The sequence below is a fragment of the Betta splendens genome, chromosome 21 (assembly GCF_900634795.4).
Source record: "Betta splendens chromosome 21, fBetSpl5.4, whole genome shotgun sequence".
Classification (NCBI taxonomy): domain Eukaryota; kingdom Metazoa; phylum Chordata; class Actinopteri; order Anabantiformes; family Osphronemidae; genus Betta; species Betta splendens.
In genome coordinates this window covers 8,027,423-8,163,803 of record NC_040899.1, presented here as the reverse complement: position 1 = coordinate 8,163,803, position 136,381 = coordinate 8,027,423, and the positions used below count along the sequence as shown (strand labels likewise).

Here is a 136,381-nt window from a genome sequence, read left to right as displayed (position 1 = left end):
ACAACGTTTAATAGCCAAACTCAATAGATCAAGGTCCTTGAAGGAACCTGCAGCAAAGCTAAAGTCTGTTTCATAAATTACATTCATCATAAAACAGAGGACAAGACATAAAGACATTCTACACGCTTACTCTCTAAAATGTGCAGGTATTGTATATTATGTATATTCACTCCAATCATTGTAAAACAGCTTACAAAGGAAAATATGTGAACAAATGCAACATCTCATGGTGGATTGTCAGCGTTAGCCACACATGTACACACACACATTTTAAAAAACAATCAATCACTTTAAAACACATTAGAAAGCAAATGAAATGTTTATATTTATATCCGCTTAGATATTTGAGTTAATATTGCCTAATTACTTAACACTAACACTAAACTGAAAGAAAATTAAATGAAGCTGAATATTAACTTATTACACTTAGCACATACATACACATTTGAGCATAAGGGAAAAGTGTTTCTAACACTAAACCTTAACAGGCATATTCAAAATCTTAATGCAGTGACAAATCCATTTCTTCCTAAGTGTTATTAGATTACATTGAATCATTTTTTCCACATAAAGCCTTTTTATTGCATGCACAACTCTTTAGGCACTTATAACATTCGAAATTACAGTACTGACAAGTGACTGTAACATTAAGACTAATGGTTCACACACTCATGCGTCAGAATCACAAGAACAGTTGGAATATTAGCAGTAGTATTCCCCCCACAGCCTTTATTGGCTTCCAATGGCTGTGGAGTCACAAAGATGACTTCAACTGGTTTGTAGTTATAGGACAAGTGCCCAGCCCTCTTGAACCTACTGCATGATGGACATACATCTGCCAATCACAAACTAAACCTTACATTTTACTCTGACATCGTATCATGTTCTAGGCACACAAAAGGCTCCGTGCCTACGAACAGAGTCTAAATCCAAAATATTAAAAGAAAGTATACTTATCTGACCAGATAGTGCAGCCCTTAAATCATCAAATAATGAGCAATGAAACAATAATCATAGGATCATAGGTTTGTGACATTAGTGTAAACCTAGATATCGCTGACTGATCTCTGGTTTGAAACAAAACTAACAAGCAGATGTTAACTCTTTGTTCCAGGTGTTTCCATGCAAGTCACGAGTTAGGATTTGTCCAGTGATTCAATGAGTCAAAACACATCAGCGTGAAACTCACCGTGACTTTCAGTGACTTGATGAGAAGAGCATGTATAATATTATAGGTTTCATTTGTGTATCTATGGTACATGCAATGCAAAGGCACGCCAGGAGGTGGAGCACTGGTCCTGATCTCTGAGGATAACCTATACAGATGACTACTCTCACTGCACTCCTCCCGTCAAAATACAGTTTAAAAAGTGAAGTGTAAAAGTAAAATAAGTGCTTTTTACTAGCTGGTTTAAAATAATTAAACCTGGCACTAAATTAACAATTATTCATGTGAAAAACTGTCTATTGGTTTATTTAAAACATTTAAGAAGAAAAGAGCAATTTGTTGCCAAATATTATAATAAAATATTATAAATCTCAAACAGATCACTTTACAATGAATAATAACATTTCCTCTCTACATGCTGTTTGCTTTCAGTGAGTACTGAGACTATGTGCATGTGTTTCCTGCTGAAAATGAGCACTGTATACCTGAAAAGTTTAAATGCTGGATTTCAGCTCACGGAGAAGATGCAGCTCTGGCCAGGTGAGGAGAGGAAAACAAACAAGGATATCATGCACATTACTTCTCATGACACCCTGCACATGTTAGTTTAGGTGCAAACGCGTGTATATACAATAATCTTCCGCAACACCTACAGTATCTAACCCAGTATAAGTTGACAAATAAGTGTTATGCAGGTTTTCTTACAGTTCAAAGTCATGTCTACAACCTTTCCATCAGTGATATTATCAGCATGCAGCTTGTTGGGTACTTTGTGTGGTGCCAACAGAGTATTTACAGAGTGGATTGATGTCTCTCGCAGCAGCAACAGGGCACTGACTTCCGATCCTGGTGGCTACTTGAGGATAATCTGTTTTAGAGGCAAAAGACAGTATGATAGAAAATATACAAAGCATAAACACACACCTCAACATTACTACTTCTACAAGTTCTCTTTGTATTGTAATTGTAAAATTGATTGATGACCAAAAAAGCTACTGTTGTAGCTTCAGAAACCATCAGACCTGTCATGAGGAAAACACTCAAACGAGACAAAAACATGCAATAAAAATATATATAATAATGCCACACTAAGGAAAAGGGGTGAGATGAAGCCTAGTAGTTCTACTGAAGGTTTCAGGTAGATAAAGCTTTATGATAGGCAGAGCAAGCAAGGCAACGCTATGCTGACAAAGCAGCTCCCCCAATTTACAGATGAAGCACTTATTTACAGCTAAAGGATTTATGACAGAAAGCTGTAAAAGGAGCAAACCTGATTGGCTGGTGCTGTTGCTGTGTAGGGGACACTTGTGGCGGGAGTAGTTGCTGCAGAGACAGTAGCAGGCGTAGCACTGTACATCATGGGAACTTTCAGGAAGGGAACCATGAAAGCAATGAGAAGGGAGGTGAAGCATTATGGTAACCGTCGCAACGTTTGTCTCTCTTGTGCCAGGCAAATACAAAATGACATTAGCAGCAAGCCATCATTGGGTTAGACCAGCAGATGGCATGTGATCACACAGCAAAGCGAGACAGCAGGGGAGAACATAAAAGGAGGACTCATAAGAGATAAAATTAGGAAATCTATCGACGATGTTACATCCCAAGACATGGCGTGCACAAGAGCGCCAACAAAAACCATCAGAGACTTTATAGAGCATAATGTAAACAAATTGCATTAAAACTCAGGGATGCTGATCCCAATTGGTAGCAGATGACATTTCTACAAAAAACAATTGCTACAGATGCAGTAAACCTTTGTAACAAAAATAGTTATGAGACATATTCAAAGCATCATCTGTGTACTACAGACATATTTTCTCAAAGCTATGAAAATACCTACCAATGTTGTTAGCTGGAGCCATGCACAAGATAGAACCTGTCAAATGGGAGACAGTGTATTTTAGTTATAATTTTATTTTATGTTTGGCACTAAATAGTCTGTAAGTCAACAGGTGTAAACAATGTTTGCTTGAGTGATCACTAGCAGGTAAGGTGTATGGTTGTGTGCGTGTGTCAAAATGTCTGCTGTGAAAAAGGTCTGTAGTTAAACTCAGGATTATGAGTAATTACATTCTGCAAATCTTAGAGAGACACCTAATGTACTTATGTCACAACATTTAGCATGCATGGCATCTGCGACCAGCATCTAAACCCAGAACAAATGTAGAAAAATGAAAAGAATTTGAAAATGGCATCTTGTCCCAACACCATGCGTAGCTTGAACTCCATGTCTTACCTGTGGGATAAAACGCAGCAGCGGGGTGCTGCAGCTGTGTGTTGGCCAGAGCCTGTTGGTAGTGCAAAAAGCTGGGACTGAGCAGAGAGCTGGTCCAGCTGCTCTTCTCAAGGGCTGGTCTCTTTGGTAGAGGTTGCAGGACGCTGTGAGGAAATGCCTGAAACGGGAAAAAGCCAGATATAAACTATTAAAACTCTCCAAGGCCTTTTTTCTTTTTTCAGCTAGGCTTCACACACATTGAATATTTAGTATGTACTACAAAACTACAAAATTAAAGTCTATGTTATCACATGGTGAAAAAGACACAGTTGAAGGATATAAATATGAATGGATTAATGTACTTACAAAAACTTCTACAATAACTTAAGCACTACCAATACTATGAGACTTAAAGAAGCCACAATGACAATGACAGAAATTAAAAAAGTTTTTACAGTAAAATTAAGAGCTACATGCAAAGCAAAATGTGAAAATACCAGATCTACAGTTGCCTCGAGGGGTCGCTTCACTGCTTTGGCAGTCGACTGAGCCGTTTAATAGCAGGCAGCGAGCACATGATGGCAGTGGGCCAATGGGATTCAAGCGTATTAACATACAGGCAACAGCAAGCAGAGGTGCATCATGGGGGACAGCGTTGTGGATAGGTGAGAAGGGGGAAAACAAAACAAAATAATCAGAATGTAGTATACCACTCAGAGGACAATATCCATGCACAGTAATCAAAATAACTGATTAAAGAACACCATAAATACAGATTCATCCATATCTGACTGACATCCACAATGAGGAGGCACAGTCGTGAACACTGCACATTGATACGTGGCTACTGTTACTTGATCAGAGCCTGTTATTTATTTGTTTGGAATCAGGCACTAATACATACAGTATAACGAAAAAACATATTTTATTTATTTTTTTATTTTAAAGCTTTAGACAAAAAGCCTAAAGAGCAAACGCTGAAAATCCTATTGGTAAGTTAAAGAGGTCCTGGTTTTACACGAATCAACAGCTGGAATGTATCCAGTGTCATAAAGCACTGCAGACAGGCTTACAATGCTGGAAACTAGAAACTCATGTATATGTAAGTAACAATACAAAGATAATGAAGATGAAAAACGTTCTATGAAGACTTCACATTAGAGCCCTGTTATTGTAGCTCATAGCTTTGTGTGTTTTCAGGTAAGGTTTTCATCCAATATAACACTTTTAACACTATTTCTTACCGCAGCAGCCGCTGTGGCTTGAGCTGTGACGGCTGTCTGGCCGACTTGCTGTTGACCAGATTTCATTTTGGCCTGCAAGTGTGCCGGAGGGTGAAAGTACTTGCACTTCTCTCTGGAGCAGCGGCTCTTGATGTAGTCCATGCAAACAGTGACGGTGTTATCGGTGGTGTCAATCATGGGACTGTCGCTGGGGTGAGCGAAGCGGCAATCTGTCTCCCCTCGTGCGCAGTTCCCCCGCTGAAACTCACGACAGACCTGAGCAGAGCAATATAAGGATAAGTGAGAGAAATGTACCTCACTTCAGATGACCATCGCACGACTTGGCCTTAAAATACCTCTAGTTTATCTGTACGCTGAGGCTTTTGTGAGGGAGAAGAAGAAGAGGAGGAACTCTGAACTGTGACAGGAGAGCTCCCAGGAACAAGAACGGGGTTGCTGGAGAGGATGTCTGAGGGAAGGAGGCTCAGTCCGTGGCTCAAAGGTGCCATGTATGACCCATAACCAAGACCAGTACTGGTGCCAAGTCCCTGCATAACAAAAATGTATTTCCTTGCATTAGCTTGTCCAACTGAGGCTAATAAATGGGCCAGTGAGTAAATATTTGGAGGGTCCTACCACAGGCTGCAGACTAGGGCCAGGGATCATGAGCTGCATCTGTTGGGCGAGCACGGCTGCTGTCTTCTGCTGAATGAGATTGTTGCGCCCGTTTATCTCCAGCTGAGTCTTTAAGTGCGAAGGTGGATGAAGGTATTTGCAGTTTTCTCTTGAGCATCTACCCTGTAATCAGAGGAAATGAGTAGACACAAGGAACACAATGTCTCAGGATACGTCACAATCAGCCTGTAAAATGGTCTAGACCAACAGTATCTAACAGTTATTAGGTGAATATCCATTAGCCTCTATATCTGTGCTTCCTCAAACTGACACTGAATGAAGCTTTGGACATACATTATATAGTGCAGTTGATTCACCCTGTACAAACATCACAGACTGGGCTGCAGAGTGTGACATAGATGAAGAGCAGATAATAACTTGCAGTGCTCTCTTCTAACAATATTATAATAAGAGAAATTATGATAAGCTCAAGGGCCATATGAAATATCACTGAGCCTCTCAGCTGTGGGACTGCAGAGATGAGTTTCTTTACATTTCAGCAGTTTGGCTATTAAGTAAGATGATTAGTGTCTCATTTTAGATTCAAATCATTCACTAAAGTTGTCTCGTTTTAGCTGATCTGACTTTCTCACATTAAATTAATTAATATTAGTTACTTTTAGTGATTATTCTTGTAGGTTTTACTGTAATCACGTTTTTATTACTTGACAAAATACTATATACGACCAGTAGAAAGGATTCACACAATGTTCTCAGATAAGCAGGTATTCACTGTTTGACCTAGGTTCATTCTTTCTACTTTACAATAAACAATATTTATAATGGAGAATAATTGTAGCTTTACTATTATTGCTTCTATCATTCAAATTTCTGACCACTATATATACGAGCTACCATTGAAAAATAGCTACTTTAGATAATAACAGTATAAATTTTGAAAAACTTTGGTATTAGCTATATTTTAACAGCAAATAGGGCGACAATAAACTTCATATAATGGAGAATAATATGGTGATTTCATTTTTCTTCGGCGGTTTGATTGCCTTATGAACATAGATGACAATGTGAAAGTGCATTTTCCATTTTACGGGTTATCTTTAAACTGTCACAGATAATACAGTGCATGCAATATTTCTTACCTTCAGTGAGTCAAAGCAGGCAATAACTCTCCCGTTTTCCACTTGGCAGCTCTTGGGTGGATGAGCAAATTTGCATTCCTCATCACTACGAGAACAGTTGCCCCGCTGAAACTGCCGACAGACTTCCAGAGTGAGCCATTTTGTGTCTCTTACTGAAGAAATGCTCAACGCCATGCCCGGCTCTTTATGTCACACATTCAATGTTAAAACCCAATCGTATTGCTGTGTGCCTCATACACTAAAATCTGTAGGCTGGTTGTATGTAGGTGATACTTCCATCAGCTGGAGCAGTAAGAAGATGTATGTAATTGCAAGTCAAGTTAAACTATATATTCCACCACTGATGGTGCCTCTGAAATTTAATACAATCTTAATACTTTAGCCTTTTGTAGTTGATCTTTCATTATGGCTGTACTTCATTATATTTTGGATGCTGGAATTGCACAAAATGGTGGTATAGCAGTTACATCTGAGATATTTATTGTCTGTACTTCACAGTTTTGTCTGAACTTTAGAGAATGCACAGATTGGCCGTGTACACAGACCAGCTTCAAGTCAGGGACAGCTTCTCAAAGGCACTTTCTGTTGGAGATCTGGAAGAGAGGAATATATATACATATGTATACATATGTTACTGTTGTTGTCGTCACTGCTCTCTATAGAAATCTGTTTTTAGTAGTTTGCAGCAGACAAATGTGCCTTTGTGTAATTAGTCACTTGCCAGGTAAGTACACAAGAACTGCAAATAATGGATCTTTTGTCTTACAAAATATTCTCAATATGACACCTTAAACAACCACAAATCCATTATTCAAAAAAATAATTTGAATATTAATCATCAAAGTCATAATTATTACCACTTTGTTGTAATAACAGTGACAAACTGAAACTGAATACATTTAGAGAAGACTGAGATTTTTACCAAGACATAATTAGTGTACAGCTTGATGAAGAACCTGCCAAACTAACATTTGGCCCAGTGATGACTAAGATCGTGTTCAGACTGAAAATAACTTATGTCAATATCTCCTCATTCATTTCTTCTCTAGACAAGTGGAAGATGATTATGAACTCACGCACCCCTCAACCACAACTAAATCGATTTTATATGTTTCTCTGAAAGCTACATCTTTCATTTAATGTAAAAGGTGCATTTTCCTGTATTTATGTCCATTTGTGTACTAAAAACCCTGTCTACTAGAAACAAAATCAAATTTGCATCATAACAGATGCTTGGGTTAGGAGTAGGGTTCCCCATCATTTTATGGGCAACCACTGGCACTGGCACTATTTTTCCAGCCTAATGTCTGTTGGTAGCAAACATAAAACTGCAGCTGCTCACAACATCTGAACTTATTAAACTGACCTTAGTAGTTACTGCTGTCACATAACAACGTATGCAGCAAAAACGCTGGCCGTGTTACAGCCACAGAGCCATAGTCATTAGCTAGTCTGGGATGAGTAGCTTGGTGTCATGAATAAATCACAGAGAGGGTAGGAACATTTCCATAGTCTCAAATCTATAACACATATATTACATCCACAAAAGCAGACTATGCGTCTAAACTACATTAATCATCATATTTTACTGTGTCCATTTATGTACATTCTTCCATCCAACCTATTTTCCATTCCTATGTTGCTCTCTATTGGCTAAACGGGTGACACAAACACTGCAGTCAGATTTGCTGACTCAATGCACACTGAAGCACATATATAAGACAAAGATTAAACACAGAGTGTTGGGAGTTAAACACAGGGCAGGATATTCAGACCTGTACACTAAGTGGTAAAACACACAGGAAGTCGCTGAGCAGGCAGATATGTGTTCAGCTCATAAGCTGAATAAATCTGTACAAGAGCTGCAAAGTTGCTCCGCTGAGTGCAATTAGCCCATGAATGCACAAAGACCCAAAAGGAGCAAATTCAGAATAAACTCTGCTGTTGTTAACAGAAAGCGAGCCTCGGCGTTACTGCTTGCTCTCCCCTGGCACTCTGCAGGAAATTCCCTTAGGAACAAGTCAGGAAACGGAGCAGGAAAACCTACCTCTGCCCTTTCACACAGCTCTGGAAACCTCTGTCGGATTATAAAGAACGTAAACTACACAGACTAATCCTCAATACCAATAAAACTATGAAGAAAATTACCCCAACACCAGCTTTAATCCTTCTCTCTGCCGAGTGGATTGAGAGCCCAAAGACTTGCTCGTCACAACAGTAAAAACTCTGGCTGAAATATTTCCAGCCAGCCCCTTCCTGCCTGGTTTCCAGACACCAGGAAGACCCTCCCAGTCAGGAATCGACCAATGGAAAACCAGAAGCTGGTGTGCTGTGTGAAAACGACTGCAGCTGCAGAAAATGATGCTTTATTTATGAATAACGTTCGACAAACACTGGGAAACTCTAAACTTCTTCCTTATCTTGGAGCATGAATTGCAAAAATGCATTGTGCACATTTTCCGTTGATTATTACAGTTATGTACATGTAGATCTATGTCCTTCAGTGTGATTCATATTTGCAGGCCAGTTTAGGCTCCAACAGATGTTGCTATATATATATATATATATATATATATATATATATATATATATATATATATATATATATATATATATATATATATATATATATATATATATATATATATATGTTAATCATATAAACAGAACCTAACCTGTTTATAACCTGTTTATATTATGAGTAACCCAAAGTCTATTACACAACTGCATTTTAATGTTGCTTATGCCTTTTGTATAGACTAATTACTACACAATTTCTTAAAATACACTTTTCACAGTCTTGTGATTGGTATGAATAGTAATGCTGTTACAAACATTAAATAATACAATTATAAGCTCACTATTAATTAGCATGAGGCTATTCTCACAGGTATGATATTAGCACGTTTATCTAAGTAAAGTGCTTGAATACTTTAAATATTCCACCCGTGCTAGTGCTAGTTATATTTCCTGACAATCGAGTAACCTACGAATATTTAACACCGTATTATTATCGCGTTTTCAGCTTTGGTATCTGATTTACAGGCTCGTCCCACACTGGGTCATCGCAGACGGCGCTTAGCAAGCTACAAGCAGCGCTGTCATGCGCTAACGTCAGGAGAGAGCGGTGACAGTAACATGTGTTAGCTCGCACTTAGCCGCCGCGTTAGCGCCCGCTTACCTCATCCGCCGCTTCCCAGAGGACTCAGCGATACGCAGCAGCTAGCGCGGACGACTCGACGGCGCCGCCGAACCGACGGAAACGGGGTGTCAAGTCGTCACACCGCGTCTTTCAAACAGACGGCGTGTTTTTGACTCGGTGCCCGCAGTGAAAGCGGGTCGTTTCGCCTGCGCGCGCGACCTCATACGTTCATTACTTTGTAGTCCAGCACAGATTTGAGCAACAAGCTTCTGACAGCTTACTGTACGCTCGTCGCTTTAACAATGAGGGGTGCGGTTCGGGAAACTAGTCTGTAAACAATGTAATTTTCAAGGAATAAACGAATTAATAATAAATGTAATGAGCTTTTTAAATATAATATAATAATCATTTTGTATACGATTCGAATTGTGGTAACAAATATGGAATTGCACATTTAAACCTTCCTCAGGTACCCCTGCAGTTGATAGTGGTACGGTCCACACGGCTAAAAGGGCAAGGGTTCGCTTGTTACCAAGGGAACAGCAATAAAACCATGTGAGATTTCTGAGACGCGCAAATAAAAACATTAAATTACCAAACACATAATTATGAATTCGAGAAAGACTGTGTGAAGTCAAGATTTTGTTAAATTAAAAACATCCCGCAATAACCTGTTTATTCATCTTCGTGTGACAAATCAGAGAAGGGATCACCAACAGTGGCAGCTCAAGGCCAGAGCAGGACTCAGATAAAATCAGACAAGGCGGAAGATGAGACGGGGGAGATTCTGCCGTTATGTTTTATGACATGACCGTTGTCACTTACATGGAGGCAATATATGTGTTCAGGTTTGTGTTAGTAGCCTATTCAGTAGAGCAAACCATAAACCAAATTTATGAATCCAATCTGACTAAATCTGAACAAATCAGAAGAGACAAGGATTGACAACCTGTCCTACGGAGCAGATAATAGGCTCTGTGGTCGAAAGGATGGTGTTACTGAGTGAAACGTAAAAATATCACATTAAAATGGTTGTTTTCAGTGACATGTGCTGTGAAAGGTTGCTGCCTTAACTTACTATTTGGCCACAGATCAGCTATGGCTCACGGATTAACCCCTCAGTGTTTTCATCCAGACTTCTTAGGGTCCAGGAAGGGATTTATCTGATGTGTCACCCTGACATAGTGGAGCTGTGGCATCAAGTGCCACATGGAAAGGTCACCATATCGCTCCCTCTGAGGGAAATGTCACTGTCAAACAGACAGTGAGAATCACTTTTATTCTTTTAACCTCACCCCTGTTTGTATTTTTCTGCATTTGTACACTCCGTTGAATATTATTTGGCCTTACTTACTTACCGGCCTTTATTTGTGGTGTATTTTCCTAAATTAGCACCTATCAACATTTAATTGTATTAACTGGGTGGCTAGCATAAGGGAAATGTATTTATTTCATACTCATTTAAAATCCTGCAGCATCACTTTTTGCCAACAGCAACACTTCCATCTGAAACAAAAAAGAAAATAGAAAAAGAAGCAAAGCATTTTTGGTATTTTAATGTATCTGGAAATAGGCCTGTTGAGACAGAAATAATAAAGCCAACATCATTTATTTTCATTGCTGAGAAATATTTTGTGCTGAAACTACAGTAGACAAACAGAGGTGAGAAAATGGGCAATTCACTACTATGACCAGTAGGTGTCAGTGTTTTCCTATAAGTGGTTGAACAAAGCTCTCAGTGGTTCTAGGTGAGGTTGATTCAGCACAGAACTGCAGCAGTGCAGCGCATAGCGATAGTAACGGTGTTATACCCCAATGCCACCGACAGGGGGCAGTGTGGCTAAATGGAGTGAGGCTCCAGGAGTCCTGCTGTTCTCTTACCTGGCAGAGGGCAGGTCACACCTCATCAGCTCAACCTGCTGCAGAGAGACTGAATAAAGGTCAACATTAAACAGTTCACTTTGAGTAAATCACAACTTACTCTCAAGGATTTGATAATTAGTCAAGTGTGATAATAGCATTACTTACTATTCGTAAGAACACAGTTTTACTTTGAATATGAAGAAATACGAGTGTTTTAATAGGAAACCTTTAACAGTTCAGTTATTACCAGATCTTTTACAGATGGACTCACTGAGTATTTATAACCTAGTGTAAAACTGACCAGATTTAACGATATACTGGCATCTTCCACTGTCTTTTGTAATGTATACTGGGATGGAGTCCAACCTCCTGCACCCACATTAAGTGGATATAGCAGATGGAAGTATGCAATGGATGGATAACACTTATCACAGTTAAAAAAAACTAGTGTAGTACTGAGTGTGCAATGATTTTTAAAATGACCCATCTGTTCAGTAAATATCTGGACTGAGATCATAAAAGCAGCACACATCATGATGTCATGGCCATTCAATGCGTTTATTTCTTGATCTGAAGCAGAATTTAGTCTTTTTTAAGGTCTGACAAGAGAAATGGCAGATTAAATACTACACTCCAAAAGGCTTTTAGACCGTTCATTTCATCACAAGACTTTTAACATGTACATAGTAATTCTTACACTAACAAAGCTTTCGTCCATCATCACTGAGGTGTTGGTAATGCCGGTAATTTTCACCAGGTGAAGCCAGTCTAGCAACGGGTACGAGTCATGAGAATGGAAATACAGAGAAACGAGCTTCTCAGATGAAGTGGCAGTACGAGTCCATTACAGCGCTCCTCCGACAAGATGACGTCACACAGCTGTAGCGACAGCAGCACGAGTTTGCCCGAGGAGCCACGTTGGTCCTCACATTTATACATTTACTTCATAATTGGTGGAACAGATTTTCATGACGCCGTCATGTGGAACTCACAGAAAGAGGAGGCCTTATTCAAGTCTGGTTTTATTTCTTATTCTTCAGCAGTTGAACCTTTAATGGCAAACGCAGCTCAGAACAGACGTATCGATGTGTTGATCGCATCTCTATCTACACACTGTGGTTCACGCCAACGATGAGTTAACTGATCTATTGATAACAGACGCACACAGACATACAGTGTAAATCTTGGCTTTATTTCACATTTCTAACGCTGGAAGAAGTGTTTCGTGAGTGTGTCGTTAATATCTATACGGCGCCTCGGCTGCTCGTGCAGGACTGATGCCATCTGTCACCAGGGAACTCTGTAAATCCTACAGCTTGTCACACAGCAGTGCAGCGTGTCCATGTATTAGAGGAGCTGTTCAATATAAGTGGCGCTCTGACAACTGCCAATTTAGAAAGAAGTCCTCGTGTGGTCCTACAGCAGTAAAACGGAAAATAACTGCTTAGTTAAAGAAATAAAACGCTTTAGCTTACACAGGCTGGGCTTTATATAATAGAGCTGTAAAATATAAAACAGTACCATTAAACTGGTGTTGCATTCATTTCATTATTAGCTTGTGATATGTTAAATGTACTTAAGTAATGTTCATGAAATAAATGCATAAGCTTTACACATAATACTTTATACATAATACTGTCCAGGATCTGAACAATTTGTGGACCGCTGATCTGATCATGTGAGCTCATGAGCAATTAACTCCAGACAAAAATAAAACGACGCTAGACGCATTCAGTGAAATGTCATAGAAAGTGAGAGTTTATAATAAATATATTCACTAGATTATAACCGACACTGTACATGAATGTTAATCGCACATTGTACTAATTGAAGTTCGAACTACAGTGTTTCCCTTGAAGTACGTTAAGCTACACTTTCACTTGCTTATTTCAACATATTTCTGCAATGTCACATCACAAATGGCGTAAACGTGAATTCAGCTGTGATGTGGACACGGAGTGATCGGGCATTCAGAGCCGTGGCTGGTTGCTGCACTTGAAACACTTGATCCAGGGTTTATTAATGTTCCTTACGCCTCGTCTTTGTGCCGCCACATTCATCCACACACTCGCTGCACTCGCACAGACACACTGTAAGTGCCTCTGTACAGCTCAAACAGCCGAGCCTCTATTCATTCACCGCCTCGATGAACCACTCAGACAAGAAAGAGGAGGAACATAACGGTGACATCTGAGGTATTTTATACAAAACATCAGAAAATCTGTAATATTAGCAGCAATTATCTGATTTCCACCATGACATTTAATGAACATTAAATTTGAAAAGCACGGATTTTTGAGAGAATCTGAGACAAGATGCCCTCGGAGACCCCCCGCTGTGCTGACTGGGCTGCAGAGGGGATGACGGGCAGCTTTTATTTCCGGACTATCTGCTCCGAGGCTGGTCTTCGTGGGCCGGCGTCTCGCTGCCCCGCAAACGTGTAAAAGCAGCCGGCGTGACAGGGAGGGGCGTGAGAACGGAATGCTGATCATCTCATTCGCAGTCAGGGCGCGCGCGCCAGCGACGCGGACACGTTCTATCTCACCTGCGCTACAGTACTTACCCGCTTTTTATCTCCGCTGCTAAAGCGAAATTTGCCTCATCGCGGATGATTTGTTCCCATTTCTCGTGTGGAAAAACGCAACGTTCTGTACGAGTGCAGGAAAAACAGCGTACTTTTGTTCAGCGGGGTGACTTTTTGTGTTTACAATATGCTGTTTGGGGGAGGTGTTAAATATGCTAGGCATTGCACTTATAAAATAATACTGTGCATATTGCACAGCAAACGTAACAGCAGGTGTTAGAATTTGGTTTATTAATGGCATGCATGTCCTCAGGGAGAGGTTTTTTGGCATTAAATAAATCAAATGGATGCACTATGCTTTTATTGGTGTGGCTTTAAAGTACTGCACACCTTTTACAAACCAGGTGTGACATGCAACCATCCGCTCGTCTACAACTACTGTACATCCACGTGTTGAACTCTTGAGGTGAATGTCAAAATTAAAAGCTATGTGCAGTTGTTCCTTTCACTTCGGTTGACCGTCTTACTGAACGAACAAGAAACGACCAAAGCGAAAAACAAAGAAACAAACAAGCCCCAAAACAACCGAGTGACGAAAAATATAGAATATAAACAGCATTTGAAGATTTAAGACACCGAAGGGCTCCGCAAGGCAGCGCTGCTGTGAGACCCGCAGATTTGGCAGTTTTCTTAAGGAAACAGCAGAGCACTCGGATCACACTGAAGCTGAGGATCTGATAGATGCGGGAGACGGAGTAATGGTGAGACAAAAGAGAGAGAGAGAGAGAAAGAGAGAGAGAGAGAGAGAGAGAGAGAGAGCGGTGGGATGAGAGAAAGAGAGAGAGAGAGAGAGAGAGAGAGGTCAAAGGAAATGTTAAGACTTCACTCCGTGGGGAATCTCCATCAGCTGCTCTCTCTCTCTCTCTCCCCCCCCCCCCCCCCCCCTCTCTCTCCCTCCCTCTCTCCACCACACCGAAGCGTCACCAGCGCGCCACCTGGCTCGTGTAGTCCTCCGTGGTGGCGGGGAAGTCTCCATCGGTCCCTTTCTCCGTCCACCCTCCGCCCCTCCCCCCCCTGTGTCTGGGCGGCCACGGCCTCCCCTGCTCCCGCAGCCAGCGCCGCTCCTCGCGCCTCCGCAGGCGCACCTCCTGGCGCTCCTTCTGGCGGGTGAACTGGAACCGCTGCAGGAACAGGTCCTTGGCGTACTCGTACAGCTGCACGTCCAGGAAGTTGAGCTCCTCGATGCGTCGGCGCATGGGCTCGCTCAGGTCCACGTTGGCGGCGCGCGTGCTGTTGATCTGCGTGAACGCGGCGATGAAGCGCAGGACGAACGTCCGCTCGAACAGGTACTGCGTCTTGCGCTGGAACTCCGTGAGGCCGTAGAAGGCCATGTTCTTCAGGTTGCTCATGGCGCTGCTCAGGAGGATGTGGTTGCGCTGGCTCTCGTTCATGGACGACAGGTTGTAGCAGCCCACCAGGCTCAGGTCGGCGAGCATGCGCACCTGGCGGTTGTTGGCCAGGTTGGACGCGCAGTTCATGAACTCCGTCAAGGTGACGCCGGACCAGTCGTCGCCGCTGTAGCAGGTGGGCAGCTCGTCCTGCGTGGGCGAGCGCCCGTCGCACATGTGCAGGGCGGTCTTCCAGGTGGCGCCGCGCTGCACGTGCTTCCACTCGCTCAGGTAGCGGGAGACGGGGTCGCGCAGCATGGTGATGTAGTAGAAGTTCCTGCAGCCAGAACAAACACGGTTAGAGGGTCGTGCGCGCGTGCCCGCCACGGAGCGTGAAGCGCCAGGGTCGCGTGCTAATTGGCGCATTGTGAGTCACGCTAACGAGATTATCGGGAAGTTGACTTTTTGTTCCGCTCAGACTCCCGATTTCACCAAAAACGTGTTAGTTTCCCGTCCACGCATTCGCTGCAGCTGCCACAACAGAAAATAATTGGGAATTAAGGCATAAGAATAATAATTGGACACGGAGAAAATGACCTCACTGCTCGTGCTTCAAATCGGATGAATCGGAAGTAATGTCGCAACGCACACCCGAAGCCGTGCGTTCTGTTGGAAAAGAAAGGTTGGACAGGTGTTGGCCAGGTAGACTTCACTTCACATGGAGACCTTTGAGTGCCATGTGAATTATTAATGCCGTGACCCCAGAGGGCATCTTTCATTGTGGCAGGGAGATTTCACGCTCCCCCCAAAGTGCTGCAGGTTTCAACACAGCAAACGTGCACGGGCTGATGCAGGATTTAAGCGCTGAGCTTAAATGTGCCGTCCTTGAGGCTTGGATCCAGAGTAAATGTCGAGCAAATGTCTGAAAGCGCTACTTTATTCGAAAATTCATTTTGTAAAAAGAAACTGTATTGAGGTGTTTACCAAAAGAAATAGAATCACAATAATCAAGTTTTTCAGTCAAGCCCAAAAGTCGAATGTCTCTCAAAAACTGTCAGCAAATGACAAATGTTTTTGTTCTTCTGACGTGTAAATCTGATAAGCACACAAGAATAATATGGAAGTTTTTTTTAAATCACAATGGAGTGGAAATATTTAAGTTTTCCAAAAATATGTCCCGGGTTTATGTGGTGAATGGAATGACGCTGCTGACACTGCTACGCCGTGAGTCAGGCAGGAAGCCGTGATTATAGCCCCGGTGGCAGCAGCTGGATCCTGGCACTGTGGACACATCCTCATTAGCCTTTCTCTGGGACATAAACACATGCAGCAAGTGTTGTTGGAGTGCACTCGGCAGCCCAAAGGTCAGTCGTGTGCACCATCAGCGTCAGAATGCATCAGGATCAACGCGTCTGCAGAGCTGTCTGGAGGAGGCTTTCCCTGAGTGATACAGATGGCTGTCGGAGAGAGAGAGAGCGCGGGCGAGCGAGCGAGCTAACGGGCTTCTCTTACCTCTGGCCTGTGTTATCATGTAAACCACTCATACAGTCATTTCACACTCACTATCAAATGCGCTGTGAACAGTTTCTACTCGTGTGCCGCTTCCCAGAAGTTATTATTTCCAGACTGCAGCCAATACAGTAGACGGAAGCTTAAAGAAGCCATTTGAATATCGGAGACGCTGCGACGGAGGCACGTCTCTTCCCACACTTCCCAGCCTGTTCCTGTGCGTTGGAAGACGAGAACTCAGATGAACTGTAGTTAATCACGGATCAATAATGGATAGGAGGCATATTGCAGCTCATTTCACTCCAGAATACTCGCCTCTGAAGCAGCAGCAGCAGCAGCAGCAGCAGCACCAGCAGCCGGCCTTCACTGGATCACATACTAAATAGGGGCCATTAAATAGAGATGGAAGATGAATTCAGAAGTGTGGGTAAAAATGGAAACTAAAGCAAAGCGTGATGAGCGGAGCAGACAAAGGAGCGGCTGCAGACACATACTGAGGCATGGCGTAATATAAAGGACAGCGGTTAATGGAGACGTCTGAATGATTCTACCACTAAGATGCTGCTTTGCGTGTTAGGCACGGTATAAAAGACGTAGAAACCAGCACCAGACGTTACAATTCCAATAGAGCCTGACTCTAAATAATTATCGCTTAAACGCCCCCTAAACGCAGCGGCACAGAGGAGCAGCCAATGCACACGTTACATCCCCAGTGCAGGAGACAACTGGCTTTTAATTGCTGGTAATTAGCCCCAATGACACACTCTGAGCTCCCCCCTGATTGCAGGCTGCTGACGAAGGGGGGGGGGGGGGGGGGGTGTATAGGGGCATGGTGTTTGGAGGCAACTTTAGAACTGGACGCTGGTGCAGGTGCTGCAGGGAGAAGCAGAACAATATGTGGTTCTGAAGCCGGGCAGAAAGCAAAGGCTGAGGCAGCGAGCGGTGAATAAGTAAAGACAGACCACGTCCCAGTGCAACAGTGGGACTGACTGATGTTGGGGTGGAGCACGGTGGACGGAGTGGAAGGTCCCACCAGCTGCCTTTGTGTAGTGAGAAACCTCCACTTGATCACTGGTCTCTTCATTCACTTTAACTCAGTTTTCGTATTCACTTTAAAACCCATTTCCCCGCTCACAGATTAGCAGAGAAAATAGCGAGCGAGCGAGCGAGCGAGCGAGAGAGCGAGAGAGAGAGAGAGAGAGAGAGAAAGAGAAGAAGGTCTCCAGACAGATTCAGATTTGTCATGTGTGCTCTGCGCTATAATAAAACTGAATTTCAATAGCGGCCTCCTTCCGTGTGGCGTCGTTAAAGGCACCGTTAATTAACTCCATTCTTCTGCATGAGCACCGACCCGCCGGACTTCAGCGTGGCTGGAAAAGGATCCGGCGGCATACATCACAGCACCTGTCAGTTGGTGAGCTCAAATGCCATCCAGAGATTAATGCGTCAAGCGCGTTTTCCTCTCTCATCGTTAGTTAAACGAGTTTCCCCGTCACGCGCTGTTATTATTAAATGCAGCCAAATTACTGGGTGTTTGTTTTTGATGTTTCCCACAGCAGAACTCCACCTCAGCTCATATTAGCTTTACAGTACGTTGCTTTATGGACGATTATCACTCAGTTATTCAAAGTAACAGCGAGATATTAAAACCACTCTGTTGTAAAATTCCCTCTCGTTTCTAAGGACATTAAATATCAACCACGGAGACAGACAAGTGCTTCTAGGAGCTTCCTTAAGTACAGTACAAGCCCAGAATGGGGCATTCCTGTCATTTTGAATCTGCCCCAACCTCCGCCTTTCCCTGCTCTCCTCCGTGTCCTACACACAACGGCGTTCCCCACGGATCCATAACCTTTTCTTAAAGGTTGTCACATCAATCACGCTGCCGAGTTCACTCGTCAATCTCCCTCCGCATCTCTTGTGTTTATCGCTCACCACGCTGCCCGTCATCTCTCCTCCCCCTCCCTCCGTTTGAGGCGCTGCACTTCAAGAGCCGCGGATCTCCTCCTGCACTTTGTTTTGCAGGAATCCTCAGCCGAAACTAGCAGCGAGGAAGGTGAAGGTGCTTCGCTTTTATTTAATAATGTCTGACGCGTATGAAATGCATTTTTACAAAACATCACCCGTGGCTTATTGGCGTCATTAAGCGATTTTCCTACATTTACTTATTCTCACCCCTTTTCCTCTATATTGTACCAGTCAGGCAAGATGTAAATTGGCTGAGAAGCCTACACAGTCATTATTATACCAAATAGCATGATGTACTGTAAATGAAAGTGAACTAAATTATGTGCAAAGTAAGAGCGACAGCCGTTGACCTTCATTCTGCCTCCGTCGATCATTAAGCCACATTTACTGTGGAGGAGGAAGTGCTGGAGCTGCTGGAGCTGCTGGTGCCTCTCGGATCTACAGACACTGTTTGTGTGGGGGGGGGGGGTTAACAGAAGGTTTGCTTGTACAGTAACAGACGGACTGGTTTCCAGTGTGAAGCCTCGCTCGGCCTCGCGGATCCTGGTGCCGCAGCCCGTGGCCCAAAATGTACAAGGAACATTTAGTCGTCTGCTTAACATTCATAGTCGGCGAGGCTTTCATTTGCACAAAAATCACTGCGGATGAAGGCAATTTAGCCCTCTCATTAAAAAGACATAACGCCTTGGAACTTAATGGCATCCCACAGTAGAGGAGTGAGCCTTTAGAGTTTGGAGATTACATCTGAAGATCGTCACGCGAATCGGAAGAAGGCGAAGGGGCTTTGGCTTCTGGAGGCAGCTACAGAGGTGCACGTGTGTGACGTACATTAGTGTCTTAAAATCACCATTAATAGATGAATGATTATCTGATATTAGGTCATGGAACTGTACAACACTTCAGCTTTCACACAGATCTGATTCAAGTGCAATGCAGTTAGTTCTATAATCCTCAGGATTTGTGTTTTTTTTATTATACAAGTTTTTACTGTTTGAAGTATGAAATCTATTTAAAAGACTAAGTGGTGCATTATGCACCACGAGCAAGGATGCTTCAAGAGAAATGACTTATCTACGTAATGACTTCCTCCATCCCGGTGGTCCTTAATTCCAGCAGTCATGAGAAGCGGCGCTGGCGTTACCCGCAGTAAGTGATGGAGACTAATGGGACTTTATCACCAGGCCGGTTCATGAACCGCAGCGTTAGGAATCACGTCTTCCTACAGCCGGACAATAAACGCGGCCGCGGTCGGCTGTGATCCACGTGCCCAGCGGTTCTGCCTGAGTTCTTGGGCTCGGGTCTCCGCGCTGAGCAGATGTCCCCGCTCTGCGACAGCATCCGCACACTCCTCGCTGTCCCGTTTCCCTCCCAGAGCCGAGGACGAGACCGGAGACATGCATTATTTGTAACCGATACCGTTCCTTAATGGTGTCTGCGCTCCCCCCGGCGGCCCGTAATGGACCGTTTTTGAGGTTCTCGGCGTCTTGTTCGGCTTTCTGATACTGACGGAATGGGGACAGAGGGTGTCACCTGGGAAGAAACAAGAAGAACGATGGGACCTTTCATTTACTTGTCAGGAAGCCGGCGTCGCAGGCACTTGACACGGCGCGCACGCAGAGAGTGCTCGTACACGGAGCGGCAGATCACAACAAGAGAAGAGGGGGAACCTACACACACGCCACACAAATAGGACTCAACTCACGGATAATTAATGGAATGAATGTTGACACTGACTGATACCAATAATCATTAAACAGGCTCAATACTAACACTGTCCAGAGTTTGCCTTCTTTTTAAGGATCTCTGTGTGGTTTGGATTCAAATAAGCCACACACGCACACACACACACACACACACACGCGCGGGGGAACGATGCACAGCGTAATCCAGCTCTATTGTTTCGACTTTTATCTCATCTCATAAACACTCCATGTCTTTTATAGCGCAGCACACTCACAGGAGACGCTGTGCTTTTGTCACAGATCAACTGTGGCATCCGCGTATCAAGGCCAGACACTCTTTCTCTTTTATTTTTGACAAAATAGTATTTTGTTGCGGCATTCTCCCGAATCTGCGGGCTGAAGTCATCAGGATGAAGCTTTAAGCCGCGTCTTTCCTCCACCTCTGGGTCTCACCGACGCCGTCGTAGCAACGCAGAACCGCGGCCCCTGAGCCGGGACACGAGAAACCACTCGGGGGCCGGCGGCGGCGGTAAACGGAGCCGTGTGAACACCCGGACGCGGTGAGTGTGAAGTGAAGGCTCCGCGCTCTAACCGCATAAAATGTCATCGCAGGTGGAATCAGCCCACGCTGTGCAGGTATGAAATATACAGGAAGCCCGGTCGTCCCAGACCTCCCTGTCTGACACAGAGCAGCATGATTCACACACAAGACGGAGCCTTGGTGCAGCGAGAAGCAGCATGGGCAGGAAGGAAAAATCCGTACTGGGGGGCACGACCTAAATTACAAGCAGTACACTTTGGGAGGGATAAATACTCCTCTGGAGGAATCAGCAGCATCTTCACTCCAATCTAAATTGCTTTGTATCTGCAGCGAGATCTGTCATTTCTTTTATCTGCTCCCAGGGCAGCACCTGTTCGACAAGGAAGTGTCAGTAAATATGGTTCACACGCACGCACGCACGCGCGCACACACGCGCGCACACATATCCAGATCCAAAGCATAAATGCAAAAATTATAGAGTGTGTGAGACAAAACTTTACGTGTGCGACAAAAGGTGAGATGAAACTATAGGTTCTCGTCTGTGCAGGAACCCCCCGCTGTTCTAATTGCATCTCTGTAATCTGAGACCAATTAGACATTGTAATATGACAGCAAGGCTTCAATTACTACGATAGTGGAAATCCTCCTGTCTAATTATGCTCTCCTTTTAATCTTTCTCTTTCAAGATGCCTCCAAGAGACAGAGGAGGAGGAGACAAGGCGTGCACCTGCGTCGTCTGTGAATTAATAACAGCCAGTGGGAACCGTGGAACATGTCACATCCCATAACACAGAGCTTTAAGTGCCGCCACGAGAACCTAATGTCTCTCCTATACTTCCGCACATTGCAGCAGCGTCTTATCCTCATCGACGCACCACAAGATAGACCTGAAGTCAGCAGTAATAGTTTCCAATTTCATTACGGTCCCGACTGTTAGCGCGGCCATGATGACGGTCATTATCATAATAAATCAAATGCACCCATCGCATTTAATGCTGAGGCAGCGAGTTCCTTCCTTCCTGGGGTTGCAAGTGACCCCAAATGTGATGTCAGCAGCCATCAACAGGCGCTGGTATAGACGCGTGAACACGCGTAACATATTAATTAAGCATCTGCGCGGTTACCGTGGTTACAGTAGATCATATGTAAGGAAGTTTATGAGCCGTGCACAGAAACAAGGAAACGTTTGTGACCATGTCCAGGGGTAACAAACTACCACCAGCACTTAATTAACATGTTACATCTCGGAGCCTTACCGTGTCCGATGGTTGCCTAGCAACCTTATTTTGACGACAACACTCCGTGGAGTCCGCGCTCGGCCAAGACGCACCGATGGACCCCGCGTTTGACACCTTTACTGATAATTTATAATAAAACATAACTGTTATTAGGACTCGCTGCTTTCACAGTCAATAACGAACATGTTCCTATGAATCAACTACATGTTTACACACTCACAGTTAATAATTTGAACAGCCTCCAGATAATTCATACGACCTCCACTATGTGAAGTGTTGTTACTGCAGCTGCCCGCTGGGACTCATAATAAATACATTTAATGTGAGACCTCACATTGTGTGTCCCGACTGCAGCAGCCTGCAACACAACAGACTGATGCATATTTTTATTTATTTTGACAATTATTATTTATTATATATTATATTATATTATTATTATTATTATTGGTATTTCATTTTTGGTGATAAATAAAGGTTTTCAAGGAATCTCCAAGCCGTAATGCTGAATTGGTTCCACTGTTCCACTGCAGCTAATATTTGCATATCCCGCAAGTTGCTATTCTGGACACTGGTCAAATAGAAATGCTGAATCTGAGCGTTGGGATTATTGTTTTAAAGCAGGCTGTCCTCAAGCATCCGACGATGGGGGTTAAGGTTTCACAGTGTAATGAAGTGACCACCTCTTACATATTAGCGTGAGGCTGAGAGAGAAGCCATGCTCTGCAGATGCTGATTATCTAAGTTGGTGAAGCTCATTCTGGTCTCTGCTTGGAACAGAGGATCAACCAGCAGCATTGGAAAGGTTTTAACCAAGGCTTTAATCCCTGCCCTGCTGAGACGCTGCAAAAATGATAGGAAGCGCATTATGAGTGTGTGTGTGTGTGTGTGTGTGTGTGTGTGTGTGTGTGTGTGTGTGTGTGTGTGTGTGTGTGTGTGTGTGTGTGTGTGTGTGTTAATGCAAAACAACACAGGAAAAACTGATGCTGGACCATATTAGCTCTTAAATCTCACATTCAGTATCTCGACAATTCTAAACTTCACTCTCCACGGACCGGTCTGTTTTAGATGTGATGTCGGTGATAAACACAATCAGTAGTCGCGGCCGCGTATAGATGATCGATGTTGAGGTTGTCTGCTGTCAGAGCTCAGAGGAGCCATGTAGCAGCTCTGCCCGCTTCCTTCAGCACCTATTGATACAGCTACTTATTAGTATAATGAGCACCATGTTCCGTGATATAATGGCTCTGTTACAAACTTCTCGGCTGCGCATCCACCGCAGACTCTCTCTGTATCTAATCTAACACAGACTTGGGATTTTCGCCCCACGGTTCATTTATTGCTTTGTTTCCATGGGTAATATGATAACTGAAGAGTAAATTATTCACAAGTGAGTGCTGCACTCATTTTTAAGGATCTGTGATCAAAGCGTGGTCGTTTCTGTCAGCCCTCTTAATAAAAACTTGTCTGTGAGAAATGATCAAAGGCCACTGATGTGCACACATTTGTTCCACGCGCTGAGCTGAAGTCTCAAAGCCTGGTCTCCTTGTGACATGAAACTTGAAGTGGTACTTGGATGGTTTTAATGATGAACTGTAGAGCGGCAGAGATGAGTGTGCGTGAGTTCAGGGCAAACGTTCCATCAATTGATGACATGAAAATCTGTACTTATGCAGTTCCAGTTTAATTTACTTGAATCTTGATCTTGTAAAAAGAAGAAGTTGGGGCTTTTGTTGTAATATAGATGTCATACACTTCTTGCTCCATCCATCCATCCATTAGAACTCAAATGGTTCAGGCCCAAAGACACTCAAAGAATGATTTACCTTTTCTCCAGCACTACATATAGTGCATTATATACAGACAGATAAAAGATGGAATGAAGCATCATCCTGTTGTGGTTCTGGTAGTTTACTTACAAATAGCGTCATATGCTTCACAGTGTTTTTAAAAATCTGCTGAGGAATCTGACCTTTAAGCCAAAGCAATCTTGTGAAGAATCCCCTAAATCAATGCCCATTTCTTAGTGAACTCATGTTCTCCATCGCAGCTGCACAAACTCTTTCAATTCAACACATTTCACCAGGCTCTGCACATTCAAAGCACTTTCAGGAAGCGCTTCATTAGTGATAGAATTTAAAAAATAAAATGGAAAAGCTCAGCGGGAGAAACACAAAAGCTGCAACGGCCCGGTTATGGCGCCTGGCACCGCGTGAACAGGACGCGGAAGCGGAGACGCTCCCGCTGTGCCGAGCACTGACCTACGACCTGTATTTACAGACGCCAGACAGAGCCTTCGCTCCGTCAGATCAGCAGGTTAATCAAACGGCAGACAGCTATTTGGATCTGAGACGGAGGAGAATAAATTATTCACAACGGTTAGAGGCTCTTTTAAGGGGGCGGTGGGTCGAGGTGTGTGTATCGGACGGATGAAGAGGAGCTGAGGGCGCGGTTTGGTCGAGGGAGGCAGGTTCGCGTGGCGGGTGTGAGTTCAGCTATTTAATAATTATAATCAATTTACTCGAGAATCCTCTTGTTACCAGCACAATGGGCTCTCGCGGCTCCAAGTGTGACGGGTTCAAGTAGATGAGAGAAGAATTTGTTCAAGGACAAGGGCTTTTGTAAATTGCAGATCTGATAGAGAAGCAGTAATTCATGTTCCGGGGCGGCATTAACCCCAAGAGTTCGAACACAGACAAGTCAGAGCAACTCTCTGCTTGAATGTGTTCATTTTTCTAATCAAATCCAGAATGCTGCAATTACAAGCTCAAGATTTCTAAACACCAAGGACTCGTACAGCAGCCAGAAAGCCATAAAACAGAGGAAGGACCAACGAATTACAAGAGTCATTCAAATATTTTGAAATGCAAAGTACATAATGAAATAAAAGTGTGAGAGAATTCCAAGTGGACTAAAACCTCTGTTATCCAAGGTTTATTTCCCTGAGGTGCAAGTAGAATAAGAGTTTGGACATTCCTCTGGTCGGCAGTTTTCTCATCATTAGGTGATGCTGGGAAAGGCAGGAAGCACTGATCTCGTCCGGCCGATCTTTGGGCCATTGTTCATAAATCCTTCCCCTCGTGATGTCGGACTGACGGACAGGCGGCCCAAAAAGCTCTGCTGGACTCCCACAGCGATGAACCACTGAGCTTCACTGGACCTAACACAGCGGTAAGCTCTCAGCCCGCCTCCCTGTCAGTCAGTCCGCAGCCCAAACACACAACGCAGCTCCCTCATAAGACACTTGACGCATGCTAATACCTTAAAAACCGAGACAGTCTGACTCACGAGTGGCTGCTAAGAACGCATGCAGACGCCCACGCGTGTGATCTGTATGCTACTAGCAGCGGCATTACAGTGTGCATCATTTATACTCGTGACCTGGGGACGTTTCTGCGTCTTTAATAAGTCTCATGCAGCTTGAGAATATTTTGAAATCAATGAGACACTTTTTTGCAGATTCTGACTAAGATTCTGGGTGTTGCATGTATTTTATCACTAAATAGAGCAGAAGTGCATCATCATTATATTAATGCTGAATGTTGTGATCATCACACAAACGTGCTTCACAACAGGGCCACAAAAACAGTAAGGAAAATTGATGTCATTTACTTTTGAGTGGTTTTGTTGTGGTTCAGAGTTAATGAGCAGTGAGGAGGCTAATGAGCTGCTGCTTGTTAGAGCTTGAACTCTGCGTTGGGGCTTCTCGCCAGGTCCGGCTGCTGTCACGGCCACAGGACGAGGCTGCGGTTCTACAGTGCCGGCCCGGTCCTGTCGATAGCTTGTGTTTTTCAGGCTGTCAGCTCAGGACAGGGTGCAACGGGACACGGCCACAGCGCGGTCAAATGCCACAGGGGGCGAAAAACATGTCAAACTGCTGCGTCTTGGGGAGTTTCAGCAGCGTGTGAGGCACCAGTTCTGGACTTAGCTCACTGTATGTCAGTATGAAACTCTAAAGTTGAGAAGTGGAAAGATTGGATAGGTATAGGACTAGGTATACCTGGCCTATATCTATAGGTACCTATACCTATACCTGACCTATACCTATAGGTGCCTACACCTATACCTATAGGTACCTATAGGTATAGGTACCTATAGGTATAGGTACCTATACCCATATCCACATCTATAGGTACCTATACCTATACCTGACCTATAGGTAGATACTGTAGGTATAGGTACCTATACCTACAGGTACCTATACCTACAGTATCTACCTATAGGTCAGGTATAGGTATAGGTACCTATACATGTAAAAACAGACAGAAATGCAGCACTACTTTCAATCATGAAAATAATATTCAAACTCTCCAAGGTGCGTTGACTCGTGTCACCCAAATACTGAGAAATAACACGGGAAGCTAAGAACGAGAACGCAACCTTGGCACAAGAATTTCCATTACAAGCTAATCTCCGACCTGACGCGTCCAATACGGCTTCAGAGATCTGTTTCCAGTTGCATTATTGATGTTACAAATAGAACTCAGCGCTGCTGTCGGTTCAAAAGAAGAAAAGAAGGGAGAGTGACACGAATAACTACTGTTTCAATTATTTAGGCTCATCACAGTGAAATGAAGATTGTCCTGTCTGGGCTGCGTTGCTGTGAGACTGATGAGGCCCTTATGAAGGACAGGATGCATTTTAATATAACGGCCTCAGTTCCCGGCTTTGTATTAAGTCCTGGTTAAGGAGACTTTTCCTCGGCTATAGAATATGTAAAAACGCAATGAACTACCTCATTATAGGCTGATTTGACAACAAGCCCTCATCTTCTCACTTCTGATCTACAACCACGTTGAGGTTTGTAACTGTGAGTCATCAGCGTGTGGACGTATTAGGGCTGACGACTGAAACTGCAGCTGGCTTAATCCCAACACTCAACAGCGGGCACTAATCCAGCTGTGAGCTTGTTCACAGCTGGGGACCAAACCGGGGTGTGAAGCAATTCAAGGCATCGCGCTGCGTCAGGAGGGCAGCAGCTGACCCCCGTGTGCTGTGATATTATACACAAGCTCAGGCAGAAAACAACACTGCATAGATGTGGAGGACCATGTTAGATAAAGGTGACACCATCCTTTAGATGACGACCTCCCAGGATTTGAGGAAAGGGATTAATAAGGTTGGAGTAAGAGCTCTGATTTATCACCTCGTCCATCCCTCGCCACGCACCTGAGCCAATTATTACCGCGCTCGTCGCCCATTTGGCCTCTGGGACCTCGACAAGGATTTCTAGTATATCTGCACATGGACCTGATCCATCTTCTCCTCACCTCACACAGAGTTTAAAGAGCTGGACCCGGTCCCATTAGAGCCGTCCTCCGAGGGTCTGATGCGAAATGAGACAAATTCAGATGGATTCCCATCGACGCGCTGGATCTGTCCACATCTTTCAGGGACAGAGCGCCTGTCACTGCATTCATGAGAAACCACTGATTCTTTCACATTTATTCCCTTCATTTGCTGTGAATGTTTTTCAGTTTTCAGACGCGAAAGCAATTTCACGAGCGTCTCGACTACGTGTATACATCAAACTCGAATCCAAGCCGAAGGATAAGACGACCTACTGTAACGGGTCGCTCATTTCCTCACGTGGGGCCTGAGACAACGAGGGCTGAAGCGGGATTCAGTTTAAAGGCCAAAGAATGAGGCTCCGTTTCACAGCAGCGTCCCTCCAGCGTTATCGAGAGCGAGGCGCGGAGGTGTTGGCGAAGGTGGAGGGGAGCGCTGAGCTCTGAGAGCAGCGTCCTTGAGGTGGACGGGGTAGCAGCCTTCTATTGCTAATTACCACAGGGAGAGCAGGCTGCTCCCATTTAACCGCTCGAAATGCTGGGATGGCAACACGGCCACTGACACGGCCAGGAGGTAAAAACTGCATTTTCATCAGAGTAAAACATAGAAGAAGAACAATAATGGTGATGATATCCTATATTTTCATTCCTGAGAGGAAATATATTGAATGAATGAAGCTTTTTAGATGTAATGTTGATGTAGATACTACATTTTCTTTATGGAAATGCCCAATTCTGTCCAAAGGTAAAAGCCTATGATTTAGTTAGATTGTTTGTTCTATTCCTCCTGTAACCAGCTCCTGGCTATGGACTCTCTTCCAGACAGATATCAGAGTTTCGTCTGCGTCTCACATACTTTAGCCCCCAGCAAAAAAAAAAAAAAGAAAAATCACATTAGCGTTTTCCCCCAATTTCAATACTCGACTGTACGCGCTAAGAGGCACAATGGCCGACCGTCGCTGCGCACGAATCATTTCTGTCCGCCGCTCGTAACACTGCCTGCACAAAGAGGCAGGAAGGCAGTTGAAGTGTAAATCCACTTTTGCCCCGGCGTGGAGCTTCAAAGCTCGGCTCACAATGGGACGAGCGGCGCAGCAGGCTGCAGATCTCCGATTCCGTCTCTCCGTATCAGCTGAAGCCCACAGCTTTCCTAAAGCTCCACTTTGCCACGAATTAAGCCCTAATGCGACCCTTCTGTCTATTGATTTGTTAGCCGTGCATTTCCTGTCTTGCTTTGATGTCATTGTGGTGTCAGTGTATGGAAGATCCTAGATAAAATTATGGAGGGTTTTAGCTTTTAAGCCTGTTATTTCAGGGGATTATTCGGCCGCAGTTGAATTAACATTTTTATTCTTTTTTGGCCACAAACTGGATTATGTGACTCTATTTTGCAGAGGCCCCATTAAATGCCCATCTCTGATATGCTTCTGCCATGAACCCCCACCACTGCACAGGAGAGCGCCGCTGATTGGGTCTGGGGAGAGCTCTGTGTAGAGGATTTCACCAGCTTGGCCTACAAGCGCCGCAACGCTGTACAGCAAAAACGGGGCTCAGCGCCAGCGGGCTGGGCAGAATACAACCAAGTCACCAGATGTATCATTATGTATTACAGAGGACTATTCACTGAGGCTGCGGCTCCGGAGACTCAACTCCGGCTTTATTACTCCACTCACCCAAGATGATCTGAAGGTGGTTCGGTTTCTCTTGGCCCAGTGGGGCCCGACGGCAGCAAACGGGTTGGGAGCTGTGCTAGTCCAGTAAAATGAGCCTGGACGTGATCCACAGGCGCCTCCGCAATAGGAACAACAACACAGAACCCCACAAACAGAACCAACAAAAGGCAGATTAATGGTCAGGACAGCTACAACCCAGAGACCTCACCTCATTTTAGTTTGACTCCCCAACTCCTATTGACCTCTCATCCTCATGTTCTCATGATGCTGCTGTTAATTTAATTTGACGTCCAATAATGACATCACAATATCAAATACAATATATGTAAAAGGAAAGAAATAATTTTTTTTTCTGTTACAATAAAATACTAATGGAAGAAACTAATGGTCTCACTTTCAAATTAAAATACACCTTAAACAGAATGAACTTTTTTTAAAACATTCATTTGGTTATTATTTAGTGCTTTAGGCCTTCTTTATATTAAATCATATCATTCATTATAATGTATCAAAAGGAGCTACAGATTATCCACAGCCATCTGTTTTCACAATCACTTAATCAGTTCCAAGGATTCTCAAATAAAAAAGAATTATTTCTGCCATTCTGTCATTCAGTCGAACCTTTATAACATCTATAACACGTTTTTCTCCTCCAGCAAACCGACATATTTCATGATGTTATGTATCATTCAGTCTTTGTATAAACTTTGATAGAATGTAAGTGTACGTGGGAGGTGAGCGAGGAGCTGGTAACAGGAGCTGCATTTTCTGATGCCAGTTATAAAACACGAGATGTTGTGTCTGGGTCCTGCTGAGCCATTATTCCCACTCAGTTAATTAGAAACGTTCCTCCAACAAGGCTGCGGCTCCTCTTCGCTCCGTGCAGCCACACTTCTAATCTGAGCGTCTGCTCTCTAAAGAATTGCAAAGGTGGGACGGACGCGGCGTCGGGATAAACAAGCGGTGAAACGGCGGCGCGATGCCTTCGCCCGCCGGACGCCATCAATCAGCCGCCGCGCGCTACGTTAAGGCAGGCGCACTTCAACTTCATTAAAGCACCAGAAAGCAGCATTACTGATGGGAAGCCTCGCGACCTTTGATGCCTAATGGGAAGAGTGATGGACAGCTGAGCTACTTCCCCGCGTCAAGTAAATATTATGTTTTATTAGCGCCTTGATGAGCGATCGTGTAACAGCCAATAGCAAATGTGACATGCCGCATCACAAGTGTTGGAAAAAGAACTAATTGGGTTCCCAATCAATCACATGCTACCCTTCAAAGAAAGTTTGAAACATTATTGAACATATGCAGTCTGAGTTAGCTGCACGTGGGCATTTTAATGCCCGGTAAGGCTTAGGAATTACACCTACAGCTACAACTGCCAGGCAACAGCTGGAAACTCCTGAGCAGGTTTGGATGTCTTTTATTCACATCGATGCAAATTAGAGGTATTAGAACCATAATATAAAAGAAAACACACAAAAGGGGGGGAAGGGAAATGTAAAAGAGTAAGACCAGTGGAGAACAATGATGAATAGAGTCATAGTTTGCCCAGGTCACTGTTCTGCCATCACCTGGAAACAGCTGACTCCTATTTGCTGCAGTTGTGGGACCGGGCCTCGTTTTCTATTGAGCAGGTGAACTGGACGTGAGGACGACAAACCAGCTCTCCCATCGCTTTTGAAATAACATTCTTTCACACAAGAATGTTGCTAAGGTGATAAAGCAGCTGCTCCGTCCCAGTCAAACCACCAACGGCTCATTGGATCTCATTTAAAGCCCCAAACACCAGAACCGGAACACAACCATCAGCTCACGGCGCCGGTCCGAGCCTCGGCCCTCGCTGCGTGAGGGGAAAATATGACACTGTCAAAATGACCTTTCGCAGGGACGCCGCTAGTTGGCGTGTTTTATTGCTATCAACCCGAGCAAACTAAAATCTTGGCCGGCGCGCTGACATGTTGCTATTTCATATAAAGACGGTGCCGTGAAATGTCTGGTTGAGAAAGAAATATAATACAGCCAGCTGCTCTGTATCGATCCATGTAATGTCTCATAGATAAAACCCCTCATACTGGTTTATTTCACTACTCTGCCTCAGAACAATACCCAGATCAATACCAAAGCAGGAAAATAAGCGCTTCATGGATATAATGTGTAGCTATAATCGATCTCATCATGCAATATTATAAGAAAGGTCAAAGCTCACAAAGATTCAGGCTTTTTCCCAATTGTTTATTCAATACTTTTTATCATGATCATCCTCAGATGTTGGGGGTCTTCACAGCACGGTTGTTAGTTTGACTGACGCACACACAAACACGGTGCGACCTTCACGCACCATCCTGCCTCCTGAACCGCGGCCGGATGACGTCTGTCACGTCTCCAGCGCGGCTCCGCCGCCTCTCGTTCGGTGGCGGCTCATGTCGGGTCATGACGTGTGCATGATATTGATTCTGGGCTCTGTGTCCTGAATTAGACGTGCGCCCTCAGCGCCGCTACATCACCAGATGGACCCGCAGATGGACACAGCCACGTTCTATTAGTCCGTCGGCCCGGTCGGCAGCCAGCGCGCCGCGCTCCGGTCCACCGCACCTCTCGGCCCCCGAATTAGATTTTTATTTGCCTGTAAATCACGGAGTTGTTGTCATCTCGCGTTTGGGAGACAATAAAGCCGAAACACCCAGCAGGTCTCTGATTCGCACACGCCGGACCCAGATGGATCGTGTGTTGTTTCGAGGGCTTCGCTCGGGATGCTCGTTAGTGTAACTGAGCCGTGGAGTGCGTTGGGGGCTTTGAGGGGGTCGGGAGACCCCCCCCCCCCCCCCCACCCGCTGCCGGCTCTCACCCTCCACTGGGAACGACCGATGCAGCCCGGACTCAGGCTTGCAACTCAGGCTTTCAACATTTGATGCCTCAACTTCCCCGATCACCCCGATTGAGAAGCGGCCGCAGCGGCGGTTCGAGCCCGGACCTCAACCCGATAACATCTGTGATTTATCTGCTTTGTGCCACGCGGCCATAACGCAGAGCAGAGACAGCGGCCGACAGCCCCACAGCTGCTCGCGCTTTCGCCGCGGCCCGATCGGCTCAGATTACAGTAAGAGCCCCAGAGAAGATCGCAGATATGTGACCTCAACCACTCCACCAGCAAAGAGGGGCCATTATAGAGGCCATGAGCTGGAGGAGTGACAAGCACACGCATTTATATGTCCACGTGCAAAATATAACAAAAGAAAGGTAAGAACTGTATCAAATATAATAGTTTATAATGTTTAGACAGCTCTAGGTACTACAAGTCCCATGAGCCTTAGCTCTGGTGCATTAAACTATGTGCTGCAGGAAACCAAACAGGCAACAGCTAAATTACAATTTACAGTATTGTGGATTTTATGGTTTAATTAGGTTCAAGCCAAATTTAAAAGCAAATATTTGTCCTACTCAAACTAATACAATTCAAATATTTCAAGTTAAATACTCCTCATTTGTTTTGAAGGCGGCTCCAGGAGATCGCTGCTGTGTCTGTGTGTTCCCGGCTCACACACACAGGTTTCACTGACTGCCTGAGGGGAACGAACAAAGGCGTCGGCAGCGATGACAAGCTGATCAGGCTGCGAGGGGATGAAAAACACAGGAAGAGACATCAGAACACAGAAAAGACGGAGACGGAGCGTCTGATGTCTGTGTCGCACCTTTATTGTTCTCTCAGGCTCCTCTTTGCTGCGCTGCAGATCATCAGACTCCGTCAGTATCACGTATCTGCAGGACAAATTTAGAGCATCGGGGGAAACACCGCCTCTCTGATTACATCCTTTCAGACAGAGGAAAATCCTCCTCTCCGCCCGAGCGTTTCAGCGATAGCGCTGCAAAGCTCTTCTCCAGTTCTTGTGCAGCAAACACTGCTCAGAATCTGATGCGCTCGGAGTCACGGTAGTTCAAGGGTGCTGAACAAACAGCCAGGCCGCGAGATAAGATATCGTGAGGGGGCATGAAATCATCGTTGCTGATGCTCCCGTGACACTGAAGATCCCAGGAATGGCTTAGTGAAATCCCTGGAGACAGCACCGAGTCAGAATCCTGGATCTACAGCCGTAAACCCCCTTGTTTATCTGCACTATGAAGGTTTTCTTTTGTATCTCAGCTTCAAACTCAAATAAAGCACGAGAATGTACTCACACTTCATTTACTCTGCTGTGGCTGCAGCTAACGACTCCCACGGGTTAGTGCAAAGTTATGTTTTGCAGCTCAGCAGAACCACCTCATCATTTCACTGCTCTGTACTGAGCCTTTAACCTTAAGCAACCAGGGTTGAGTCAGCAACATATGAATATAGTCCAAAAATACTCACAGCTGTAATTAAATACTTAAGATGTGACAGGAAAGACTAGTTCATTTAACTTTCTTCATTCATAAAGAGCTGTTCGTGGGGGAAAGTGATCCATCTGAAAACAACTGCAGGACTTCAACGCATTAAACTGCACAGTGACTCTTCAAGCATCTGAAGCACAAGGCTGTAATGATAATAATGACGGGGCTCACGCTCGTCAGCGTGCAGCTGGCGCCAGCAGCTGCATCACAGACCCCCCCCAGCGCCGCATCCCCGTCTTCGTTGGGGAAGTGCGTTGTTCTCCCGTCCACGCGTTGTGGCTCCGGAAGCATCTTCCGCCGCCGCCGCAGGCACAACGTGCCACGACGGGGATGTTTTCACGGAGGAAAGTGCAGGTTAACAGTAAAAAGGCTGCTATAGTTTGACCTCTACTCAACAAAGGGCGGAGGTTTTGCCAATTAAATGCTCTTGGCATGTGAGGATTTGAGGACAATATCTTTACGCTTCCTCCCCTCTGGCATTTCACACCAAAACACCCCTCCAAACCCATTGATCTGAGCTCGCAGGGGAGACTTTCCGGAACCTGCTTTCCAATTACTCGCATAGGCTTATTCCTCGGACGCAGTCTGAGGGGAAGACTGCTAGTCTTGACAGAGGAGCTCGGTGGAGCTAAATTTGTGGGCAGGCTGGGAGAGCTGCCAGCTCGCGAACATCATGACGGCGCTGCACTCAGAGAGGCAGATTTACCGTCCACGGGCCTCCTGTCTGCGCTGACTGACTGAAGACCCTGCTCACCCAACAAAAACACTGTCACAGATAGCTCAGCCAGCCATGAAATTGATTTTGTATTAACAAACAAGGGGATGTGTTTCCCCCGTGCTGTTAATCAAAGCATTTCAAGGAATGAGCGAAAGATGAGAGTAAAATCATTAACTTCCAGCGGTAAATCAGGTCCAGTGCCAACCTGTTGTCCCATTAACCCTGAAACCTGTTCAATAGCTAATTAAGGCAATTACTCCAGGCATGACATGCCAGTTAATCACGAATGACTAGCCCATTTATAGTGGTGGCTTCATTATCATTGGCAGCACACGCGCACACACACACACATAGAGAAATTCCTGGAAATAACCGTTGGCCTGTCTCACCAACACCAATCTGTTTATTGGGCTATTACCAGAATTGGTGGCAGGTTATGGGCTCAGACGTGTGCTGACTGTGATCTGCGTCAGGGTGCGATATTGACTTGGTGTTTTTCATATTTCTAATTATTTCACGCTCAATTGTTGACAGGTGAAGGATGAAAGGAAGCGACTAGAGACGATAATTTACAGGCAGCCAAGACATGTGGGCGGGGGCGTTCATGGTCAGTAGCTCAACCCCTGCACCGCCAGGGATTGTTTCAATGTCAATGAATGCATCGCGCCGCAGAGCGAGGCCCTGCAGTAAACCGGCGGTCCGTCCATGACGTCCTCCACCTCCTGCTGTGTGTCAGATGAGATTGGCTCCAGTGCCCCTGTGCATCTCTAACTGTAACCTGCACCTATGATGTCTGCGCTGACTTCCTAATGCTCACAATAACAGCGTTCATCATACAAAGGCCTAAGATTTGTCTTAAATAGACTTTTATTTTGACGGATGACCTCCCGCACGCTCGCTAACTTCATGCGCGTGTGGAGGAAAGGTCCGATTAGCGACTGCTGCATGTACGCGGCGTCTGTCTGGAGCTGTCCGAGGTGCTGAACAAGACTTCACTCACTCTCTAACTGTGTGATCAGTGTGCCCTGACACCTCCCCTGTCAGCAGTTCCCGTCCCACTTGAGGGACTGACAGCAGCAGCGCTCGGGGAGGCCTTTGTAGTGAACTGTCCTGAGAGGGAGTATTGATTTTCCTGTTTGTCTCCCCTGACTGTGGCAAGGTGAAGGCCCGCTGCAATAACTCCCCCAGCTCCGCGGCCCCGCTCCTCTCAGCTCTCCTCTCCAGCCTCCGAGGACCACTAATGCCATAACGCTGTTTCTATATGTGCCGGACGTCTGCTGCATCGGCGCTGGTCCGACGCCCGCTCGTCCTTATGCTGTTAAATGTCACTCTCTCCCCTCCACTGCACATCAATAAGTGGTGCTGGCACTGCAGGACGCTCTTCTTGGTGCTACTATTTCCATTTGCACACATGAATACAAATTGACCAACCAATCTTGTAAAGATGAGGGGAATTTGGTTTTATACTGTTGCACTGAACGCTGGACGAGGGTGAAAAGCTGCGCTGCATATTTCCCCGTAGCTCCTGTATTAAAAAAAAAACCCCAAAGCTGCAGGAAGGCCTTTGACTTTGATCTACCTTCACCAGACAACACAGCAGATAAGTTTATTGCTGTGATTGCAAGTGTGGCGTGTTAATTAAAAACAGCGGTGGTTGCTGGCGCTCAGACGCTGTTTGTCTTCTTGATGTGACAAAACACAGCCGCTCGTCAAAGCCACAGATAAACAGGCATCTGTTTGCTCTAAGTTATCAAACGCCAGAGCAAAGGTCCTGCGGGAGCGCGGCTCTGTGCCTCTACTTTAAAACAATTACAGCAGGAGACAGACGCCGCACCTCGCTCGGCCGCACTTCACGCGGACGTAAATGTCAGACTGATGCATCCTGCGCCGGGGAACACTTGCAGCGCTCAATGTACTGTATATCAGCATCCGCAAGCAACGAGTGATTAGATGCAAAGGGAACAATGGGCTGGAAGTCACTGCAATTAACGGACTGAGGGGAAAATCAATTAACTTTAGAGATGGAGGAGGAGCAGCCTCCTCATCAAATCACAGTCATGGAACCAAAGGTGAAGGCGTGAGCATCAAACACAACAGTCTCCAGTTCCTAAAATTAGACCTTGCATCCTAATTGAAGGCTTAATATTTCTTCGACAATTGGAGCTTTTAGGAGATAATGAGCTTTTACTTTGGCTTTTAAAAGCAAAATAACAGCCCCGCTATGAGAGGCCTGGTATTTCACAGCCTTTAAACACGACCCCCCGCTGGGAGAACCATTATCCTAGTTAGAGAGTGTGTGAGTGCAGCATGTGCACGAGCGTCCTGGGGGTCAATAATCAGAAAGTCTGAAGGGGCGACGGTGGGGGAGAGTTTAGAAAGTCGCTGTACTGCACCGCCCGCAAGAGTGACTCTACGATGCATAATTGGACTAAAGAGGAAAGAGCTTTTCTCACAAAACACTGCAGCGTCATGTGGTGAGACGAGGACGCGAGGCCACATTCTGGGTTTGTACTGTTCACAGTTTCAAACTGTGATTATCAAAGATATCATGTGATGGATTTCGCCGCCTCAGGAGCTGAAAAACGACCTCAACCGGCATTTCGCTGAGCTGAATGCTCAGACTTGTGCTTGCGCGGCGCACCTGCTGTGAGACACACGAATGTGACACCGGATCACGTAAAAATAAAGTTCAAAAGAAAAAAACGCCTAAAAGGATTTCCAGGGATTTCAAACCCCGCTTTTTCTCTCACTTCCTTGCCCCTTAGTTTTGCTTCGGAACGTCCCTCTGTTATAGAAAATGGATGTGGTAGTCCTCAACAGTGCTGCTTTCCCTGGACCTGGATGGATTGCATGTAAGCGTTGAGATTGGTTTCAGTGTTCCCCTGTGGACCCAAGCCTTTGGTGTTTGGTGATAAATGCCTCCTGTGTGGTAATACAGTGTGATTAACGGACACGGCCCGGAGCCCGATACCTCCTCTCCTTCCTCACCGCGCCTGAATCAATCATCTGCATGGAAATGCCACAGACTTGGGCTGGAACAGCTGCTCGGAGCTCAGTCCCCGCTTTGCTCGCGTTAGGAGAGCGGAGACGGCTGCAGGAGACAGTAAATACAAACTGTTTGCTCACGCCTGCGTTCAGAATGTTCAATCTACGTCATCTAGAGTTTGAAAAGGCCATTATGCTCATGTAATTCATAGCTTAAATTAAAGTGTTAAAATTGGTGAAGTCAATTATGGAAACACAATTACCCTGCACCAATTTCCTGCCAACTGTATTCATTTTCTTTTGATTTCATGAGTCCATAAAAAACAGAACAGTGATATTTAACAAAATAAATATTTCGCTTTTGGTTGGTTTGTCCTTTCGTCATGATACTTCGCCGCTCATCAGATAGTCACAATGCTTCCTCTCGTGAACCATCCACACAATGAATACATCCCGCCCCTTCTCCACGCCGCGGTGACCCTACGGGCTGAATTTAAAGGCGTAACTTGACACGCGGCTCCTCGCCGAGCGCCGTATGTGATCGGATTTGAGATTAACGCCGACATAAAAAAAAAAAAAAACGGCTGCGGCAGCAGTTTTACCAATGGGCTGAGAAAACATATCATCGGAGGAGAGATTATGGCAGTAGCATAAGCAGTCAAATCAATCCCTGAGTATTTCTGTGCAAGTCGATAAAGGAGCCAGGTTGGGCCCATTAGTCATGTTGGCATCTTGCATTGCTTTCCCAGCCCTGAAACAATCCTGCAACATCTCTGCATGTGGCTGCGAACGCTCTCCACGTACAGGCCTTTTATATAGTGGCTTTAAAGGGATGCAAGAGCTCCAATCAGTTCTAATTTATGTCTCATTACATTAATAGGTTTAACAAACATATGTGCACGAAGCATTTCAGATCGTTTCCCTTTCTGTCATGTATTACGCTTCACAGACAGGTTTAAAGGAAATAAAAGTCCCAAACATGAGACGAGAGCCTCGCACCGAATGATGAATGAAGCAAAGTCCGCTCCGCCTTCACTGAATGGAGACCGATGAGAAGTTAACTGATCCCGGGATTTGCGGGTGGGATTTAAGGCTCTGTTGTGCAGTGGTCGGTCCCGCGTGGGGCGTCGGCTTCCTATGATGAGCTCGATGTGCTGTATCACAACACGTGCTGGGACGTGGTGCTATTTGTTCCACACCAGCACCCTGCAACGCCGCAAGATGTTACAGCTGCACTGTTGTTAGGACAGGTTTCCAATACACGAGCATTACACTGTGGCCTGGGAGCCCATTTATACTGTAATACTGTTGGTGGGTGTGGGCAGGGATTGATCTGAAGGGGGAAATCGTTTTGCTGCGTGAAATGAACTACTGTTCAGTCGGAATAACGCAAAAAGCACAACATCTGATGCTTTCTGCTGATAAATACACGCAGGTTTGTTTCAGCTTGGAACCATTAGGGGCTATTAGCTCACATGTTATTAATATCTAATAATTGTGAGACATTCATGAACAAGTATGAGGCCGTAATCATGTACACGGCAGATCAAATACCTATAATCATATTGCTAAATAAAACAGGAACAGGCACCTATTTATAAATGCAGGAACTGAAGAGGCAATCTGGACGGCAATCTGTTCTGTGAGATTATTCAAATCTCCCTCACAGCAAGTCTGACTGATGCCACAGCGCAGGGAGGACACCGGCAGCAGAGATCCCATTGATTGAACGTATTTTATACTGTAGGTTGAAATATGTATCTTAAATACCTAAACTGGATTTAGGGTATTCGGAAACGCGCCGCTTAGATCTGGGCTCGTTCCCACAAATCATCCGCCAGCTCCAACCATTAGTGCGTCGCCGGAGCAGAAGACGCTGGATCAGATGAGTCCACGTGAAGGTGACTCCACCTGTGCTTACATTAAAAAGTGTGCCACGTGCTCCGTCAGCCGCTGAATCCAAATTGGGGAACAGCCTCCCCACAGTATAACTCACCTGTCACCAGCCCGCCCCAGAAAAGGACAGATGACCTTTCTGCAGGCTGTTATAATAAATCATCTCCAGATGTGGTTATTTCTGGCACGGCCTCCGCGTCAGACCTTACAGGTATCAATTGAGAAATAACACGGTGAGATACTGCAGCTACGCTGGTATTTTCCACGGCGGCGTTGGATATGTCAGTCTGTCGAGTAAAGAAGCGTGGATGTCTCACACACACACACACACACACACACACACACACACACACACACACACACACACACACACACACACACACACTATACAGCTCACATTAGTGTGGAATCTCACCAGTTTCTCTTTTTCCACACAACATAAGCTCACAGCTACTTCACAGCAAAAAATGACCAATTTAAAGTAAAAAAAAATCTTCAGTAAAATGACCTTTTTCATGTGCGTTGTTCACTGAGCAGAACTAGAACATTTCTTTCCCAGATAAACTGTGAAACTGAGCCAAAGTTAATTGCTCCACAGATAGCGTTTGTGCAGCTCAGCCAAAAACAGGCCGCATGGGCGCATTAACCATAGAATCCCTGAATGGCTGCACCAGCTGACTCATTCGCATTACGCTGATGACTACATTTAAAGCAGATCAGCGCGAGGTGCTCTGCTCCTCGGTTCGTTTTACTTGCATCCAGGGTGTGATCTCACGCTGAACAGAAGCGGAGCTGAGAAGCAGGGGGTTCAGAAATACAGGCGTTCTTTAATATGTGATGGCTGATGAGAATGAGACGTTTCCTCATATTAATCACAACTTTTAAAAATATGAAATAAGCTTGCAGCGTATATTTATGATTCCATCCTCTGGCGGGTGGAGTTCTTTTTCTGGACACCAACCCTTCCAAGCTGCCACTTGACCTGATGTCGGCCCTTAATCACGCTATAAAGGCTCAATCAGACGATTGGAGATTCATATTTGCCGGAGCAGCAAGTATTTGACAGCAGCATCAGAGCAACGCTGGCGAGCCGCGCGGCTTTCATTACCTAGAGTGGTTTTTAGTGGGAGACAGCGAGCTCCATCCACGCTACATCTCCACGAGCACCAAGCCAAATGGGCAATGACGAATAGCAACTCATACACATGCAAAGCTTTTTCCATATGCTGATGCTGCAGTGGCAGGAGCTCCCTGTCTGAAGCATCATGTCTCCAACAGCAGATTTCTGCGTAGAACTGGGTCACTAGTCCCCAAGCAAATATAAAAGACACATGACATGAAATATATAGAAATATGCTGCATGTTAGGTCATCAATACTGTAAGAATGACCTAAAACCGCATCTAAATGCTTGACTATTAGATAAACAACTGCATAAAAATAGGTCTATTAAAAAAATTCATTTGACTAAAGAGGAATTTCTCCCTGACAGCATGTTTTATTCACGGTCCAGTTTTCCCATGCGTTTTAAAGGCTCTATGCAAGAATAAGTCCAGACATGCTTGAAAGGCGTAACTTCCTGTTTGATGCCCAGTTTGTTTACAACCACTTAAACAGGTGGTGTGAACCATTCTGAATTCTAATTATCCCAGTATCAATGGAGGCAGTGTGGCCGAGGGCAGTGCCCTCAAAGGTTGCAATGGGCCCTTAAAGCAGAAGTGGTAATCAAGTATTATTGTTTAAGGCTTAACAAGTCCAAGAAAGTGAAATAACATCACTAATAAATGACAATGAGAAAGTTTGAGACTAATTAAAATACTACATTTTCAGTCGGCTCATTATTTTGAAAATAAATCCTGGACTTTACTTGAAAAGTCTTGCACTGAGTAAAATGTACTTTATTAGCGCTGGCTGTTTAATCTGTCACAGTCTACTTTCATTCTCACCTAAACACTTGTTTCATTTTCCTCGTCATGATGGTTCTTGACATATGCTGCCTCACTTTCTGTTGCACTAACACTTAATTATCAAACCAACTGGATTAGCGCTCAGACCTGCCAGCGATGACGCCTTGAATTAATGACATGTGAAAAGCAATCTCCGTGCCCTGGAAGTCCACGGCCTGCAAGGGCACGCTCTGCTCCACCTATAATAAACATCCCATCATTGGGATGAGCACTTTGTCTCCTACAGCTAAAGATATGACCGGAACCGTAAATCTGTTCAACTTTCCTCCATCAGGTTCATCTCTGTCCACAGGGCAGCCATTATCCTGGTGCTTCGCTGCCTCTCATTAAAGTTGGGCAATTTCACTTCTGACTAAGCAAAAGGCTCCTGAGCACAGAGAAAAAGTCCAAGTGTGTGAGAGAGCAACAAATGGATGGGAGCTGCTGTTGTCTCTGTTACAACAATATGTCTATGGTTTAAAGCACAGATGGAATATTTTAATAAAACAGTGTGCAACAAAACAAACCACTTAACCTCTGCAAACTGCATCCTCAGCCGTTACTGCACAGGGTTCCTAATATGAGATGCGCGGAGTCAAAGCGACAGGATGCTGAGCTACATCAGTGTTGGCAAAATGTAAAAGGCAACCGCCGTCTCCATTCAAGTACATTCAGGGTCAAGTGGGTAACGACGCTCTCCCACATCCTGGATGAGGAAGATGCCAAGCACTTTTACAGTACAGTAGATCTTCTGAACAGGTACCAGGGCGAGAGGCGAACAGGGCAATGAGCAGAGAGCTGTGAGCGCTAATGACCAGGCAGTAATTGCAGTTCTCTCTGCATCACTTACTATTAATGAAATGTGACGCGCGCTGTGATTCAGCTAAGCGTTAGGGTATGCCATCAGTGTACCATGTAAGTAATAACAGTCTATTACTGCTGAGGGAGGATTGTGCAGGAATGAAGGTGAATACATTATTCAGACGACAGAATGAATCTGCAGCACCACCGAATAAATAGCTTCATATTCTTGAACGATAATAAGAATGATCTTAGCTCACGTCACAAATACTGTATATAAAAAAGTCAAGACAAACACCCAAATCCCTGGTTATTGTTATAAAGGGTTATATCATTGTAAGTAAGAACAAAAGTTGACTTTTACAGTTCTTGTATGAAGGATACAAAACCTGGAAGACACAATTTTATGTTCCCAAAACATAAAAAGGACACTGTGATCTCTACATCCAGAATGAGATAATACATACAGTAATATGCACATTCCTCCTCTGTGTTTCATCAAAGGAGAGCTCTGAGAAGCTCGACTTAGCTTGTATTAAAACTCTGAACTGACCATTTATTATGCATAAGCAACGCGAAAGTCCCTAACGATGGTTTTATAATAATGCATGAAATTAATGATCAAAAGTAGGACAGCATTCCGCTTAAATTGTTTATTCAGGCGTTGCGTAAGGCCGCGCGTGCGTCACTTCTCAGGGCGCAGACCAGCAGCAGCAGCAGCGTGCGGCCGCGATCAGGTGAGGTGTACAATGTGATCCAACCCATTAATATTATACATCATACCACAGAGAAGGGGGTGCAAAGACTGAACCAGGTTAATTCACACATTCGACCGTTCAAGCTTCTTCTGCCGCAGCTTTGCACAAAGGAAGAGCGACTGTCCAGAACACAAGTGAATGAAAACCCAATTCAAGTAGAGGCTCACTGTCCTACTTCTGATCATTGATTTTTGCCTGTGAGGATTCAACCGTCAACAAACAGCTGACAAAACTGGCTTTTACAGTGTCTGCTTGTGTTTTGTCAGATATTTTATCATTTCAGTGAGAAATACTGAACATTGTGGCCCTCTTCTGAAGATGGTTTACATGCCCATGTGGATGCTTAATTCCATTACATCGATCATAAAATTGTGCACCCATAGAGCAAGTCCATTGTTAAAAAAATAAATAAAGAACAAGCTGCCTGTCTGAAATTCAAACTGGTCTCTCCTCCCATTAACCTCCATAGTATGACCTGGACCGGTCAAGAACAGGTGACATGCACTGCTCTTAAAGACGCATTACAGGTGGGAAAGGCAGCAGAGAGTCATCACCTACAACACACAGATGGCAGCAGAGGCCTCCAGGGGCTCTGGATAAAAAGAACAGGGCTGTGACCACTAGCTAAGGCTGAGGCCTCAGCTGGGTCACCAGCGTGAGAGTATATGGTGTCAGCCCTGAAAAGGAAAAGGACCAGTTCTACTGTAGCTGGTCATAAAAACTATACAATATTAATAAATAAATAATTAATTAATGCATGTGTTTTATTCATCATGCTGTAATCATCGTTTACTGGCATTGGCTTATATACAGACATTAATGGATGAAAAGCCAACTTGAATCTAATATAGAGACTTATTTAATGTGTCAGATTATATGTCTAATAATAATCAAATTTCCACGCGTACCGATAAAACTGCTGTGTTGGAATCTTAGGAGCAGATGTTCTAAGTGTGATAGAAAATAATTCACTAAATAAGCTCATTTTCATGTACAACCCATTACTACATGTGCGAGTACCTCTCTTATGCATTAGCACAGGTACCTTTTGAGAACTGGCTCCTTGTTCTGTGACCCAGTGTCATATTGCATCTATCTGTCAGAGTTATTCCAGGCCAAGCACTCGTACAATGAAGTATTACATTTAGAAATAATTTTAACAGCCGTCCTCAGCACTGGACTCTGAAATCACCTGAGAAGAAAACAACTCACTCAACAGGTCGTGTTCGCCCGGCGATGGTGAAACCTCGGCACTCTCCACAAAAGAACTCAGGAGCACAGCACTCTGAGGTATGTTTCTCCAGAAAGCCGCGGCACGGCGCCGGCTCGCCTGCTCCACTTCCCCCCTGACTGACAGCACACTCCAGAGGAGCCGCGCTGCAGGACACGCACGCTGATCCGGCCCGACACGCCTGACCTTTCCTGGGAAGCAGGACCGGTTCACCGTGTGGAGGCTGAAAAGGCCATATGACGCCGGGCAGCACCATCAACACCCCCCTCGCTGCCATCTCAGGAGCTGGCAAGGTGAACGCCAGCCACTCAATCTGAGAGGCTCTCAGCCGCAGAACAAGGGCACGGCATCTGAAGCTGGCACTGACAGAAGACTGGAATTCTTAAACGCACCCTTGGGGAGGCGAAGATGTTTGGAACAAGTAGATTACTGCGTCTTAATTATGTACTTTACCATGCAAGTTTGTGCTCTGCTTTGACCCCATTCCATTATAGATATGTTAATTAAGACAATGTTTATATACATACTGATTATGAAGGTAGAATCTACATAAAGCCATTAGTCGCTTCACATAGTGGCTGCACTGTGAGCGGAGGATGCTTGGTGGGGGGTGGGGGGTGGGGGGGGGTCTAACAACAGCCTCAGAATAGATGCTACGAGGGGCCACTGAAGAACAAGGGGTGAGTGGAGTGTGAGTGCAGAATAGATGCTGCCGCCGTGAAATGAAGCGCTGTCGCAGCTTCGAGCACTTTCCTGGATAACGGAAACACTTGGCCCCGTGGAAATAAATCATGCGCGCAAATACTGTGATGCTGTTGCAACGCAGAAAAGCAAGCTGGTGGAATGGTGAAACCGTTTGGCCCAGTCCTGTGCTCGGTGTGTTTGTGTCTCATCTTTAAGGACACGTTGCAACTATTCAGTGCTCAGTATGTGATTTAAATGAACAGCTTACTATAATAAAAGCAACTCTATTGCTCTCACACTGCACTAACAACACACGCTTCGACTTTGCTAAGTGAAAAAGACCCCAACACATATTGCTCATGCTGTGACAACTTCATTACCACGCGCACATTTTATTATTGCACAGCATCTCAGTGCATGAACCAATTATGCTGCAAATGTATTTCTTAAATGCTTTTACTGAATGGAAACAACTGGAGAAATAATGTTTTTAAAATGAACCGCCTGTGCTTCATCTAAGACTCCATCAAGCAAACAAACGTCTCGGGACGATTTCAACATTTCGACTGAAGGGGGAGAATTGGTTCTGCAAGACAAAAGAGCCCCGTTAGTGCAGAGGAACTTTACAACAACCCCAGGACAAGGATGCAGGAGGAGAAGCATGCTGAATTACAGTTATGTGACTCTGAGCTTTACTACTGTATATAGAGCCCTGTGCATGCAGGGGGAGACAGCCAGGACTCATCCCACACGGCCAGTCTATCCCTGCTGCTCAAAACCGCAGACAAATTGAGAAGATCCTAATGAATTTTGCAGCTGACTCGCGCGCGCGCGCACGCCGAGACGCAGACGCGCGCGGACTCGAGCGTGTACCTTTTATTCCGCTGCGCCTCCTTCTTGTCCATGAGGACGGGAACACAGTTCGTTAGCTCGGTCCAGTCGGCGTGCAGTCCGCAGCTCCAGCCCGTCGAGAACCGGGAGAAGAGCCAGGACTCCTCCTTCCCCGGCCGGTGGCACGTGCATTTCTTCTGGCCCGGCTTGCAGTCGCACGGCTGCTCCAAGCGAATATTCCTCACCAGGTGCCGGCCGAAAGTGGTGCCGCCGGTTTTCTGGATGTGCAGAAACACTATCACGTCGTCCGCTTTGATGTTGAACTCCACGTGTCGGTCGAGGTCTCTTTCCGTGAAGTTGAATTTGGAGGGCAGCTTCGGGGGGGTGTCGTCGTCCAGGTCTTGATCCCTGTAGAAGTCATCGCTTTCCTGGTACTGGGTGGAAAGGAGGCTCACCCCCCTCAGTTTCTCCCCAGTCTTAAAGTGGCACGAATTGCTGCCAGCGGGACAAATGTACTGGTAACCTATCATAACAAAAAGCACAGCTAAAACAGGGACCAAGATGAGCTTGCTGGATCTATCATCCATCATAGCGCGACCGTGTCTTCATTCCATTACCGTGAATAAAAAGTGGCACCCATGGGTTCTTCGGAGATCAATGTTCTTCCATGTCCCTGACGCACTAAAGGTGATTATTTAGGTGCCACATGTTGATCAGATAACACCCCCCCAGAGACGCATAATGTGCAAGAAAGGACAAGTCCACCCTTTGGTTTCTAAAGTACTGCACGCCGTCTGCACTGCGCTGGAAATGCTGTCCAAAGACACAAGTCATGGTATTAAAATGTGCGTCTGTCCAACTTCTGCAGCCGGCGTCCAGCTGCATCCGCGCGGACGACTCCCATGCTCCGGTGTTAAGTTGAAACTGAGGCGATCGAGGAGGAGAGTTGTTGGCTTTGTTCTTGAAGCGTTTACTTCATGCCGATCCGAGTCTCGGTCGCAGTCCGGCTCATTTCGGCGACAGACCTCCCGCTGAACGGCTCGGGCTGAGCGTCTGGATCCGCCGGCAGCATCCTCTACAGCATCCTCCACGGGCTGAGGCGGGCGGACTGACTGGCTGCGCTGAAACACTGCCGTTGAGTGGATGCAGCTGCATCCGAGCCCACAAATATGCGAACGTTATGCTCTCGTCGTGGTTGGGCTGGGAAAGCGCTCCATCCCATCCCGTCCATCCCATAATATAGTTTTGACACCATGAAAAGACAGAACCCCGCCAGAAAACGGAATTGAGAGAACGTGGAGATTTGTCCGCATATAGACAAAAATAATTAAATTAACTTTCTGAAGCGCGTTTATTCGAGTGTTTCCATTATTGTTGAAGTGATATTACTATTTTTGGGCTCAATGTTTCAAGATAGACTGTAACATAAATTCATCATTTACTCAAAAGCAGGTGAAGTAAGGAAAAGTATAATATGCGATCAGTCACTCATTCAGGAACTATTTAGCAATAATTCAAATGAATAGTTTGCATTTAATAATAAGTAACACTTTGGAACACATCGCTGAATTCTAAACATCTGCAAAAGCAAGTTTAGTAATCCAATTTAGTAAGTAATAATAACTATAAACAAATGTCTGAAGACTCTTAATCACCAGCCTGCACTTGGTTGTTGATGCAAAATTCATGAACTATTTGTCATATGCACTATTTGTACTACAAGACAGCTATTTTATATAAGCAAATTAGTTTTCAATAAACCGGGCAGATGTTATTGGATTAAACTTTTAATTGATTACTTTCAAAAACTGGTTGAAAACACGATCTTCTAATCATACCAGAAAACTAGGGTTACAATTTCATAATTTAAGTTCGAAGAGCATTATAAAAACACGAACATTTAATGAGAAAAATACGCTTCACGTGTCAAATCCCGTCCTAGAGACGGGTTTTGATGTATTCTTGCTTCATGTGGCATAAATGCATTTCTATGACATCAATAGTAGATCATTTGATTATTTTATTCTAAAATCACAAGTGTTAAAAGTCTAACTTGTTTTTTATAACAGCTGATTATAGAGCATCTTTGAGCTGTGTTTGCGCTACTGTCTCCGCTAAATGAATGAAACACGCTGCGGTGTTTGAGCTCCAGCGTCTGCCTCTTTAGGTGTCCACCGCTGTGCCAGAACAAAATTCTACTTTACAGCCAGGTTTTATTCAATTTCCACTCATTTTCTGTCTTCGTGTCCGTGGAAACAACATGACTAAATGCGGCTGCAATTATTATATATAATATTGTATTATTCGTTTGGCGGTTTTTTCGGCCACGGTTAACGGCTCGCGTAGGGCAGCCCGGTGGTGCAGCGTCGCCGGTAACTTGCTAGCAGAAGCGACCGTTAGCTTCCCAAAATACTTCACCTGAAACCCTTTGCTTTGTATGGAAGCGGTCAGCATCAGTAACGGGGTGAGAGGCAGCGCTATATTAATGGAAACTGAAGAACTTAGCAGTAGCGAGTGTTGTACCAAGCTGCGTTTGTTGGTTAAACAAGCTATGGCTCTGTTTAAAATAACACTTTAATTAACGCTGCAGCTAAGTTAAACTCACTCATGTTAAACATTATGGTTAGTTGGAGAAAGGTGTAAGCTAGGAAATAACAAACCTAGCGTCACCGGCCACTTTAGACTGAATGTGAGAATTTGGTAGCGGTGTTTTGGTTAAGAAGAAGTAACTTATAGTAACTAACTACGTGGCACCTCTCCATAGGTAACAGTGTCCCTGCTGCACACACTAACCAACTTTCGCCTCCTTCACCTTGGAACTTAGGTTCATGCTACTCATCGCCGGATAACTTATAATGAGGAACATCATTGTGTTGTCGTCGTTGCTGCTGTTGCAGCACGTACTTCATGTTAAATCGACGCCCAAAGGCGTTACTACAAGTCTGAAAGCCAAGTGGAGCATGACGCCGTTTCTTCTGGAAACAAGGTACAGTACGCTACAAGCGTGTTATGCGGTTCTTAGGTCACCTAAAAACTGTATCCCCACACCAGTTCAACCACACGTACACACAAAGGCATTGTTGGGTATCTTAACTTGATATATGCTTTTATTTTAAAGTTCATGTGTTGAAAAAGTAGGCATGTTAGGGGATTTTAGCAAAGTCGACGAGGGCTGATTGTTAAATGACAGGGTCAGATGAGTTCCCAGTTTGAATCAGGCAGCACCTGCCGTGAGGGGTCAGACCATGAGGGACAGCCAGTGAACCAAAGAGGGCCCAAAAGCCAATGATGAGCATAGGAAGCAAAAGGTAGATCGTCTTATAGAGTTCCAGTTTATAGAGGGCGTCTGTCCTAACTGTTGAAATGTTTACTGCCTTCAATAAGTACTAGTTTGTGTACTGTATTACAGTTTATGTAGCTGCATTAAGTCTGCATAGCCAAGCTTGTTATGGTATCCTTGTAGAGCTGTAGTCTATATTTTGAATTCATCTTCATTCATAATAAGCACACTGAAGCAAAACACTGATGTTCTTTTTGTCATGTTGTTTTTATTTATAAAAGAACCCTGATGTTTATCCTCTTTGTCCTTATGGCTTCATTACTATAAATAATCTTGGGAGTAAGCACCATAATTGTTCATGTCTTAAAGTTTCCCAAGTGTCATTACATAGAAAGTGTTTTGTTTTTATTGTCCAGAAATGTTTCTGAAATTGGGGGGGAAACAGTCTTAACTGCAGTTGAAGCCTTCAGTATCAGCTGAGTGTCTGTGTTTGTGTTGTTCTGTGAGATACTTGAAGTATCACACACAAATTGAAACATCAGAGCGTGTGGATTCAAGAATGGAGACATATTGGGTGCAGTTATTACCAGAAAACCTGAAATGATTATGTGTTCGGACTGTAAGAAAATGGATACCAAGGTACGTACTGTGGGTAGTGACTAAGACTTTCATTTTCTTTTCTGCAGTGAGTTTATTGGAGAAGATGGGAATGAGAAATTCTGGCAGTTTATTGACACCGTGAAAGAGCTGACTGTGTACAAGCAAGGAGGTATGTTGTTTGAAACCAAGCGATTACTTCAGTTTTTGAGTTGTATAATAGCAGGCATTAAAGTCTCATTATAACAAGTGTTGAAATGGTGCCATGTCTTACAGAGTCTGTGCGCTCATACTACAATTTGATCATTAAGAAGGCTGGACAGTTCCTCACAGATCTTCAAGTTAATCTTCTTAAGTTTTCTCTTGCCTTACGGTCCTACTCACCATCTGTTCATGCGTCTCAGCAGGTATGTTGTGGTTAATATCCTAGTAGTGAGGATTAAAGCCTATAGATTATGTTATATGGTCTTTTCAGAACTATAGAAAAATGAGTAATGTTCATTTCTTGTTAGAGGTAGTTACATTGTCAATTTGCCCGACAATGTCAGAGTGCTCTGCAGGCGTATTTCATGTGCTTCTCAATTGTTCTCACAAAATCTGTATGTCACATTCATTATTCTTAAACCACTGTGTTAAAAATCCTACATCAATATCTCATTTTCTGTGGTTTCTCACACAATTCAGATGTATAAGAATAATTATCTCTAATTGATCCAGAGACAAATAGAGCTGGCATTGATGAAAATCAATGAGGCTGGGTTTTGTGTTACTCACTGAAGGATTTATTAACATGCTATATTTATGTATTCTCAGTTCCAGAATGTGCCATATTCTAAATATCAAATCTAGCTTTGTCGTAGAAACTGTTATAGAGCAGTGTAAGTCGATCTATTTCATGCTTAACTTATAGGATTTCCAAAGAAAGGTTAAGTTGCCTCATATTCTAAAAATGAAACAAACAAGAAAACATGGCCAAAGGTGAGGATTGTAAGACAACATAAAAACTAAATTATTTGATTTTTGCCTTCTGATTGTCCAACAATAGTAATTGTATGTTAACAAAATCACAGTGGTTTTGATGTGGTATGTCTTACTGGGTACTGCTTGCTACTGTAGGTACCTTACAGTATGAGTCTGAGTAGCTGAGAGAGGTGCAGCTTTATTGCAGTACAAAATAGAAAACAGAAATGGACATGCACCAGAGGAACGTGTGAAAGCATGTTTTTACTAGGACCTATTTGGTTTTAAATATCCAAAAATGATCAAAGTACATATTGCAAAGTGTGTTGAGTCCCATTTGTTGCATCTGGTGGCAGCATTAGTAATTTAGGCGCCTCAGCAGAAAGTGTTAAAATGTCAAGAGTCAAAAATAGTGGTTGAGATTGGAGACTGGATAGAGAATAAACTCCTGAAAAGACTGTAAACTGTAAAAGCAAGCAGAGCAACAAGTTGATTTTTGCATTGATATTAAATCTTTTTTTGTACTTGTGAAGTCTGCGAATTATTTATTTGTACACATTTTTCTTTAATATTCTATTTAGTCGTGAAAGTAGAAAGTAATTAAGTAATACTTTCTGAGTAAAAAAGTAAGTAATTTATACCAAGGCACAAATATAAATTACATATATCCTAACAAATACTGTGATCCATATTTCTGGTCATGTCACCTTCACCACTAGCAATGTTTTTTTTTTATTTTCTGCCATTTTCTTTCAGGTGATTTAATGTCACAATGATCACATCCAGTTACTCATCCTGAGGACATATCTGTGATTTGTAGTAGTAGCCAGAACATGTCTCCTTTCTGCGTTTAACAGATCGCCAGTGATGAGCCTCCACCTGAGGCTTGCCCTGCCTTTGTGTCCATACATGGCCAACATAGCTGCAGTACCAAGGACATGAAGAAGCTCCTGAAGACAGCTGCAGGCAGGTAACATGGACTAGCACTATCTCACCTCTGTGGATAAACTACTGTCCTAGAGCAAGATGAAAACCTCATATTCATGTTCTTGTTCCTTTAACTGACTGCATTGTGTGTTCAAAATAAAAACTATATTATTTTATTTGAGAAATAGCATACAATCGATTTTAGCAGTTTTCATAATCTGCTGCTTCTAATTGTTTGCAGGCCAAAACCATATTTATACAAGAATGACCACACATACCCCAGAGTCATTAAAACCGATGTGCCAGTTGTGATTCTCTATGCTGAGATTGGAACAAAGAAGTTCACCTCATTTCATAAGGTGCTCTCAGAACAAGCTGAAGGAGGAAAAATCGTGTATGTGCTGCGGCATTATGTAGCGGTGAGTAGCAATTTTCCTATCGCATATTACAGTGATTCCAGTCTGAGTGGGTTTGTTCTGTAAATCTAACTTAAATACAAAACAACTGCCCCCGTGCCAAACCTCCTCTGGATCCACCGGAACTACCGCTGTGCATCTTTGTTTCCCCAGAGCTCTGTTAGGTTTTAAATAATGTGCACTCAACGTACTATTACATTACTGACCAATGTTGAAAATTAATTAGAATAGGTTGCTCAGAGTCCAACGGAAGACCTAAAGTCTAAGATGGACTCCTTTTGAAGGAGTAAAAGGTGCTTTTCTTTAAGACTTGTGTATGAGGAAAAAAAAGCAGAGTGTGGGTGTGCAAGTCCTCTGGTGTATCAGAGGAACACAGAGACAGCGCTTTGAATGTGGGTGACATTAGTGTCAAGGCTGAATGTCAGTGAATCAGCTATCATCCGTGGACGTCCCTGTGCATCTGGAACGTTCACTGGCTTTAGTATTGAACAATTCTTTTTGGTTAACGCACTACCGACACATCCATCACAGTTGAGATTTATATTACATTCAGGCAACATGTTCAAAACCTACAGACATCATATGATGCACTACTAGATGAGGATGTTGGAAAATAAGACATGACTTAGGAAAAAGTCACGAGAATCCTAGTACTCCAGATGCCCCTTAGTGCTGTGTGTGATCTTAATCATGTGTTCTTATATCCTGACACTGATACTAAAGCCAAATTGATGTGTATAGGCAGAACACATGGGATATTGGATGCAGCTGTATCGTAGATAATAATTATTACAGTGCCTTTATTCTTTGTATATGTAAAAATAAAGCTATACTGTTTTACATGTAATCTTACTTTGATGTTCACTGCTGCAGGATCCAAAGCCTCAAAAAATGCTTTTATCTGGTTATGCCGTTGAGTTGGCAATCAAAAGCACAGAATACAAAGCTGTGGATGACACCAAAGTAAAAGGTCAGTTGGTGGCTTATCAAACATTTTGCATTGGACCTCGCTGGGTCTCAGGAAATTAAACCCAAATCTCTCTGCTTTGTAGATTCAAAGACCGTTATAAATGATGAAGATGATGATAACGATGAAGTCCAAGGTTTCTTTTTTGGAGCACTAAAGTAAGCGGCTTAACCATAACATATTTACTCCTATAAACAAATTTGAATTCTATTTTTCTTTAATGCTTTAGGGCAAATTGTGCTTCGTGTAACTTCAGTAAATTATAATGAGAATAAATTGGATTATATGTATATCTGAATCATATGCTCTATCCCTCTTAAGGAAATCTCACCCTGAACTTCAGGAACAACTGTCTGAGCTTCGCAAACATCTTCTGGAGAGTACAAATGACATGGCTCCTCTGAAAGTATGGGAGATGCAAGGTAGGTGTTTAGTTGTCCTCTAACTGGGACAGAACAGTTAGAATGTATTATCATATTATACATGTGTTTAAACAGGACAGGAAAGGACTGTACACTCTTTTTACTGCTGTGTCTAGATCAGATAGATTTGCTTTAGATCTTTAATCCAACATTGGTGTCCACAGATTTAAGTTTCCAGGCAGCTGCCAAAATCATGTCTGTGCCAAAGTTTGATGCTTTGAAGGTAATGCGAGACCTCAGTCAGAACTTTCCAAGCAAAGCCAGGTAAGAAATCCATCTCATTCTGTCTGGTTGAGGGGCTAACACATATTTTATATGAAAGCCAAATTTTATGCATTTTATTAGTCTTGTAGCTTGTGTATACATATACTGTACGTATATAAATGAAACTAATACTTTCATGTGCAAATGAAATATTCTATCCAAAACCCATTTGTCTGATAAAGTATTAACACCTATTACCTCCCACAATGAATATGTCAGTTATATGGAGATCTAATCGACACTTTGATGTTTGCCTATTTTGTCTCAGGCAGCTTGTAATAACACCAAAAAGTGCTGAGTAAGACTGGGAATTGACTGCAAACGTACCATCTTGAGAGTCCAGAAGTTTTTGGAGATTAAAAGTGGCATTTTACTGCCGGCTGGGGATGTGGTAAAAGTTGATGGTGACTGTACATGTTTTACTGTTCCCACAGATCACTGACAAGAGTGGCTGTAAAGCAGGAAATGAGAAAAGAAATTGAGGCGAACCAAAAGGTGAAACATCGGTTTCCCCACATGATGGTGTAGCAGCTTTTTTGATACAATGTTTAAATTAATTATGCAATTATGCAAATCTTATATCAGAAAATGCAATCATATACAGAATATTTAAATCCTTTATCAGCTTCCTACTGCTTTATCTTCTGAGCATATCACTGAACATACATTGTTCAATGTTAAATACACATAGGTATAATCCCTCATTCACAGTATTGGCATTCCACTAACACCGAGTTTGTTCTTTCAGCATCTCACTGAGACCATTGGTGTTCACCCGGGAGACGGGGAGCTCTTCATTAACGGACTGCACATTGATTTGGACGTTCACAACCCTTTTAGGTAAGATCCCTGCAGGATGGAGCAGTGGTCTATCTCTGTTCTCTCCAGGAAGCTTCAGACCTGTTACCCTGCAACAGCATCAGGGGTCCCTGCTATTTAAAGAACCTGCCACAAAGTGACAGTAACGTCTGCATAGAATCTTATGTGATTTTTCATTTTCAGCATTTTGGACATCCTCAGAGCAGAGGCCAGGGTTTTGGAGGGGCTTCATAATTTAGGCATACGAGGAGAACATCAGGGAAATCTGATGAGATTACCTGTGAATGCTGTGGATGACAGCTATGCTTTAGATATCCGACACCCAGCTATAATGGTGAGTTATGGCCAGCAAATTATTCGTCAGCTGGTGTTTTTTTCATTTGCACCAGGGTTTGAATTAGTGGATCAGTCTTCAGGCTATTGAAACAGTCTCAATCATACCAGAATCCTAATTATTGTGTAGGAAGTTAGCTAAACAAAACCATTAAATTAAAAATGAGAAAGTCATTCTTTTCACTTTACAATTTCTTCTGTTCATTGCAAGTTTCTAAGTACTAAAAAATGAAATGAAGACATTACCCATGTGCATATTTAACCAAAATGACCGTCATATCAGCTTGTAACATACAAGCCCTTTTAGAGACAAATGGTGTGAGCACTGTTTGTGTCTGAAAGAAATAGTTTTACAGAGCTAATGATAATGTGCCAGCAAGTAATTTTTACACAACGGGGAGGCTCGATTTGTACCGAGTGAAAGACTGCTGTTAGAGCTGAATTGACGAGCAATTACAGATCTCTTTGCTTCTGTGAGTCTGGTAATTTTCTAAAGTTAAATATACTTTGTCTGTGACGGTAAACAGCAGACCTTTATAACATAGGTGAAATGTCTGCAACATTTAAAAATACTGACCTTACTGATATGTATGTAAATACTTGAATTGAACCAATATACCAGGTACAAAACAGTTTACAGGAAAGAAATAGCTACAAGGTGTAGTTACTGTCAAAAATGAAGTCTCACCCAGAAAATAATAATATAAAGTTTTTTTCCCCCTTTGTCCTGTATGTTTCAGTGGATAAATGACATAGAGAATGACTCAACGTACCGCAGCTGGCCTGCTGGTGTTCAGGAGCTGCTCAGAGCCACCTTTCCTGGAGTCATCCGGCAGATCCGGCGTAATTTCTTCAACCTGGTAAGCTGCTTGCTGCAACAATATTGCACTGGTAGTGGAGGTAGAACCCAGAAAGCTTTTTATTGGTGTTGTATTACTGTTAGCTGTTTGTTCGCATCAGACTCTTCAGTGAGATTCAGACTTTTTATGAAAGTGTGAGGCACACTTAGAGCACCCTAGGGAGAACACCGATTGTGTATCTGCTGTCTGCTTTCTTATTTTGCCTTTGTTGTTAGGTGCTGTTTCTAGATCCAGTACAGGAGGAAAGCGTTGAGCTGGTGAAACTAGCAGAGCTTTTCTACAAACATAAGATTCCCCTGAGGTTAGTACTCACACCTACACTGCTCATGTGGTTCCCTCGCTGCAATTATAATATTTACCAGGTAGTGATTCTCATTTCACCTGCAAATTGAATACTTGATTCTGTGCCTTATCCGCAGAATTGGATTTGTGTTTGTTGTCAACACCAAAGATGAGATTGATGGCTTCTTAGATGCAGGAGTTGGATTTTACCGTCTACTGAATTACATTGCAGACGAATACGATTTGTACCAAGCTCTGATGTCTATGGTCTCAGTAAGTATTCCACATATATAAGTCTCTGTTGTTTTAGCAAGCACATATTGAAGAATAACTAAATCCACTCCTTGCCCGCTCATATTTCTTTGTGCCTCAGAAGGCACTTGTTTCATTGTGCCTTGTGTTATCCAACGGTTTGAGACATTATTAGACTAGATGAGAGGGATTTTGCCACTGGTTCCCAACAGAGCTTGAAGTTATTGACATTGTCAGTGACAGTGCAATTTGATCTGACTCTCTTGCAGCTGTACAACAAAGTCGATGTAGGGGAGACGCTGTCTGTTGATACACTCACTGCTTTTCTGAAAAGAAAATTCCCGAAAGCCAACGCTGAAAGGATTCTAGGTACAGAATCTGAGTATGATGAAAACAGAAAGGTAATCAAATTTAATGCTTCCCTCTTTGTTTAATAAGAATAAGAATTGTTATTTCATTAACAATTATTGGAATCAACAGTTCAGGCTTTAGCTTATGTTTTAATTGCTTTAGGATGGAGCCCTTTACTATAAAAAGAGTGGCCTGGGTGCTCTGCCTCTGGCTTTATTTAATGGAGTCCCTCTGAGCCCAGATGAGATGGACCCAGAAGAACTGGAAACCATAATCCTGCAGCGCATAATGGACACCACCACTGTGTTTCAGAGAGCTGTATTTATGGTATGACATGTCTGTTTGAAAAAAAACCCTCAAGTGTGTTTTTTGTACCTGAAATCTTAGGGCTTTTATGTAATTTTTCACAGCATAGGGTTTTCATTTCATCTCTCCCCAATCCTTCCTGTTGCTACTGTCTTTGCTTACAGAATCAGTTAACTGAAAGCTCAAATGTGGTTGACTATTTAATGGAGCAGCCCAATGTGGTTCCCAGGATGAACAGTCTTATTCTAAGCAGTGATCGAAAGTACCTCGACTTCACTGCTTCACCAGGTGATGTGTTTCTCAAACATCCAGTGTACATTCATTCTCTATATTGATCTAATATTTTTTTTATTTTTTTCCTGTTTTGCAGCTGTAGATGATTGGGAAGACACAACTATGTTTTCATACCTTGACTCCAGAGACAAGACAGCTGTGGTATCTAAAAGGATGAAGTACTTTACAAATAGCGGTAAGGTGGTACTTGCTATTAATTTTCCACTTTCCTAGTAAACATAATTTCAGATACAGGCACACGTGATGAGATTTCACATATAACTGATTTATTTACTGTAGGTACTTGCGTCTTGTCACATACAACGGAGCAATTGTAGTTTGATTATTGTAAATTTGTAACTATAACAAAATGTCTGTAAAATGTGAAACTGACCTTTGGTTGAGGCAGACAGGCTGCTCCTCAAGATAATTGGTGGGTCTGTTGACTGGCTTGGGGCCAACAGTCTAAACGATGGCCAGAGTTACGTTTCACTGCTCAGACTCAGAGTACTCTGAGTGCAGCAGTTTCGATGACACTGAGGGGACTGATTGCCATCCTCCCTCTGTGGAACTAGCTGACGGCTGACTGCCTACTTTTCTGAATGACTGATTGACTGCTAGACTGACTAGTGTGAATATAACAATGACAGGTAGCACAATTCTCTCTGAAATTAGTGGTCTGTGCCAGAGTTCTCACTCATTTATTCTGCTGAGTGCACTTTGATTGTTACGGTAAATAGCAGAGTTTTCCCTACTTCCATCCGATTGTTGTTTTGTAACAGGGGTGAAGATTGTTCTAACGAATGAATACGTCCCTGCAAATGGGCACCGTGGTTTTAATGGTATCTTCTTTTGTTTTAGACGAGGATGGGATAAGTGCTGTGACCATGTGGATAGCTGGAGATTTTGAGAAGGTTTCAGGAAGAAAGCTGTTACTTAGTGCTTTGAAACATGTGGTGAGTTACTACAGTACACTGTCCTTTTTATCTTTATTCTTTTCTTATTCATCTCTTGTCATCTCATTTTGCATAAAGAACCATTCTCTCAATACGTTATCAAATACATGGAGAGAATCAGCAGAATATAGTAAACTATAGTAACTTGTTAAAACCTCCTTGGTGACGCCTGCTGTGTGTGGAAATTTGAGTTACACACACGAATTCTGTGACTGCTGTGGATGTGTGTGTGTGTGTGTGTGGAAGCAGAAGGCCAGCCCCGGAGTGCGTGTTGGAGTGATAGATAACCCCAGTGGAAAGCCAAGCGACGATAACACCGTGCTGTACAGAGCTATCTGGGCCTCTTTACTCACCCAGAAGAATAAGGCTTCAGCAGAGTTTGTGCAGAAAGTCCTGAAAGAGGAGAGCAAGAAACTTCTCCAACAGGGAACTAAGATGAAGGATTTACTGATGCAGGTAAGATGAAATCAACATTGCAGCTTTTCATCATCAGATTTTCCAAAAATTTCATAAAAAAGGAACGTTGTGATATGACACTAAATGTAGGAATTTCATCCAATCATTTTTTCATATGCCTTATCCTATAATTCCCAAAGTAAAGATTATTCCAATCCCAAAAAATGATCTTAACATAGCTTGTCAACATTGTTATTAAGTGAATAACCAATGCATTTAAATGTGAACATATTGCAGTGTTGACATATATTAAAATGTCAGTTTTATGCCAGTTTAATTAAGTAATTGGTGAGTTGCGCACCCAATGTGTCAGATTCATGTGGTGCTGGATTTCCAGCACATACGCGTGATTATCCTCCTGACAGAAAGAAAGAACACTTTCATGAATATCATTACAGGTACGGCATGTGGGAAATGGATATTTCCTGTCTGCTAAATTACTCGAGTGTATCGGGAAACGGCGGTAAACAGAGATGTTTCAATACCATCAGCGAAGGCTGATTAGAAAATTAAAATCTATTATCTGCAGATTTATACACATGAATGCATTTAAGCTGAGGTGTTGAAATCGCGAAAGAAGGCAAACGTATGATTTATGTGCAACATTATATATCAAACTTACAAGTGAGATGGAGACACTACTCCTAGTTCTTTTCAGGCTGAAATGCTTGACGAATATATTTTATCTGTACATGGATTTAGTTTAACTTTAAAGGTAAATTCTTAGAAAACCCCACACAATATAAAACATTTGTAAAAGCAGCACATGGTTCCCTTCATGTTGTGAACCACATGTACCGTCACTCTGCTGCTGTCTACTAGTAGAGTCTATGCTGTAGTGTGAACTATCCACACACACACTGTTGCACCAGGAACCACTAGCACAAGGAAACACATTCCCAGGCACTAAACAATGAATCTTCTGACAATCTTTAGCATAAGTCACACAGTGGGCTCCATTTGGGACCAACCCTAACAAACTTCAATTACACCAGCCTTAAACAATGGAGACAGAATGAGCTGAAAATAGCAGTGGAAATGGGCAATGAGTATGAAGTGGCTGTGTGAGTTGAGACCCAGAGTCAAGGGATATGAGTTTATTATTGGCTGCCAGACAGACTTGCTGACTGGATTGTGCTGACATTATTGGAATTTCACCTGTTCTCCTGAGAAGAGAAATGTTGGAGAAACTAATATCCTGACTCTACAAACCCTCCGCACTCTAATTTGTTATGGACAAAAAATGGCCGTAGCTTAATTAAGAGTTTGTTATATTAATTACAAATTGATTAATCTCTTATTGCATTTGTGACAGCTTGTTCTGCTGGCTGAAATATTTTAAGTTTGAAAACTACAATGATTGCACCGATGCAAGAAATCTATAATACGGCAAATAATTTAGCCTCGCATACATCATTCCTCACACCAATGGATCACTCAGATTTTGTTTTGTACAGACTGTAAATGAAGAAAGGTTGTTGAGGTAGTCTATTGGATGATGGAGTACATCACACATTCTTCAACTGTGTGGACTGACAGTGGAATCAGTTCTGGCATCCTAAACAAGCATGTTATTCTGCTACAGGGCATGAATGTGGATGCCTTTGAGAAAAAGTTCAACACACTGGAAGTGGATTTTATCCGCAGTCAGCAGCTGTTCTGTAGAGATGTCCTGAAACTAAGTCCTGGACAGCGAGCTGTGATCAGCAACGGCAGGGTAAGTGAAATTGACTCTATTGTCAGAATACTGGCTCATAGCATCCTGTACTGAAAAAGCGCAGTAGACAACACTGTGTTGTCATAGCAGGAAATATCTAGGTTAAATGTTTGGTTTTGTTTGCTACAGTGAAACGGGATCATCTACACAGCTGCACTTTAATGTTCTCAGAGCTCTGCTGTAGTATTGTCAAATCAGCATGATGTCTGTGTCTGAAAGGTCACAGGTGACACCGACAGAAAAGTGAACGTGTGCGAGTGTCTGCGTATGTGCTGACTCCTTGTATACAGAGCTGATGACTGATGTCTCAGCAGCAGGGGTGCTGACAGTTACAGATGAAGAGGCCACTCTCAGAGATGGCACTAACAATTAATATATTACATTCCTTCGCAGCAGAAGTGAAGCTTTACTGCCAAAATAGAAAGTTGGACGACACATGGCTAAATACCACGGCTTTGCGTGGATATAACACTTAGTTACATTAGATTTGATGTCCTCGTGGCAAGTAGTAAATAATACATGCTGGGATAAAAAATGAAAAAGTTGTGTGCTGACTGCACGGTTTTCATCATGTTAGATCCTCGGCCCATTTGAGGAGCAGGAAGAATTCACCGTGGAGGATTTCTACTTGCTGGAGAAGATTACACTGAGGGGCTCTGCAGAGAAAGTCAAAGCTAAAGTTAAACAGATGGGGATGAAGCCAAAGCAGTTAGTATATTTTAGCCTTGTCACTTGACACTAAATGTCTCCTTCCTTTCTCTTTTACTGTCTCTGATGGACATTTGGGCATCGTTTTAGTCCTTTTCTCTCTATAAATGTTCTCAGTAGAGAAAAGAAGTATGTTCTCTCCAAAAAGCATTTTAATGAAGATGCCTCTTCAATAAATGGAGGACTGATCCTGCTATTCCTCTTATCTCCCAGTGCCAGTGACTTAATCATGAAAGTTGATGCCCTCCTAACTGCAGCCCCCAAAGGAGAGGTCAGGAGGGACGTCCACTTCATCAAAGACAGCCACAGGTGGACGACGTTTTCTGTTTACTGTGCTTACTGTATGGTTCCACAGCTTTGCAGGGTGGTATTCATTCTACTTTAGTTATACTGGTCCTGAAAATTGCTACATCATCATTTCAAGCTGTGCAAAAAGGCAAATCTTTTGATTTGCCATTTTGCTGAATAAGGGTTGTGTAGCGTGTTGCTGAATCTGCTTTGTTGCTGTTCTCCTCCTCAGTGTGCTCCGTCTCGCCCCTCGTGAAAACGAGGTATTCTACGATGTGGTAGCCATCGTTGATCCCCTTACTCGAGAGGCACAGAAGATGTCCGCCCTGTTGATCGTAAGCTGGGTTTAATGTTGTCTTCTTTTTTTACTATGACACTGTAAACGTGCCCTGACAGAAGGTTTGATCTATAGTTGATCATTTGCCATTTTCGTATTGACATTTAATTAAACATTATATGTAGCCCTTTCCTTTGTTGATTCGTCTTGGCATTGCTTACAGTGTGTGCTAAACCAAACATGTCTCCTTTTCAGTCACAGGTTTGGTTAGAGAAAGTTTATTTTAGTTTTTACTGAATCCCACTTTCTGTCTGCAGCATGTTGCTGGAGGCTTGCTGTGGTGAAGTATTTGTGAATATGAAAATATGACTCACTATTCCTTTGCAGACAGCAGGAACACAGCTGCCTCCAGTAGCCATCGCTTGCAGTGATTATTTTTCAGCAGTCCACTGCTGTATGATGTTAAAAGCATGATGCCAGTACATCGGCATCACAGATAGTTCTAAGAAAAGCACCTCATTATGCTTGTAACCTCAGGTTTATGGGTTTTTAATTGTTTTATTGTTTTGAAAAGCAGTAGCTGCATTTTGGTGTTTAAGATACAGCAGTAGGCATCCTCTGGCATCAGATGTCACTTACTGTGACATTATATCGTTCACTATTATACGTTTTATTAAAAGTGTAATAAAACGTAATGGGCAGTGAAACTCTACTCTGCCTTCAGTCCTTTTGTTCAGAAAAATGCTCATGTGTATCTAGTTATAACCAGTGCCCTTTCTGTTTTGCTCCTGAAAACTAACCGGGTCTTCTCGTTTGTGACCCCTGCAGGTGCTCAGTCAAGTTGTCAATGTGAGACTGCAGGTGTTTATGAATTGCAGGACCATGTTGTCAGAAATGCCCCTCAAGAGGTAGGCTGTAGCTCCAGCAGTAATTAAATTTTCCTATTTGGCTTGTTTGTGTATCCTCTGACCGGTACAGACTTAGCATCTCTGCCTCGCTTCTTCCCTTTGTAAGATTATAGTGCACAGATGCAATCTGCTTAATAACACCACCTTATTGCTTTGGGCCTCCCCTCACATCTCTGGGCAAAATGCTTACAGCTTACACTGCTGTGGTTCACTCATGCATTAAAAACAACAATGGCTGCAAAAATAACAGAAGAAGAGAAAAAAACAACAACATGAAAGGTTAAAAATGTCCCATAACATTCACACCACAACGCAAATGCTAATCGTACTACATTTTTTTTTTCTCCCTAAAACCAAATAACAAAATATTCCCAGGATGTTTACTGTGACAATAGGGTTGTACTTCACAGTATTGAAGACCTGTCAGGGATTAAATTGAATTGTCTGCGCTTTTCAATTCAGACAAAGTTTGTGTTATTGGCTCCTGTAAATGAAACATTTTGATCTAATTAATTCCCTACAGCACAGTCTTGTCTTCTTACTGTGAATTGGCCGGTGAAAAACTGGGACCAATCAAATAAAGAAGCCCTGTTTTCTTCGGGGGTGCCAGATTTCTCCTACTTACCTACAACTTGTCCCCTGCCACCGTTTTGTGCCTGCTGTGGTCAAAACAAACTTGACTACTGCGTCGAGAAATCTCCCTGTGAATAGAAAAGGTGGTGATCTACCTTTAGAGGATGAGAAGATACTTTCAATAAAAAGAATTAGCATTGGTAATGTTTATCATCTGGCGCATTATCTAGGCTCATTATGACTTCTCAGTGTCAGAGGGCACGCTGAAGAAAAGCAATTAGCATAAAGATTAGTCTGGAGGCTGGCCTCTGTGAGAGGATTGTGGGGACCATTTCAGCCAGACACACTGATGCACATATTTTTGAGCAGGCTGAGTAGGAACACTGGCAGTAATAGCATTGGGTTCCTCTCTTTGAAAAGATTGTATATACCCAGCTGTCACAACAGAACCCATCTCTCCTGTCTTAGAAAGAATAGTACTGCACAACATGTCATCCTTTTAGTACATTCCAAGGAGGACGGTGTGTTTGTAGCACTGAATTATTGCTTCAATCTGGTGGCAACATGTCTAACATTTTAGTGTTATCATATATACGTGAAGTTAACATCCAGAACAGATGGATGTAATTTCTATTTGTGTGTCTTTGACAGCTTTTACCGCTTTGTTATGGAGCCAGATGTAGGTTTTTTGGCCAACGACACAGTGTCTCCAGGACCGGTTGCCCGTTTTGTGGATCTCCCAGAGACTCCGCTGCTCACACTAATCATGATCACACCAGAGAGCTGGATGGTACAGGCGGTGCGCAGCCCCCATGACTTGGATAACATCCACCTGCAGGAGGTATCCTGTACCTTAGACATTGCTTTCAGCAGTGTTGTCCTTCTTACCACCCTACCAAAATGCCATCCAATTATGATTGTCTCATTGACTTGTGCTTTGTAACTTATGGCTGGTTCCAGGTGAGTGGGATCGTGACAGCAGAGTATGAACTGGAGCACCTTTTGCTGGAGGGCCACTGCTTTGACCTGTCAACTGGCCAGCCCCCGCGTGGACTGCAGTTTACCCTGGGCATGAGCCGAGACCCGCTCATGTATGACACTATAGTCATGGCTAACCTGGTCAGCAACCGTTCTTTACTCCTAGAGTTACTATAATAATATGTTTTGTTTGTAGATATAGATATTGTAGTAGGAGTGTGTCAGGAGTTAGTGTAATACAGAAACCAAACAAATAATTTGGTGCTAGAGCTGAGAAAACAAGTGTGAATGGTATTTTTACTCTACAGTTGTCTGACTCCTTTTTTTCTAACCACAACAGGGATATTTCCAGCTTAAAGCCAATCCTGGTGCCTGGAATCTAAGATTACGTGAAGGAAGATCAGCGGATATCTATCAGATTCTCTCGTGAGTGTCTACAGACAATATTTAATGCCATTACAGTTACAGAAAGTATTACATACCTTAGCAAGTTGCTCTCGTCACCATTCCTATTTCATACCGATATCTGCGAAACACATCACTATGGTAACATGGAGAGCTGCTGAGACTGTAGCAGCTCAAGGTTTTGACGAGTGCAGGGAGTTGTGCTCAACGCAGAGGAAGAGACAGGTAGGAGGAAAGGGGCGCTATTAAAGAGAAGACAGAGTGGAGGGATGATTCAGCTGGTCACCTGCCATGCCATCCACCTCAGACTGCAGAATATCAGCCACAGAAGGTGTTTTAGTTAGGACGGCGTAGGTGTCAAAGGCTGCATACACTAGGCAGAGTGCGTCGGCGTTGTTTAATTTCCCTGGACAAATAGAAACAATATTGTGCTTTGGTTGTTTGATAGCGGGTCTAAAAACAAAATTGTCCCTGCAATTTTTTAAAGACAATATTTTTGGCGCGTTGCCAAGTTGCAAGAGAAGTGAATAAAATGCAACAAAAAGCAAAATGCAGGTCTCATTGACATTATTGTTATTAGGCTAATAGTGTGACCAGCACAGTAAGAACTTTGTACTATATGCAAAATACTAAAGAACATTTATCCTACTCAAGTTGTGATCATCAGAATGGACATGAGGCTGCTTATGCAGCTGTAATGCCCCATGCGAAATGTCCCTACAGTCACAGATATTGTCCTCGCTGGATATCCCCACATAAGATTTAGGACACATGCAGCCCTCGGTTCCCCTGGAATCATATCAGACAACCAAGATTTATTCTCCAGTCCTCCAGGTGAAGCTAAGAGGTGATGTCATTTTTCACCTTGGCAGTGTCATTATTCTTGTGGTTAGCGGCGCTCTGCTCTGGTTAGGTGGCCGATCAGAGTCTAAAGGGGAGTGTCTGCGCGCACCAGTCTCAGAGCCTGTGTTTTCCACGCGCAGCCCTCGCTGCCGCTGTGCCTCGCCCTGACAACGATGAATGAGACAACTAGCACTCCTCTCCTTGGTGAAGGGATATAGATTGATCTCTGGTGCTTTGTAACACAAGCCCTAAAGGCAGCGTTACACTTGGGACACCAGAGGGGCAAAGCAGAAGTTGAGCGTGGGGGATGGGTGGTGCATTTGTCATCGTGATGAGATTAGCCCTCTACCATTAGTAAACATTGGGTTTATAATGGTTTGGTGTGGATCATATCTTACTGCTCATCTCAGCCTGAAGTTTGCTCTGGGATGTTTCACCGTCAGACTCTTTAGATCCTGTCTGCCAAAACACATTCTCCACTGGGCAAATCAGCCCTAAAACAATTACTGTGAAAGGCCAGTGTTATGCAATCAATACTGTACAGACTTTCTCATTAAATCTAGCAGTATATACAGCAGGACTAGGAAGCAGTGATGGATAAAATAATGGTAAGGTGATTCCTAATGATGATGGAGGGTAATGAATATGGTCAGAGTGTGACCCTGGCAGCGATCCAGTGTCTGCTTTTAAGTCTGTGCTCGGTGCTCTGTCCATTAGCTGCTATTGTTTCTTTACTCCGAGCAGCCAATGCTGTAGCTTCACTTTAGTTTTTTTTTTTTTCTTTACACACCAAAGGTTGCTGCGACTTAAACATGGTAACCAAGCTCAGTCACTCACAGAAGAACTGTGTTTCATCTAAATGACGAACTCAAGCACATTGTAAATATATGTAATAGGAATTGATTGAGTCATTGTAAATGTTATTGTATATACACAGTTTAAGCACTTTGATAACTGCAAATATTGTAGTTATTTGCATTAATGGACAGTGATAAATATGCAGATTGTTGTGATTGGCCTGATGGATTGTTGAGAGCTTTATCACATTGAATGGTATAAAAAAAGCAGAAATCTGCACTGGCTTGCTTATGAGGTAAATTGTGTCTTTTCTTAGCTCAGGTTAGTTACCAGTGCAGTTTGTTTTTATCATATCGCTGAGCTCTGCCAGCCTACCTGTCCATCAAACACACAACTTTGTTCGCCCACTCAGAAGTTGGATGGTTTTAATGAGTGTTTCTGATATATTGATATGGTTATTTTTCTGTTTCTTAATGGAAATGTTGCCTGCATGTTGACATTGAGTATGTGCATAAATAACATATTTTGGGGCTGTGGTGAGTGAGAAATGATTGTGTAAATGATGTAATTTTGAGTGTTGATAAGTTCTGTTTACGTCTAATTCGGTTTCCACATTTTCAGGCACGATGGAACTGACTCTCCTGCAGATGCTGGTGATGTTATAGCCGTGCTAAACAGTTTCCATAGCAAGATCATCAAAGTCAGAGTGCGTGCTTTTTATGTGTGTAATATAAAGCAAATATGCTTAAAATAACTGAACAATATAAATTTATGTATGTTGTGCATTATTTTATTCATACATCATCATGTGTGTTAGATTTTACACAGGAGGAACATAAGTCTGTGTTTGTGTATCATTTCCTTAATGTAGGTGCAGAAAAAGGCTGAGAAGATGAATGAAGATCTTTTAAGTGAAACCAGCGAAAGCAAAGGCATATGGGACTCCATAGCAAGGTGTGCAATCTCTACTCACAGTATCACAGATAGACCGGGGTTGGTTTTAGTAGGCGGAAATGTTCCCTCACCTGACTGGCAGCAACATGTGAGCTCATTGATTGGTGGGTTTGCTGATGTGCCTTCTGTTTGTCAATTACACATTGCGGTTTCAGGAGATCTTTTTCCTCCCCTGGATCCAGACTGCAATATTATGCTGTAAGATCTAGTCTTGCAAAAAATATGTGCTTCTGTAGGTATGTGTGTGCCTGTCCCGGTGTGTCTAACTGTGTGATCCTGTCTTCTCACTTACTGCTTGCTGTGTGAAGTGTTTGGAGCACTTTTGAGAAAAGGTAGGCAATGTTGCTGCAACGCATTTACCACCTAAAACTTCTTTGTCATACTCATTAGCATGCAGTGTTTATTGGTTGCTTTTAACGGCTGCACTACTTGAAGTTTTATAGTGAATGGGAGTGGCTTATTATACATCAGAAGCTTACTACAGTAGAGCTCTGTTTACGTTGTGTGTTTTATTTGTCTATTGATTCATTAGTGTTTATTTGTTTCTTGATTTCACCCATCTCATCAGGAGAAGCATAGGAGTCCCAATGGTGATTATCTTTCTTACTGAGTTCTCCAAGGTGAGGTGTGGAGCTACGTTTGATCCGCTGGCTAGGCAGCTCCAGGAGTTTTCATTGGGGAACAGCAGAGGCATGTTTGTCCTTTCCAGCTCAACATTTGGGAAAGAGAGGAAGGGAGTTCTCCTTTCATAATAAGAAGTTCAGGATTAACTGGAATAATTTAGGGTTTGACTAGAATACAGTAACACATACTGTACAAGTTTAGAAAAGCACATCAGCAACTTTTTTGGGACACCGGCAGTGCAGTAAATGTGAGACTAAATGATAAAATCTCCTTTAGTTGGATTTCAGTGATGCCAGGATGCTGAAGGCTGACTCATACTGGGTAGGAGTAGGGTTTGGGGAATTTGCTCACCAATGTACCTGCCATCTGTGGGTATTGGGTGGTTTGTGATGGGAATACTAAGTGTGTCTATTGTAGCTGCTGCTACAAGTATGTAGTCATTATGCAGTAAGAAAAATAAGAGCTGTGCCCAAATTCTGAGCAGTAGATTAGGTACAGTCTTGAACTCCCCCTCAAGGACGGGCTTAGGGCTTAGAAGTGGAATCAGTGCCACTTCATGTTGAAAGGAGCTTTTTTGAATTGTTCAGCTGTCTGATCGGGATGCTTTTGCTTTTCCAGCTAGGAACAACCTCTAGGCAGGCCTAGAACAAGCTAAAGAGATTGCAAATCCCTCCCGGCCTTGGCACCTGCTAATTAGGAGCTCTCGGAGGCCGTTGGGGAGAACAACAGTTGGGATTCCCTGTTTAGCTTGCCTCTGCCGTGACCAGGACCAGATAAGACTCTGAAAGTGGCTGGATAGATGGATGAATGAATTTATATATTAATGTAATCCTAAAACCATTTCCCCCTGGTACGCTTGCATTTGAGTTATCAAAATACTATAACATTAAAAGGTTAAATAAAAGGTTCAAGACGATGGTTTCAAGAGACATAATTGCTCCTTAAGTGCCAGTGATGTATGAATCTAAAATTATCTTAAAATGTGACTGCATTTAAAGAGAGGGAGAGTACTTTCTGTTGGCATGGTTTCAGTTCATCCTCTTTTTAAAACAAGAAGGAACACTCATCTTAAGCAAAAAAAACTAACTCAAATCATGCATCCTTTTGTGTTTTTAATGCTCTGACCAAGAGCAACTTAACTCTCTCCTAAGTCTCTTTAGATGGTTCACTGCAAGAATTAAAGAATAGACTGTAAGACATCTTGTGCGAGGCAGATCCATGCATCAGAAAGCACTGCTCTCATTAACTCATGTTAATGTCAAGTTTTTTTAAATCCAGTAGAGGTATGGGACGACTTCTTGTGGAAAAACCACTTATTCTGTTCTACATTTATATTAAAGAGACTCACACTCAGGCAAGTGGCACATGAATAGATGTGATATCCACACAGATATTAAAGCATGTCCCCACTTTATGTCCTGTTAGCAGCGTTCAGGATTTATTCGGTGCTGAGTCCAGAGGTCCAGATTATCTGTGGTGAGCTTGCCAAAAGGGCCCACACCTGGCCCTCTAAAGCTGCTTAGTGGGGGTGACGCTGTCTTGGGGGGTTCAAAATTCAAAATGAAGACCGTTCATAACTGCTGGTTTAGCCACTCGGTCCCTAGATTCCAGTGAAGGGGTTGTGATTTGCTTGAAGCCAACATTTCCATGAGAGGGCGAGGGTTCAATGTCGGGAAGAAATTTGGTAAAGCTACAGGGAGAGAAATACACTAAAGGTTTTCAGAAGGACAGACAACAAATGGTAGTTTTAGAGGTCATGTAGACAAACAGTATGCTCCCTACCCTCCCTTCACACTTTGCTCTCGCTCACTGGTGTCTTCCCCGAGCCTCGGGGCCGAGGCGGTGGTTGTGATTGAATGTGGGAGAGACACTCCTTCCCTCATCAGCAGTCTGTTTCAGACAAGGACACAGTTTGACTGCAGACACATCTTCCCTCCAGCACAAGTCCTGATTTCTCTCCACTGAATGTGCCTTGCATATCATGAGCCACTGCTCTTTTAACGGCAGTTTAGAAGTGTTTTATTTATGTAATATTTCAACTAAGAAGGTTAGTTTAGTCTGCTGTGATGGACAGTCTCTTTATGTGGGTGCACTGTGTAGAATGTTGTTTGAGCCATTTTTTCTGAGACGCACTGATACTTTTTTCCGTGTCTGGTTTTTGGTGTTTTGCACATCTTAGCATACTCCACAGTATGAGCCGAGGGTCCGTGACTCACCTAATTTCACACAAACAGTATCCCATCTGGACCACTGCAAATGTTTTTGCATTAAATAGAAATATACTAAATATCTGTATATAATAATGGTTGATTTTCTGCCAATGAGCAATTCATCAATTGACCAGTGGTTGAAAACGATTGATAGTTGGATCAAAAAAATGCTTCTAAAAATTGATGAACTAATGATTAGCATAATGAAATATGTGCTACAAGCAAAGTACACCGCTGCACATTTACATACAGCTCTTCTAGTCAAGCAGGAAAATGTGGTTCTCCTCATGGGAGAAGCTCTGCTGCCGGTGCCTCATGGTGGAAGGAGCAGGGCTTTTAAAGGGAAGTGCAGCAGCTGATGTTACTGGGCACGAATGTTACTGTTCGCACAGTTAACCAAATCTATAAAATATGTGAGGACTTGTGTATAATTTGTGATCCTTGTGCAGTTTGTTTCACTTCACTTTTAGTCTGGAACATGCAACGAGCCAGGACAAATAACAAGAACGCTGATAATGCACTTGACTGTATCAGCTGCTTGTTTGATGTGACTCGTGTTTTAATGTGTAGTTTATGTTTCCCATTACCAACACATGCAATAATTCTACCTTTTTGAAACTTATACTGTGTCAATAATTGGTTGTTAATGATTTAACAAACAAATGGGTATAGATACAACTGCAGCATGTGTCCAGTTTAAATGCTTCACCTGTCTTCACTGTACCAGTTAACACATTGCTATGTATTGTGTGGTGGTATAATCATGGCTACAGAGCATCTCATTGAATTGATGAAACACCTCCATAAGCTGTACAGTCCTGCATGACATGTTTGATATCGCTGCTGGTTTTACAGAAAACAAGGCTGATTTACTGTGAGCATATAAAAAAGTGGCATCAATCGAAATACAACAGACTCATGTATAATGGCGTCATTTACAGCATCACGGGTGGCGGCTTCAAGAAGGATGATGAGGAGAAGAAGGAGGATGTTCTAAACATATTCTCGGTGGCCTCGGGCCATCTGTATGAGCGCTTTCTGAGGTGGGATGCTCTCTCTTTCGCTCTTGGTTTCCAGAAAGTGCACTTTTTACTTTCCTCCAAACATATGTTGCATCTCTCCCTCTCTCGTATGTTTGTTTCAGAATAATGATGCTGTCCGTTCTCCGTCATACCAAAACGCCTGTCAAGTTCTGGTTTCTCAAGAATTATCTCTCTCCATCTTTCAAGGTTCTCACCTTTTTTGACCCAGCGAAACATTTTGTTTTCCTCCTTTATTCTGAGTTGATTTAATACTTAGCAAAGCAAACCTAATATTAATCACTAATGTTGTTTGTCGCACTGTATTTGCCTCAAGGTCTTACTGTACTTGATGAATGCAAACCTCCCACCCCATTACAAAGGGCTCGTTTTCCTAAAACTGACTTTTTTTAACTGATTACAGTTTTGGCATTTGTTTGTGGTGTGAACAGGAGACCATCTCGCATATGGCAGAGACGTATAGCTTCCAGTATGAATTGGTCCAGTACAAGTGGCCGCGGTGGCTGCACCAGCAGACCGAGAAGCAGCGCATTATCTGGGGATACAAGATTCTCTTCCTGGATGTTCTGTTCCCCCTCGCTGTTGACAAGATCATCTTTGTGGATGCCGACCAGGTGAGGATGAAATTGAACTGACACGGGGAAGCTACGTGTAGGCGTGCGGCTGACAGTGAAAGACTCACCTGGATCAGTCTCGGCACTCTTGTCAGATTGGGTGAGACTTTGAAAACCACTGAACTGTCATCAGTCCTTCTGGCCTTTACAGATGTTCTTGCCGTCTCTCACAGATCGTTCTGGCTGATCTGAAGGAGTTGAGGGATTTAGATCTGGAGGGTGCTCCTTACGGCTACACGCCGTTCTGTGACAGCCGCAGAGAGATGGAAGGCTATCGCTTCTGGAAAACTGGGTACTGGGCTTCACATCTGGGACACAGAAAGTACCACATTAGGTAATCCTCCACAGAAAACACACTGTTTAACCCTAATACAATAACTATAATCCCATTCCTTCAATCTATGATTCTAGTATGATTTTGTGTAAATTAAGTCATTTACCACTGCCTTTGTACTAAACAAAAAAATGAAAGAACATACAGGTAAAACTTTTGTACATCAAAGATGCTGTTCATCTATGGTGTTGCCAATCCAGTGGCAGCCACTACATGTAGGTAAATGCAGCTGCTGGGGTGAAGTTTCATTCCATCACTGGCTGATAAAAAGGAAGAAGGAAAAGTCTGAATAACGTGGTGGTTTGACTTCATGCCAAAGTGCTACTCAGCACTGAGAGACAGGACGATTGCAGCGAGGATGAGAGAGGGGGCACTTCTGAGTGCAGGGAAAACATGTGGTGGTGAATATCTTCTAGCAGAAATAAATCTAATCAGTGATGAGTGAAACTACACAATCTACACATTTGGGTTTATTAATGTGCCATGTTAGGCACAATTATCAGTTTGTGCCTGGGGTATTTATCTTTAACAAGTTTTTTTATTTTTATTAAGTAATTCCTACAGTCTTTATTTCAGGAAATGGATTTTTCTCACCTCTACTTTCTGCTTCTCCGCTCTCTCTTTCCCCATGTGTCATCCAGTGCTTTGTATGTAGTAGATTTAAAGAAGTTCCGCAAGATTGCAGCTGGTGACCGATTACGAGGGCAGTATCAAGCTTTGAGCCAAGACCCCAACAGTCTGTCCAACCTGGACCAGGTACAAGACTCAGAGATGGACATATTGATATGATGCAGAGTTTGATCTTTTACAAACTACTGCACTATGTAAAATCATCTACTGTATGTGTCATACCTGGTGTTATCCTATCTCCAGGACCTTCCTAACAACATGATCCACCAGGTGGCCATCAAGTCTCTTCCTCAGGAGTGGCTGTGGTGTGAGACGTGGTGTGATGATGCCTCCAAAGTCACAGCTAAGACTATAGACCTGGTGAGTCCCAGATCAGTTACAGCCAACTTTGCTACACTATGGGAATTATTAAATAATATTCTAGCTAAAATGTAATTGTTAATTTTGCTTGCACAGTAAAATTGTCTTTACTCAGAACTTTAATTCGTTTTAACAGTGAACTGTAGCTGCTGCAGCACTGAAATAAAACATCACATCCCCGACCACTAATGTCTATGAGGCATTAGGTATTTAGGGGGCAGCTGAAGAGCAATCCTGCAGTGTCCTAAACTAATTTAGAGAATTACTAGACGGGCTCCAGTTGACTGCAATGGGAAGCATTGTCTCCTTGTGGTACAGGACACCACTTGGTAATTCAGGCACAAGACATGGGCTAATGTCCTTTTAACAACATTGAAAATCAAATTAGGCTGAAATGGCTGCCACAGACAGCTGCTGGCAATGACAATCTGACTTGTTGGAGAAAGTGGCTCTGGTGGCATGAGTGATGTCTGCTTTCCCACTGCAGTGCAATAACCCAAAGACCAAGGAGCCCAAGCTAACGGCTGCAGCAAGGATTGTGCCTGAGTGGGTTGAATATGACAACCAGATAAAACAGCTACTGAGGTCGGTCCAGGAACAAGGAGACGCAGCAGCAGAAAAACAGACTTCCTCCTCATCGCAGCATAAAAAAGGTTTGTAAAAGAAAAACACAATGTTTGCCTGTTGAAAAAGGAAACACTGGTCAATTTATCTTTCCACTATAGTCACCTCATCATTTTCTCCCTCTCTGTTAGACAACCAGCGCGATGAACTTTAGCGTTTGCACCGTGCTGCAGTGGAATGAGGCACGGGCCACTTGAAAACAGACAATTGCATCTAAACATAGCCGTGGAGTGTTACATCCCCTGCCCGAGAAGGATGTGATATTTTCACATCTGCTCCTGGATACAATAAGTCTTACAACATCAGCATGATGTAAGTGTTAACTGCCAACTGTGAACTCCTGGTGCAATATCAGCACCTCAGTCAGTATGTGGTTACCAAAAAACGAAGAGAGCAAACAAATGGTAATGTCATGTCAAAGAACTGTGTATGAAGAAAGGTATATGGCATATATTGCACTTATAATATATGCAAGTAATCTACAAGAGAGGCCACATGAAATGATAGTGTTTTGTATGTCTTTCTAAATGATTATACATTAAGGTGTTGAACTGATTTTTGACTGAAATGTCCCAAGGACAAGTTGTTGCATGTAACCCCAGGATGTATCATGATATGAAGAAGGAAGAAAACCCAGAACTGACCAAGTCAATAATTAAAACATTCAGAGCAGATGTTATCACAGACAAGTTGTCACTAGCTAAGCACCTCCCCTGATTTTTGAATATAAATGTTAAACTGGATCATAGAGCAGTTTGGAAGGTGTTTTTGGTATAAAATCACGTAACCCATGCACATATTTAAGACCAGTTAACAATGCATTAAAAGCCTTAGGATTAATGTAATTCTGCTGTTAATTAAATCAGGTTGCCAGCTAGGAATATGAAAGCTGCTGTTATTCAGAAACCACTGTAAACTGACTAATAAACCTGTCAACATTACTTTAAAGCAGCATGAGGCCTCCAGTGGAAACCTTGTTGGGTACAGTAGATGGTCAGTAGGGAGCAGGGCTTAGCAGAAGCTTGGCAGTTTGTCCATGCAGTCACGTGACACTACATGAAATGTAACTGGCCGAGCAAAGCAGGCAATGCCTCGTTTGCACATTATGGTCATTGTTTTTAACTTATTATATTGACTTTACATCTTCTATTCAATGTTGCAAATTATTTTTCAATGATTTAAGCCAACAATGAACCAGTGTTCTGTCTCAGGAATAAGAAGCGTGTTGCTGCTTGACTACAGCTGACAGTGTTTTGTCCTGCGTCGGCAAAGGGGGAGTCTGCTCTCAGGCCACTCATCTTTAACTGTACAGTCTAATACAAATGTTTATATTACTGTCTGGTGTAAAAAATAAATCTTCACCACAAAACTGTCATTACAAAAGCTGTTTGAACTCTGTTGTTCCCTAGTGTGGTCGGTAGACGCGTGTCCTGAAATATCTGTTCTTACACTGCAGTTCATTCCATTGTGTAAAGATGGATGTGAAAGAAAAACTTAAATAAAACTATAAATTACATAATTTACCTAAGAACAGTAATAACCTGGACCATGATTAAACCTTAGCTTCAGCCCATAATAGTCAAAAATAAGATTTATACTAAACCTAATTTATTTTAATGTACATAAATATCTTTATTTACAGTTCAGAAAAAAAACCCATTCATATAAAAATAGTATTGTACCTATGTACAAACTCAGTCTTACGAATAGGGTTGAATCAGAGTGTACAATGCAAACAATAGGAATAATAAGCAGCAAAATCAACCATTTACAGATGAAAGCTGTTCTTCATGTCAAATATTTGTTAGCATAGCAACAGACCTCCCTCAAAAGGAATTCAAAGTTGTATTATTCAACAACAAAGATGAGTCTTTAATTTAAGTCACTGAATTAAAGTCACAATTTGCTCCACATTTCAGTTTGAGTTATTGTCAGCACTGCATTCTATATGCCAGTGAACTCCCCAATACCAAGGTGATGGGAGGGACAAAACACAAAACGCCGCTCCGGCTGTGTTGGCTATGAGCCTCCTCAGTTGAAGTTGAATTTAAAGTTAAAGGGTCCAGAACCGAAAGGGTTAAAACCCTGGAAGCCATGGAAGCCTCCATGGAAGTGACTGCTCTGGCCGTGCTGGCTCTCGGGATCCATGGGGTCCTCCCCATGGTCAAACTTGGTCCTCATCTCTGGAAAACACAACAGCACAAAGCAGCTTACCACAACTGTGGATTATGGGTCCAAGACACAATACACACAAAAACATTAAGCAGCCCAGAGGCCTTACGCTGACTCTTCTTACCTGGGTTAGTGAGAACCTCTTTTGCCTGAGCTATGTCTATAAACTTCTTCTCTGCCGCCTTCTTCTCCTCCGGATCCTGAAAGTTGTCCGGGTGCCACTGTTGTGCCAATTTCCTGTAGGCTTTGATAATCTCCTTTTTTTGAGCGGTTCTGTAACCATAGGGAAAATATTAGTCATTTGTTGAGGACAGCACCAGCTTCTCTCTCCTAATAATGATTGTCCAAGTGCTGGGAGTTCACACACTGTAATAAACATTAATTTTTATGAGTGCTTCCATTGCTTTAAATTAGAGTTCCATCTTGAATTTTAAGTGGTGCTTTTGAACTCAAATGTTCAAAAGGAATAAATTATGTAATACTTGTGTAGCAGGCTTTTTTGGTGCAGTGGTGTGTAACAGCTGCTGAAAACAATCTTTAAGCAAAACATCAATTCCTTGGTGAAGCAGCCTTAAAAAAAAAAAAAAAAGAACCCACTTATAAAATACTAGAATTATCTTTGTGAAAGTCCGCCTCTAACACAGTGCTGAAAACGTTAACACGCTCACCTCTTCACCCCCAGGATCTTATAGTAATCTTTTTTCAGAGACTGCTTGAGAAGTCGCTGAGCTTTCTCCAAGCCTTCTTTTATCTGCCGGTCATTCTCACTGTGTTTGGCAGCAGTCTCATAGTCCTTAATAGCTAGGAAATAAAACACGCAGGATATGAATAAGCATCGCTTCCACAATCAGAGCCAACAGAACCACAAATGCAACATTTAACTAAATGAGCTGGGAAATACTGGAAAGATAATGTTACGAGGTAAACTGAGGTAAACATAAAATGACAATTTCCACAACCATCACGACCCACAAAACATCACTCTAGTCACACTAGTCTCCTTTGTCATTGCAGCTATGAAGCCCTTGATTTGTACAGTAGCTGTACAGGGAACCCCGGCGCCCTGGTATCGCGTGGCAGCAGCTCCAGGCTGTTTGTGTGCACATGTTCAGGTGCTTTGAGGGTTGTTTACCCTGTGAGCTGAACTCAGGTCTCCTGACAGTTTCAAGGTCTGCACCACTTCTGTCATTCTGACCTGCTGATGTGTTCATTCCAGCTTAACGCCAACAAACACGGCACCTCCTGCCTGTTGCGAAACTGATTGGAGTCAGTACTGTAGAGCTGAGTCTAACTCTCTAACTGTCTAACTCTTAGTTAGATTTTTTTATTCTCTTAATTCGCTGGCTAGTTTCGTCCTGTTTTTTGGGTGTGACCCAACAGAAATAAATATTCTGCATAAAGCAGAGTCTCAATGCCATTTTTACATTTGAACCTTTCTATAATCTTTTCATTGAGGTCGCATTGAAATATAACAAGCCAGTGGTTGATTAGAAATTTCAAACACCAGTTGTTTGCGTCCTTTAATGCATTTAAATTTTATTTTTCTGTCTGAAGCCCTCTCTCTCTTTTTTGGAACCTCACCATCAGATAGCTCAGGGTGTTTGAAACACCTTTGGCTAAAAAGCAGTGTGGTGGCGCTGTGGTTTATTCTCTGCCAGTGCCAGATTGCTATTTTGGTGACTTGCACCACAGTGGGAGGTATAGGGATGACTTTACGGACAGCCTCACAGAGCATTGACTACATTCAGCAGGGAGTTCACAAACAGGATGTTATGACAATAACAACAGAACTATTAATGTCCGATTCCTACCAGGAACTACCACCATGCAGCTACTCCATACCAACGCCCTCCCCTTTCAGCTCATTAACTTCCTGCACAGCAAAATTAAGTGTCAGCTTTGAATTAGTCTCTGATTTGAATTACGCACGTCAAATCAATAGTTGTTTTGAAATCTGAGGCACTGGAAAGATTACAAAGTTTCAATAATCCTGGTTTTCAGCACCTCCTCCAGACTTCTAATAACAATTGCATTTTCTTACCATTAACATAATAAAAGAAGATTTAGTTAAATTAGGAAGCAGACCATAACAACACAGCAAGATGCTTACATGATATGATTTTAGTAAACCTCACTGGTTTTGTAGCATTACAGGGACCCCTTGTGTTAGACTCCTGGTATGACAGTGATAATTACAACATACTTTATTAAGCAACCTTCAACATTCTTTATTTACAAATATTCTAAGGCTTAGTTTTAAGTGATAATAATTAAGCTACATTTGAGAAACACTATACTTCACTTACAATACCATTAACCAAGTGAAAAAAATGCTTAACGGTAGAAATAACTCCCACTGAAAGTTTTAAATGAAACTGTCCATGTGCTTTGTGAAATGTAGAAGGTGTGTCGGCTGCTTAATGAAGCAGCCAAGTTTATACAGGAGCATTTAATTCAAAACGCCACCCTCTTCACCTGTGTCTTGCTTTGTCCTACCTTTAATAAAAAAGACTGTGGGTTTCTCAGGCTTAACAGACTGACTCCATTAAATTGAGAAACACAGCTCTAGTGTGGCTTACCTTCCTCATATTGTTCTTCTTGCATGTAAGCCTCGGCTCTGTCCTTCAGCACATTAACATTCTCTGGGTTTGACTGCAGCACTTCGCTACACACTGAAATGGCTCTGCTTCCCTGCTGACTCTGGTCACAATACAAAGAAAACCTGACCGTGAGACACTATTTAATAAGAGCGTAGAGTAACTTGTAATGTAATTGTAATGTTTTAGTGAATAGGGCTCGTACCTGTCCCAGGGCATGGCAGATGCGCTCTTTGGCAAGAAGAGAGAAATGGAACACGTTGGGCTCAGTCTTCATGACGGCCTCATATTTGCTCACTGCCTCCTCATACCTACAGTAAAGACATGCAGGTACAGTGGGTGCTGAGGATGTGGATGCAGCCCTACAGCTGATGCAAAACACATAATGCAATTGCTTGAATACAACAATCACCTTTGCTCTTGAATGAGCTCCTCTGCAGACTGGATCTGTTTGTTGAGCTTCTTGACCTGCTTGTAGTGGCTGTAACACTGTTTGTGATCTGGATCCAGCTTTAAGCACTCTCGCACTTCGCTACAGAGGAAGAAGAAAATAGTAGTGTGAACAGGCTATGCTTTACAGTCAACCTACAAGGGCTGGGCAAAATACCACGCACACACTTTTTGGCCCTTACTTGAGGGACATCTCGTGGTCTCCAAGGTTATAATAGATGGTGCTGAGCTTGTAGAAAGCCTGGGTATTGTCATTCTTTAACTTTGATGCAGCCTTAAGGTCGCTGATGGCTTTCCCGGTCTCCCCCATCTGAATAAAACATTCAGCTCGCATCTCACGGGAAGTCACATCCCAAATGCAGGTCTGTAAGAGGCAGACATTAATTCTTACAAACTGCAGTATCAGTCGCTATAAAAATGTTCTGAATACACCATTAAAGAAAACACGAATATTAACAAGCATAAAAGACAATGGGACTATGCTGACAAGGCCTTACCTCAATGATGGTATCAAGCTGGGCAGCAGCTCTCCAATAATCCTTGTTGCTGAAGCTGCTACGCGCCTCAGTCACCAGCCTCTGAAGTTCATCTGACTTGCTCAGCTGACTCTGGGCTTCCTGTTCTTCTTTGTCACTGGGGTTGGACTTCAACTAAACAGTGCAGGGTAATAGATTATATTTAGTGTTTACATCACAAATAAAGACATGTTGAAGCCATTTGATGGTCTATTGCAAATCTAACCAGATATTAAGTCTTTGATTCTAGTGTGGTCTTTGCATCCTAAATGTACAGCACCCCCACAGTTACCATATATTTGAATAATATCCATCATAGAAGTCATCATAATTAAGTGCAATCTCTGCTGACACATACAGTACATTACAAACAAACCTATTAAGTGTTGTGTGCTAAATCAGCTAAATCGAGGACCATAAGCATGAGTGCTGAAGGCAGCAAAACAGCCTGCACCTCTGGTCATATCCCCGTGACACTGTAACAGCAAAATGTCGAGCATGTAAAACTGGAGAAGCCCAGAAGCCTATTAGCTGTAAAAACAGGTTACAGTGTGTGGAAGTTAATGAAAAAGACTGAATAAAAAGAAGTGTCCACTCATGCATGTAACATTCCTTCACAAAAGAACTGTTACTTCAGGTAAAAGGACTTGATTTTCCCTTGCACAGCTCACCTGGGAGTTTTTCAGCTGCAAGAGAAACCTTACAGTTAACAGTAGATACAACAAGGACATTTATGTCTTCTGGGGATGTTTTGAAACTTCAGTGTAACATGGTAAATGTAACGGAAAAATGCATTAGTGAGCTGCAGACTTAATCCTTAACGAGCAACAATAAAATGATCCCTAATGACCCAAATGAGAGCTCACTGCCAATTTAATTATTATCCACAATCTTGCGCAATGCCTTACGTATGAACGCAGGGCTTCCCTGCTCTCTGTGGTGATATGCAGCAAAGTCTTCTTATCTGACACAGAAAGAACTTTTTTGCCGCTGTTACAGTCAAACAGGGCGATAATATACTGTACTTACCACCTTCTTGAAGTCATCCTCTGCTTCATCGAGTTTCCCCTGCTTCAGAAGGAGGTTTCCTCTTTGAAGTCGTGCCTATTGCCAGAGTAGGAGAGGACTCATTTAGCATAAGACAGCATGTACAAACTTAAGGACACAGTTGTTGTAGCTGGATTTGGTGCAAACTATAAGTTAGCCCAACTTAAAAGCATTGGGCATAAAACAAACGAGTGTACAGAAATAATTTCAGACCAACTAATGTAAAAAATAACTCACAAAAGTGAAGTCGGGTTTAAGTTCAATGACTTTGCTTAGATCTGGCAGTGCAGACTTGGATTTCCCCATTGCTAGAAACACTGTAGCTCTCCTGTAGTAGGCCATGTAGTTCTTGGGATCCCCGTCTTGCAAAAGAAGATCAAATCATGAGACGTGTTCTCTAAGGTTCAAGTAAAAAACGTCACCGTTAGAACTCGGCATATGCCACTAACCTACAGCAGCGTGGAAATGCGACAGGGCGTCCGCCAGCTGTCCTGCAGCGAGCAGCTTCTTCCCCATCTCCATGTGGTTGTCCACGCTCCCATCTCTGCCACAGTTCACCCCTGAGGGACACAAACACAATAACGACTGCATGACACAAAACAACAACAACAACAACAAATAGCCGCATGCGCCACTGAATCAGTTCGGAGCTGGCTTTTACGCGTACAGTGGTTACTGTAGCTCAGTGTTGAAAGAGGTTTAGCTTGACGTAACGTCATTTTGAATGCGCCAGCCTCAACAAGCATCACAAAACAAGAGATTTACCTAAAACAAACAGGTTAGCACAGTTCGGCTAATATGCTAATTGCTGTCTGTAACTAAAGTTTATTAGTTAGCTTAACGTTAGCCTGTCAGTTTAGCTAACTGCTTAGCTGACGGTTCGTTAAGTGTAGGTTACCTGAACCTGACATTAAGTTGCTGGTTCCCGTTTGCGACTACTAATAGTGTTATTTTTAAAGTTTGTGAGTTCCTTACCTTCATATCTCATGTCAATCAAAACGAGAACGTATGGGACGTAAGCCAGTATTTTGTGAGCTACGTGTTCTATGGAAACCATGATTAAATCTAGATATAATATGTCTAATATGTCTCTCGTTGCGTCCGGGCCAACTCGCGCGGCTGTCAGTTCTAACTAACGGCAACGTTCGCTTTAACTCTCAACGTGCCGCGCTCGCTGCTCCGCATTGCTCCTCGGGTTCCAGTCACCGCGGAGCTCAGACGCTCCACCGGCTGGTCGTGGGGGATCCTGATTGGTCTGGCTCTTTGGAAAGCCCCGCCCACCGCGGTTGGCTCAACGGAGAGAAGCCACGGCAGCAAAATGTCAGCGTGTGTGTGCGCGCGTGGCGGCACGCGCGCGCGCGCAACACGTCTCCATGCCGTTATGTGGACGCGTTCATTTGAATATGTAAAGTAGACAATAGATTACTTTCTGTCAACGTTACGGACTGTTCTACAAACTTTATCTTGAAATAGAAATTGTACTCTACAAATGCTTAATTGTTTCAAATTGAATTCTATTTTCCTTATCAGTTTAATTCATTATGCTAATAATATTTAAATAAAATGAATGGATGAATTAAATGTATCAAGATGATTTGTGACAGGATCTTTTAATCATTGTTACTAATCTACTACTTACTAATACTAAACATCTATGTCTTTGTACTGTACTGCACAGTTAACTCTCTAATATTAACAGAAATTATAATGTTTTTACAAAGCATTATTTCGAACTAATACACACATTTTATATTATTTATTAATAAAAATATTTTTCACATCAGAAGACAAGTCACACATATGCATTCGTAGCTGTCCTCTCAATGTTGTCCCTCGTCTCATAAAGACTGCTGTCTTTGCTGAGTCTGGTGGTTCTGGATGATCCGCTGGTTCTGGACGATCCGCTCTCACTGGCGTCAGAGCGAACTGAAGACACAATGCTTTTGTTTGTGAATGCTGGGACGACTTGGTAGGCACCGGGCAACTGGTAAATGGGTTCAGAGCGTTTTGAACTGTGAGGATGAAATTTGACAGCGTGTGAATATTACTTCATTGGTAGGTTTAAGTAATAAAAACCATGGAGGAAAAATGTGGCAGTGGTTTACCGTGACTGGCAACCTTCCCTCCCAGCAAAGATGCTGTAAATAAGACCTCCGACAATCAGTAAGGTGGAGCCGCCCCAGCCCAAAAAGACTCCAACGCCTATTTCAAACCTGCCGATAAATAAAAAAATATTGAACATACAGCTCAACGAATGCAATAATAACACTAGTATTTGACTGATACATTGCTAAATAAATGAGTTACACATACTTCTGGGCTTTGTAGAAAGGGTCTTGAAATTGTGCTCTAATTGTATTTCCATAAAAGGAGAAAGCAGTCATAGAGCACAACCCTGAACACAACACAACAACAACACAACACAAACTATTCAACATATGTCTGGATTATTAGTGCTACAGTGCCTTTTAAAGTGACTTCATACTAATAATTATCAGTGTAACCTGCTTTACTGTACCTCCAATTAAGTAGTTCATGCCCCCAGCAAAAGTCACTCTAGCATTAGCCCTCTCGGATCCCCCGATCTTTGTGCACTTCATTCCCACCAGCACCAGAACCGATCCGAAGAAAGCCAGGATAACAGAGGTGATGACGAGAGCCCGGACCATGTGGGTGCCCCCTGTTCAAGAGCAAACCATTCAGCATCATAGTAAATGCACATGTGCGCAAGTACAAATGTTTTTTTACTGTATGTTCGCCACACGTTGTTCGACATGTTACTTACAGCTGAGCGCGAGCAGCGATGGGATCTTTTTGCAGTCGGTCATTCCCGTGGAATCCGTCACGCAGTCCTTCCACAGGTTGGAGAAGAAGTGCTCGCTGGTCAAGACTGAGCTCTCCACTTCAGAATAAGTCCAGATCTCTATGGGCAACGTGGAGCAGACCAGGACCCATCCGCACACACAGACCACAAAGCAGCCGATCTCCATGTACATCACCACAGTCCGGGAACCCATGTCCTGCCTGGAAATTCAACCACTAGACGGAGGAAAGGCAAATGCGAGTGATGCACAAGTCCCTGAGCACAAAATGAAGGACATCTGGGCGTCTTGATCTGTTGGTCCAAAAGTCCCCCATCATGTTCACTGTTAAACATACACAAACACGGTGAACGTGTTTTGTACATCATGGCATGTTTTGCCTTGGACCATTTTTCCTCTGTTTTGTGAGGGTCAGTCTGATGATGTGCTTGTTGTTGGTGCCCATGAGCCTGGCAGCACAATGATTGCGCATGGTTCATCTTTTACTGTACTTCAGGTTATATATCAAACCCAGGGATGGCACAGATTTGAAACTAGGCTGAAATGGCCTCACGGTTTTATTCCACTGATTACAAAAGAACACCTTTAGTGTAAAATGGCTTACATTCAAGATTTATTTACTAGAGGCCCACTAATGTGAGCAATATGATTTAGACGTAATACAGAAATACACAATAATTACAACATTGCACAATAATTAAATCAGCACAGTAATTATTACAGTTAAAACGTTTTTTTTAAATTTCATGTTTTATGAATGTTTCTAGTTATATTTCCAACATAGCGACTAAAACAATAAACAGAACACAGACTATGCATACATGTATTGAACTTTAATAAAAACACTACAAAACACAATGAAATGAATATAAAAATCTGTATACAGTACATTGCACTAAGAATAAAGATTTAGTGTGTCCATCCAGTAGGAGCAGAGCTGGACCCAGATGTGGAACATCTGCTGTTCGTCTCATTGTCATCGGCTGTTGGTTTGGAAAACGAGGATCGGAGATCTACACGAACGCGTCCCGTTCTGAGATCTTCGGCGTTGATCGAGAGAGGTTCGATATCTTGGAGGCGCTGACTCGTCTCGATCCCTTATAAGATCCCTGCTGCCTGGAGTATCTGTAGGCTCTGCTGTAAAGCGTTTGACCTCTGGTGCGAGGGAACGTGTAAGCGCCTTGTGAGGCATACACAACTTCACTGTAAGACAAAAATGTTGGCGGTTTAAAAAAAAACAAACAAAGCAGTACGAAGTTAGCCGCAGAAAAAGGGGGAAGATGGATGATTTAAATACCTTTCAGGTGAAAACGCTCTGAAGACTGTTGCAGCATAAAGCACCGCTCCCAGGAGAATAAAGCAACTACCCACCAGACCAAGAAATATGGGAGTTCCTACGTCATACCTGGAGTCAGGTTAAAGGTTAATAAAAACATACCAGAAACAGGGATAGTTAATTTTTTGATATTTATAAAAATACACATAAATAATATAAACTTCATTGTTTTCCAGTTTCATCACATACTGTATAACCAACGTATAACTTATTCTCCAATGTAAAACGATTTACCGTAAGAATGTTGGACTAACGATGGTTCCATAGCTCGTTCTGATGACGTTGCTGATGTAATATCCGTACGCAGAAATGTCGGACACACCTGTGTGCAGAGGTTTTGTTGACACCAAGATACAATGGAGGCAAAACATTTCTGCCATTTACAGGAAAATACTGGAACTGCACTGCTCACCACCGGCAAAATGAAACACTGCTCCGGCAAAAAGCAGCTTGTCCTTGGCCTTATCGGCTCCACCGATGTAAGTGCACTCCATCCCAACAAAGCACAGCACCGCCCCGACAGATCCCAAAATGATCCCGCTCATTAGCAATCCTCTCACAACATGGATGAAAGCTGAGGGAGACAAAGGGAGTTCAGGACGACAGGATGGGGAAAGATTGAACAAAAAAGGTGACATTTCTCCCAGAGTGTTTTCTCCGAGCTCTCGTACTGAAAAGAGGCTGATCATCAATAGTGCCCGAAGGCTCTTTGCTACGTGAATGTACTTATTATCATGTTCAACGTTATGTGAATCACAAAATTTCCTCTTAGCTTTCGTAGCTTTTGCATGAATAAAGGCTACATATTAAATGGATCTCTTTTGACTTCACACAGTTTAATATGAGTCTATTTAAACTGTAGGATGACTGACACTGTGATGAAAATGCATCTGCCTAAAGTTAACTAAGACGAGCTGATTCTGAATCTTGGCTGTTTTAACTAAAGCCTTAACATGTGTGTGTTTATTTGCTTATGAATAAATTTGTTTGATGTACATTTATTAGTACAGTAATAAATATTTCCTGTCTGCTTGTGTAACCTTGTAAACATTCTGTAATGTACCTGCCGATCTTTTCATTCACAGTCAGAAACTTGTATAATCATTGATGCGTATCTATTTTAAAACATAACTTACAGGGGACGTCCCAGAGCGTTGGGAAGTCTACACAATTGGTGACAGACGTGGAATCCGTTGCACAGTCCTTCCACAGGTTGGACCAGTACCACAGCACCTTAATAACGTTGGAGCCTCCTTGTCCCCCCAGTTGTATGGTCCTCCAGTAGTCCATGGCTAAGGTGCACAGCACCAGAATCCATCCCAGCGTTGAAGTCACAAAGCCAGATATTTGTACCAGACGTTTCCTCATGTTTGAAGTCGCTCACTTGAACCAGCTGTTCACTGAAACACTCTCACTTATCACCATTCATTCTCTGGGCAGGAGATGCATGTTACTTGTTTTAGAACGATGAGGGCTCTGTGTGAGCTGTTTACTGTAAACCTTTGACTATTCAGGCTTATTGGCTTATTAGCACAATATTGTCTTTGTCTGCTTCCCTGACACATTAAAGTTGCGTTTTATCACAGTACAACAAAACAACAAAGACACAAACATGTAGAAGTTTAAACCTGTTTTGTTCTTTATATGCATTTCACCAGAAACAAGGAAAATTGCACATTATATAAAAAAATCTGTTTCCCACATTCATTAAAACACAGAATTAAACATTTGTGTATTGCTTTTAATATCAAAATTGTCATGTTTAGTTCAAAGTTGTTTAATAAAAGCATTCAAAAGCACAACAACCAAGATAAGAAAAAAAGTCAAAGATTTTTAGTAATTCACAAAATACTGTTAAAAAGTAACATGCAAATATTAGAGAAATACAAATATTTAGGAGTATCAATTTCCCTCAGAATTGTGGTGAAGAGTAACACAAAATAGAAATGTACCTGCAGCAAAACAGTGCACAGTTATATGACGTTTTCTCTGCTCTTGTCATAAACCCAGACAGTTTAATATTTCACGCAGTGCTTTTGAAATAATAGATAGATTAATCTTCAGCAGTGGCTTTAAAAAGAAACATTTTATATTTATATCCTTCAAACATACACATTCTTATCAAAGTGCTGCACCCTGGAGGAGTTGCTGTTGTCTGGAGGGGGTCTGTGGTTTACAGACACTGCCTGTCCTCTTGGGTACGAGGAGATGTGAGAATGTCTGGCAGCACCTTTATATTTGTAGTTCCCCCGACTGTGGCTGTAAAGAGACAAAAACAGACAAAACAGACACGTTTTCATAAAACTGAAACTATTTTGTAAACCTAGCATTCTTTTCATACTGTGAGAACCTTTTGCTAAAAGAATCTGCGATGGAGAAGCAAAACATGCCGCCTCCCAGGATGCAGAGAACAGAACCTCCCCATCCAATGAAGAGCGCTGCTCCCAGCTCATACCTGCAGAAAGAAACAGCTGATTCCTTGGGTGGACTTAGGCAAATGGAACCATGAGAGTAGAATCACAAGGTTCTTACTTCTGGTCATAAAACATGGGGTCAAAAAACTCTGTTGTTATGCGATGTGCATAAAGTGAACACGCCGACAATGAGCAGAGACCTCGGAACACGGAGAAGAAGGCTGTTAGATGAGATTACAGGAAAATGTTACCATGGAAATACTGGAGCATTCTTACCACAAAGAATGAAATTCACTCCAGCAAAACAAGCAATCCTGGCTTTGTTTTTGTCCGTTCCTCCAATTTTGGTGCATTTCATTCCAATTAGGGCAAAAATAGAGCCGAAAAACCCCAAACAAACAGCTGCGATCATCAGTCCCCTGCAAGCTTGGATGTAACCTGCAAATGTAACGCAGAGGTCAAATTATATCATAAATGAGGTATTCGCTGTATCTATGATTACACATGAAGCAAGAAATGCAATCTTTTATGAGCTAGTTTGTGGTATTCTGGTGGTTGCTTGATATGACATGTCCCACTCAGACGTGACGTTGAGACAAATATTACCCAGCAGAGTACGCACTGAAACTAGTCACCCATGTAGAAACTGCCTGAGGTTTCCAGTAAATCTCCATTATTGCTTTCAAGCTCTTAGAAGTAAAGCTAAACATTGACGTATTTGGAGGCAAATGAGTAGTTCCGTGAAGATTTCCATTATACTTTATGATCTTCATTAGGATTGTCTTGAAACTTTATTTTCTGGCAAAACTTTTTAGTGCTTTTATAAAGCACTAAGATTAAAGACATGAGTGAGTACAAAACTATTTGAGACAGAAGGCTAAAAGGAAACCATTTTTGACCTTGTGCTATTTCAGAATTTAGAAATTTGAAAAGAGATGCTGCATAAATACAAATGTAAGCAGAGAAGAATGTTAGTGAATGACAACTCACCCTCTAACGCCAGCATCGAGGGGAAATCTCTGCAGTTGGAGAGTCCAGTTGAGTCAGTAACGCAGGCCTTCCACAAATTGGACCAGAAGTTTGATGTAGTGATTACACTTCCATCATTTGAAGACACCTGCCAATAATCTGTTGGCAAGGTGGAACACACCAGGACCCACCCCGAGACGGTCAAGATGAAGGCCAAGATTTCTTGAAACATACTGCTCATCTTGCAAACAAAGGGTCCTTTGATCTCCTGAAATTTAAGTTGGTGGTACCTGAACCTTGTGTAACTGGGTTCTGCGATGCCCGGCTCAATAGCTGGGTAGAGATTGATGATTAATGTGTTGTGGACTGTTATATTCTCTGGGGAGGAGTTTGCCCTCAACATCCACGAGTGACCAATGGTCTTCCAACCCTTAACCCAGTATACGTCATGGAGAGGGTGAGCTGGCAAGGACAGAGAGCACTGAAAGTTCTGGGTGTGGAAACCAGAAAAAAGTATTTAAACAATTTTGTCTCCAGGCAAGGTTAAATGAACAATTATTTCATTCTTTGCGTTAAAAGCTTTTCCTGTGAAGGCTTGAAGGAGAGCTGGATCCAATCCTTGCTACCACTGGATAAGAAGCGGGGTTCATGCTCAGGAATATTATATTAGTCGGCACAGTGAGAACAGCCTACTGTATACAAAAAGGCACCATACTGCACCAGGCGGTGGGTTCACAGCCAGGTCCTTGAAATGCTCAGTTAACAGCGTTATCCACCACACAGCTTATTTATAGAAAAGCCATTTACTTCATAGACGTCTGTTATTTTGTGTAAATATCCTGAAGGTAAATGTAAAAAGTGTTAGTGTGTTAGTGTTAATCAAAAAACTAAAAACCTCTATTTATTCGTGGGATATATTTGTGTCAAAACAGTTTCTTACAGTAGCATGAACGCTTGATGATTTAAGCAAAATTTTATTAACAAATAATAATGACATTCATTACTTCATTTGATTCCATTTAAATTTACAGTACTATATATATGTATTGTAAAACACTAAGTATTTATAAAATACTAAGTATAAATAATAAGTATTAACTATGTTTTCTATCAAAAGTACTTAAACATCAGAAATAAACAATTGCCTGTGATTAATTAAATGTTAAAGTGTGAATTGAGAAAATTTGTGGAATTGAAGGAGTTTTTTAAATGCATACTTGTATATATATTTGGGAATTGAGCGGTAGAATAACATTTGCCATTACACACTCCCCCCTTTCCGGTGCTACACGTGCGTGGGCTAATGATTGGATGAAAAGACTGACAGTTGTGATGGACACGTCTCTCAGCCAGTCACAAATGAGTGGGCGGGGCTACACAGCACCCGGCTCACCTGTTACCCAAACTGGCTGTGCGCGTCTCACAAGCCTGTCAATTCCGCGGTGTTTGCTGTGACACACACACAAACCTTAGTTTGCGACCACTAAACCACTACTTTGTGTTTATCGACACTTCTCTGCCTTCCAGGCCGCGCACAGTTGCTGACTGTCGGGGGAAATGGAACCTCTGCGGGGTGAGGCGAAGGATAATCCAGCGGCTTCGGCTAATCTTTTCTCCAGGACGTTCTTCTGGTGAGTAACGCGGTGTCTCGGTCCTCGAAATGTCATTTAACGGAGCGCTTTGAGTCAGTGTCACAGTGTGTGGCCGTGCAGTAGCTGCTATGCACCTTGGTTTGCATGAACACAACCCACACCGTCCCCTCATGGTCTGGAACCAGTCCCGCAGCAAGAGCAAGAGTCAGGGGCAGGAAAGGCTTGAGTAACGTGATCTTCACCAGTATTTGTAAAGTTATTAAACACGTGTGAACGAGAAGGTTTTTGTAAACATTGTTTTACCTGCTTAACATACTTTTAATGCACTTTATCTCCAGTTGGCTGAATCCCTTGTTCAGAACTGCCTACAAGAGAAGGTTGGAGGAGGACGACATGTACAGAGTCCTACCAGAGGATGCGTCTCAAAGACTTGGGGATGAACTCCAGTGGTAAGACATTAAATCTCTTTTACTTAATTTGTATTGTGGGTTTAAATGTATAAATTGTTTGTACAACAGTGTTAACCCCAACGCTCCCACTTGTTGCCCCACCCAAGCTACACCTCCTCTACTCCGCTCCAAATATGTAGAAGTGACTTTTGCCATTTCCTCTGGAAACCATTCATAGTTTCTTGGAAATCACCTGCAGTTTGTTATTTTGACTTGGTTAAAGATTACAGACTCACCCTGATTTTTCTTTCTCATTTCTCTGTGCTTTTCCAAGGTATTGGAATGAGGAAGTCCGAAAGGCTGCAACAGATCTGCGTCCACCAGAACTTACCAGAGTTCTTCTCCAGTGCTATTGGAGATCGTACCTAGTCATTGGCATCTACATCTTTATAGCGGTACAGTGGAAGCGTACAGTATGCACCGTGGAAAACCTGCATTGATAACTACTATATCAGCTTTACATTCACATTTCTATCAGGAGATCATCAAAGTTATCCAGCCAGTGCTACTTGCGAAGCTGATTGAGTATTTTGAGAGGCACAACCTCGTCGACTCGGCTGCCGTTCACGAGGCCTACGGCTTTGCTGCAGCCATCTGTCTGTCGACCGTCGGCCTGGCCACTCTTAACCACCTCTATTTCTACAACGTCCAGCGAGTGGGGATGAAGATACGAGTAGCCATGTGCCACATCATCTATCGGAAGGTCAGTCGTAGTAACTCGGCAATTAGCTGTAGCTGTAGTCCTGGTAAAATCTCAAAAGCTTCATGTGATGCTTTTGCTCTGTTAAGGCTCTGTGTCTGAACAGCAGAGCACTCGCCAAAACTACCACGGGACAAATTGTCAACCTTTTATCCAATGACGTCAACAAATTTGATGAGGTGACTATTTGAACATTTGACATATTCACTGTATGTGTTATGTACAGTACAGGAATGTGGACATTTTCTTGCAGGTAACCATGTTTTTGCACTTCTTGTGGGTTGCCCCCTTGCAAGCAGCAGCTGTCACGTTATTGTTGATCTGTGCAATTGGCCCTTCGTGCCTCGCGAGAATGGTCGTCTTCTTTCTGCTTTTGCCCATACAGATCATGTTTGGACGTTTGTTCTCCAGACTCAGGTTGGTGGCCGTAGCACATTTATCACCCTGTGCTATATAGTGAATAGAACGACCTCCATTCTGTTTTCCTCGTTTGTCGTTGTGCTTTTTCAGGGCAGGAACTGCCGTGTTAACAGATGACAGAATACGTACAATGAATGAAGTCATATCTGGCATTCGTGTTATCAAGATGTATGGGTGGGAGGAGCCTTTTGGTGCGTTGGTGGATGACATCAGAAGGTGGATTAGTCTTTGTAATGTTGGGATGATTTGAGATAAATATTAATCAGCTTTCATTAACAAAATGTTGTGTTATTGTGCAGATTGGAAATCTCTAAGATCATGAAGAGCTCTTATCTGCGCAGCCTGAACATGGCATCTTTCTTTGTGGCCAACAAGATCATCATCTTCATCACTGTCTGTGTGTATGTGCTGACAGGAAACAGGTTGTCTGCCAGCAGAGTGTTTATGGCTGTTTCCCTCTATGGGGCAGTCAGACTCACCATCACCCTCTTCTTTCCTCTTGCCATGGAAAAGATCTCAGAGACTCTCATCAGCATTAGGAGAATCAAAGTAAATGCGTCACAGAGAGAACCTGTATTTCTACTGTATATTGGTGGACTTTTGTGATTAAATGTTTAAACGCTCTCTTGTAAGAATTTTCTTCTGCTTGATGAAGTTGCTCCTCACCATCTGGGACTCCCTATGACAGAGAAGACAGACTGCATCGTGGAAATTCAGGATTTAATATGCTACTGGGATCAGGTAGGAAACTATGGGAAACCGTTTCACTGCGATATTTTGACTTGTTGAGTCTTAAACATAAAAACATGCATATCCTATACTGACTGTATAAAATGAGACTTTCTGCATAGTCAGCAAAACCTGGCCTTTTAGTACAGTTGTTTTTTTTTATACAGATACTGGAGGCTCCAACTCTACAGAATGTGTCATTCACAGTGCGGCCTGAGCAGCTGCTTGCAGTAATTGGACCTGTTGGTGCTGGAAAGGTCAGGTCTGTTTGCTAGTCAGATGAACACATTGTAAACCTGACCCGTCCAGGCTTGAGTAACTATAAATACTTCATATACTGAATTTATACTTCAATTTTACAGTATTACAGTGCAGATTCAACACTTTTAGTTTCTCATGAATAGGTGAATAAAACTTAAATTGCACTGAGGCTGTCTTTTTGACAAACACAATAAATACATTAATTGTGATGTGTAGATTATTATTATTATTATTATTATTATTATTACTATTATTATTTTAAGTACATAACATGCAGTTTTTAGATTTTTGCTTTATTTGATCTCTCTCCTCTTAGTCCTCGCTGCTCAGTGCCATCCTGGGAGATCTGAGTCAGGAAAGTGGTGTGGTCAAAGTCAAAGGAGAGCTGAGCTACACTTCTCAGGAGCCCTGGATTGTACCTGGTACGATTCGAAGCAACATCCTTTTTGGCAAAGAGCTCAATCCGCAGAAGTACAATAGAGTTCTAAGAGCCTGCGCCCTCAAAAGAGTGAGAATCAGAGGGAGACCTCTTAAAATGTGTAGTCCACGTGTTGCCACTTTGCAAATTTAGCATAAGCTGAGTTTAAATGTGTGTAAAAGTGGTGAAGTTGTGATTTGACCGTGTTCAGGACATGGACTTGTTACCCGGTGGTGACTTGGCAATGGTTGGGGACAAAGGGGCCAATCTCAGTGGGGGACAGAAGGCAAGAGTCAGCTTAGCCAGGTAAACCAAACAACTATCCAGCAATAGAAGGTTTTCTCTTGGTATTTTTAACCGTATTATGTGTGTTCTAGAGCAGTGTATCAGGATGCAGATATCTACTTACTGGATGACCCTCTGAGCGCTGTGGATGCTGAGGTGGGCAGACACCTCTTTGAAGAGTAAGTCTTGTTACCAGTGTCTGCTCAGAAACCCTAAGCCAAACAGTGTTCTATTAGAAACCCCTCATAATGTAAAATGCTCAGTATGTGTTCTGTTTATCCTAGGTGCATTTGTGGACTTCTGAAGAAGAAGCCCCGCATCCTTGTTACTCACCAACTACAGTATCTGAAGGCTGCAGACCAAATTGTTGTCCTGAAAGAGGTGCATGTCTGTTTATTTCCTCTGTTTGCTGTTCTGCACCTGTTAAGCCTGAAACTTTGGCATAATTCTTGTGTTGTGTCTGTTTTTGCGTCATTCTCCTTTTTTTCCTTCTACATCAGGGCCAGATGGTGGCACTGGGAACCTTTAATGAGCTGCAGGGCTCTGGGCTAGACTTCACCTCCCTGCTTGAGGAGAAGGAAGTCCAGGAGGAGAGACTCTGCGCCACCCCCGTCCCTGGAATTGTGTCCCGCTTCCATCACACTCTCTCCAACAGCTCTCTGTCGTCCGTGTCCTCCCCTTCGTCCTCTCTGCACTCTCTGATTGAGCAAGCAGAGCCACTTGCAGGTGTAGGTGTTTCTATGTGAGTCATATTGACTATAAGGAGCACAACAGCTCTAATCAGGTCTTAAATATACATGAATTGCATCATCATCGTAGGCAAAGCCTGTTGTGCTTCCCTGCAGCCACTAGAGAGCAGGAGATACCCACCTTTTCCTTAAGACTCTCAGCAGTCAGATTTGAAGTATTGCTGGATGAGTGGCATTGACACTAGTGTCTATCTGTAGGTAGTGCAGCCGGCAGAGGTGGAAAGCCGCTCAGAGGGAAACGTCGGCCTACGTATGTATATGAAGTATTTCAAGGCAGGCGCTAACTTCCTGGTCCTCTTCATTCTTTTTTTTCTCAATGCCATAGCACATGTAAGTTTATCTTCCAAATGGATTTATTGTGTGTTTTGTGTTAGTTTAGCTTTAATGCTATCTGGTAATGTGGAATTTAAAAAGCAGAAAAACTGATATTTCCCTTTGTGTTTGCCCTTTTTCCTGTTTAGATAACGTTTGTTCTTCAGGACTGGTGGCTGGCTTGCTGGTGAGATTTTGTTTCTTTTGTACCCCGTGGAAAAAAAGGTTGCTTTAAAAAAAGAGTGAGAATAACAGGGTTTGTAAGGCAAATATGGCATATTTTGTCAGACTGGAAGTGGTTGATGATTTCATATAACGCAACTGAACCGGATTGTTTTTCCTGGCATTCTCTGTCACTTGTTGAAACTGACCTTGTGCTTCAGGAACGGGGGAATGTGTTTTTATGATCCCTTCATGTTGCTGCTTTCTTTCTTTGTTGTGTTTATTTGTCCTTGTGGATTTTTGTTTCTTTTGTGGCTGACTTCCAGGGCCTCTGAACAGAAGCACATCAATGTGACAGAGCACCTCAATGGCAGCTTCCCTCAACAGCTGGACCTTGACCTGTACCTAGGTGTTTACGCAGGTGAAGCTCACTGAGCGCACATTGCAGTTTGTGTACGTTTGAGGCTCTGAATACCCCAGCTATTCAATGAACAGATCCACACTTCTTTGGCTGTGGCCCAAGGCCTTCAAGGCCCACTGTATGTGCACATGGGCCTCAGCTGTACAGGGAGATAGCAGCTCCTTTCTTGTTTGCTGCTGCCCTGATTGTCTTCCTGTGACTCTGACTCTTTTCACTCTTTAAGGCTTTGTATCCACAGTGATAAATTAGCATTTGAGACTAAAACAAGCGTAATTGAAGTGAAAATAAAATTAGATGATTCCCATAGTTTTGGTAACGTAGTCTGAATGTTGTTGTTTTAAATGTGTAGATATAGTAGAACGGGCACAAAAAGAACTGTTTTCTGTGCATTTCTCAGGTTTAACAGCCGCCTCAGTTCTGTTTGGCTTCCTCCGCAGCCTCGTCTTTTTTAACGTCCTGGTGAGCTCAGCCCAAACGCTACACACCAGCATGTTTAATGCCGTACTCCGGACCCCCATACGCTTCTTCACTATCAATCCAATTGGTAAGTGACTCATTTATGTACTTATAAGTTCTTGTCTGAAGAAATGGTCAATTTTCAGCATGACCGATGATGTACAGCAAATATGAGATGATAAGACGCCAGCATTCAGTTGGAGCCTGTGTAGAAGTTATTGTACTAAAACTCACCACTAGAGAGCAGCCTGTTACTTAATTTTTTTTTATTTATTTTTGGTTACTTTACAAATATCAATAATATTGCACTTTATAGTTAATAGTAATTTTTCCTATTTTGAAAAAAGTATTATGTTTCAAAATTTAAATTGTCAAATTAAATAAAATTCAAACATTTTTTAAAACAAAAATTAAACATAAGATGTATGTATTAATATTAAAATGCTTATTACATTTGTGAGGACCTAGAATAAATTACTGTTAAATGTTTAAACGAATTTGAACTATATTATAAACATTTATTTAGTAAGTCACTTCATATTGAGGTTTACTGTATAAAACATGAAGAAGATGCTGTTTGTTAGTGGAATCAAGTGTATAATGTTTAATATCTGAAAATGTGATATAATACCAGTTAAAATGTGTTTAAAAATTAATAAAGGCAGTCCTATCTGTTCTTTTTGTGGTACCAAACAAAAAAGCAAACAATCATGTTGAATAAATTCTGTTTGCGCTCGGCGTTGAACGGCGTTGTATTGACTGTAGAGCTGTGCAAATACAGACATGTTTGTCTTGTGCGCTGTATCAGAAATCTTCAATAATCTTATTAGCTTTGTCGGCTGTGGCTACTTGGTCAGTGAGGGAGTACATGGACGTGATATTAAACGTAAGCAAACACTGCAGATACGTCTGACTTTACTCTGAGGTTTTTATTCAAGCATGTTAAAACTGTTAATTATTCTAAATTTGTTTAAATAATGAATTTGCTCGTCTGATGTATCTTGTCTAATTCTGTGATATTAATTAAAAACCGTTTTGTAATTACACTATGTGCAGTTATGTTACTTCAATCTATCATTCGTATCCAAAGTCAACTGTCAAGTGGCCCACTTTGATAACTTTTAATTTTTCTGCAGCATTGTTCAACTGTCAGCGGATAATTACTCAGGCTAATCTCCTCATAGTGACATGCATGTACAACACAATCAGCCCGGGTGGGAATTCTCAACAAGAAGGGAACTTGTATCTGTATAATGAGTCATAATAAGCCGCTAATACACGTCTAAATTTGATTTGAGGGTGTTCAGGTGCTTGTGGTTTCAACTGGCATTAGACATGGGTGTAGTGACAAAGCTGCGCAAAAGTGTGTGTGCTTCAAACACTGCAGGTCTTAATCTTGGGCTTTTGTTTTTCCTGCTGCTGTTCTGTTACATATTGGACTACCTGACGGCTTATCTGGGTGTGCCTTGCTTGGCAGGCTACACACAGGAGGAGAACAAACACTTTGAATAATGTAATAATCTGTTTAATAGCGGCGCAGCAAAGGAGAAGCTTAACAGCCTCTGCTATCTGATTGCTGTTGTGCTGCTATCAGTAACCATTGTATGACCAGTCCAGTCATTATGGCTTGGCCTCTGCGCTGTGACAACACTGGATTTATTGACAGTCGTCTCAGACAGTGCGCTGCTTATGTCCTGCAATGGTTACTTAAGAATGAACTTGACCTTATTCTACTTATTAAATGTGAAGAAGTTTTACTTTCTTGTTTCTGTTTTTTTTTCTTTTCATTCGCTTAAGTCCAACTTTATAAAGAAATACAGACGAAGCTGTTGGCAGAGCTGCCGTTTTCCTATTTGTCATGTTTTTGATGAATCTTTCACTTTGTACACAACCTGTCATCTCCATCGCGGCTGCCTCCAACGTACACCGGGGTCTCGTCGTGAGTCTGGGTAATTTGTAACATCGGGTTGTTAAGGACTTGACAGCTGTTTACACGTGTAAGCGATAGGTAGGTGTACTGCTACTTAACACGGCTAGTGTTTGATAGCTGTCCTCAGAGTTAAAGGTTACCATTTCAAGCATCGCTGCACAAAGGTTGTATTTGTTATTCCTGGGATTGTGGGTTTATAACAATTGAGTACAGCGATGGTGAATCACGATTGATGGAGAGGCATTGTAGCTTGTTCTGTATCAGCTATTGAATGCCTCCGCGCTGTTTCTGCGTTATCTTTTGTGCTCACTGGAGATTTCCAAGTTGGGGCGTTTGATGATTAAAACCTTTATATTTTCTAACAATACTATTTTATACATTATATGATAGCTAGATGATTTTGATACAGTGCCACTACAGTCTGCTGTGTCTTTTGTTATGTGAATTTATATAACTTAATATATTCATGTTCAATTTTAGCAGTATGTACAGTCTTATTACAGCTGTTCATCCAAATGTGATCCAGTTAGAGCAGCACAGACAGTGGTGGATGTGTTGAGCTGATGTTGATCCCTGTAATTTAGTGTCATTGAGTGGGCTAATCCCCTCAGAGACTGCAGGCCAGGGCTTTGGCTCATCAGCACAGTCAAGGAGTGGAGTTTCAGTCAACACACACACACACACACACACACCTCTACCATCCCCCTTTCACATCGACATAGTGGGCCATCTCAGTGTAGGGTGTCACTCAATTGCTGTTGACGCAGGGAACTTTAGATCTTCTGTAGTCAGTGATGTGACATTCTAATTGTGTCTACAGAAGCAATGTTTTTAATGTCTGTATTTCAGGTCTGGGATGCAAGAGTGTTAGGAGAGAAGTGAAGGAAGTACTGCAGAGAGGATGATGATATCGAAGTGTGTAAATTGAATGTGGAGATGGAGCCGTGTGTGTGTGCAGTATGGCTGATAGGGCTCCCCCTCGCTCGGCACTTCCACTATTTAATTGCATGAAAGGGAAGGAGAGGAGATTGCAGGAGCCTGGCGGTGTGAGCGAAGAGAATGGATTTAGAATGTATTAGTATTGGCAGCAAGGCGCCGGCGGTGGGAGGCTGCCCCAGGCCGCTGGTCCCTTCATGGAAGTACAGGTGAGCTGTGCCACCTCCAGCCTTGGCAGCCCCCTCCCCGGTATTCCTTCATTATCACACTTGCCTCACTGAAAGGCCCCTCCAACTGCACTGGGGCCCACACATGGAGCGACTCTGAGTTGCAGCCTTATCTTGATGTTTACAGGGAACAGCGATTTGCCACACGCCCTGCTCCAGCCGGACCCCACTGTTCCACTTCTTTAAGTCTGATTGGGGGCCCTGCTCACCTAATATCTCCACCTAAGAGGCCACCTTAGTTGGGAGGGCTTGATATTTCCTGAGCCTTAAAAAGTGGTGCAAATCACCCCTGGAGTCTCAAACCATGAGAAATTGTTTGATACTAATGCTGCTGATATCCTGAAACGTCTATACCCCTCTTTACACAATAGGTGATATTGTTGACAACCACCCATAGTGATTGAAGCCATTGTCCCATGCCGATCTTACCTCATAGGCATTTCCATGCAGCGAACGTCTTTGTGTAACTACATCACTGTAATGTATCCTCTCCACGGAGCAGGATCTTTACTTCATCCCCTCTGAAACTCATTGCTCTCGTTAACCGAGCTGCTTGTCAAACAGCTGATAGCTGTCTGATGTTCCCTGCTCTAACACCCTCCAACCATCGTATGATGTAACCCGGAGAAACCTATCCTTTTCTCATTGGCATTGTTTGTCAGATATGCATGAATTTGGGTCATCTATGGCTTAGACAGTAACATTACATAAAATATTATTGGATCTTCCACAAACACAGTTTGACAAGTCCTCCCCCCATTCACACACTAAAGCTGTGATATTTTTCACTAGTATAGTCAGAGCTATACCCCCTTTGCTTGAACCCTCCCCTCAGGATGTCTGTATGCTAAAGGGGCACTCACACTGTGAATAAGATTAGTCTGCCTCCAAGTGTACAACATGCTTATGCCACTTGACTTTGAATCAGTGCTGATTTGGAGCATTGCTGGGTTGTTGCGGGGAATAATGCTCTGGCTGGGTTTATGCAATGGCTGTTATGGGGAGCCTGGCCTCGTCTGCATGCATGTTTTTAGGCGGGAGCGGTATTTTGGATAAAGCTGTAAGCTGCTTACGGCCGTGGAGAGAGGTGATTACAGGGCCCACCTCTAAAGGACTGACTGGGAGGCTAGGAGGCAACTTTTAGGTCAGTGGTGCCATAGCCTCGCGCCGCCTCGCCTCCAGACCGCCACGCCGCCGCGCGGTGCCTACACGCCGCTCGTCTCGGTGCCGCACCAAGTCCAACCCTGTTTCATGGCCTGTTCTCAGAGTCTAGATAAACTCATCTGCATGCTTGCGTGGTTAGTTTTACTCTATCAAGGCTCGTACCCTAAATGTGTGAGCGCGGCTTTATTTGCATTCTCCTCCAGACAGATTGAATTGTTTGCTTAAGTACGGCACAGAATGCGATGACCCAATGTTCAAGGCAAACAGACGGGAAACGCACACCTCAGAGAACACGCGAGTCAGTCATCGCTTCCTGTCGCCTTTTTAAATGCAGCCCAGTTTCACAAGTGGAGGTACTGGCACCGCTTTCAGTCTAGAGGCTTCCTTCAGAGATGCCCTTTCTGTTTTGTTTGCCTTTTGGTAGTTGAGTGTGGGGACTGGCTGCGCTGACCCTGCAGTAAACAGTGTGTGAACGCAGCTGGAGAGCAATCTTATGTGCTATGGGATCAAAATGGGAGCACAAAGTCACTAAAAGACTGACAATGAAGGGCTGCCACTGCACCTGCAGAGCACCAGCCACAAGAATGAACACCTGAGCAGATTGCAGGCAACTCAATTAACGTCACTGACACTGCCAGTCAGAACATAAAGGCAGGTACACAGCTTCTGTTGCCCTTTTGTCTCCAAACAAAAGGTTCCCCTGCGCATTCAGCCAGGAGTAAGGCCGCCTTTATGAAATGCTGGATAAATAATGATTCATTGTTTAATCTAGATAGGCCTGTGTTTTTCATCCCCTATCGCACCAAACGTATAAGCTGTGTTGAATTAAATTAGATGGAACATTGGTGACAGTCGCTTCATATAAAGAGACGAAGGACATTGTTCAACAGTGTTTGTCTTTTGAAATAGAAGAATTCTGAGTGCAGATTCAGTGATTTATACTTGTTTAATTTATTTGTATGAATCTGATTCTAGGAATGTTGAATAAATGAAATTCCTCCCTCAAATGTGGCACAATGATTATATTGTGAATGTGTGATTATATTGCACACAAATCTTCTGATCTTGTGTAATCTGTTTTCCTTTGTCGTGTTTATTTTTCCAGGAAGAATCCTCAACAGGTTTTCGAAGGACATCGGTTACCTGGACTCTCTGCTCCCATGGACGTTTGTGGACTTTATCCAGGTGAGTCTCACCTCGGCAGGTTTGGTGGCTGGCGATGCAGCATGGGGAGGCCATTTCATGCCTGGGTAAACCTGCTTTGTGGCCCGGGTCCCCTAATCTGGAAACAATTACTGTAGGATTACCCGCCAGAGCGGCCCAGCGCCTGCACAGATTTAATAAAAGTGAGCACATAGGCCGAGGGCGTGGCTCCCTCAGTGTGGCACAACAGAAGCGGTATCTTCAGAGAATGAGTATAGAGACTGAGCGAGTGATTGGGGGAGAGAAAGGTACCAAGAGGAAATAAAGGCTACGGGATGATGGGTCAGATATGGAGGAAAACACTGGGGAGGCCAGGAGGGGTGATGTGTTGAGTGGAGGAGGAGCAGCAGGCTTATAACGTGGCTGCAGGAGTGGAGCTGGAAGTAGAGTCGAGGGGGGAAGGGGACAGGTCAGATGGAACCAATCCAGAAGGGGACTTCACCTAATTCACCTAATGCTCCACAACCTTCCAGGCCTCGTAGCCAAGGGCCACCCTGGTGCATAACCAGGGTTAGGTTACCAAATGCCACCCTGCCACAGTGACAGCCATCTCCCACGAAAGCCTGCGGAGATGAGCCAGCTCATGCACCTAGTTCCACAAAGAAGGAAATGTTCGCTGCACAATTCGAGGTAGAGGAGCAGGCGTGGCTCCTTGGTTCGGGCCGAAGAATAGAACAAAGGCGCGCTGAAAACGAATCCCCCCTCCACAATGCCTGAGTGATGTTTGTGGCAGATACCCATCTCACAGTAGACAAAAGACATCTTAAATGCTGAAAGCACAAAAGATCATACGCACAAAAGCTTTTTGTCTGCTAGAGTTCCCCTCATTTTGATAATAAGGTGAATAATGGCTGGAGTAAAATAATAACTTTGTAGAAGGCCCATAAGGTCCATCAGCAAACAGTGAAAGTAGACTAGGTCATGGCTGAAAACGAGCTTGTGTCCCTGTACTTCATCCATGACCTGCCCCGTCCCCCATAATGAATTATCACCTTATTGTCAGGAAAACCAAAACACAGCACTAAAGCAACGTCTGCTTTATCCTCCTGCGTCGCTGTGATGAATAACACATAATGACAGAAGAGCAAGTTGTGTCAAAACCAGACTAAAATATCCAATTTCAACGTTGTTTCTGTCGGACTTTTTGTGCCGCCTGAACTAGGAGGTGATTGTAGCAGTGGACAAAGGTGGCATCCTTTGGACAATGCACTTTTGTTTGCGCTGCTTTTTGCTCTTGTTTGCAGGTGTCTTTCATGCAGCAGGCTTTAATGCTTTCAGGAAGGACGATTTTCACTCTTTTTATCAAAGTATTAAGCGTGCAGAAAAGCTGCTGATCCCGACTATTGTTGCTCATTCACGGAGGGACATTTCCCCACAGTCATTGTTTAAATGGTTGTCGGGGGGAATAAAGTGAAACTTCATAAACAATGCCCTAACTGGTTTATCTCTCTCTATGGGGAGAGCCTGCCTCTGTGTGGGGATTTGCACAGGAGCCTCCTCCTTTATGTTGGAGTAAGCACTTTACAGCCCCTCAGCACTGCCCCCGTATCCACCTAACAAGGGGATTCCCTGAAGCCGGGGGAACCTGGTTACACCCCAGAGCCCTATTTTTTGACAGGTCTCATTTAGTGGTAATTTAGTATATTGGGGCGAAGGCTCTTTCTCTCACCCCCTTTTCCCCCTTGTCAATTAAAAACACCTCGGGCTTTTGGGATTGTCAGCTTTTGTGTGGACTTGACCTTTAAATCCTGGGTTGCCTCTATTTTCACAGAGGGAGCAGGGGAGGTTGGCAAAACAATAAGGGGTGAGGACAGGGGTCTCTCAGTGGAGGATTTTGTGTAAAGGCTCTTGACCAAGTCACACCACTAACTGTGAGGTCCATGGCTATATTCATAGGTCTTCCTAACCATCCACACACATTCAGCTTGTCTGGATGCTTTTAATCATGCACCAGCTTACGGTTGCTTCCACTTTGGTGCAACTTGCCTTGTTGATGTCACATGAACCTGTAACTTCAGCAGAGAACTCCCTAAAGATGTCCAACACGAAACAGGGAGAGTAGTAGAAAGAAGAAGGGACTGTAGTAACAAACCCATCAAAGCTACACAAACACTGAGCAAAGATGGCCATTGTCTAAAAACACTGGCGGGGGAACGTTGTGTGACTCTATATTGTGGCACATTGTGTGTCAGGCCTTCTCAGAGGCTTTGTGGGATATGAGAACTGCTGACGTAACGGTGAGTGCTGTGGGATGGGATTTCACTGGCTTTCTCTGCCGGTGACAGAGGACGTGAAGAATGCACTAGCTCCAGGCGCTACAGGTTTGTCTGAGACACAAGGAGATGATCCTGTGTAGAAACATATACAGTAGGCTGCGCCATAAATTCCCTCTGACCATTGTTTTATGACAGAGCGATTGTCCTTCTGTAAAAGGTAAAAGGTACATGAAACTGAATCGCGAGAAAGCTATAAAGTTGTTGCATTCACTTATTTATCAGATCCCAGAACTTCATGGTCAACATCAGCCAGCAGAGTGTTTGAGGTCCCCCATGATGCTGCAGTTCAGCTCTGACTCTGATGAACAGGCCCGGTCTGGGAACTGGCCTTTGCGCCTTGAAACTCTCATAACAAAGTCTAAATCTCATTCAAAATCTCGCCTCCTGTCAATATGATAAAGACAATGAATCCTGTGAGTGGATTTTGTAGCTGCAACTTGCTTTTTTTTTTTTTTTTTTTTTTTTGCTTCTTTGAAAAAGTTTTTGTGTTGTTATATAGAGAAGGAGAAAGGAGCAAAGACCGAATGTATTTGCCAGACACTAGTGATTTATAGGAGAGAGAGAGGGAAAGCGAGAGCGCACCAGAGGCCGCATTTCAAAGCCTTTCTCTTATTTCCAAAATGGGGTTGGAAATCAGCAGCTTGACTGAGCCCAAATAAGTGACTTCTTTTACCTTTTCACGGCACACAAAGGCCTAATCCTAGGACTACTTGAGCCACCAATGTAGACAGCGACTGAGACCACCACAGTATGTGTCAGACCCTCCTCACCACACACAAAACACATTGACTGCAGCTTTATGAAGTGAAAATAGCCCAGAAAGGAAAAATGTGAAGGAGGTGTCCACAGTCATTTCTTCCAAAGAAAAGCCAGAGCATCTGGGCATTTATTGCTAAAATAAAGCCCAAAGACACAGTAGAATGGATTGGGTCACTTCTATTGTTCCAGATCCCAAGTAAAACAGCCCTGTTTTGTTTCAGTACCACTGACCCTTGAAGCTTATTGTGCTGTTCTGTCACACAAAGTGTGGAGCAGGAACAAATTCCAGCAATGACAGAGGAGTTCTCAGTAAAGGAATTCTCCTTACCCGGCGTTCTCCTCGCTTCCTGTTTTGTTTGCACGTTTTTTCCCAGTGGCAAATAATGCACACTGTCAGTAAATAAAGGGAGGATGAAAAGGGGCTTGTAAAAGCTCGCTGATTCCCCATGTCCGGAGGGATGTTTAATTAAAGGGAAGTGTTTATTTTTTGCTGCCGAACAACAGTCGCTATCATTACCCAACACAAATATAGCAATTAACTTCAATTTTCTACATGTATTTGGACATCAAAGAGCTGATAGAATCATTGAGAAAATAAAGCAATTAGGGTCAGCAGTGATCTGAATGGTCTTTGGACACAGCAGTGTGCCCAGTTAGCTTGAATGACTGAATCACATGCGTGCGGTAGCTTTCTTTTCTTGCTAAAGAGCAATTAGCGGTAATTCTTTATTTAAACTGTTTGTATACAAAACCTTTCATCCTTTTATCCACTTTTATGTACAGCGGGATGTGGCTTTGGGAGTTTTCTGTTCCTGTGTGGTTTGGTGGGCGATATCGACGCGGCGCACGCTGGTGCGATGGCTTATCGGAGTCATCTGTGTGTAGTGTGGGCGGGGGCCGCGGCGTTCCTGATGCTGACACGATAAGCGGCAGACCGGGCAAATGGATCGCATCAAACGGGGGCGGTGGCGACAGCTGGCCCTGGGGAGCAGGAGGAGGCAGGGCTCCTATCTAATGGTTCCTGTTGCCCCTCTGTCGCCTCACATGACCCCCGCCGCCAGATAAGCGGCCCGGCTCGGACCCCGGCGGCCCGGGCCGCAATGATCCCAATTAGAATTCAAATGAGCCAACGAGCAAACGTGGCCGAGCGGTGTCGCGTGCGTCGCCAAGTCGGCGGGAGAGCGAAAACAGTGTAGATGATAAGACTTTGTTCAGTTAATATTTGATCGCCTCAAGGGAAGGATGAACAACATGCAGTAATGGCCCGGGTGCCACCATCTCACTTTGCAGTCTAGCAGCCTTCCATCAAGGCTAAGATTGAAACTTATGTACTGTGAAATTCTCTGGATCAGTTGTGCTCTGTAGCTTCCACTCTCTGTTTGATTGTGTGGGCTCCACTATGGCAATGGTTAGACTAGTAATACCCTCTTATCTGAACTGCAAATGGAATTGAGTGGCTTTTCATCATAAAACTACACTGAAAGTGATCATGCTTAAATGTGTGCTTAAGTGGAAGATAACATCCGTAATTAAGGTGCTAAATTAAATTTTCATCTCTCTGGGCTAGTCTGAGACCACTGAAGGTAACAGTACGATCCTAATCTCCATGTCTGAGGATTCATCTCTAAGGATGTCTCTAATTTCAGGGTGTGAGGTTTCAATTTTATCATCTACCAATTGAATATAAAATATGTAACACGGTATATCCTTCAGTTAAGACGCAATGATCTCACACACATCCGGTAGTGGAACCAGTATTCCCTTAATAGCAGTACTACTTAAATAAGCAAAGTTCTCATGTTTAAAAGTCCACATTTATTTATCTATGTTGTACAGTAAGTATCTCACAGTTGTACTTTCTAGCTCTAGCTCTGACTGCATATACAGTGCGCTAGGTATTTGTAGTCACAGTAGTATGTAACCACAGGGCAGGTGTGGGTTCTTTGGTGTTGTCACTGCCTCCCATCCTGTTTGGGCAGCTCTGGTATCCTGGTGTAGATGTGTCACGGAGCCATTAACACGGGTGATGAGTCACTGTGTTGTTGAGGCGCTGTGTGGTTTGAGTGCGATGTATCAGACATCCACAGTGTGGTTCCCAGAGATCTCTGCCAGTCACTGTGGCCATGGCTGTTGGCTGGCTCCTCTGCCAGGGAGGCTTACAGGCCAGAAGTGTTGAAGGGGAAGCCCAGGGGAGCCGGGGATAAGAGCTGCACTGGCCAAGTGGTAAAATCTCACCTGCTACTAAGTGAGAATTAGCGCTCTGGTCGTTTTTCTTTCACGCTGTGAGTCACATAACCTCAGTCCCACAACCTGCTGTTACCTTAGTGTGTGTCCATCGTGGTCTCACACAAACGCAGCTGAAAGAGTTTCTCTTGTTGATCCTTAGGAAGCGGGCCTCGCTGCCACACAGGAGGATTGGGCCCTGTTTCACTCGGTGTATGTTGTGCTCACGCCTCTGCTTCTGTTGCAGGTATTTCTCCAGGTCGTTGGGGTGGTCGCAGTGGCCGCTCTCGTCATTCCCTGGATCCTGATTCTCCTTTTCCCACTTCTCACGGTCTTCCTGTTCCTACGACGCTACTTCCTGCAGACGTCCAGGGACATCAAGCGCCTGGAGGCCACAAGTAATTGTTTTTAGTGGGTGTGTGGGGTGGGCTTGTCTGTTTTGTGCCAGAGACAAAGGCAGACCACAGGAATGCTAATCGACCATTGAGGGAAGCTATGATCATTAGCATAAAGGCTAAAGGTGGCGATGGCCCATGGATCGGCCACACGCAGTTTCCCCGAGAGGCGGCAGTTCACGACATCACTTACAAAGGAAAAAATAGCAAGTGGGCACAACAAGGTCATTTTAGGCTCTAGTTTATCTACCTTATTGTATGCTGTGAGAATACAAGCATATTGGTTTCATCGCTGTGGTGAAAAAGATTTTATTAAAAAAAAAATTTTACTTTTGTATGGGTTCTGTAAAAATAACAATAAGAAAAAAAAGACCCATTTTCTCCTCAGGTACATTTTTAATTTGAGTTTCTCATGTGGACGGCTCAAACACCCATGTGTAATACATTATAATAGTCTAAAAATGTGAGGTAGAGGCAGTTAGAATTTTACACAAAGCTCATATCATGGTTCTAAATGTATAACTGATTTTACATATATATATATATATATATATATATATATATATATATATATATATATATATATATATATAGATATATATATATATATATATATATATATATATATATATATATATATATATAGTAATCTATATATCTATATATTATATATATATATATATATATATATATATATATATTATATATATATATTATATATATATTTAGTCGAATGTTACACTTGTGTTCTGGGTATTTTTTTTATGTTTTAGCTCGAAGTCCCGTCTTCTCCCACCTTTCAGTCTCTCTTCAGGGCCTGAGCACCATCCGCGCCTTCAGGGTTCAGCAGAGGTTTCAGCACATGTTTGATGAATATCAGGATCGTCACTCAGGTGAAAGGAAAATTATGTTTACGGCTAAAAGCCCCGCAATCAGCATTATCATTTGCATTAATTTGTTAGTTTTCATCCACATGTAGATCTTAGTGACTGTTTTGCCTGTTATTTCTCAACAGAGGCCTGGTTCTTATTCCTGACGACTTCTCGCTGGTTTGCTGTGCGCCTGGATGGGATCTGTTCTGTTTTCATCACCATTGCTGCCTTTGGCTGTCTGTACTTCCGAGATGGTACAGTAGTGTATGGGTTCTGCGTGTTGGACATTACTGGCGATGACTTGAATGTGTGACTTTAGCGTGTGTTGGCATTTTCTTGTGTTATCACAGGGTTGCAGCCAGGTGCAGTGGGTCTGACTCTGTCCTATGCTGTTACACTCACAGACATGTTCCAGTGGGGTGTCAGACAGAGTGCAGAGATCGAGAACATGGTGAGAACCCTTACCTTTTAGTGAACAGTGAGTCTTTGGTTGGGCATCGTCTTATGAATCAGTAGGTTATTTAAAGTGATCATGAGATAAGATCTTATTGTTTTAGATGACATCAGTGGAGAGAGTGGTTGAGTATGCAGAGCTGGAGAAAGAGGCACCTTTGGAGACAGACCGACAGCCTCCGCACGATTGGCCCAACACAGGCTCCATCATCTTTGACAGAGTCAACTTCTCTTACAGTGCCAGGGAGCCATTGGTCCTAAAGAACCTCAGTGTTGTGATCACACCCGGAGAAAAGGTCCTTGTCTTTATTCCCACCTGCGCTTGCTTACTGGTGTGCACACTCCATGACCTGGATTGATATGCAGCTAGTGTAGAAGGTGTGGCGTGATTCTTTTTTATGTGGTATTATTTTCAAATCAATTATTAAAGGGGACACCATATTGTGCTGCTGAATCTTGGGGACTATACCATTTGTGATTCATGGAATACATATCATGTAATTAAGACTGTTCAAGTGGATCCATTTGTTCCCAATTTGCATTTTGAGCTACCTAACAGTGACAACTGTTTATTCACTATAAAGGAGAGAAGAGGCCAGGAGAGAGGGCTGAGGGAAGGGAGCGAGCACGGCAGAGGGAGATGGTCGGGGATGATTGGAACTGTGTTTAATGCGGGGGGTGTATTTTGCATGGCTATGGTTGGCCAGGGCAGCTGATTTCACATTGGATGGGTTGATAAGTGTAGAGGCCCTGGCTCTGACAGCCCATGGGAGGGATCTCTACTGCGTGCCATGGGGGTTAAAGGCTTTGTGCATCCTAACAATTCCCCAGACACGCTTTTAATAGGAAGGCTGTATTCCCTCTGTTTGGCACTAGAGTAATACCCTTAATACAATCACAAGATCATGCAATTTACCCAACACCCTTTTTTCCTAAATAATATTTAGATGTTGATTAATTGTTTTCTTGAGTGTAAGTGAGATAAAAAGTAAAAGTGAGTAGAGTTTCCTTTTACAGTTTAAAGACGAAGCTGAGCTCTATTAATGCAATATGAGACAACAGATACATTCTTAATTAGCAAATAGTTTAAGGTGACATTTGTTTGGGAAGTTCTGTACAACAGTGTGCAGGTTGGGGTTAGTGGACAGGACTAGCAGTCAGTGCTGGGTTGACGACCGTTTAATTACTGTATTATTTATTCTTGTGTTTCAAATACAAAGACAGATGTGACCTTTGTAAAAGTGAGCACATAAGGTCTGGGAGTGGGTTTTTCATCCAAATTATCCATGTTATGAGGCACACATTAGTTCTTTGTTTAGACAGGGGATTACAAAGAGCACAGCTTGCATAACAAAGGGTCGCCCATTAGCTGTGTGGTGGCATATGACAGGCCTATGTGTTGGCAGCGGTAGTTTGCCTCGTGGTTGCCATTGCTGAACCTGTTCCTATTCACTGAGTTAAGAGTGAATCTGTTAGTAACATACTGTGAGCAGTGTGTATTAGACCAGTCATGCCATGTGTTGGTCGCGTTCATCTCTGTGCTCCATGAGATTTAATAAGCTCATCTTGACATCCAGATTTTAAATGCACATTAGTACAAAGCTGGGTGATGTTAAAGCCAGTAAAACTCTTAAAATGGCTGTTAATTGTGTCAAACTACAGTTGTAATGAGTAACCCTAAATTAGCATCCTACACACACTGGCATGTGCAGCAGGGGAAGGGGTTGCACGATGAAAATGGCACTAACAGACCTTTAAATAGCCGCCTTGGATCATGCACTTGCAAAAAGTCCCACAGAAAATGATACACTTCATATTATGATTGTCTGGTTCACCTGATGATTCGATGTAGTTTTAAAATAAAGAAGCTGATAAAAATAACGTAAAGCCATGTTAGTACCTGTAACCAGGACATTATCACTGGCATGTTGCATTCCAATAGCCAGTTTAGTAAAGTGGCAGGGTTTTGCAGAGTTACAGGTCTAATCTCATCTCTCCGCTGCAGGTTGGCATTGTTGGACGGACTGGTGCTGGCAAAAGCTCCCTGATCTCAGCTTTGTTCCGTCTGGCAGAACCTGAGGGAAGAATAGTCATTGATGGTGTTCTGACGTCTACAATTGGTCTTCACACCCTTCGCCAGAAAATGTCCAGCATCCCACAGGTGCTGTATTAGGAGCACAGTCGTGACATATGCAAAGTCAATAATTAAAAAGTCCCAGTCTTGTCCTGTGTATCCTGATTTAAAGCTGCTGGACTCCTGAAAAGCTTGTGCGATTCCTCGTGATTGAGAAATGTCAAAAATGTCAGATGAACACTGGTATCATTCATGCGCTGGCCTTTTTTTATGCGCCTGGCTTTTAAAAGGCTGAAACAAGTGAGGAGAATTAGACTCGTCACTCGGGATTTCTGAAAGTGAGACAAACGGATGCCTTGAGACAGTTTAACTTTATTTCCGCTTGTTGAAACTGATACGGCATTAAGAAAATGCCAGCCTGCGGGTGAGTGTCAGCAGAGTGGAGGGAGGGGAGAAGACTCCCACGGCCTGTGCTGTGAAGAGAGCAGTTCCCCATCCCTGACAGAGGATTAGCCCTCTACCCCCCAAACATGGGAAAGCTGCTTAGAAGAAGTCTCCCCCATCCTCACAGTCAGAGTCCCCTTGTACACCGTCACTTAGCCCAAGTCTTAAACATTTCTAGGGTGAAGCCAAGATGCCCAAAAACAGTTTCATTAATGCTTTTCTGTGGATTTGATAGGTTCCTGGCAATGCTACTACTTCAGATAAAGTTTAACTTCTTAGTCCAAACTAGTTTGAGATGGATGTGATGCGTGTTTGATGTGATTTTGTTTACTCTTTCTGTCTCTCCTAGAGGGAGAGACTTGCACAAAGTGGCAGGTTGCGAGTCAGAACTTTAGGCGCGCGCCCATGCGTAACGCGTGCTAGATGGCATTTTCCTGACACCAAACCTCACCCGGCGCTCAGAGGAGGAGCCGCTCTCTACTGCGCTTTTAGTTTTACAAACTTATATATAGAGCAGCGTCTGGATTCACACACATCCGTCTGAACACCCTTTTATTCGGCTGCGAGACGTCAGAGATAAATTGATGTTCACTGAGCTGTTCACATGGAAAAATCTTCAGTTTGATATTTATACTGTACAGTACATTGACAGTGAGAAGATTAACTATTTGCCAAGCACAGATTTGATTATGATAATGCATAGAGCATTAAAAAAAAAGATCCATTTCATTTTCTATTGACGTCTCAGGGATGACTTAGTAAAAATGAGTTCTGTAGCAAACAGAGGGCTTAGATTTGGTAGAGCACATAATCGGTCTATGGAAAGCTGTGCTTGAAAGCGGGTTTTCTCACCTAGTATTGAATACTCAATTAAAATGTGTCACCGAACTCGTTTGAATTGGGACTTCAGCTGGCCTAATGACAAGGCGGTATTTTGGTGACAGAGGTAAAAGCTTATTGAAAGTAAGGAGGTGGAACGTTTCCTTGGCACAGGCGGCGCTCGAGTCCTGAAAGCTTTGTTTCCCCGGAGGAAAACTCAGCAGTTCACTCTCGGCCTTCTGTCCTTCACGACGGCTCGTTTGACTCGTTGTTTAGTACTGGAGGCGTGCGTAAACCTGGGAGCCCCTACGGTGCCGGCTGGATGTTCCTTCACCACCGTGTAACCGCCACAGAGCACAGATCAAGGTGTGGATAGTGAGTCACATTCAGACCAGTAGTTCTGTGGCTTTAACACAGGACACTCAGCCTTTTAGACCCTTTTTGTGCGCTTCACGTTTACTCCTGCTCCAATCTCGCAGAACGTCTCCTATCTTGATTCGAGGTCAGATTCATATCTTGAGTAAGCTGGAGTTCTCTCATTATCCTGGCTGTTATGAGAGCACAATGGAAGCCTATCTGTTTTTCTCACGGACGGCCGCCTGCTTGTGTGCGTCACGTCCACAGCTTTTCCAGTTTCCGCCGCAGCAACAGACACGATCGTGTACTCGGTGTCGGTTTAACCATTTGTGTGTCATAAATCCAGTGTTGTGTTTCAAAGGGGAAAGCCCAGTTGCGTTTGTTCACTGATGCAGACATGATGCCATATGAAACCCTTATCTGCAGTAGCTCTGTATCACGAGAGGCAAGACGGTCTCAATATAATGACCTGAGAGTGCCAGTAAGTGTTCAGTAAATCACTTCCACAGCGGAGCAGGATTTATGAATAAATATCTGACCGACACGAGGAGTTGCCGGCTTGCTCCTGTTTATCGGGTTTACCACAAACTGAGTGGCATGTTGGAACAGTGCCTGTGGACCTGGCGGACTCTCGCCTCTGCACTGTAATAAAGAGCTTTATTCACTCACTTAAAGACGGCTGTGCGGGTGAACCTTGATACAGGTCTGTGGCTCACCGTAAATACATATCTTGGACACCCTGGCTGTCTGAGATCTGAGGCCGAACTTCCACGAGGGCAGTCAGCTGATGAGATAACTGCTATTAACAGACACTTATTCCTGAAACGGCTGCTGTCCCGTAACGGAGCTCGGATGGGACCATTTGTGTCAAACGTTGAGATAACCTTGCGCGTCTATCGTCAATAAACATCACGGCGGACACTCAGGTTTCCCTAAGGAAAAAGATCAACCTATTGAAGCGTAGTTGGGCACAGCGCTGAATAGAGCTTCTGAGTGCAGCAAGCCCTTTGTGAACATCTTCCCCTCACACATTGGCTAGCTGCGCCCCGTAAAGCCCGTCTTAACCCTTTCATACGTATTCCCTCTTGTCATTGTCTTAACTGGCCACGGCCATCTCTTTCTATATCCATCTATCCACAGGACCCAGTTCTCTTCACGGGCACCATGAGGAAGAATCTGGACCCTTTCAGGCAGCACACAGATGAGGACCTGTGGAATGCACTCCAAGAGGTACTCCAGCGTGGCTCTGAATGATTCCCCCTGACCGGCCCAGGGGGGGATCCCTCTGTGCCCTTGTACAATGCTGCCATTCAGCCTCCCTGCTCGCCACAAGTCATGGGGGGAAATCCCATTAGGGCCATGGGGCCCAGCTCAATGTGCGGCTTGTAGCTGGGAACCATTGAAAGTGCTGGGGGAGATGTGTTTGGGCAGTCAGGCCAACCAGGATGAAGGCTCCCCCCACAGTGAAGGGCTTCAGCTCCTGGTCTTCCCTCTGAATGGGTTTGTTGGCCTGGATTAAAGCTAGAGGCTGGTCACAAGAGAGCACTGGCCAAGGTCATCGCTGGGCCTGGCCCTGCATTGTGCCAGGCAGTTAATGGGTGTGTTTGGATGGCTCTTTAAAGACATCCCCACAGGAAGCTTTTATTCGGGAGTAATGAAGGGTTGGGGCTCTGCTCTCCCTCTCTGCAGGTGCAGATGAAGGCCGCGGTGGAGGAGCTGCCCAATAAGCTGGAGACGGTGTTGACGGAGGCAGGCTCCAACCTCAGCATGGGTCAGAGGCAACTGGTGTGTTTGGCCAGGGCCGTCCTGCAGAAGAACCGCATCCTCATCATAGATGAGGCCACGGCCAATGTGGACCCAAGGTCAGGGGACACCTGAGTCCAAAGCATTGTAATCAGATCAACACCAGCGTTACTATTGGTAGCAATACATCAGCATAAATCATTCTTATATTTATCTGTTAGTTGGTAATTTGGCAAATTAACTTGTGTTTTTGCAAAGCCTTCTGCTTCACATACCTTTCTGCTGATGAGCCATTGTTGTGTGCTGAGTGAAATCCCTGCCCAAGGGCCTATAGGCAGAGAGCTTTTTGTGCTGAGGTGTTGTGTTCCCTTCTCCTTTTAGAACTGACAGCCTCATCCAGCAGACTATTCAGGACAAGTTTCAAGAGTGTACAGTCCTCACCATTGCTCACAGGCTCAACACTATTATTGACTGTGACAGAATACTGGTAAGTAATGACACAGTAAATTTCCATTCACCCAGTCGTTCACGTGAGGTCTCTGTCCTTCGGTAACCGGTAATAAAGAATTAGCGATATCCTTTCACACGCTTTGGGAAAACTTCCTTCATGAGCTGCCAAACATAAAACACACTCCGATTCGAGGCTACGCAAACCTCCCGTAGGTTTAAATTGCCTACTATTGAACAGCTGGGCTGATCTGTGCCCCGCAGCATCGCCTCTCCTTGAGCTCATGCTTGTGCCACTTGATCTTTGGCCCTTTCCTGCCACTGCCTGCAGAGGTGCCAATTACTGCCATTCGTGGCAGCATTTGCTAAGTGTCTATTGAGTGCAGCGCATGACCTGGTGTCTGCTCTGGCGCTGAGAGAAGCCAAGTGTCGCGCAGCGGCGACTGTTTCGCACCTACACCTGCGCTAAATGGCCCCAGACTGTCACACAGTCCAGGAAGAATTGACTGGGACCCACCTGAGGTTCAGCCTCCAAGCTGTGATTGTCTTCCAGGATACAGCCTCCACCTTCCAGTGTTCTGACTATGACAGCAGCTCCAGGAGCCAGTCTTTCAAACTCGACACCCCCTGGAACTGAGCTTTAGCGCTAACAAACTGCTCATTAAAGCTGCACGGGGATCGAGCTTGTTAAAATTTGTCTGTGTTATAATTGTAGTCTTTTTGCAGCTGCTTGAACCGACACTATTCTTTGTGTGGCTTACATGGCATGCGATGACAGAGATGATGGTCATTTTCTAGAGCGTCTTAAAGATGTGATTGTTGGATTTGACTAAGGACCGCCCCTAAGCCCGTGAAATGCTGGGATAAATACATGGATAAATCCCTGATCTGCAGTCTGTCAGAGTCAGCGTGGTAGACTTTCACCCTGCGAACAGGTTACACTCATTGTCTGTGACCCTGTCGAGGAGGAACGGGCCCCAGTGTTTGCTGTTGCATGAGTCACGTAAAATAGACGGTTCAGAGGCGCAGAGAACTACTGTTTCCCCATTCATCTTCTGCTGTTTGCATGCATCACTCAGCAGCGAAAGAGCTGAAATTTCACTTTTCCCCCGTGGTAAAGTACACAAGCGGTGGCGCGCGCACACACCCAGCATTGTGTGCATGATTGCAGGTCCTGGATGCTGGCAGCGTCCAGGAGTATGACGAGCCATATGTGCTGCTCCAGAACCGCCGCGGGCTCTTCTACCAGATGGTCCAGCAGACGGGCGAAGCCGAGGCTGCCTCGCTGCTGCGCGCAGCCAAACAGGTGACCACACCCACGTTCGTCTCAGGACGGGGCGATCTTTAAATAAGCGTCCAGCCGCGCTCGCTAATCCCAGACTCTGCCTTTAACTCCAGACTCCATTGCTCACCTTCAAAATAATACAGCTAAGGCAGCAGGACATGTGCATAAGCCTGACAATGCAAAGACTCTTGATTACCATTTTAATTTAAAGTGCCTACTAGGAGCGTTGCGACACCATAACATTAATTTCAAGAAAGAAATTGTGCCTTTGTAGATTGACATCATCTGATTTTAATCGGAGAAACTCTGTGTATAATCTTTTTCTTCATAATGTAATTTTCAGATCATTTTAGAGATGATTCCAGAAAAGCAGCTTTCTTTGCACCATATCTATTTTGAAATATTGAGTTTAACTTCATCGCAATTCAGGGTAAACTTTCTATGGGGATTACTGTAATAGAGAATGTCCACATTTTTTCCCTGTGAAATTCATTTGTGATGTATTTCCCCTTCAGACACTCTAAAGATAAGAGCCAGCTATTCATTGTTCAATTCCATTTTGTGTGCATCTGTCTGGGACTACAGATACCATATTGCAACTTCAAACAGGTCTTTGTGAAATAAGAAAAAGTAGGCATCATTTCATTTTCTCTCTGTCCCTGGCACAAATTTATCAGTGGAACTGTATCTTCTCAGCCAGAGGAGTGAAATGAGTAAAATACTGATTTCAAAGACTCAGCACACTGTTGTATTATGCGGTGTCGTCTTCCCCGGCACACTGGCGGATTGGTACCGACATTGTTGGAGCCCTTACGTTTTGCTTTCTTTATTGTAGTGTCTTCTCCTTTTCCATTCTCCTTCCCGTGTGATCAGATTACTGCGGCGTCCACATCTGTCGAGCCCCACTTATTAAATACTGAAATGCTCCACATGTTTGTATAGTTGTCAGTCAAGGTTTAAATGCATTCAATGATCTGATATCAACCTCGAGCCGCTCTGTCCAGTGTGAATGAGGATCCCTGAGTGGGCAGGTTTTCTGTAACCACCTGTTTTAAACTGCTTTGCCTCTTGTTCACAAACTTTACGCTTTTGAAACCGCTGGTCTGCCGGATATAAAGAAATCAGGCGTTTTAAGTAAATTTCCCGAGCTGGCGTCGCACATCCGAGCTCAGAAGCTGCTGTTGGAGAAAATTAACTGAAGGAAAACAAATAATTTCAGTGATAATATCTGATATTTCCTCCCTTGAATGTCGTCTTTAAGGCTAAGTAAGCCACTTTTGCATGCTCCAGCAGACGACAAATCCCTTCAGCCAGCTCTGACTGGATCTGTCATAAATTGCACCGTAACAGATCGTAGCTCAGATTGGACTGTGTGCTCGCGTTTTTTGTGACACTGCTTCCCCTGATACGCTTTCAGGTTCACGCAAACAAAACGCGGGCGACAGACGCCCGCTGTGCCAAGGACATCTGTGTCATCTTTGAGACGTCTCTCTGACAGTGTGGAGAGCTTCTGTGGCCCCTGTGCTTTCCGTCACTGACCGAATCCTGTATGAAATGAAAGTGGTTCCTCCAGTGTACACAAAGGCTTCAGACTCCCAGCCTAACACACTCTGCGCTACACTTGACTGGTGCACTTCTTTAGCCTGGAATAGAGAAAAGGAACGCATCCGAGACGGGCTCTGCCTTTATTGATAGCACATCACTACCCAGCTGGTTATTGATTACACTGTGCTGTATTTATGTATGTGAGCTGTGGCCTCTTGGCCTCTTGAGTCCAGCGCTGGTGCAAACAGAGTTCAGAGGTTTGACACTAGTGTCCTGGTGTAATACATTATGGGTGGATTGCATTACTCTTTTAAAGCAAAAGAAAACACTTGATGACTTTTTATTATTTGCAAAATGCTTGACAGTGTCAACCAAAGAGGAGACGAAAGCAATTATTGTTTCTTAATCAAGCTATAGATTCCTCGTAATTGCACTTGAACAGTCTTCCTGCATATTGACTGCATCTGTCTCATCTCTGGTCAGAAAATCACTTTAATGTATTTACAGTGTCATTGTGTCACATGTGTGAATAAATGTGTCCTCACATTTTTAGTTGTCCAGTAATTTCAACCTTCTTTTTTTTACCACGTGTTCATAAGTGTGTATGTATTAATTTATACTGTTTAGTTTAGTTTCTGTTCTGTTTATCTTTGTGTAGTGTAATAATACTGTTATTTAGTTGTGTATTTTTACCTTATAGAAACAGTCATAATTTTCAATAGCTTAATCATAATTAAAATTGCATAGAATTAAACATAACATTTCCTATGTTCAGCACTGTTTCCACTTTGCTTTAAAACACTGCTGTGTCATATCAGAGTGACTCACTAACCATTTCCTCCCGCTCCTGTATTCAGTGTGATTCTCTATTTGCCTCAGGTCAGTGGTTGGAGCTGGTTTTGACCACAATACTACAAATTGGTAAGTGGTTAAAGACAACAACCTAGTGATTATTGTGTTGAGTCAAGCGATTTTCAAATTGTGTTTCACTGCGGTGAAGTGATGCAGCTATTCAACCCTTTTGGTTAAACATATTGATAGCGCAATATGACAATTAAATTCTAATTACAACGTCATTTCTTTTCACCGTCAGCTCAATTAGTAGAGAGCCGTTTAATTTGCCTTCATGCAGACGAAGAGCCGCGCCAATGATTAAACATTCAGAGATGGCTGTCGGTAAACACTTAGCTTGCTATAATAGGCAGTATTTAACCAGGCCCAGATTTGGGTTGTGAACTGTGGGACATCAGTTCCTTTAAAAAGCTGAGTGATTTACACAATTCATTAAAGCCAGTGAATCTTCAGCCAGCGTCATATTAAATGGTTACTTACTCTCAAATAGCCCCGTGGGAGTTGAATTGTTGGCTTGCGAATAGATTAAAGTTTACATTGAAAAGAGAAATTGAATTCAGAGGTAATCAATAGCATAATGGGCCAGTGAGAGGAGCCTGCTGCCTGAAATGAAATTACCATATTTTTAATCTTAATTTTCCACTCTGTTTATCTGACAGTGTGGTTGTGCAATCCAAACAGATAATGAGAGAGTGGGATATTGACAGTGGGGTCCTCTGGAGTGCTTGTTTCAGTGATTAAACGCTGTGATCTGTGATTACTTTGTGTCGGGTGTCAGGCTGGCGGCCAGGGCCCAGGGAGGCGCAGGCACCTAGCAGCTGGAGCATCGCGGGTCTCTGAGGTGCTAATGCACCTGACACAGCATTGACAGCCCCCGAAACCCTATCGGGGACTGCGCCACACAGCAGCTGCCACAATAGGAACACTCGTGGCACTATCTACATCAGAGTCAGCATATATCCTCTCTGCTACCCCCTCGATAACAGCCGGCGCAAGAATGGCGACAACAAAGTTTGCACAATAAGTATTATTGGCCGGATATCTTCCCACGCCGTCCAATAATGGCGGCATTTTAAGACATATCTGAATAGGTGTGCAAATAGCAGTGTCGTCAACATAGTGCTGATATCGCCTTAATAAATACATTTCTGAGAAACCTGGCTCTTCTCACAATGAAGTTTAATCCCAAAGAAATAAAACACAAAATAAGAGTCAGCACAATGTGGTGAATGAAATGGTGAATTCAAATTGTAGCTTCCTGTAGCTTTAGGAGAGAAGTGATACAGTACGGAGCTGATTTGAGGGTGGGATACGTGGTCTATTGAGTTAAAGATGTTTTATTGTGAGTTGAGAGAAGAATAATGTAACAAGTATCTGTGAGAGCTGAAAGTGGTGGAAATTGTTGGAGGTTGTTTTGTTATGGGCCGATAAATAAGTAGTATCAGGGCCGTTCTGGGTTGAAGAGACAATGTTTTCACAAACTTTATGTCATGCCAGCATTTTCTTTTGTGATGGATACTGCTGTTTGACAAATGGAAACAAATTTCATGGTGCAGGCGTCTGAATGGCAGGGAGCTGGGGTGTGTCACACCCGGCGCTGAAAGACGATGAAGCGAGAGCCTCAGATTTTTGTGGGCAACTCAGACCTGACTGATCCCGGCATAAAGTACTTGTTGAGGAGAAGGAGAAAAGGGAGAGCGGGATTTCGACAGGCTGCAGTGAAATTAGGGGAATTGACTATGGCAGCTTTGTTCCTTTCTGGTGACACGGGGTGGGGGAGATGGGAAGACTGGAGCGATTCCCCAGAGACTGTGCGCTCAGCTTTTCTAAAGTGACTCCAAACTGAATATCTGACAAGTTCCCAAGGCCTGACACGAGGCTCAGAAAAACAAACAACAAATAGCGCCTTTTTGAACGTGCACGTAGTGTGTTAGAAAATGGCTTCTCATCCCGTTAAAAATAGGCACTCGTTCCGCGGTGTGTGTTGATGCTATATTTTCCAGATTGCTGCTACAACCTACTTAGACCCAGCGTTTGTGTGGGAGACTTGGGGAAAAGTTGAAGTGGTGAGGTGTTGATGTGCAACTTGTAACCAGTCATTTCTTTCTGGTTTGCCGTGAGGTTTGATGAGCCGCGCTGCATCACGGTGCCTCAGCAGTTTAGCGACCGCTCCGGCCGGGACGGCTAATACCGCTACAAACAGTAATTATAGGCCACAGGTGTAATGGAGCGCGGCGCTTTGCAGGCTGCGGTGCGCTTCACACTCCGTTACTGTACTTTTCACTGGCAACTACAAAACAAGCACGTCTAATTGGTTAAAACGAGCAAACCGAGTGAGAAACACAGCAGGGGGTCCCTTTTGCGATTGTACCTGTCCTTGCTACTTTGAACCGATCGGGCTAATGTGGGTCTTTTGAAACGCCACCAAGTAGGAAGCCCCTCTTGCATCCTCCGGTCCTAAATCCCGGGCATGCTCCGTCACCTCCCAAAAGTGCCGTTTGATTCTTCAGCTGCGAGAGAAAGAAGCGAGAGTGGAGGGCGAAACAATGGCGGAGGGCTTATCTCATCAGTAAATAAGGCTTATTGCTTAAAGCTATAAAAGGCTGTGCTTATTGGTGATGTCATCCCTTTGTGGAAGGCCGACGGAGCTTGAGGCAGGGGGTGTAATGTGAGTGTGAATGTGTGAGTGTCCAGCGGAGGGGGCCGGATCCGCCAAACTCCAGAGTTTCTGCCTTGCCCCTGCAGAGTTTGATATAATTTAAAATGTATGACATATAATTTAACTGCTGCTGCAGAAAAATTGCAGTCTTTGGTGGTAAACTAACCCAAATGTACTTCAAAGTTCCATCTTGCCAGGGGGCTTTTATCCTTGGCCATGAGAGCGGTTGATGTTCTGTGCATGTAAACGTGCAGCTCTGGGTAAAGGTGGAGACAGCTTGTGTCCCCCATTATTGTCTGGTTGCATTTACGTGGGTCCAAGGGCCCACTGTGTCTTTTCGGGTTACTTTCTCATCATTTCTCCTAATGTAGAGACCCACAGGGTTGGTGGCAAGCGCACAATGCGGCTGTTGTATGGTTACTGTCAGCTCTCTCAAATAAGGCTTCCTGTTCATTAGACTTCTTTTCACCTCCGCACAATGTGCCGGCTTTGCAGCAATAGTGAGTCGACGCCCATCTCTTCAATGCCTTGTGAATACTTCTAAATAGTGTTTATGCAAGCTATTGTTGTCTATTGTGTGTCCAGTCCTAATGCACAGTGATTTGCCTGCTTTTGTAGCCTGGGATACATTATCTTGCTCATGTGGCTTCAGATGCATGCCTGGCCGTGGAGCCAGTAAACAGTCTAAAAGTTAACTCCCAGTGGACAATGCTGGAGATGCCTGATAAAGTGGGACAGGCTTCACGCGCTGGTCCGTTTCATATGTAGAGCGTCTTCCCGGAGCACGGAGCATGTTGTAAATGTCTGAAAGTTTGGAGTACGGAGGTAAACTTTGTTTCTAAATTGCATTTACCCCCCCCCAAAAAAAGAAAAAGAATCAACACGTGCTGTGGTAAAGTTGATGCTGTTGCTTAGACTGACGTTATCTGTTGCACATCTGGTGAAGAATGTCTATTCAGCAGGGAGCTGCATTTAAAGCCTGTGTCTTTATTCTTCAAAGCGTCAGTGTGAAAATGAAAGCGTAATACAGACAGACAGCCAGGTGGATAATCTGACACACGTCACTGTCGAAGAATAAAAAAACTTTTCTATCACGACGATCGTGTCAGACTGATGCGTCCTGTAATCGCAGTTTTATGTCTGGCGACGCTCATCAGTCGCCTTAATGTGGATTTCCGTGTTTGTAGCGTGACTGCGTTGATTAGGTCGATGTGGACAGAGATATGCTCGCCTTTGTGTGCGGCTCGTGTACATTTTACTCTGGTTCCCTTTTACTAAAGCACGTTGGTAAATTTTATTTAAAAGTGATCTGTTTTGGGGGGAAAAATAAGCTGGCGGCACGTGAAAACAAAATAAGGCTGAAAAAGGAGAGACGAGGAACAGGCAGCATATTATATCCTTCATGTGTTTGTAGCATTGTTGCAGAGAGCGCATACATCACCTCCAGAGAGTAACCGATAGGTCGCACCATTCTCTGCCGGGATGGATGCACAAAGGCAGACGGTATCTGCGGCGCAGATTTCATTCTACTCGCCTCAAAAGCATTCACAGTCAAGTATGCAGAGCAGAAGAAGAGATGCTTTTAATGGCGGCCGGTGATTACAGGTGAGAGATGTAACTGATAGGCGGCCCATTACTGGTGATTTGGTGGCGTTGACCCCCGCGAGCGTTCTGCTGCCACTCGGGGGAAAGGAATGTTCTGATCGCGCGACACCGACGCAACGCCGCTGAACCCGGAGACGCTTTGTCTCCGGTTGCCGCGGCGCCGCGCGCGCGCTCACGCTGCTGCCTCCGCCTTGCACGTGACATCCATTAGCCCACCAGGTGTGTTTCACATTTTATTTAATGAACTGCAGTCATGAGGTAATTTGTTGCCGGCAACGCCGCGTCTTGAAGCGAGTTTCCGTTCCTCTTTTTTAAATACCAGAGTGGTGATGTTGACTCGCGTTGCTCCTGGGCTGATATTTTCATTAAAGGCCTCCTTATCAAATAATGAAATAAAGAATCAGTTTTTTGCCCAATGCTATTACCTCCCACAAATCAAAAGGTTTCCACTGTAATGTCTTGCCTCCCATACCGGTTAATTAGGTGGTGTTGTACTACATACTAATGCTACTTTCATGAGAGTAATCTGAGACAATAAACCTTGTCTTTTTTTGTGCCCTTTTGCAAACCCTCTTAATTAATATCAGCAAATACAAACCAAAGTTAATTGAAATTTGAACCTCCCATCTTTACAGTTTACAATAACACAATAGTTGTTGTTGAATTGCAACAATGGCTGGGATCATATCTCTATTTATTATTCCATTGATTGCTCTCGGGGATGCAGCAGAAATATAAAAGAAAGAAATGTCTTTACCATGAGTAAATGCAGGAGACAATATATGCAACCCCATCATTGATTGAGGATGAGACATTAATATTCACACTTCTCTAGATAATCATAGTGAGGTGTGCATGATTTGTTTTCATTGATTAAGTGACACGACTCCAGCGTCTCACCATGGTTATTAATATAGTTTGCATTGATATTATTTCTGCATTAGCAACAATTTCACAAAGTGTGGGATATTCTAGGATGGATGCATAAGAGGAGCATCTCTGTGGCAGGTGGCTTTAATCAGAGGCGCCATTGATGCAAAATCTTTACAACTTTAATCAATCTCTATGGACGAGCTTTGCAAAGTGCGCGCGCAACTTTGAGTATCATAGTTTTAAAGAGGCTGTGCCCTCCTGTCAGATACCTGATGTGTTTTGCAAATTACAAATCCGTCTAGGAATATGAATTAGGCTGTGCAACCTGAGCGTTCCCTCCATTCATGGCGTGCGGGGCTCAGTTTCCACTTGGTTCGCATGAATTCAGTTCCAGCTAATGCAATCAGCCCCACACGTCCCGTCGCAACACGGGGAGCGTTTGACAAAGCACAATCTGGCACGCTACTATTTCAGAAGGATGTTTTTGTTGTCGTGCGCCTTTTGTCATATTTGCCCATGAACAGAAATAGCTAAACAAAATAAATAAATAGATAAACAGTGGGTTGTCTTTATAGCCTTTATGCAGTAATATTTCTGAGCCAAGAACATTTCTGAAGTTAACAGTATTTATGTTCCGGTAGTGTTGGTCACAGTCTGTCACACATTATTTGCATCTGCATGTCCGATTAACAAATGTGACATATTCCTAAGATCAGGCTCCTAGCACTCTAACCACCCACCATGGCAATTAACTGTCTACTAAGCTAACAGGCGGAACACACATGCCTGATGCAAGCCAGTAGGATATCAAGCTGCTCTCCTCCATGTCTCCCTGTTTACCCTGTAGATCCGCTGCGAACGCACACTTGCTCGTGTGCAGGCTAATTCGTTTCAAATGTTAATTGACTCTGGACTGAGGAGCTTTACTCTGGCTGTTTACGCGTTCACGCTGGAGTGCGACTGCCTATTTAAAAGCCCCCGCAGGGACTGGGAGAGCTGTCGATGCACGTGAAGGCCTGGCGAGACCCTGACGGAAGGAAGTGACCTCCGAAGAATGGGGCGCGATCGGAAATGATCCAGCGCCGAGTCGAGCTCACGCGCTCCGACCACGCTGTCCTTCGCAACACACACGGCAAACGCCTGAATAGATACAAAGAGCAGGTTCCCACACGGCAGCGCTAGTCGTTGCTGGGACTGAATCAGGTCAGATGGCAGGACAGGAGGCTATTAATGTTTGTGCATGCTGTAAGTCACCAGGGGGAGAAAGTACAAACTCGTATTGTGCGTCAGTTCAAGCACAAGGTGCTAACCACCGCTGGCTTTGCAGTAAGAAGTAATTCCACTGTGGCTGCGGAGTCGAAGCTTTTATCCAACACGGCATCTGAAGGTTGAGGGCTTTCGAGGTAAAGCCACACAGCTTTTTTTTTTTTTATTGCCACCAAACCAAACTATCTATTCCTCTTATTTCTAAAAAAGCATTGACCGTCGGGGCATAGCCAATATGGAGGTTAATCCATTCTAGTGTCTATACTATGAGATGCTTATGGAAGCATATTTGCTTAGGGCAGCCATGCAAATTATTACTTACAGCCCTGTAAGCTGATAACACAAATTAGATACCCATTAAAGTTGAACAATGTATATAGAATGAGGAGAGATTGCAAGTGATACCTGAAGGGATGCTTAAGTCGTATGGCACTAAAATATGCCTCATGCTTGCAAACTTCAAAAGTGGAGAGATGTTTATCCTTGGGATTGGAAGATGCATAATAGTAATCTCATATGCACAGAGGCAGCTGCCAGGTGGAGGATAGCACACTGCATGTTTATGAATAGAAATCATTACAGGGGCTTGGGAGCGCGCTGGCATGAACCAGTGACACAGAACTTTTTTTTTTTTTTTTTTTTTTTTTATCATCATCTACCCAACCCACACTAAGCTGCTAAAAGTTTCTGTTCGTCTTGGGCTGTGTTTCTGCCATGTTGGACCTGACATGTTGGCAAATGCATGTATGTCTAAGTGACTAAGGAGGAAGTGGCTAAAACTGCCTCTGACTTTCCTCTGGTTGTCTGTGAGCCTCTTTCCCTGTCTGCTACTCTGGATGGCTAATAGTTAGGGATTCACCCCCACCCCCCCCCCACCCCCTCCCTTTTTGTCCGACAGACTGTGGAGTCAGCAGTTATTCTTCAACTGACAACTTTTAATGCTTTGCCGCCAAAGAGATGAAGCTGAAACACAAAGGCAAATTAAGGTTACAAAAACACTCACCATTGTCCCATTGTTGAGGGTCACAAATCATCAAGTAAAAGCAACACAGCGTGGTTGAAATGTATTCGCCTCCATCCCTGCCCCCCCCCCCCTTCCTTCTCCTCTCTTTATATTCATTAGATTCATTATAGGCCACAAAGGATTGCCAACAAAACAGCTTGTGATTTTAGTTGAATTCATCCCCCTCCGAGGCCTGCAGGGAAATTAAAGTAGGTGACTATCACTGGAGGGGGAGCAGGCTTGACACATCTGAAGCTTTCAGTGATGCTAATAGCCAAGCGTATCCAAAATACACAGGAGCTGACCTCAAACAGATTGTGGGGGTTTAAAATCATTAGTTTGCAAATGAAGCGAAAGTACATTGGTTCTATGGTAGAATCAGCCCACTCTGAACCTTTGATTAGTGTTTGTCAACTCCCCTTTCTCTTCGCACTCCCCCGCCCACCTGCAATCCAGAAATTAATAAAGGAGACATAGCGACACTTTGGAGGGGAAACCCTTGCATCTCCAGCACCTGTTAAACAAATGCACTCAAGGCAGGAATCAAATTGCAGGCAGGTTTAAATTGGTGTAAAATCTTCATTTAGATGATGTCCCCGGGGCCTGCTTATTACTTGAGATTTATATAGCATTAGTTCTGCCTCGCAAATGTGGTGCACCATTCCACCTCAGTGAAATATGAAGAGGTTTGATAAAAAAGCTACAACAGATTCTCTCATTAAAAAATGTAAACCTTTTAGAGATTCATTAATTGAACTTGTGGCGTGCGGCTCTGACATGCACAGGGTTGTGTGCCGGTGCCCTTGAGCGCTGTGCGTCACAGAGGCTCGTGGTGCAGGTCCCTGAGAGGAGGTGCGCTGATAAACGGAGGTACCTGCGACGCCGTAACGCACCTCGTGGCGACGCTTAAGCGCGTAGTGAAGCTGCAAACGGGTGCTCTATAAATACCCTCTGTGGGTTTGTACCTGTCGTTGGCGTCACATGACATGTCGCAGAGATCACAGTGAAGGCTGGGAGGAAGTGGCCACAAAGGCGCCTCCCTCGCAGACCCCCCCCCCCCCCATTGACTGTGTCTGTTTCCATCACCGATCTGTTTTGTTCTCCATCCTTTTCAATTTGTTTACATTTGGCCCCTACTGGAGAGGGACAGTCCATTGATTTATTGTCCCCCCCCCCCCCCCCCCCCCCCTCCACCACCGCCTCGCGTTCAGGCCCCGCTCTCGCATTGTGTCGCGGGCTAGGGCCCTGCCCAGGCACAAGGACCCCTCACACAAAAAACAGGACAAAGGCCGTGGAGATGACACTGTCGTACCATGTAGTCGTGTCATTGCTTTGATGATTTAATCAGCATTAATTTACATTTACTGCACCGTGTAGACGAGGATGTTTTCATTAATATTTCTAACACTTGCTATAATATCAAATGTAGCATGTGATGAGAAATAGAAAAGTGTGTGTGTGTGTGTGTGTGTGTGTGTGTGTGTGTGTGTGTGTGTGTGTGTGTGTGTGTAACCTCTTTCTCTTCTGCGGTGGCTTTTTGCAGATAGTCGGTGTCATTGATGCAGATATTTCCATGAAAAGCACCTGTGTGAAATTCTACAGAACAATTTTGGAGAGAAAAGAATCATTTCAGATGAAAGTTGAAATGCTATTGTAAAATGGCCTCGCTCTCCTCCTCGCGCTTGAAGATAAACAATTTCCCATGAATATATGCCCCCCCCCTCCTATCTGTCACAAAAATCAGAATGTGTCCCATACGGCGCCTATTGTAGTCCATTAAAAGAAATCCTTCCCTGTGGCAACCGTTTTGCAGGTTTCAAGTAGATAAATGCCTTCCAAGAGGGATAAGAATGCATTTCTACAAAACTGCATTAAAGAGTAATGTTTGTCAACTACTGCGATAAAAACTTCACAGTCACAATTCTTTTTAGGGGGAGCAAATGCATTGGGAATGTGTAAAGCTGATTGGTCTGGGGAGGCTGCCTACAGGTTAGCAGGCCTCATTTCCAATCTCTGACAGCAATATGTGTCGCCGTGCGCTTCATCCCGATTGCTCATGTCGAACACAAACCATGGTCACTCTATATATGGAAATCTCTGTCTTCGGGGCGAAAAAAAATTAAAAAGGTGAGATTGGCACTTTAACCTCCGTGCCCCCCTGAAAATATGTTTTAGTCTGATACATTATACTACTGCGAATTATTTATCAAGAAGATACAAGCTTGATATTTCAAAAAAATAATGAGATGTTGAGGTGGCAGCTGGAAGGTTCTGGTCCAGCGAGCAGCATCTATGAATCGGGGGAAATGAAGTAAATACGACGGGCTGGGACGCGGCATGTGCCGAATGTGAACGAGCGGAGGGCTGTGTTTCCGTGCAACTGGCCAGAACGCTGAAACCTTTGCTCCGGGTTCTGTACAGTGGCACCGAAGGCGATGCAGAACGCGCCTCGATCGGGCGGGAGCTCAAAGAACCCACCTGTCGACCAGTCGTCCAGTTGCTCGGCTCCACACAAAGCAGGTGGAGAGGAGGCGTCCACTCAGGCGCCGCGAGCGCAGCTGAAGTGTGTCTCTCCTCAGATGACTCTCATTTGTGCGCACAAAACCCCCAGAAAGGCCGCGTATTAATTCACGGCGGAGGCGGCGAGTCGCGCGCACGCTAATCAAGGTGAAGCGCCACCCGTTGGATTCTTCAAGGCCCCGGGTGTCGTTATTTCCCTTTTCTTTTCACGACCTCTCGGCGGCGGCACAGGTTCAGTGTGAGGTGTGCTTTTTGGAGAGATGCATTTTTGCTACAGTTTTGCAGTAATGTATAAAAATGAAACTCAGATATTAGACTTGACTTGTTTAAAGCATTTGAACTTGTTGACTGAATAAGGTAAATAAAGGGGTTTAGTTTTGAGCCCCCCCTCCTTCGAATCCCAGCCTCTTGTCTTTGTTTTGATTTATTTCATCCTTTCAGAACATCCCGTTGCTTTTCAGGGCCCCCTTTGTTCTTGGTGAAGGGGTCTTTTATTTGGGAGAAATCTCCCATCTCAGACCAGCGCTTTGCCTTGATTCAGATCTTCATTAATCTCCGGGGCCGCTGTGGGCTCTACAGCAGCCCGCCGTTTTGATGGGAATTGAATTTGATACCGCATTGTGGCTTGTATGGACGCTAACAATGGCCTGTGTTCCTTCCTGTGTCTGTGCACAATCAGAGAGACCCAATTAAATAATTTGGTACAATAAAGGGGAACAAAGGGATACCCAGGCATAAAGTGAGGGCTCCAACATTTGCATTCTACCTATTTCTGTATCATGTTAATTAATTCGCTTTGAAACCACAGAGGGATGCACAATAGAAAACACTGCAGCTCATTTCAGTAGTACGTCTGTGTATGCTTGATATTCAGGTAAAGCCACATTTTACAGCAGAAAACTCTCTGCAAACTGTAAATCCAAAATTATTTTACCACAATATTATTTGAATTGTTTACGTTTTCATTTAGATCCTATATCTTCTTTGCTTCTTAATTACCAGTGTGTGGATTCTTCTAAAATCTACTGTAGGCCCGCATTTGTTGATGCTAATACATCATATTGAATGAAGGGTAAATGAATTATCCACAAGTGGCCCGTGATAAGTGGTGATGGGACCCATATGGAGCTGTCACTGGGCCGCTGGTGGGCTCTCTTAGTCCAGCGGCTGTAATTGAAAGAAATGAGCCATAGAGCTGACACATTACCAGCGTCCCCAGAGATGGCCACACACACACACACACACACACACACACACACACACACACACACACACACACACACATATACACACACACACACACACACACACCTTTCATTTAATACATCATCTATGCAGACACCATCTCCCCCAACGTGTAGCCCAGACAATGTGAGCCTGGCTGGCGCAGGACAGCGCCCTACTGTAAGTGAGACAGGGTGTAAGATTGGGGAGGTCTCCATCTGGGTTAACGGGATAATGAGAAACTGCCCCGCAGTGAGTTAATCAGCTCATTGCTCTCCAGCACCGCCGTTTATTTGCTGTTTATTCCCCGGCTCACGGCCCCCAGGGGGAGGTCTGTCTGCGAGGCGGCACCTGCAGCTTCCCCGGCGCGTGATTTAGCGCCGTAAATGCTGCTAGTGGGCCAGATTAGACTGGACAGTGATCAAACCCTATTTGCACTGTGATTAGACAGACTGCTCCCCGCACTGACCGGGCTGAAGCAATTCTCCTCCAGCGATTTTTATGCTGCTGCCCTGCGTAAAAATGATTAACGCTGCGAGGATGAATGTGGCAGCGATTCACCGCCGCCGAGGCCGCAGCCCAGACAGGTATCGGTGCTGCTGCTTGCAGCCACAATCATTTCCAAAACACTAGTGAAGAAGTCACAGAAGCGACATTGTCGTTAAATTTACTTTATATGCGATTATACAGTAGAGGCCACATCAGGAGCTTCTTCATCCTTTTAATATCTCAAGTGATCTCATCGCTCCGTCTTTTTGTCAGTGTTTTTTTTTTTTTTTTTTGCCTACCTGCTATTTGTCCACCACGCATACATACATATTCAGACACACACACACATGAAGACCCTCCTTAGAGCAGACAGTATATCCTGTAACCTTCGAATGCATTGTGTCGGAGGAAGGTCCCCTGTTGCATTCAGAGTGGAAAGCACTCCAGCGCCGCCATTGTTCGACATATTTTCATGCTTTCGTGCTACAAAAAGCCTGCTCTCTCCGACAAATGATCAGGCCATCTTAAATGTTTACACAATACACCTGAGCCTGAATAGGTACCTATGTAGTGCATTGGCAAGGTCTTTTTTCTTTCATCTACTTCTGTGCAGGAACTAGCAAAGAACTAATGAAGCCGTTTTCTGATCTGCTCTCTTTACCCTGATCCTCCCGCAGAATGGCTCTCTAACATTTCTCTAGTATTTACTGTATTACCATAACCCTGATGCAAGGCCCATTTGGGATTGTGCCTGAGCGACTGGCAGGTATATTAAGGCAAAGGGAGACGTTGTGCAGCAAACGTACAGTATAAACAGCTGAAAAGAATAGACGCCCATGCTCATAATGGAATCTGAAAGCTTTCATTTTTTCCCTCATTGTCTCTCCTTCCTTCTCTAAACAACCTTCCCTTTTTCAGCTATCGGAGTGAAGTTCTCAGAGAGAAAATGAAGTGCATTCATGCATCCTGAAAGAGGCTTTTAAGGTTGAGTACAGCCCAAACAAAGAGGAAGGTGAGCCACGGCCGGCCCGACTATGACTCAATGTTTATAACCTTGCCGTGCAAAATTTAAGAATGCCGAGCAAATGAATGAAGCCGTTGATGAATCGCATCCGAGCCACAAATCTGGGAGGCAAATTGCAGTTCTTTAACACGTTTTGTCTGGGTTGCTAGGGTGAAGTGACGTGTGGATTTTGTGACATGTTTCTGGATAATTAAACTTTAGCATTCAAGGCTGTTAAATGCTGCTGGAGAAGCATAGTTTTTTTAATTCTTTAGTATAATAATGCGGTGTTTATTGATTCTGAGTGCTAAAATGATATGCATCTCGAAGATGAATGTGTGGTTACGATAAGATGCGCGGAGCATTTTTCTTGGTTGTCAGACCCCCTCCCATCGCTCCTGGCCCCTTTCTCTCTTCATTTTGCTAACTGGTGCTCAGCTTCTCATCCGCTGACCAAGCATCAGCTTCCCTGCGCTGATAAATGGGCTTCTTTGAATTGATGGCAGGCTGGAGGAAAAAAAAAAAAAAAGGAGATAATCCTAGATAATGTGGACACAGTTTTCATTTCTTGTCACCCAATTAAACTGCAATTATCCCAAGTGCAGGAGAGGAGAAAAGTGGAAAGAATGGCCAAAGAATGGGGAAGCGAGGCTCCCTGGGACACTCTCTAGCAGACACATTAGCCCAGATTTGCGCCGTCCTGATAAAAGAGGCCCGTTCCTTGCACTTGGCACCTCTCAGCGAGCGGCAGACCAGCTGCAAACTGGGCTCGAGAGAATGTGTTTGTTCTACGCCTCAAAGTCGCTGGGAGGAGAAGGAAAAATCGAAAATCACTATTGTGTTTGCATCGACTGCGGCTCTGGCGCTAATATTGTTTTTTGTGTGTATTATTGCCATGATCCTGTTCTTAAGTGACCACGATGCATTGTCAAAGGGAACAATAGTGTGTATTTTGTGAATCACTGACCAGTGTAAAAACCCTGGAGTTCACTACACAGGGGTTTGGATCCCGTCAAACAATTCCTCAGCGCAGCCAAACGCGCTTTGACCGAGGGGCTTATGTGCACCAACTGTTCTTTAAGAAAATTGACTGCTGCTGTAGTAAAAGTGACACTTCCTGTGTGAATTGTTTGCCTCCAGATGAATCGAGGCCGGGCGAAACTCTCCCCCTGGCACAAAATCTGAGGAGTAAATTAATGTCTTTTGTAATTACTGCTCCTCTTAGTAATTATCACACGGGACGATTTATGGATTAACATATTGATTCCACTTGACCCGTGGCGAGGCTTTATTTGGACGGAGGAGATACTTTTGGCTCCGCTGCCAAGCGCGAGCGGCCCCCGGGGCCCCGGCTGGGGCTCTGCTCTTTAGGCATGTGACAGCCCCCTTTGGCAAACGTCCCACGGGAGGACGGCGCGATTCGTGTGGAGTCCTGGCCTTTAGGTCCACTATCAATCCAGCGTACGGCTCTGCATGGGTATTGACTTTAGCCGAACATAAAAACTGCACGAGTGGGGGAAAAAAGAGAGCGAGAGAGAGAGAGAGAGAGGATCATTTGTAAGAGTAATTCATTAATCTTCACGCAGGCGATTAGCGCTTTGAAGTCTTTGATTTTGAAAAGCCATGTGCCTTGCTTTAGTATCCTTCCCCTCACAGGCTGTTTAGATAAACATTGGAAATAAACAGATTAGTTCAAATCATTAGGCAAACATCTTAACGTACAAACACAGACTGCCTGCTTTGGAATGCTGAGTGGCATCAAACGCCACCCGTGTGTGTGTGTGTGTGTGCGCGACACTCATGGCAGTAATGCATTACGGTGAATACTCCGTCAAAACCCGATCGATGCTTCCCGTTCGCCTGCTCTGCATGAGTTATGGCCCGATTGAGCGGGCGACTCGAGCGCGGCCGCTCCGACGCGGCCTCTCCACCGCCGCGTCCGTCCAATAATGAGATCACCTGCGGCAGCCGCTGTCGATGCGGGTCTGAGCGGGCCGTGCTGACGGGACACTTGGCCTCGCGTCGATCACGCTGTCAGTCAGACGGCGCTGAGGGGAAGCACGCGTTTGGGTTCCTTACAGCGCAAATATCCCTAAAATCCTCCCTGTGTTACAGTATGTGAGCGTGAGCGTCTTCCTTCAGCTCCATCAGAGCCCACGTGTTTTGCCCATGAGCTACAGAAGACAGCGCGGGTGTAAAGGGCTCACCTCCAGAGATGTGACATTCAGCTGCAACAATGAGCCATCGGCAGGAACTCTGTTATTTCACTCCTTTGTAAAGTAACGCCGTTCTCTCTCTCTCTCTCGCCCGCTCGCTCGCTCCCTCTCAATGACATGGTTATTATCTTGGTCACTTAATCTCCTCAAATAAGATTGATTTCTCCTTTCAGGTTGTGTTAGAGGGCCTCTGTCAGAAGGTGCTCAGGCCATGGGAACCATAGGGCTCCGTAGAATCCTGGCTATTTTCCCGTGTGATGGAGGTCAGGCGCGGAGGCTGCTTCTTTGACACGCTGATGAGTAGACGCACAAAGGCCGCGCCGCCGCTACAAGCGCTGGAGAAAAGCGCGGCGGGAGGAGATGCGGAGCTCTGAATGATGCACAGACGCAAACCTATAGATGACGAGCGCTTCTAAACTGCCTTTCAGCCTTTTGCAATCAAAGGTGATCACATGACTTCACGTATTGTAACACACGAGTGCTGGCAACTCGCGGAGAGTTGTTAAATTAAATAAAAGTAAATAGCTAAATAGTGTTTTTACCTGATTGGAGGTGTTCCATAAACTCCACACTTAAACTAATGTTTGCTGAATTCACCGCCGGTGGTCCCACTGTCAAGGTCAGCGTTCGGGTGCCATCCTGATTGAATTATATGCTTTTCAAACCGTTTTTGGTGCAGTTTTCCTTTTTATAAATCACTCCTGCCCAGACTCTGACATGTAACAATAGACAATGGTTTATACGAAGAGAAAAATAATTCACAAAAGGTCATTTCTAATAGCAGACCTGCCAACACTTGAAAAACAGTTTTGCAATTTGATTTGATCCTATTTAACTTTTTACTTTTCACATGTGTGCATTGAAAATGCTGCTTATTTCAATACATCTTGACCTTTCATCTCAACTTTTCTCTTTAATACAAGGCAGCTGAAGACAAATCCATAGATTGTGTTATTCACTTTCCATTCATAACATCCGGGCAACTCAAAGGAGGGTCAGAGGTGGCTAATAAGCTGCAAGCACTATACTGTTGTATGCCGGCGTCCTGGTGTTGTGTGCAATGATAAAGATTGAAGTCACCCTCTGGATTTTCAACTGAAGGACGATGGCACACTATGAAAGCCCCGACAGCATGTTGCTGTGCTGCCACGGGTTCAAGGAGATTGGATCACTTTTTGTTTGCCGCGCGGCCTCAATTCAGCTCCCACATAAAGAGTGAGAGACTGGGAGAGGACTGAGAGAGAGCAGTCTTTGTCAGGTTGAAGGGAAGGGTGGATAAAAAATTGCCTTGGTGCATCAGTTTTCTCTGATCACAACCACAACTATAAATGTATCTGAGAGATGAGCTATCGGTGGCGGGCTGTGCCACAAGCAGGCCTTTTCTTCCCTCTGTCCATGTGATGAGTTAGCAGGACCTGGAGTGATAAAGCTGATAGAACGCCTGCTATCAGGTGGCAGTCTGGGTAATTACAACTCTCTATTTGGGGCTTTGCAGCGATGCTGTGGCGATAAGGAGAGTATAATGAGGAAGAAAGGCCAGCGATAATGCATCCGCTAAATGGCTCAAAATAGTCTATCATGGGAAAAGTCATCTCGCAGCCTGGAGGCGAACGGGTATCTGTGGATGCGACGCACAGAGGATGTGTGGAAGGTTTAGCCCAACGCGCCCCGTGGGGGGTGGTGGCACCCAGGGTTCACAAATCTGACTCCTCGCAAAGGGGAGGATGGTCCGTTTTTTAATGATACAGGAAGTCGTTTGATTGCCGCCGCTATTTTGTTTGTCCCTCGGGGGGCGCGGGTATTCTGCAGTGCGAGATTAAATATAATACTTTGACAAGCGGCGGTTTAAAGATGAAGGTCTTATCAAGCTCGCGGACTCCACATCCTTGTGTTGGAGCCATTCTGCCTCCATAATGTGCTTTCAAAGTTTGTTGTATCTGTCAGTTCAGGTGCTCAAAGATTGAACTGACAATCACTGCTCTCTCCTCTTTAGTGCCATTCAAGCATCCACACACACGCACACACGCGGCGACATCACTCCATCCTCAGGGGCATTTGCCTGTTCCAGTCTTTAATACACACCGCGGTGTGTTCCATGTTGTATGGCTGTCTCATTGTGAATTACACATTCCCTCACTAGGCATCATGACCACTATCAATAGTATTTCCACTAATGTGATTAAGTTAATACTGTGCTCTATGAGAGGATTATTTCTCAATTCCTCTTGATATGCGTAATATTTAGGTTGTGGTTGAGTAAATATTTTGGTTCTTCACCAAAATAATTCCCACTGAGACAAAGACGAGAAAGTCTGCCCTAAGGTGCAATAAAGACTGTATAATTAGAACGATTAAAGAACTGCACAACTAATTTGGCACTTATTGAATATATTTTCAGAACACACCGTTCAAAATAGGTCACATATTTAAACCACAAAAAATATTAACTTTATTCACATTAATTATGTATTAATTCAGACATCCCCTGTGACTCATTTGAAGTGACGCTTCACTCGGCATTGTCTCCTATACCAATCCCATCATTGTATTGCTTTGCACTTAAGCATATTTTCTCTGCATTGTAAAAGCTGTAAAGAAACCTCATTAGACAAAATGACTCGTAATCTAAATGCAATCATCTTTAAATAGGAATCAATTGGATCCCTCACAACACTAAACTGTTTGTCATTAGCACTTTATCAAAGGCTCACTTAAGATAAGATTCTGCGGCTAATGATGTGTGATAGCGACAAATTGACTTTCAATACTCTCCACGCGGTGCAGGAAACACTCCACAAAATGGGTTTAGGATTTTTAGATTCCGCTTTCTTCTTCAGAAATATCTTTGATATGAAAACCTTTGTGTTGGCCTTTTGCAGCTGGAATTTGTTTTAACCAGCGACTGGTAAAAATAGGCATCGTGATGAAAAGAGTTAACTGGAAATACACAGCAATTATGTCTGAGACAATATTACATTTCTCCATCCTTGAATCTACAGCATTATAGCACCGGTCATGCTCTTAAATGCATTTTAGCAAGATTAATGAAATATTTTGGTCCACGTTTTGGGCTGTTTATCTGCACAATAAATCCTTAATCAGAAAATCAGCTGGAAAAAGTGGAGCAATTGGCGTCAGCATCCAAGGATTAATGGAAATCGTCGGAACGCCGATGAAAACGAGACGACTACCTTTCATTCCGGAGGTGCGTTCGCCGCGCTTCGCTTTGGCCCGGCCTTCGCCAGAGCAGCTGAGCTGGAAAAAAAAAAGAAAAAGAGGGGGAAGATCCAGGCAGAGCTGTGATCAGACAAGCAGAAAGAAAGCACATCAGGTACACAATCAGGGCCCCTCCCTCTCCCTTTCTTCAAACCTCCCAGATAATGAGCACACTTTCATGTGGTAGTAAATACTCTCCACTCTGAGGGGGTTTGAAGTGGCAAACACAAGATATTGTTGTTTACTCTGCTCACTTCTTCCCCGTCAAAGAAAAGCCATCTGATACAGTAGCAGGAGGTCAACTTGTGTTCCCTCGGAATCAATTTATTTTGAGACTTGATTTCCCCCCCTCCTCCTCCTCCGACGGGAGACTTACTGTAAACACCTGGAAAGGGAGGACGAGGTGAAGCGCATGCTGCGATACTCTTTATGCGCGAGGCCTTTTTATGCAAACTGGGATTATCCAGGGATCCTCATCAGGTCTCTCTCCAATTTGTTGTACGTCCTCCCAGAGTTAGTGGAGTGTTGATGAGGATAAACTGTTTGGCGCTATCATGAAGACTCCTGCACCTCCGGGGGCTCCTATTTCAGAGTGATGGCTCTAGCACTTTAGAGTGAACTGTGTGCGATCTCGCCTGCTAGGAAAATGTCCCCATGGGCTTGTTGTTGCTGCTGTCTGCCTTCTATTTGCATGATATTTTTCTATTCAGTCTTATCATCAGTGTGCTGTGAGGTGGGAGTGCTGCCTCCGTCTCAGAGGCTGGACCCAGGCTTTATCAGCAGGTAATTCTCCCACTCTCACTAACTCATCTTGAATTATTTAAGTGTTATTTCCAGAGCTGAGGCAGAGGCACAGGCGGCAAAACACAAACCAGGGTGTTGTTGGAGTTGTGTATTTATTTATTTATTTTTAATCAGATCCTAATTAAATTATTAAAGTAAATAAATGTTAGCACGCGGTCTGCAAAATATTAATTTGTTTTATGAATAAATACAATGAATCTGGAGGTTTTGACGAGCAGAAGACGTGCCGGGTGGCTGCACCTGTGTTTGTTAATGCAGCCTCAACGAGGCCCAGAAATCCCCCCATCACACGTTATTAAAAACAGGCCAGGCTCTAGCAGCGGGACAATGACGGGAGGGCTTCCACCGCCGTGGCACATGTCGGATCTAAATATTAAAATGGAATAAAACTGCGGGGTGTAATGAGAAATCCTGTCTCCGGAGAGGCCGGTGAAAAGCAGGTGTGCGCGCACGCAGGATTGCGCGACTGTCAACTCCCGATAAGAACTTTCCACCGCAACTTATTCGTATGGTTCGTGGCTTTTCTTTTCTTTTCTTTTTTTTTGCCCGTTTGTGTCACGAGAGGCACGTTCTCCCGCGGAGCGAGTGGAGCGCTCCGTTGCAGGAATGTTGTCGAGGTGAGTGACGAGCCGACAGAAGGGGCGCGCGGCGCTGAGAGATGCCGCTCCTCACTTCAGGGAGCAGGTCTGTCTCTCATCTGGTCGCCGTCTCTTTGGCGCGGATCATCCTCACCTTGTCAAGTTTTCTGCCCGAGACAAAAGCGCGAGGGTCTCTCAGTGAGCGTGTTTTATCCGCTGCGATAAAACAACTCCAATCCCCGTTAACAGGAATTTGAACAAAAAGAAGACGCTGTCTGCTGCGCATCAGGTTAGAGTGGGTCAGCATTCAACTTTTACCCACGAACGCATTATTTACATCGGTCATATTTAATAATAACAATAATGCATGAACATTATAGGGTTATATGGGTTATAATAAACTGTTAAAAAAGAACAACAGCATGTGAATAAAATACGACAATAATTTATATCCTAATTACACGCTCGAACCGGCCTAATTCATCGTTTATAATATTGTTCGATACAGCTTTTTCTCTGTTTCCGTTTTTTTTTTGTACATAAATAATTATGTACACCGCAGAAGGTGCGAGAACAAACCACTTAAAACCTGCAACAAGTCCCGCAGATAACTGTTACTGCTTAGTTG

The 136,381-nt window shown here is 43.7% G+C and overlaps 8 protein-coding genes across 33 annotated transcripts in view; 2 read left to right on the top strand and 6 right to left on the bottom strand.

Annotated features, from left to right (window-relative positions):
• LOC114846909 (muscleblind-like protein 2a) overlaps nucleotides 1-9,813 on the bottom strand; it is a 10,541-nt gene extending 728 nt beyond the window's left edge. Inside the window, exons 1-10 of one of the 4 annotated variants that reach the window (XM_029136139.3) lie at nucleotides 9,563-9,811; nucleotides 6,382-6,974; nucleotides 5,243-5,404; nucleotides 4,963-5,154; nucleotides 4,628-4,882; nucleotides 3,881-3,928; nucleotides 3,405-3,561; nucleotides 3,009-3,044; nucleotides 2,439-2,533; nucleotides 1,898-2,036 (exon numbers count right to left, since the gene is read on the bottom strand). In XM_029136139.3, the coding sequence (XP_028991972.1) occupies nucleotides 2,022-2,036; nucleotides 2,439-2,533; nucleotides 3,009-3,044; nucleotides 3,405-3,561; nucleotides 3,881-3,928; nucleotides 4,628-4,882; nucleotides 4,963-5,154; nucleotides 5,243-5,404; nucleotides 6,382-6,555 (1,134 nt within the window). In that variant the 5' untranslated portion in view covers nucleotides 6,556-6,974; nucleotides 9,563-9,811 and the 3' untranslated portion in view covers nucleotides 1,898-2,021. Of the gene's footprint in view, nucleotides 2,037-2,438; nucleotides 2,534-3,008; nucleotides 3,045-3,404; nucleotides 3,562-3,880; nucleotides 3,929-4,627; nucleotides 4,883-4,962; nucleotides 5,155-5,242; nucleotides 5,405-6,381; nucleotides 6,975-9,562 lie in introns of all 4 variants that reach the window. The other 3 variants (XM_029136137.3, XM_029136141.3, XM_029136138.3) reach the window with 3 other exon arrangements.
• A 5,065-nt stretch (nucleotides 9,814-14,878) lies between these two features.
• hs6st3b (heparan sulfate 6-O-sulfotransferase 3b) lies at nucleotides 14,879-46,696 on the bottom strand. The gene is made up of 2 exons (XM_029136136.3): nucleotides 45,454-46,696; nucleotides 14,879-15,635 (listed from the first exon to the last, which is right to left on the bottom strand). Exons 1-2 carry the CDS (start codon nucleotides 45,999-46,001, stop codon nucleotides 14,891-14,893), a joined length of 1,293 nt encoding a protein of 430 aa, XP_028991969.1. The 5' UTR covers nucleotides 46,002-46,696; the 3' UTR covers nucleotides 14,879-14,890.
• A 1,030-nt stretch (nucleotides 46,697-47,726) lies between these two features.
• Nucleotides 47,727-74,392, top strand: uggt2 (UDP-glucose glycoprotein glucosyltransferase 2). 8 transcript variants are annotated; one of them, XM_029137169.3, is made up of 41 exons: nucleotides 47,728-47,875; nucleotides 48,236-48,397; nucleotides 49,378-49,460; nucleotides 49,565-49,695; nucleotides 51,106-51,218; nucleotides 51,417-51,594; nucleotides 52,465-52,561; nucleotides 52,644-52,716; nucleotides 52,880-52,980; nucleotides 53,145-53,244; nucleotides 53,679-53,739; nucleotides 53,993-54,084; nucleotides 54,247-54,397; nucleotides 55,137-55,256; nucleotides 55,472-55,557; nucleotides 55,676-55,811; nucleotides 56,060-56,191; nucleotides 56,304-56,468; nucleotides 56,612-56,735; nucleotides 56,818-56,916; nucleotides 57,582-57,676; nucleotides 57,926-58,132; nucleotides 59,718-59,849; nucleotides 60,427-60,557; nucleotides 60,771-60,866; nucleotides 61,078-61,180; nucleotides 61,951-62,030; nucleotides 63,255-63,444; nucleotides 63,564-63,722; nucleotides 63,922-64,007; nucleotides 66,249-66,333; nucleotides 66,499-66,581; nucleotides 66,890-66,913; nucleotides 70,357-70,458; nucleotides 70,560-70,644; nucleotides 70,887-71,069; nucleotides 71,243-71,403; nucleotides 72,045-72,159; nucleotides 72,277-72,393; nucleotides 72,881-73,046; nucleotides 73,149-74,392. In XM_029137169.3, exons 2-41 carry the CDS (start codon nucleotides 48,267-48,269, stop codon nucleotides 73,169-73,171), a joined length of 4,596 nt encoding a protein of 1,531 aa, XP_028993002.1. In that variant the 5' UTR covers nucleotides 47,728-47,875; nucleotides 48,236-48,266; the 3' UTR covers nucleotides 73,172-74,392. The 8 variants fall into 8 exon arrangements, 7 of the variants coding, with proteins under 7 accessions (XP_055361014.1, XP_055361015.1, XP_055361016.1 ...); XM_029137167.3 differs by having other exon boundaries at nucleotides 57,923-58,132; XM_029137171.3 differs by lacking the exon at nucleotides 47,728-47,875 and adding an exon at nucleotides 48,602-48,719 and having other exon boundaries at nucleotides 48,258-48,397; nucleotides 57,923-58,132.
• A 474-nt stretch (nucleotides 74,393-74,866) lies between these two features.
• dnajc3a (DnaJ (Hsp40) homolog, subfamily C, member 3a) lies at nucleotides 74,867-81,044 on the bottom strand. Its single transcript, XM_029137617.3, has 12 exons — nucleotides 80,774-81,044; nucleotides 80,248-80,358; nucleotides 80,036-80,160; nucleotides 79,781-79,855; nucleotides 78,734-78,886; nucleotides 78,419-78,600; nucleotides 78,199-78,318; nucleotides 77,992-78,097; nucleotides 77,769-77,889; nucleotides 75,858-75,990; nucleotides 75,314-75,462; nucleotides 74,867-75,200 (listed from the first exon to the last, which is right to left on the bottom strand). Exons 1-12 carry the CDS (start codon nucleotides 80,853-80,855, stop codon nucleotides 75,049-75,051), a joined length of 1,509 nt encoding a protein of 502 aa, XP_028993450.1. The 5' UTR covers nucleotides 80,856-81,044; the 3' UTR covers nucleotides 74,867-75,048.
• A 388-nt stretch (nucleotides 81,045-81,432) lies between these two features.
• On the bottom strand, nucleotides 81,433-82,906 carry cldn10c (claudin 10c). The gene is made up of 5 exons (XM_029136868.3): nucleotides 82,584-82,906; nucleotides 82,317-82,478; nucleotides 82,112-82,193; nucleotides 81,904-82,011; nucleotides 81,433-81,810 (listed from the first exon to the last, which is right to left on the bottom strand). Exons 1-5 carry the CDS (start codon nucleotides 82,813-82,815, stop codon nucleotides 81,591-81,593), a joined length of 804 nt encoding a protein of 267 aa, XP_028992701.1. The 5' UTR covers nucleotides 82,816-82,906; the 3' UTR covers nucleotides 81,433-81,590.
• Nucleotides 82,907-83,171: 265 nt separating this feature from the next.
• LOC114847381 (claudin-10) lies at nucleotides 83,172-85,466 on the bottom strand. The gene is made up of 5 exons (XM_029137026.3): nucleotides 85,093-85,466; nucleotides 84,369-84,530; nucleotides 84,191-84,278; nucleotides 83,918-84,025; nucleotides 83,172-83,823 (listed from the first exon to the last, which is right to left on the bottom strand). Exons 1-5 carry the CDS (start codon nucleotides 85,322-85,324, stop codon nucleotides 83,634-83,636), a joined length of 780 nt encoding a protein of 259 aa, XP_028992859.1. The 5' UTR covers nucleotides 85,325-85,466; the 3' UTR covers nucleotides 83,172-83,633.
• A 171-nt stretch (nucleotides 85,467-85,637) lies between these two features.
• Nucleotides 85,638-87,659, bottom strand: LOC114847292 (claudin-10-like). The gene is made up of 5 exons (XM_029136853.3): nucleotides 87,361-87,659; nucleotides 86,647-86,808; nucleotides 86,489-86,570; nucleotides 86,307-86,411; nucleotides 85,638-86,215 (listed from the first exon to the last, which is right to left on the bottom strand). The coding sequence occupies exons 1-5, from the start codon at nucleotides 87,578-87,580 to the stop codon at nucleotides 86,059-86,061; spliced, it is 726 nt and encodes a 241-aa protein (XP_028992686.1). The 5' UTR covers nucleotides 87,581-87,659; the 3' UTR covers nucleotides 85,638-86,058.
• A 1,053-nt stretch (nucleotides 87,660-88,712) lies between these two features.
• On the top strand, nucleotides 88,713-115,991 carry LOC114847414 (ATP-binding cassette sub-family C member 4-like). 16 transcript variants are annotated; one of them, XM_055505160.1, is made up of 31 exons: nucleotides 88,715-88,970; nucleotides 89,270-89,380; nucleotides 89,655-89,775; nucleotides 89,859-90,083; nucleotides 90,170-90,259; nucleotides 90,466-90,497; nucleotides 90,591-90,716; nucleotides 90,800-91,049; nucleotides 91,134-91,241; nucleotides 91,397-91,486; nucleotides 91,807-91,998; nucleotides 92,120-92,214; nucleotides 92,286-92,372; nucleotides 92,478-92,574; nucleotides 92,694-92,925; nucleotides 93,145-93,272; nucleotides 93,404-93,441; nucleotides 93,743-93,837; nucleotides 94,235-94,381; nucleotides 99,656-99,735; nucleotides 105,259-105,409; nucleotides 106,180-106,299; nucleotides 106,422-106,532; nucleotides 106,629-106,729; nucleotides 106,836-107,027; nucleotides 108,737-108,892; nucleotides 111,566-111,655; nucleotides 112,115-112,287; nucleotides 112,550-112,655; nucleotides 113,787-113,921; nucleotides 115,318-115,991. In XM_055505160.1, exons 1-31 carry the CDS (start codon nucleotides 88,897-88,899, stop codon nucleotides 115,393-115,395), a joined length of 3,831 nt encoding a protein of 1,276 aa, XP_055361135.1. In that variant the 5' UTR covers nucleotides 88,715-88,896; the 3' UTR covers nucleotides 115,396-115,991. The 16 variants fall into 16 exon arrangements, 14 of the variants coding, with proteins under 14 accessions (XP_055361139.1, XP_055361140.1, XP_055361137.1 ...); XM_055505159.1 differs by having other exon boundaries at nucleotides 90,334-90,497; nucleotides 93,145-93,215; XM_055505157.1 differs by having other exon boundaries at nucleotides 90,334-90,497; nucleotides 106,210-106,299.
• The last annotated feature ends 20,390 nt before the right edge of the window (nucleotides 115,992-136,381 follow it).

What these genes read in the sequence shown, in the direction of transcription:
- hs6st3b (XM_029136136.3), bottom strand. Translation starts at nt 46,001, where the DNA reads ATGATGGATGATAGATCCAGCAAGCTCATCTTGGTCCCTGTTTTAGCT. An exon ending in GAGGCGCAGCGGAATAAAAG is followed by an intron (nt 15,636 to 45,453) that starts GTACACGCTCGA and finishes TTCTGGCTGCAG; the next exon opens with GAACTTCTACTACATCACCA.
- uggt2 (XM_029137167.3), top strand. Translation starts at nt 48,267, where the DNA reads ATGAGGAACATCATTGTGTTGTCGTCGTTGCTGCTGTTGCAGCACGTA. An exon ending in CTGAAGACAGCTGCAGGCAG is followed by an intron (nt 51,219 to 51,416) that starts GTAACATGGACT and finishes AATTGTTTGCAG; the next exon opens with GCCAAAACCATATTTATACA. An exon ending in CTGTATGAGCGCTTTCTGAG is followed by an intron (nt 70,459 to 70,559) that starts GTGGGATGCTCT and finishes TGTTTGTTTCAG; the next exon opens with AATAATGATGCTGTCCGTTC.
- dnajc3a (XM_029137617.3), bottom strand. Translation starts at nt 80,855, where the DNA reads ATGGTTTCCATAGAACACGTAGCTCACAAAATACTGGCTTACGTCCCA. An exon ending in AGCTTGATACCATCATTGAG is followed by an intron (nt 78,601 to 78,733) that starts GTAAGGCCTTGT and finishes TGCCTCTTACAG; the next exon opens with ACCTGCATTTGGGATGTGAC. An exon ending in GAGCTCATTCAAGAGCAAAG is followed by an intron (nt 78,098 to 78,198) that starts GTGATTGTTGTA and finishes TCTTTACTGTAG; the next exon opens with GTATGAGGAGGCAGTGAGCA.
- cldn10c (XM_029136868.3), bottom strand. Translation starts at nt 82,815, where the DNA reads ATGGGTTCCCGGACTGTGGTGATGTACATGGAGATCGGCTGCTTTGTG. An exon ending in ATCGCTGCTCGCGCTCAGCT is followed by an intron (nt 82,479 to 82,583) that starts GTAAGTAACATG and finishes GCTCTTGAACAG; the next exon opens with GGGGCACCCACATGGTCCGG. An exon ending in AGGGAAGGTTGCCAGTCACG is followed by an intron (nt 81,811 to 81,903) that starts GTAAACCACTGC and finishes TCATCCTCACAG; the next exon opens with TTCAAAACGCTCTGAACCCA.
- LOC114847381 (XM_029137026.3), bottom strand. Translation starts at nt 85,324, where the DNA reads ATGAGGAAACGTCTGGTACAAATATCTGGCTTTGTGACTTCAACGCTG. An exon ending in AGTGTTTCATTTTGCCGGTG is followed by an intron (nt 84,279 to 84,368) that starts GTGAGCAGTGCA and finishes CTCTGCACACAG; the next exon opens with GTGTGTCCGACATTTCTGCG. An exon ending in AGAGCGTTTTCACCTGAAAG is followed by an intron (nt 83,824 to 83,917) that starts GTATTTAAATCA and finishes TTTGTCTTACAG; the next exon opens with TGAAGTTGTGTATGCCTCAC.
- LOC114847292 (XM_029136853.3), bottom strand. Translation starts at nt 87,580, where the DNA reads ATGAGCAGTATGTTTCAAGAAATCTTGGCCTTCATCTTGACCGTCTCG. An exon ending in CTCGATGCTGGCGTTAGAGG is followed by an intron (nt 86,809 to 87,360) that starts GTGAGTTGTCAT and finishes TTACATTTGCAG; the next exon opens with GTTACATCCAAGCTTGCAGG. An exon ending in CCCATGTTTTATGACCAGAA is followed by an intron (nt 86,412 to 86,488) that starts GTAAGAACCTTG and finishes TTCTTTCTGCAG; the next exon opens with GTATGAGCTGGGAGCAGCGC.
- LOC114847414 (XM_055505156.1), top strand. Translation starts at nt 88,897, where the DNA reads ATGGAACCTCTGCGGGGTGAGGCGAAGGATAATCCAGCGGCTTCGGCT. An exon ending in CTTGGGGATGAACTCCAGTG is followed by an intron (nt 89,381 to 89,654) that starts GTAAGACATTAA and finishes TGCTTTTCCAAG; the next exon opens with GTATTGGAATGAGGAAGTCC. An exon ending in CAAGCGCCTGGAGGCCACAA is followed by an intron (nt 105,410 to 106,179) that starts GTAATTGTTTTT and finishes TTTATGTTTTAG; the next exon opens with CTCGAAGTCCCGTCTTCTCC.